Below are 144179 nucleotides of genomic sequence, written 5' to 3'. Positions count from 1 at the left end.
GGACATTCTGTAATAAAGCTGTCCTTATACATGATTTGATAATGGATGAGAGAGCTAACCTGGCTTGTATCATTGAAACCTGGGTAGGCCAATACAGGGTTTCCCCCTCTCAGAGATGTAGCAAGGGTTTTATGTTATCTGAAGAAGACTGTTGCTGCTGTACTATTCTCCCTGCTGCACAGAACCTTCCCTACCTGAGCTTCTGGTTCCATTGCTGGGTTGGTGATTGAAACCCTTAGCCTTGTAATACTTGGAAATTTCAGTTTTCTGCCCACTGACATTGAGTCTAGAGTAGCTTAGTAAGACATAGCTTCCATGGCAACTATGGACCTGTATGGACCATCAGGCTCCAAGCATACTGAAAGTTGCACACTAAAGCTAGTTTTTGTCTTGGGGCAGTTGACTATGATTTAGGTTTGGCAAATATAATCATCAATCCATTGTCATGATCAGATCACTTTCTGATTGATTTTTGGCTCGCTGTGCCACCCACACTTCAAGGGGCAAAGTCCTGATACAATAGGATTCCAGAAGGAATTTGAGCTTTTCCCTAAGGGTCTGGTGGACTGTTTGGCTGAGATGGCATTCTGAAATGAGTATGTTGCTGAGACCTTAGATCAAATTTCACAGCCTCTCTCCCTGTTCCAATATTGGGACACCTCTTGATTTTCTGAGGAGCTCCAGGAAATGAAGTATATAAAGAGATACCTGGAGCACTCTGGGAGGAAGACTAAGAATGAATCCAACCAAGCATGAGTAAGGACACCCACTAGGGCTTACATTGTAGTTATAAAGATGTTAAAATCTTCTCATTTCTCTATCCTTATTGTATTTGCTGGAACCTGCCTGGCAGACTGTTATGGCAATCCATTTGTTGATGAGTATGGTCAAACCATAGCATCATCTCTAGGACTTATGAGGAATATTCTTGATATTTTACAGATAAACTTGCTCAGATCCACTCAGAATTGGAGTCCAACTGGTCAGTTCCAGTTGAAATGTCTGGGGCAAAAGCTTTGTGGAGTTATCTGGAGTGAATTTTATTCTGTGCTCCTAAAGAAACGGACAGAGTTCTCCATTCTGTTACCATGAGACATGTGCTTGTTAGATCAAGTCCTCCTGGGTAGTTAAAGTCACCTGGGAAGTGACCTGTAATTGAGTTTATAGAATGGTGTCAGCTTTTTTGAGGTTGTGCCATTGGTTTTGAACTAATTCTAGTCCACACCCTCCTCAAGAACCCAGACCCAACAATCCTGAACTATTGTCTGGTCTCCAACTTCTTAGGATCTGTGGTGAAGATGGGATGAGATGAGATGGTGCATCCATCCTCATGATCCTTGATTTCTTTGCAACTTTCGTTACCATCAATCACTATATTCTTTTGGATCAACATCTGGGATTGGGGGTGAGAAGCATTGTTTTACAGTGGTTCTCCTCCATTCCTTCTCTGGTTTCAATTAGTGTTGATTAGGAGGGAGAGATTCTGCACATTACTTCTCAGCTGTGGGATCCTCGGGGTTTGACACTTTCACCAATTCACTCTCTGTGTGTGTATGTGTGCACTGTATACAAACATGCACACACACATACTTATAAGCTGCCCAGAGGTTTTTTGTTTTTTGTTTTAATCCCATTTATACCCCGCCCTTCTCCGAAGACAGCTGGCTAGTAAATGCAATAAAAAATAAACTTCCAAAATTAATGGCCTTATCATAGCAATTTTGTTTTCTTCCTAGTGTTTTCACACACATTCAGGGTCCCCCCCTTTTTTAATTAATCGAGTATTGATCCATTGGTTGCAACAAGAATTGACTGACCAGCTTGTTGCCCAAACCTGAAGTCATGGGCTAAGAAAGAATATTGCCTCAAAATAACCCTGGGGCTTTCTGGCCTAAGGCAGGACTAGAACTCAGTCTCCTGGTTTCTAGCTGGATAATGTAACAATTACACTAAATTGGCAAAAGCCTTTTTACGCACTCTTGTTTCATACAGTAATCAGTGGTCACTTAAATGTGCCAATAAAACTATGCTTTTTCTCAGAAGTGGCCTACCATTTATTTTCTGTTTGGAATAATACTAATAATAGAAAAGGAGTAGATAACAAAATACAAATATAGAAATAGAACAACTGTGGCAGAACAAAGCAAAGGCAGTACCAGTAGTAATAAATGCCTTGGTTGCAATCCCCAAACCACAGGAGCACCATTTGAACACTTAACAAAGTCACCATCAGTAAATTGCAAAAGGCAGTTTTACTCAGAACAGCTTACATCCTGCAACAATATTTGTAACACCATCAAACATCAACATCTGCCTATACCAGATGCTTGGGAAAGACTCAAAGGTGGATAAAAATGCCAAATCCAGTCTGACTGTGCAACAAACCATAATAATGCAAATGTTTTATGTGTATTTCAGTTCAGGCTTGAAACATGAGTCAGTATAACAAAACTCATCCTTGACAGTGAGAAATAACTGCAATTGGATGCTCAATCATCTAATTGTGCCCATGACAGAGCTGCCCCTTAGAAACTTCTCAAACTTCTGTGACATTTTAAAGACAAGGAAACTTATATGCAATAAAATGTCATGGATTAGAGCTGCTTTATCAGCTGCAATCCACAGGAACCTATGATAAATGATTTTTTTTTTTCAAGAGACTTAGATGTCATGAGGTTTATTTATAAGCAAGCTCCAGAGTGAACGTTGATACCTAAAAATAGTTTTGGGGGTTACATTTCAGTTGCCTCATTTAAGGGCCCTATTTAGGAAGCCTATCGAATAATTAGCAACTGAATTAAGTAGTACCTTCATTTCACTACTGAAGCAAAATTTCTACTAGCATTAGATATATTTCTCAATAAGTGTTTTGATGTCATGAATTGGTTGCTTATAGCAAATGTAATGATTTTTAATAATTGAATGTAGTAGAAGGTTTTCTGATAGATTGGATATGACAGAGGTTTAGTCCTAAAATGAAAGGTATTTGTTACATACTGAACAAATAGTTGAAATGTCCACTTTTAAACACATGTAGAGACGTTTGCATGTCAGCAGTTTCTGTACTAGTGGAAAAAATGACTTATTTTCTAATGTTAATATACAGAACCATGTGTGGGAAGATGTCACCATGCACAATGCAAGCCTTCCACCACTTGCTATCAAAAACCCAGAGTGCCTGGGGCTCCTCCACCAGCTGGACAAAACCAAGAATATATGGGTTCAACATTATTGCATTTTGAAAGATGGCTGTTTATATTTTTATGCTAGCATACGTTCTACACATGCTGTTGGTAGGTGGCTCTGCCTTTCTGTCTTTTTTCACCCTTTTTTCTCTTTAGAGAAATAATTTTTCCCTTAGTTACATAAAATAGTTTATAATATTTTGTAATATTGTGATAATACTAATATTATAATTTTAATGCTATATAAACTTCCATAGTCTTTTGAATTATGCTAGAAAAATCAATGATCTTCTCCCACCAATTTATTTTATATCCTTCTTAAAATATGTAAGTTAGTTATATAACATAAATATTTAGAAATCATGATAGCAAATGGGACAGCTGATTGCATCTTCCATATGCTGAGTGTGTGAGGACAGCCTTCTATTTAACATCTGGTGTATATTAGATCCAAAAAAAGATTCTGGTGAAACAGACAAATGTAGATGTGTAGATGATAACCAGACCCACATGATTTAGAACATATTATATGTATATGTGCATATGTGTATATATGTATGTATATATGTGTGTATATACATATACATATATGAACTAATAATAAACTAAACTAAAATAGAACAGAGAAAACAATAACAAAAGAGAGAAATAAGAGAAAAGGCGCAAAGTAAAATAAGAAAACAGCAGAAGTAAAAAAAAGAGAAAGATATAAAGGTATAAAGATTTGGCTTCTGATATTCTTCACAGCAGTTACAAGTACAGTTATATTTTAACTTCTTTCTCTAAAGTTATATTACTCTTTTTTCTATTATTTATAGTGTTAAATCATTAAAACTATAAATCACAAGTTCTTTTGTTTTTTTCATTTTCTTGCAAAAAGTCCATAAAGGGTTTCTAGTTACCTAGAAATGTAGATACTGTCCTGTCTCTATCAAAGAAGCCAGTTATCTATCTCAGCAAGTTTATTCCGTGTTGCCTGTCCTGATGCTCCAGGCATTCTCACTTACTCTGTTGCTTGCTATCAACTACCATTGTTATATACTTCACGTTATACAATTGCTCTAAAATTGTAAGCTTATTTGGAGGGACAGTTTCCCTGGCTGGCCCACTCACACATGTTGCTTTATTTATTCCCTGTCATTGAAACTCAGATCCTGAGAATTATTTATTTATTTTTATTTTAATTCCATTTATATCCCGCCCTTCTCCGAAGACTCAGGGCGGCTTACAAGCTTAGCAGTAGCCTTCATTCTATGTATATGCCAGCTTATTAGGGCTTTCACACACACCCCAAGCGGCATTATTACAAAGTCAGCTTAATTGCCCCCAACAATCTGGGTCCTCATTTTACCTACCTCGGAAGGATGGAAGGCTGAGTCAACCTTGAGCCTGGTGGGATGCGAACCTGCACTAATTGCAGGCAGCTGGTGTTACTTAAGGAGGCATTAGCCCACTGCTCCACCAAGGACAGTAACAAGAAGTGGAAAGTGATGCAGCCAAAGGAATGGTCAGATACAAGATAGCATAGCCTGCAAATGAATAGCTGGTGAGGCAAGAGGCTCAGAAGAGACCCTCCCTAGTTTCTTGCGCTATAAAGGAGATTGTGTACTTTCAGACTTGCAAGATTCTGTTAATGTAGTTTTACAATAAGGTAGAGTTAACCATCTTGTCACATTTCCTGTCTGATCTACCTCATAAATCTGATTGGATATATGATTGCATATGACTGGATCCATGTGGTAGTAAAGTCATACTTCAGTAAAGAGTAATTTACACAATCTGACAGAAGCAGTTTTATGACTCCTCAAGAGACCATTGCTGGACTCACCAGTGTTGGATACTTTCTGTCCAGTTTCCAACCTTTCTTTTCTAGGGGAAAATTGTTGAAAAGGTGATCAGATTGCAGATCTGGAGGGCCCTGATAAGATACTTTCCACTGAGGTTTTGCACTGATCTCTTGTGTGTTTCTATCAGACCTGGGATTTGGGTGGTATTCTGGTTCTCCTTGATCTCTCATTGGCATTTGATACTATCAATCATGGTACTCTTCTGAACCAGCTATGAGGACAGGGATTGGGGGCATAATATCGTGGTGTTCTCCTTTCACTGGGGTCAGTTTCAGTCAGTTGTGGCAGAGGGGAGCGGTCAGAGCCAAGGGTCCTGGTTTGTGGGATCCCTCAGAACTCCAGACTGTGACATGCTTCTGGTCCTCCCATCTATTACACAGATCATCTCATGGACCACAAGAGGGCAGTTATCTCTGCTGTCATGATTGATACTTTGTTATTTTAACTTTTATAAGCTGCCCAGAGATTCATGCCTGAGTGACTAGCCAGAGGAATTAAATGTTTAATTAAATAAAAATAATTAAATTGAGCTACAGTGAGCCATGTTTTTAAACCCATTTTATATTTTTTCCCTATTTTTCATTCATGTCTCCTCAAAGCCCAGTTTCATATGTTCATTTTCCTCATGCTTGAGATAGAGGAGCTCCTGTCTCCGTGGTACAGTAGTCTCTTGAGACAGAGTAATCCTGCTTTAAAATACTAAAATTCAGAATTGCTGAATTCTGCAGCTATTTGTGTTTTACGAAGCAATTGTCTGCAAGTCAGCATGAAACTCTAATTCAAACGTCCTTTATCAGCTTGGTTTTCAGTCCGAATTAAGTGGTAGCCTTCATGGCCTTTCAAAGTATGAGCAGGAGTCTTTCCAACCATATCTTTTGGAGTTTTTCCAGTATTCTTTGCCATCTACTTATGATCCTATATTTTTTTCCTAGGGGGCATTTACTTGCAGGGCTACACTGTGAGTGAACAAAGCCTTGGTTCCAGAAGATCTGTGATTGAAGTAAAACCACCTTCAGAAGAATTTACTACTTTCTACTTATGTGCTGAAAGTGTAAATGAAAACCAACGGTAAATTATTTCATCTTTTTTTCTCAACTCTTCTGTTTATATTTTTCCTCTGGTATATTTCTACTTGCCTGTTTATACTTTACTGTAGGTGCAGATAAAATTACACAGAACTACAAAATGAAAAAAAAATGGAAACATTGTCTGGACAATTAAAAATCTTATTTTATTTATATAAGGATTTAAGATTTATTTATATAAGGTCACTCAGCTTGTGCCTAAGGCAGAACTATTACCCACAATCTTCTGGTTTCTAGTCTAGTGCCTTGACTACTACACCAAATTGACTCTCAAAGTATGAAGTACTATATTTTTCTTACAAATATAGAAGCAGGGGATAAATAATGGAAAAGCCTAATTATTTAAAAGATAGCTCTGTTTTCAAATAAAAATATGAAAATAGGTAATGTTAGTGTCCTTCAAAGTTGGTCTTTAAAGATAGATAATTTTAGAAGCATTATCCACAACACAACTGGCAGATTTTATGTATTTATATAAAATGGATTTTAAAGATCTTTTTCTCTATATAATCTTACATCTGTATAAACAAATATTAGGAGAACCCTTCATATTGTGCAATGCAAAGAATATTTTATGTAATATCCAATTGCAAATAAATTCAGCAATTTACCATATACAATAGCACTAATTGAGTTAGTATTATCCGTGTATATTAATCTAACATTTAACAATGAGAAATCAAGTAGAAGTGCTAAAAGAGTGGAGTCAAATCTGCTGACAAAATGTAATTTAATAGTTCCACAGCAGAGTCTTCCTTTAAAGTTCTGCCTGAGTAAATGGTAACTTTGGGTCAAATCCAAGAACAAATAAAGAAATGTAAGCTCTTTGTAGAAAAAAAAGGTGCCTTTCAAATATTAAGTAGTCTAGGATACATTCATAGAAAAGCTAGGAGATCTGCAAATGATCAATTCTTCAAAACAAGGTATTAAAGATTAATACATTGATTATGACCTAAGTTCCCCTGGAGAAATTCTTAAGCCAAGCTGGATAATCTTAGATCTAAGTGACAATGTGACCCCAAGTTTCTTTTTCTCTTGTATGTACTCAGAAATGACTCAAGGCTAGAAGTACACTACTCAGTCCTGTTTGAGTCAGAGTCATGAAAACTAAGCCAAGCAATAACAAAACCAAGCCCACTTTTTAATATTCCTATGTTCACAGCACCCCAAAAATTGTCTTTTGCCCCTTTATGCTATCATAGAGTATCTGACTTGGTATCCTCACAAGTGTTAGATTTCAGTTCCCTTGAATCCACACTAGTAGAGATTCACTGGCTAGGGATTTTGGAGTTATTGTGATAGGGAAGGCTGGCACAATAAACTTAAAGATGTATTAGTCTTTATAAAGAATGTTTGTCTCATAATATAGATAGCTATACCCTTGGGATGTCTTTCCCACAGTCAACTAAATCCAGCTTTAGCCAGAGATCTAATTAAAATAATTTACATATTGTGGATTTAAATGGGTTTATTTTAAGGTTGACTTAATCTGGATCCAACCCATCAACTCAGATTATTATTTTTTTGAAAAAAGTATTTAGTCAGGTGAACAATCATTTATGCATGCTAAGGTACAGCCAGCTCTGTGAAAGAGCAGGAGGATTTTTCTTCTCTTGGCTCAAATGTATTAATGTTTATGCATTTTCAAGGTAAGGCAGATATCTGTAGTAAGTAAAAATACTGCAAAAATTGCAGAGGTTAGCTACTTTCTGTAAACTGATCCAAAGAATGAAGTATGATGGTAACAAATGGATATGATGCATTTTGAAACTCTAGGTCAACTTCAGATGTGTGGACTTCAGCTTCCAGAATTCCTGGCTGGGGAAGTCCACACATCATAAAGTTGACATGATTGGAAACTCCTGTTCCTGGTGATACATGTTTTTTTAAGATATGTTTGATAGCTCATTCACTATGCTGTAATTAACTGTGTGTTTTAATTTGCAGTGGATAATAAGTCCATTCAGTTAATGATCAGCTTTGGCTTGTCCCTTTTTCCAGATGGATCAGTTCCTTGAGGGCCTCAGTCAGTAGATGGCTCCCTTGGAACAAGGCCACAGAAGACTTCATAAATTGACTTCTATAAGAAGTACAATGTGAAAGGAAAACTAGACTTCTGTACAAGTACAGCTACTGGTACAGGCTTTTGTTATGAATTTTCAGAACATGAAAGCAACTGCTGGCATAAATTCTTGATCGTGTCCTGGTATCCCATGAGTAATAAGTCCTCTATTTGTTGATTTTTTTTTTGAAGTATAATGAATTAAAAACTGTACACTTGGATGTTCCTTTATTTATTTCAGCATCTTCTCTTTCGTTATTTGAGACAATCCACATGAGTATCTTTATCATTTGAATACAACTTGTTATGCTCTCATTTTCACTGTTAAAAACCTAATTCTCTGAGGAGGCTTGCCAGTTTGTCCTTGGAGGAGTTGTCATTTACTTTTACAGAGATTAAAATGACATTTATCTGAATAATATTGCTTATTTCCACTAACCCCTAGAGTTTTTAGTGCGTTTATGGGACAATAGTTGTTATAAATAGCAGCATGTAATTTTATGCTCATGCAGTGCTACTGACTTAATTATAGGTATCTCTTATTACTTGTAACATCTGATGTTTCTCACAGTGGTGGGATGGTATGATCTCTTCAGAGTTTCTTCCAGATTCTGGTGAAATCATAAAGGATACCGTACTTTCCGGCGTATAAGATGACTTTTTAACCCATGAAAATAATCTCAAAAGTTGGGGGGTCGTCTTATACACCCAGTCGTCTTATACGCCGGAAAATAGTACATAAATCAATCGAGCGCCCCCGTTCTTGCAAAGCAACTTCAAGCCTCCTTAGTCCAGTCCCCCCTCCAATGTGACTCTCCCTTCCCACCCCCAAGAGCCTCTCAGCCCCTTCCCTTCCCCCTTGCAAACACCAGACCCCGGGAGCTCTTGCGTCTATTCCAAAGGGTGGGTGGAAGGAAAAGCCCCTTTCGGCTCCGGCTTGGCTGCAAGTCAGCGAGCCCAGGAAGGCACGCCCTCCACTCTCACTGTGGAGGAAGCAGGGCAGGCTGGTGTCTGGCGGGAGCCGGCAGGGCAGTCCTGCGCACGTGCGCGCTCCCCGGCTCCTAAGGAGTCCTCGGGGAGCCATGGCAGGCGCCTCACGCTCTTCCCTCTTGAAGCAGCATCGGCGGAGCCGTCCGGTGTCGGACGGGAGCCGGCAGTGCAGTCCTGCGCACACGCGCGCTCCCCGGCTGTTAAGGAGCACTCCTTAGCTGAAATCCTGTCAGATTAAAATACATAAAGTAATTGTAACGAAAACATTTAAAATCCAATACGTAACATTTGTTCATTCCAGATATCAACAGGGCCAAAGAGAACCACACCAAATAACAATATGTCCCACTGTAATAAACATTCCATATCTCAACTTATAACTGTAAGCATATCGATATTTAGAAGTCATAAGTAGTTCCAATATTCTAGTATGAACAAAAGATTAAAATTTAACATGACAAAGAAGGATAATTTCTCCTTTAAAGAGAACAAACTCACAAAAGTCCTTCAGCTTAAAGGACAGTTATAAAGCCAATTTAAATATTAACAGATTAGGATTCATAAGGTAACTGTAGGGGAAAAGCCATGTTAACTGAAAACAAATCCAATATAGAACAGTTTTCCAGTCAAGATGTCAGAAAATCCAAAAAAGAACCACTCAAAATAACATGCCCCTATTTTAACCCTGATTAAATTAACCAACTTTGTGTTCCTTTGACATAAACCGATTTTGCTCTTTAATAATGATTGATTTGATTCTTGTTTTGAATTTCTTCAAAACTTTAAAAACCTTTGTGAGTCCAACAAAGGAAATTATTCTGATTGTTCTCTGGGATTATCATTTTATTTCCTTAATTCTTAATTCATCATCCATTTTTTTAATGGCTAATAGCTAATTCTTGTTCAAATTCTTATTCACGTTGTTTCTTGATGGACTTTGTTGCAAGTTTTTTTTTCTGTAACATCATCATCATCATCATCATCATCAGAAGAAGAAGAAGAAGAAGAAGAAGAATTTAGAAGGGACCTTGGAGGTCATCTAGTCTAACCCCCTGCTTAGGCAGGAAACGCTATACCATTTCAGGCAAATGGCTGTCCAGTCTCTTCTTAAAAACTTCCAGTATTGGAGCATTCACCATTTCTGTAGGCAGCTTGTTCCACTGGTTAATTGTTCTAACTGTCAGGAAGTTTCTCCTTAGTTCTAGGTTGCTTCTCTCCTTGACTAGTTTCCATCCATTGCTTCTTGTCCTGCTTTCAGGTGCTTTGGAGAATAGCTTGACTTCCTCTTCTTTGTGGCAGCCCCTGAGATATTGGAACACTGCTATCATGTCACCCCTCACCCTTCTCTTCATTAAACTACACATACCCAATTCCAGCAACCGTTCCCTATATGTTTTAGTCTCCAGTCCCCCAATCATCTTTGTTGCTCTTCTCTGTACCCTTTCTAGAGTCTCAACATCTTTTTACATCGTGGTGACCAAAACTGGATGCAGTATTCCAGGTGTGGCCTTACCAAGGCATTGTAAAGTGGTATTAGTACTTCACGTGATCTTGATTCTATCCCTCTGTTAATGTAGCCTAGCACTGTGTTGACTTTTTTGGCAGCTGCAGCACACTGCTGGCTCATATTTAAGTGATTGTCTACTAGGACTCCGAGATCCCTCTCACAGTTACTACTATTGAGCAAGGTACCACCTATACTATACCTGTGCATTTGATTTTTCTTGCCTAAATGTAGAACCTTACTTTTTTCACCATTGAATTTCATTTTGTTAGATAGCGCCCAGTGTTCGAGTCTGTTTTCAGGAAGACATAACACCACTGATATTGATTCAAGGTCACAATGCAGTTCCTAAAAAATGTTTTTGCGTGCCATTATAAGTTGCTTGTCTTATCATGTAAAAATGTTTTTTACTTTCTCACAAGACTACATTGATTATTTAAAATTAATTTCAAAGTCTTAAAAGTCCAATATTCCAATATTTTCTGAACTCTTAATCCATTTAAACTTTCTATACCCCAAATCTTGTCTTGCTTTCTGCTGTTTATTTTAAATTCTTAACGCTTATAAAGATACAACTTCACTTTCTTACACTGAAGATTAAAGGCACTCAATCAGTGTTTCCAACCTTATTTTAAAAGTCTCTTTAAAGCAATTAATAGGCAATTTCCTGCTGTATATCAAAAGTTACCTTGTAAAACAAGTGGAGTGGGCATTTTTCAATCGATTTGGTATAGGGCATGGGCATGAGCAAACTACCCATCAGGCTTTATTAAATTTATTGAATTTGCGACCCTCCCAGTAAAGCAAGAAAGAATATCCAGCTGCCAGAAAATGGAAGGAATGGCAAGAGAAATGGAAGCAGAGAACTGACTGATTAATCACCATATTTTCAATTTCACTGAGCTGTTCGGTGCAGTCAGAGACTTGGCATACAATGGGAAAAGCATGCAGTCTGAGCCTTTCAACTCTTACTGCAAATGGAAGTCCTGGAAAACAGTGTCTAAGGTTGGGAGAGGAGGGACATGCCCATAGGAGCCCAGAAGTGGCAATCTACTCAGCTCTTGACCACCGCAGCCATCACTTCCTCATAGATTGTGCCTACAGAAGAATTGTGGCAGAAGATGGAAAATACTACTTTAAAACTGGAAATATGTAATCAAATTGTCTCAGCTATGGGTTATGCATCACATAAAGGTGACATAAAGATATGCCATTTAAAAATGATTAAGACGTTCTCTGATTACCAGAACATGAGGGAGACCTTAAGCTCCACTCTTAAACACAATTGCTGGAGAGCAAAAACTATGACATAATAGCTTACCACTCAATAAAAACTCCTAGGATAGTGTCATAATGGGACTATTTGCATACAGTATATGAGAATGGAATGTGTTTGATGGAGGCTTGCTGATTGCTTGAAAGGGTCTCTAATCTTTCCATCCATAATCCTTCCACACATTCCTCAAAGCTCTTGGGAGAAGCCAAATCAGTATTGCTACTGTTAAGTCGTGGGCTCTGGTGAGCAGGAATGATGACACAAGACTGAGTAGAGGAAAACTCATTCTTTTGTTCTTGCTGGAACTGTACTGAAGCTTGGGCCGCACCCAGCCACATTATATAGCCTAGCCCCTAGGTGGCAGCCAATAGGTTTGAACTCACGCTTGCCGCCTGGGGCTGACCAATTTCAGGACCAGAGATGGCCTGTCTGGGTTGCTAGAGAGCAGTTAGCTCCTCCAGCAATGCATGTGGTGTAATACCACAAGCCCAATACATAACAGCTACTAACCCTTACTTTTCCCTAGAGGAATCAAACCACAACCCCCCTTTCTTCAGTAGCTGAAGAGAAGACTTGTGCTAAAGTCTGTCCCCTTTTCTGAAATAATCATCTCTGATTCAATAATTCAGAATCTTTGTTATAGTCAGGGCTTTTTTCTCATAGAACGCTCAGAACGGAGTTCTGGCACCTTTTTTGAATGGAACCTTGTAGGGTAGGCAAGGCAGGTTGTATGACATGTGTGAGTTCCGGTACCTTTTTCTTTTACAAAAAAAGCACTGATTATACTGGTATAAGACAAATCCCAGAAGTAGAAGAATATTGGAAGGAAAGGGAAAAAAAGGAAGAGTGGGCAAAGAGAAGAACAATGAAGAGATTGATCTCCAGTCTGCTCTTCCCTCAGCTCAGGATTTCCCATGACACAGAGAGAGAAAAAACAAAAACCCCATTGTGGAACATTGCTCCATAAAATATAGTAAAATTGAATATATTCTGCAGATATCCAATACCATTCTTAATCTCTTGTATATTATTCTGTTATCTCTAATCCGGATTTCTGTGGATCAGGGTTTCTTTTCTGATGTGGTTTTCAGTCATCCCTGGGCTTGTGGTCGCACACCCTCTCCATTTAAAAAGTCACCCAAAAGGGGGGGAAATCCCACTCTTGACTGGCTTCTCAGCACCTGATTTTGCATGCTTCAGGTGTCCATGTACCTAGGCATTCTTTTAACTCTTCCACTGTCTGAATATCTTGGAATGGTTTTACTGTAGTGTATATGTAATTGATCATCCTTCCTCTCTAGTTAACAAAAGGCATGATAACAAAAAAAATGTATATTCCTTTTCCCATTCCCTCAATTCCCCTGTATCTTTATTTTATTTATCAAGGTAAAACTGTTTTTAAAAAACTGTACAGGCTAAGCTATTCCAAGGTCTAAATTATTCTGGTGGATTTTTGGATAATAATCCAGTTGTTTTAAATGAGAACTTCAACATTACATCTATATGATCAGTTGCTCTACTGGTATAATGCCCATTCAGAAAATTGCATGAAATATTTCACTGAATAAAGAAAATGAATAGGTTTCTAGAAACCAAAATGTGGGCAAATTATGCTTAATATATATAGAGAGAGTGACAATATTCAGCTGAACATTATGTAGATGTTATTTAAGGCACAACATTTAGAAATTACATATTTAAAAATAAAATTTTATTTATTTTTAATTTTTCTGGTTACATGCAGTGTTAATACAAGCTTTAGATCACTTATTCTTTCTTGTAAATTCTTATTCCTAATTTGGCTAATTGCTTGAAGTTTCATACTGTTGCCTCAGCTGGTTGAAGCTGCTGCCAAACTCTTGCTGATGTTACTACAGAAATTTAAAAATGCATTAAGGGAGCTTACATGAATGTGAAGATACATCGTGCAGACCATAAATACCTGAAAAAATCAATTTCATGCTTTAAAAATGAAATTAATAATTGTATGAGCTGTGGGATAATTGCATATAAGAGAACCATTTCACTTGGAAATTCCTGAAGACACATTCCCCTAGCAAAAGTTGAACCGTTCAGGCTGGTTGAAAGTATCTAAATGGGTAGAGGTTTTAACCCATCCTTTTACTCTGTCAACTTATATTTTAATATTAAACAAATAGCTTATGATATCAAACAAAATAATATTTATCTTTATTTTTAAATGTCATTAGTTTTACTTCTCTAATTCTTTAGAAGGAAGGAAGGAAGGAAGGAAGGAAGGAAGGAAGGAAGGAAGGAAGGAAGGAAGGAAGGAAGGAAGGAAGGAAGGAAGGAAGGAAGAAGATACAGCATGGAGGCTGATACTGTTAGAAGATGCTCTTTAGTGTTGCCAATTCATTGACTTCCTTGTAGTGTGCTTTAATTTTTAGATTTCATAGTTTCAAGATACTGTTAATTAAGCCTTGTTATGAAGTAGAATTAGTTCAGCAGGCCGGCTTCCGGTTTGTCGACGATGCCATTATGGATGCTTGGAGGATGGCTCTCATCTTCCACATCCCGTTTCACATCACTGGGGAGTCCTAAAAGGGCCAAAGAGTCACCCTAGAGGGGCAACCAGCAAGAAGGGGCTTTTGCAGAAACACGGGGGAGCTGCAACTCTCCCATTAGTGCCTGCATTCCCTTCGAACCGCTGGACAAAGATCGGCCATAGCAACATGGCCGGTCACTAGGCTGCAGACAACCGAAGTCACACTTACCACCAGGCAACATTAAAGCAGCATGGAAGAGACCGAGTAAGATCAACCTCTCTTATACTCCAATCTTCTTCTTTCCACCTAAATAAGCTGCTAAGTACCTTCCCCCCTGCAGAGAGGGACGGGGGATTTCAACCCTCCCTTCAGAAACAGCGGCAATTGAACCTCTAGGGGTGATTTTAAAAGAAATTGAAAAAACAAACTGCACCTCAACTAGAACTTTATTCCTTTAAAAAAAAACTTGTGGACTAAAAGCTTTTGACTATTTATTCCTTACTTCCTATCCTTATTTGAAAATTTGGCTCTGTTCTTCTAAAACAGAAGAAACAATTGAAAAGAGATTAACAGGCAGTTTCCCTAAAAGAAAAGAAAAGAATTTTATAAGCTCTTGGGGGACACCTTGTGGCTAAACCTTGAACAACAGATGTGAGAGTCCACCATGGAAGAAATACAAAAACAAATCTATGCTATGATGAGAATAACCTGCCAAACATATCAGTTCCTTTCTACAGCCAGTAATGAAATAAGAGCTTTTGGAAAAAAAACTAGAAAGTGTCTTGGATAAGCAAACTCAAATTGTGGCTATAACTAATAATTTATTGGGACAGAACATAACAGAAGAAATTGAACAATCAAATACTCTGACAGAAGATTTAACTACTCAACAAGCACAGACAAGAGAAAACTCAGAGAAAAACCTGATAAAATGGATGGAGGGGAAAAATTGTTACATAAAACAGAAGGAATTTGAAGATCAAAATGAGAAATAGATGGAAGAAAAAATAGAGATAGATAGGATGTGTATCTAGATTATTAGGCACTGGAGAGAACTGTGATAAAGGAAAGTGGGGTCACCTAAAATATGAAAATGAGAAACTTCAAACGTTTAACTTTAATATTAATGCAAATTAAAGCTGGGAAAATTTATAAGGTGATTGATGCTTTAAAGATAAAATGTTAAAATAAATAAAATATATAAAAGTATTGACATGCAAGGAAACCATTAAATAACTGATAGATAAAATAAGAAGTATGTTAATTTAGATAAGAGACAATATGTATTAAAGGAAAAAAGAGAGGAAATATTGGCTACAACAAATTGGAGATTTGTAATAACATGTACCTGTATGAAATGGCACTATTGTAACCCAGACACCACGTTGCTTTTCAAAGATATAAGTGGACAATATCAATATTGCAAGTCTAAAAGTACGAACACCCCTTTGTCTCCTTTATAGCCCAAGAAACTAGGGAAGTCCCTTCTGAGCATCTTCCTCCATCCATTATGCAGCTGTGAGTTATGTCCTTTCTTATCTGACAAATCTTAGGCAGCATTTCTTTCCATGGTATCTCAAGCTCTTTCTCATATAACATTACATCTACTGATATAGGTCCATGGTTGACTGGGAGTTAAGCTGGGAGACTTTATATTTCCACCAAAAATTGTGCTCAGAGTATGAATGCACAATATCAAAGTACATTTTAAAAACATAAAAACCATGAATACATAAATCTATTAGAAATAAAGAGTACCCATAAGGTTAAAATCTACTGCAGCAAATGTCAGTTTAAATGTCTATGAAGATTCTCAATCATCCAGGTCATGGTTGTCCCAAAAAATGCCTTTCAAAAGCCAACTGGACTTCCTTGAGTGTTTTTTTCCTTGAAAACATTTTATTTGTCATCCAAGAAGCTTCTTTAGTTTTGGCTGGATGGTGGGGAAATAGAAGGATTTATATTCCTTAACATTCACCTTGTCATTACCACTCTGAAGGTTGATTGTTAGCTCTCTAACAGTTGTTGAGGCTACTTGGGGGCAAATTTATAACCTGAGAGTCACTTGAATCAGAGTGCAAATGAGTGTAGAACCTTCTTGGGACTGTGGAAAGGACTGTGTTATAGATAGGGGATAATGTAAAGGTAAAGTTTCCCCCGCACATGCGTGCTAGTCATTTCCGACTCTAGGGGCCGGTGCTCATCTCCGTTTCAAAACCGAAGAGCCAGCATTTGTCCGAGGACGTCTCTGTGGTCATGTGGCCGGCATGACTAGACACCAAAGGCGCACGGAACACTGTTACCTTCCCACCGTAGTGGTCCCTATTTTTCTACTTGCCTTTTTACGTGCTTTCGAACTGCTAGGTTGGCAGAAGCTGGGACAAGTAACAGGCACTCACTCTATTACGCGGCACTCGGGATTCGACCCGCCAAACTGCCGACCTTCTGATCGACAAGCTCAGCGTCCTAACCCACTGAGCCACCGCGTCCCTTAGATAGGGGATAGGTAGTATTATATTCCTCCCTCTCTGTTGAGAGAAAGCTGTATACTTTTAATATAGATGGCCTCTTTGATGGCCCCCTCTGTCAAACCAGTAATCCTCTGTCCAGAATGTGGACTTTGCTGTCTTCAAAAAGTAAACTGTCTTTCAGATGCAGATGGACCACTGAATCTTGTCCTGATGGGTTTATTCTCCTATGTTGTGCCATGTGTTTGTGAAGTGCCTAGTGCTCTTTTTTATCAAAGAGTTATTGCCCCCCCGTAGATAGGGCTCGCAACCTGGGTGTCCTCCTAGATTCACAGCTCTCCTTAGAGGATCACATAGGAGCTGTGACTAGGGGGGCTTTCACTCAGGTTCGCCTGGTGCGCCAACTACGACCCTATCTGGACCTGGATGCCTTGCGTACAGTCACCCATGCACTTGTGACCTCTCGTCTTGACTACTGCAACGCTCTTTACATGGGGCTGCCCTTGAGAACCACTCGGAAGCTTCAGCTGGTACAGAGTGCAGCTGCACGAACACTTTTGGGGGCTTCCCGATACTCCCATATTACACCTCTCCTCCGTGAGCTGCACTGGCTTCCAGTTGCCTTCCGAGTGAAATTCAAGGTGCTAGTGATGACATACAAAGCCCTACATGGCATGGGTCCGGATTACCTACGGGAGCACCTACTGCCAGTGTCAACACCCCTCTGTCCTGTGCGCTCCCACAGAGAGGGCCTCCTCAGGGTGCCACCGGTCAGAGAATGCTGGCTGGTGACCCCCAGGGGGAGAGCATTCTCGGTGGGTGCCCCAATCCTTTGGAACTGCTTGCCAGCCGAAATCCGGACGGCCCCCGACCTTCGCACCTTCCGGCGTGACTTAAAAACCTATCTATTCCAGCAAGCCGGCCTGGCCTGATAGATTTGGGGTTTTATTTGTTTTATTACTGCTTTATTGTATACTTACTTTGCTCTGTACACCGCCCTGAGTCCTCCGGGAGAAGGGCGGTATATAAAACAAATAAATAAAATAAATAAATAAATAAATAAATAAATCCAGGAAGATTCAGCAGGCACTCCTCCATAACAGATAAAGAAAAGAACAATAAATAAAGCACCCTTGTTGTTCCATACATTGCAGGAATATCTGAAAAGCTCTGGAGAATTTTCAACCAACACAACATATGTGTATACTTTAAACCCAAGAATACATTAAGGCAGAAGCTTGTTCACACCAAGAATAAAACTCCCAGACACAAACTGAGCAATGTGGTATATGCTGTGTAATGCAGTGAGACATGTGAAAATCTGTACATTGGTGAAACTAAACAACTACTTCACAAACACATGGCACTGATTAAGTTAATATAAGCACTCAGCCAAAGATGATGGACTTTCAATTTTGGACTTTCATCATCCTTTTCCTCAGTCACCTTCTAGGTAAATGAGGAAAGGGAACGATCTTCCAGTCTCCTACATTGATTTTATATACTACATATACATATACATACAATAATGTATATGTATAAAATGGAAAAATCAGGATAGATTTATGCCAACTCCATTAAATGATTTGCTGCTCTTTAAAAAAAAAAAATCAGATAAGCATCCAGCTCAGAAATCCATTTTGCCAAAATAAATGCAACAAGGAGATCCTAGAGGGAAGGAGAGAATAATGCAAGCATTCTCCTAGGTTTCACTCTGATTTTGTCTGATTGTATAGTATTAAAGACTGGAGAACAAAGGTTTGGGGCAATAGCCAGACAGTTCACAATGTACTGCTCTTTGCCCTTGTCATTTTAAAAATAGTACTCTAATGAGAGAGAAAAGGCTTCCCACATAGACTTGAAAAGCAAGTCAGAAAAATGGGTGTTAATCTGGATTTGTTGAGGCTGGGACAAGACACAAAGGGAATTCAGATGAATTGCCAGACACATCCAGGGAGTCAAACAGTCTAGACAGTGGCTATAACCATACAAGTGAAAAGCACCTTTCCCTCTTTTACATTTGCCATGTAGTGTTTTTAATCCTGTGCCTATGTATTTGATTTACCGGTAGCTTACCCAGAAGCAGGACTTTACAGTGAGGACTGAAGCTGGCTGAATCTTTCCAATTCAGCAGGCCAACAGCCTTTTAACTTTTCCTGTTTTTTTATATAAATCTCAAACCCATTTTGCATTCCTCAACAGCCTTCTCTCATTCTGGACTTTAAAAACTCCCAGTCCAGTTGTTAGCTTCTCTTCCCATTTCTTATACTATATATCACCTTTTTTACTTCTCAACTTATCAGTGACTCCTGTAATAGGAAGAAGGGATAACCTTGAAGAACAGGAGGAACAGCTGCAAATGAGGCAACAATCTGATAAAAGACATCTGAATCTGGGGCAGAATGTAATTTGAGAAAGTGCATCAGGTGACTCTGTCTAGTTTTCATGAAGATAAATGGAGAGACAAGGGAAAACACATTCAGACTTGCAACATTACTATACCCTTATAATAAAAGTGGTGTTAGCTTGTGTGTCTTTGGCTTTCAAATTTGGTCTGCCTTGGAGGCTGGGAGCTCTCTGTCTATCCTTACCAGACTTTTAGCAGTTCTTCCCATATTTCTTTTTCATGGGGATAATTTGCACTTTCAGGATCTCATTTTTCAGGATCTCTCAATTACATTCAACCTGGATATCCTTCAGGATTTTGAGCATTTCTTTTGCTTAAAAATATCATATGCTGCCCCACATCTCCAATCTCTGCTTTATCTAAGTGATTAAAATCTTTATTCCTGAAGTCCAAAGGCCATGGCTGACTTCTCAGCATTTCCTTCCCTAGCTATCTTGAACTTTGGTGAAAAAAGCTTGCTTTCCTTCATGGTGTCTGACAACTTTAGTTCATCAATCAATTCCTCTCAAATGGTCAGAATTAGGTCAAGGATGCTTGACCTCTTGTTCTACCTTCTGAAAAATTAAGCTGTCACCAAGAGACATAAGATGTCTGTTAGATTTAATCCTTTTAGCTGAGTTAATTTTCCAGCAGATCTCAGGATAGTTGAAGTCTTCCATTACCATTACAGCTTCCTTCCTTAAAGTCATGGAGAGTAGGAAGGCACAGTTCACATCCTTTGCTTAAAAATATTGCTTACAGTAAATTCTCCCAATGGTACTATTTTGTTTTATACACCTTTTCATCTTCCACAAATGCTTTGAACTTCTATATTCTGAATTATGAATTACTTAATGGGCAACTACATATTAAGACAGAAAGCCGAAGGACTTTCTTTTTACTGAATCTATTTCTTTTGAATGAATAATATCTGAGTTCTACATTCCACCTATGATTCTCATCCCACCATGGTTTAATGATACCTAGCAGGTCATATTTACATTTCCTAGTGAGATTTTCATTTTCTCCTGTTATTGTACGGAGATTGGGGATAATACTGCTTGCTGGCCTCTCTAGTGCTGTGTGGAGAATTTGAGTACCCTCCCATCTTCCTTAATGTCCAGCACTTTTCTTTCTGTGTCTATGGATCTCTACCCCTCTTCCTTCTGCTTTAATTTACAATAATTCTGATTACAATTACAAAGGACCACTTTTTCCAAGTATGCGTTTCACTTATATTGTAGGGTGAAGCTAGTCCTTGCCTAGGAAACCATTTTATCAGTATTGTATACCATAGTCCAATTCAATGTCACAAAACCCTGGCTAACAATAAGAGCAACAATATGAGCAGTTTGATACTGATAGGAATTATTCAGAGAGGTCGTGGACTCTTCTTTACTGGATGTATTCTAGCACCCAAATGCCTCTCATTCAGCAGTATGATTTTATATTCTAGGTATGAAGAATCTGTGTCCTTCAGTTGTTGGATTATAATTCCACCTTCTATATATGATGGCAATAAATCTGATTATTCATGTTTCCTTTTCAATTTCTACAGATTGTTCTGGGGTCAAATCACAATGAAATTCTTTAGATGTAATGTAATGATAGTTACCAGTATAACAAAATTTCCCATGCAGTGTAAATGAACCTTTTAAATAATAGGATATATATTGGAAGGTTTTCCTACTGTTCCATTAACCATTTTTCCTTTGAAACTGAATTCTTTTAGTATCTGCTCTCTGGCTGCCATATTCTAATCGTTTTTGTCTGCCAGATTGCAAAGACAATTAGATAGTATCAGAAAACTCTTACTCATTCGGGTATTAATAGAATGGAGCATCATCAAAAATCAAAAGAGAAATAAAATATCTCTGTGTAGGAAATCATGAAAAAGCATTGTGAGGCAATTTGATTATGCTAGCAAGCTACATAAAATGAATAGTTTATTCGGCTACCAAAACTATAATCTTTCCACAGATTTTGTATTTTGGCATTCTGATAATTAGTAGGTTTTGTGATCAAGATGAAGGCCAGAACTCTGAAGCAGGGGTAGTGCTATGTTCATATATCAGCCTGAGGCATGGTTCATTGAATAAGCCAAAACAAGTCTTGCAGATAAGCAAAAGTAAACTTCGCTTATCTGGCTAATTCCTGTTTTTGTTATTGTTGTCGTTTTATTGGGCATATTGTCCAGTGAAAGTGAACCCAAATACCTGACAGCTACAATTATGCAATTGAAGTTCTGCCCTCTTTTACATGCATCACCATACATGGTTGTGCTCACCCACCTTATTTGATGCTATGAGGACATCCTTGTAAGGAGACTATGACACTGCAACCATAAATGCATACAAGTTGTGAAGCACCTGAATTTTGATCACATGATTGTGGGGTCATTCCAACAGCAGTATCTTGAGGACTGGTCACAACAACCATTTGTTAAGCACTATCATATGTTCAGTCATTGAATGAATGGTTGTTAAGCAAAGACTGCTTGTTAAGATGTATAAGGCACATTCTCGTATTCTTATGCCACGCTAAACCAAAGTTGACCCTAATTGATGCATAGCCCTAAAACAATCCATGGTTTATTTTCCAATCCCACTATTCTTGCCTAACCCTGCCTATCATACTAAAATCCCTCTAAAAATAAATAATAGTTTAGGAAGATGCATTACCCCTGCCATAATACTGAAACCTTAGAAATAGGAAAGATTATGACTTGAGTCCAGAGTAATATTCTCCAAGTAAATGTGTCTCAGAATCAGATTTATTCAGACTGTCCTTCTTTGCTGAAAGTTTGTCCTTTGTTTGTTCTTCCTGGAGCTCTTAATATCAGCTCCCTAACTACTGAAGAAAGGCCCCAATTTGTTGAAACAGATTTTCAGATGATGTAGGACATTGTCTGAAAGGAGAGAAGACAGCATAAATCACCAACATTGTGGATCTTTTTATATAACACAGTTTATTTTAACTTTGAGAAGCTACCTGGAGTTGTTTGGAGTTGGTCTAACAATTCAAATAAATAAATATTTATCCTCCATAATGGTCCCACAAATGATGAGAGCCCTTTTTATCCTCAATAAGTCTATGGTTTGAAACACAAAAAGCTAGAAATGTCTGCAGAATTTAACTGTTCAGATTATTCTCTCTTTATTAAAATAATTCTCTACTGAAATAATTAAAAATAAAAATCATAAAGGAAAATAGAGATAATAAAGAAAAATATTACATAGCGAAAAAATAAAATAAACAAAAAAGGAAAGGTTATAAAGATCTTCTTGATAGCAATTAGATACATGTATATTTTGCCCTCTCTCTCTATGGTTACATAATCATTTTCTTTCCATAACCTATCCCTTCTAATCTACAAGCTCATAAATCATAACTTCATTTTTTTCTTTATTCAGCAAAAGGTCCATAAGAGGTTTCCCATAACTGATAATGGATCTATTGATCTTTCTCTAATCAAACAAGTGAATTTTGCCATCTCTGCTATTTCTGTTTTCTTTACCAATTATTTGTCAATCATGGATATTTCAAAGTCTTTCCCTTGTACACATATAATAGTGTAACAGCAGTAATCATATATAAAAATAATCTTCCATGGCTCTTTTCTAATCAGCTGTCCATTAAATGCAGCAAAAATAGTTCTGCTTTCTTTTTTTTTATTGAAAAGTTTTACAGTACATTTTATCTTTAACAATCCCCCCCTCCCTCCACCCACCCCTACCTAACCCTCCCTATCCCTCCCCCCCATTCCCCCCTCCCCCCCACTTCCCAGAGCTAAGTACAAGGTATAAAAACAAAGAACAATCATAAACATCCATATGCTAACAACAATAAACTATTAATTCTATCGCACTCTAGCTCATATGAAATGACTACAAGCAATACTAATATTACATATAAAAAGAAAAAGAAAAGAAAAGAAAAGAAAACTTATTCAAATGCTAAATGAAACTTTTTAGTCCCATATTTGTTCTGGATATAATCAATCCACTTTTTCCACTCCATAATATAACGTTCTTGCGAATGATCTTTCAAGTAAGCCGAAATCTTTGCCATTTCCGCCAGGTCAGAAACTTTTAGAGTCCATTCTTCTATAGTCGGCAGTTCCTCCTTTTTCCAATATTGACCTATTAAGAGTCTTGCTGCTGTGATTAAGTTCAACATCAACTTAATGTCCACAACAGTAGCATCTGTAATTATGCCCAATAAAAACAAAAAAAAATAGTTCTGCTTTCAATTGAATGTTGCTTTAAAATTCTTCGTATCATTATATGTATTTAAACTCAGAAAATTCTGGCTTTTTTTACAAGTTCAACTATCCTCAACTTCTAGTTATTTAAAGTCTTCTATATAAGGTTTGAAACAAAATACTAAATTTTTAACCTGTGATTGTTACAGATAAAGGAACTCGTTAATTAAGGATCATCAATAGCCTTTTCTTTCAAAACATTGTTCGTGTTTATTCTTCTTTGGACATTTAGCCTCTTCTCTCTTAGCCTGCATCTCACTCAAGTTTCTATCACAAATTGTTCTACGTAAATATGGTTGTACTCAATCCATATCACATCCTCTTAGGCAGGGGTGAACAATTTTTTCAAGGGGCCACATGAGAAACTGGGACTGTGGAGAGCCAAACCAATAGAGTTGTGAAGGTGCACAAGCATATGTAAATTGGAAGTAAAAAAAAAGTAACAGTCATCTTTGAAATAAAAGCAATCCAGACAGGCTGGATAAAGAGAGCCAAAGGGCTGGATGTGGTCGGGAAGAGGATGTAAAATGTGCAGGTCTGCTCTTAAGTTTTAATTCTCTGGTGATTAGTCAGGTCTTCAAACCACCTGATTTTAGGAGATCCCAGTATTCCTCTTGTAGAAGACTTCCTGACCTTCCTCCATGAAACAGATGTAATCATCAGGAGCAGCAACTGTCTGTGCCAGTTTACCTGCAAACTTTATTTTTAAACCTTTTCGTACCCTGTGTGTGTGTGTGTGTGTGTTTGTGTGTGTGACAATCATTTCATCATATTATCTGATTTTTGTTCCATATGACAGACCTGCATCTGCATTTTCTATATATTGAAAGCCTTGAGACTGAACTTGTTCTAAACAAAAAATAATAATATTTGGACCATAAGACAGTATCATGGAAAGATAATACTGTCTGAATAGTGAAAGTTCAGAATTCAGATTTATATTCTCCTGAGGTCAGAATAGATCCAGCAAGTTTAAAACAATAAATCCTCATAGCTGCCCTCTTCCCATAAGGAGAATGTACAGAATAACTCAATGAAAAATCATCCATACAAATGGGACCTGCATACTTTATTTAGAGAAGCATAGCTGGTGAAACCTGACAGATTAAGTGTTGTCTCCATGTTTCTGCCTTGAGATGACCTTGGGCTAATGTTGACACTGCGTAATATGAACACATCAATTACCCACAGCAGAAGGAAAAGTCTGCTGAAATCAGCCACTTGTAAAAGGCACTGGCAAAGGCAAAAGCAAAAGGGGGGAGGGTGGTTGAGAGAGAAAGAGAGAGGCAGACAGAATGTGTTCACCAGAATAGAAATATCCACTGTCATTCACATCACTAAATCATGTCCTTTTCTATGCACCACCATTTAGTTGATTTGCCAGCAGTGACTCATTGGAAGGAGTATGTGGTAAGAGGTCAGAAATTCACAGATTATTTGTCATATTATATCATTCCCTTGAAGTCCTGTTCCAAACAAAACCTTATTACTGTGGCATTGTTTCAGAATCCAGCCTTTCAATCACAAATTATAAGACCCACTGTTGTGAACAGAAGGACTGACAGAGGATGTTTCGTTAGCTGATGTAGATGTAATATTATGCACTTCCCTTGACATCTTATTCCAGGATGTCAAGGGAAGTACATAATATTACATCTACATATACCCTATACCACAGGTCGGCAACCTGCGGCTCCAGAGCCGCATGCAGCTCTTTGAGCTGTCTCCTGCGGCTCCCAGTCGCCTGTTGTGCGCGCACCTCTTTGAACGGGCAGTGGTGCGCGCGCACCTCTCCAAATGGAGAATGGCACCGCCTGTTCCGAGAGGTGCGTGCGCACCTTTCCGAAGGGCGGAGGTGCGCACGCACCTTTCCGAAGGGCGGAGGTGCGCGCGCACCTCTCCAAGATGCCGCCGTCCCGTCCGGAGACCTGCCTTGTTCGTCAAACATGGACGAACGCGGCAGCTGTGCAAATGGGATGGCGGCGGTTTGGAGAGTGCGCGCGCACCTCTCCCAAGCCGCCACCGTCCCGTCCGGAGACCTGCCGCGTTCGTCAAACATTGACGAACACGGCAGCTGTGCAAACGGGATGGCGGCGGTTTGGAGAGTGCGCGTGCACCTCTCCCAAGCCGCCGCCGTCCGGAGACCTGCAGCGTTCGTCAAACATGGACGAACACGGCAGCTGTGCAAACGGGATGGCGGAGGTTTGGAGAATGTTTGACGAACGCAACAGGTCTCCGGACAGCGGCGGCTTGGGAGAGGTGCGCGCGCACTCTCCAAACCGCCGCCATCCCGTTTGCACAGCTGCCGCGTTCGTCCATGTTTGACGAACGTGGCAGGTCACCGAACGGAACGGTGCCCACCTCTCCAAAGGGGAGACCCGTCGCCGCGCAGGTGCCTCCCACTTTGTGCATGCGCGTGAGTGGACGCACGCGCGCGCACTTTTTGCGGCTCCCACTTTTTTGTTTGTGTGATGGAACCGGTTCTGAGTGGCTCTTTTCCTTTTTCCGGTTGCCGACCCCTGCCCTATACCGTAGTTGTTCATTAACTGGGGGCAGGGGAGGAAAACAGTTTAAATTAAATTAAATTAGCTGGTTTGGTTTAATGGTTAAGGCCTTAGGCTAGAAAACCTGAGACCTTGAGTTCTAGTCCTATCTTAGCCATAAAAGCTAGCTGGGTGACTGGGCCAATCAGTCTCTCTCAGCCCAATCCACCTTGTTGTGAGGAAAATAGGAGCAGGAAGATGTGTTGGGTATGTTTGTTGCTTTGATTTGTAAAAATAATGTAATAAAAAGGTGGGACATCAAAAAAATAAATACAAAACAGATTAAAATTGGAATTGAAAGGTATTCTAAGATGTTGTTTTTTAAAATGGATATTCTATGCAAATTACTCCCCAAAAAGTCAAAAGCAAGAGCCTGTAGAATCACCCCCACCACCCGTCTTGTAAATGACTGTTTCTACTAGCCATGCACATGATGGAAACCATTTTATACAGATAAGGTATCAACAGACAAAATATCTACTTGTAAGTGATCATTTTGTGAGAAATACTAAAAATTCAAAATATGACACAAGCCCTATTGTTTTAAATCTATATTGCAACATGTGTGCCTTAAAGACCTTTTCCCTAATCAGCGCATCAAAGCGCTAAGGCTGAGAAGCCATGTGATCCTGGAAATGGATGCATCAGCTTTAATGAACCACAGACAATGCTGCCTTCATGCTTTTATACTTTTCAAAATACATCTTCCAAATTGAATCTGAAGCATTGCATAGCTGAGGGCCAATACATGATTTAAGTGATGGTGTGTTTGTGTGTGTGTGTGTGTGTGTGTGAGAGAGAGAGAGAGAGAGAGAGAGAGAGAGAGAGAGAGAGAGAGAGAGAGAGAGAGAGAGAGAGAGAGAGAGAGAGAGAGAGAGAGAGAGAGTTGTTTGTTTCATAAATGGCCAGCATGGACATACTATTTAAATTTGGGGTCAGATAAACACCAGGGGCCATAAAACTTTCTTCTCCATATTTAAATATTCTGGTCCTTAAAAATTGGCTTGCATCCTCTGCACTTGTTATTTACATAATAGAAAATTCCTTACTGTATTGAATTGAAGCTACCAGAAGCCTTTTCTTCAGATAACTTCTTCAGAAGGAGCCTTTTGAAGCAGTATAGCCTCTCTGCATGATTTAAAACTTTAGAAGATCAAGGCTTTAAATTATACAAGGAGGAGGCCTTCATGGCTAGAGAAAACTATTCACTGCAGCAACTAGCCATATTTAAATTCCTATTGCATGTTTATGCCAGTTAATATCCAAACAGAAGATAATAATGACAACAGGAATAAACAAAATTGGAATATCCTTAGACAAGAAAGATGTATAGAATATACAAAAACCAGGTCAGTACTTGTAATAAGCCAAAAATGTAAAAATATTTATTGGCTATAAAATATTCAGCCATCCTGAGATGTTCTCATGCAGCACATTTCATTCAAAAGGAATGGAGTGAAATGTGAATGCATAACTTGTCTCTGAAGTGTCCCTTCTTTATCCCAAAGTATTAGAATCTGAAGCACAAAGAAATCAGTGGAGAAACACCTCCATAGTTGTAAAAACATAATTATGCAGACACAGGTTTTAGCAGTGTATCAGCAGTGGCACATTATATCTCCTCAGAAACATACACATTTCTTTCATATATGACAAAAAGGTTCATTTGGAAAGGTTTTTGTTCTTATGGAAAATGAATATCAGCTTTTGGAGAATTGTTCAATGGAAAAAAATCATAGTAATGTATATATACAAATTGGCCCAAGATTTAAAAGCCACACATTCCAATCCCAGCTCAGCCCTTTTCTGAAACCCTGGAAAGCACCGAGACTGAGAAATTTATTTATTTATTTATTTGCATCCCATCTTTATTATTTTTACAAATAACCCAAGGTGGCAAACATATCTAACACACCTTCCTCTTCCTATATTCCCGACAACAATAACCCTGTGAGGTGGGTTGGACTGAGAGAGAGTAACTGCTTCCTCTGCTTTGTATTTTAAAATTGTTTAAGATACAATACCCCATGCTTAGGAAGGTTTTTTCCTCAGAGAATACTAAGACATCACATCACATTTATTAAGGTAATATATTTAAATGCCCTCTACAATATTTATCCATATATTTTTTTTAAAAAAAAAACCTGCTTATCTCACCCACAGAGGGACTCTGGACAGGGTACAAGTAAAAAAATATTAAAAGATAAAAAGTCTAGGAAATTCACAATTTAAAAAGGCAAGCTTGGATTAAAAAATATTAAAATTAATTGAGAGGGGGGGGAAGGCTTTCCGAGTGCCAACCAGCCTCGCAGCTGTGTGCTCCTCTGTGAGCCCCAAGCAAGGTCACAGAGCCATGTTTTTACACCTTTCTGAAAGGCCCGGAGAGTCGGGCCCCACTTTAAGTTGGTTTTGCTACAGGAGGATTCCAACTAAGTCATAACTAAATACCTTTGCAATGAAGAGGTCCTAACATGGCAATTATTATTTTTTACATTTTAGAGGTATATCTTATGTATAATAAACACCAATAGTGAGATAAACAGCATATAAATTTAATAAATAAAATAAACAGATAAATAACTTTGTCATGGTACCTCATTAAAACAGCAGTAGTAGACAGCAATAAACTCTGGAAAAAAATAAATAGGTAATATGTTAAAGCTTCTTCCTACAGTTTTGACGCATTTCCCAAAGGCCAAGCACTAACAAAAGAAAAAAAGCTTTGTTATTTATTGACAGTTGAATTATACATGAGTTACATACATTGTACAGGTAGTCTTGTTTAGTGACTGCCTCAGACAGTAACCATTTGCAGTTATGATGCTGATGAAAAAGTAAGTTTGCAATCAATGTCCACATTTATGCCCTTCAGTGTATCTCTCAGTGACATGTTTGCAATTACAGTCCACACAAGTTGTCCTGTGCCTGACCCATTTTTTCCTCCCCCATCCCCAGTGGAGAGATTGTTTAAACAAGCTATCTATTTCTGAGCTGCTTTTCCCAGCGCAGCACTGCCTACAAAAAGAGCTAACTGCAAGTTAACAAATTGAGTTCTGTGACCTTAATTAGTTGATTGGAATACTCTACTGACTGACAAGCCGATGCTTGCAATTGACCAGACCCTAATCAGTTTCATGTTAAAGGCTTTTGTTTGTCTCCTAAGTAGCTGAGGGCTAAGAGCTGCCAGCTGCTAAGTAAACAGCCAGCACCTTGCCTTTGGTGTATATTCCCCATTGAGTACCTGCTTACTCTCTTGTAATCTCATCTGTAAAGCAAAGGAAAGCTGAAATCACAGAAAACTGAAGAGCTACCTTTAAGGTCCTAACATTTGTGGGAAGTCAGCTCCCCAAGAGAAGGAAATATTAAAAGGGCAGAATATATTTGTATTAACTCAATGTTTGCAAAAAAGGATATTTTGGGGAAAGAGGAAATCAACTAAAATTAACATACGGAATACAGATTATAGAAATTAATTGTTAAAGATTGTTTTACAAATGTAACCCAGACAACAGACTGTTTACCAATTATTGATTTATGCTTTGTTAAAAAAAACAATAAAATATATTATATTAAAAAAAGTCAGATAGCTATCAGGGGAGCATGATTGAAGCCACATCCCCTTTTCACAGGAAAGCAAAGGAAGAAGAATTTTGATCTTCCTGCTGTAACTGCCATCTTGCCTTTTTTAACCCCTCCCCCACAGGCACTGCTGTGTACAGTCTGACTTGTATTGAGTTATTGCTATGAGTTTACCCTTGTGATAGTCCTAAACAGCACGACTTAAATAAAGACTTCTTAATTCAAGCTATTGGGGGGGGGGGACATGCCAGGAGTTGTAAACATCTCGGAATTCTGATCTTTGGCAATTCCAAAATGACACATAAATTTGAGAGTTGATAACAATGCCCCATATTCTGGGTTTCTTCCTTTGGCATCAATCTGAGGCATTTAAAGTTAAAGTGAATGGCAAGGTCAGGATTTAGCAGATTGTTTTGCCTTTTGCAAAAAAGAAAAAAGAAAAAATGTGGAGTGCAAATCTCTGATGCAGTCATTTGTTGTTAAGCAGCTGAAATAGGTCATAGTGCCTAGAGCAGTCAGTAAACTTTTAAAGCTGCATTAGCTTTTACATGAGCCACATTACATTCTGGGGTAGACAAAAAGCTTTTACGCACATATGTACATCCAAGGTAGTGAAGTTATACTGTGTAATCAAACTACAATAAAAATATTTTAAATCATAAACATTAAAAGAAAATGTTAGTATGTACTATTTCAAATATGTAACTTTCAAAGTTTTGTAAATTGAGGGGTGGAATGCCTTTTATTTATATTTATTTTGTTTAGGCAGTTGGCAAGTTGTCTCAATATAGGTTAATGTAGTCTTTCTCAAACTTGAACTTAAACTCTCAGAGCTCACTGGCAAATTGAAAAGTAAAAAGATATATAAAAATGGAAAACGGGGCTTGTAACTACACAATAGTGGCCACTGTCTAGTGTTCAGCTGATTGGAGAAGTCCACATATTTTAAAGTTGCAATGGTTGAGAACCACTGGATATTGTTTTTGGTATTTGTGGTTTTGCAGCACAACCCAGGACCTTAATTGATACAATAATTATTCTGATTGAATGCTGATAGAAAAATAACTCCAGCATTTCCAGATGACATCGTCCCATTCATTTTTTTTAATGAAGGGCAAGAGGGACAAGCAATGCAGAGAAAGATCTTGATGCAAAATAACACCTTCATGTTTGTTTTCTTTAAATATCTATGTTGATTCAGCCTGAAAACACTTATCCTCCTGAATTAATGAACATTGGATTGCTAATATAAAAATAAATCAACAATAATTACTGAATATCTTAATAATGTTACACCCTAGACTAGGGGTCCCCAACCTGTGGGCCATGAGGGGATTCCAACTGGGTTGTGGAAACGGCCGGCAACTGCACATGCACATCCTCACTTGCACCAGCAGTGGGCAAGCTCATGTGAGCACACTCCATTTGTGTGAGTGGCAGACACGCATGCACAACGCTTGTGTGGAACCATTCCTTCTGCCCCCCACCAGTCTGCAAAGCTGGAAATGTTGGGGAACTCTGCCCTAGATTATATGTGCAGTAAGGCATGTAGTTTTACCTATAGTATTAAATTTTAACAACTACTTCCTCCTCTTAGTATGTTTAATTGATTTCCTTCAAAATTCTTTGCTTTCCAAATTGTTTTCCAAAATTTTCTTTCTTCTGTGACATGTTCTTTTGTTAAATATATCCTAGGACTGAAAAACTTGAATTCAGTAGAAATATGTGTGAAAATATTTAATTTCTTTTTCATAAACGAGAATATCTTCTACAATAATAACTGTATTGTAGGGATGCTGTATGCAGAAATGCTGCTTAGCAACCACTTGTAGCTAGGAATATCCGTTCTACTGCATTAACAAAATAAAGCTTTTTAAAACAGCAGCAACTGTAATTATACAGAGCATCATGAAAAGAACTAACCTTTATATAACTGATATTTTTGTATGCCACCATTCTAATTAACAGTGAACAGAATTTCTCTATTTGGACTACAATCAATAGTTAATCTTATTTCTCTCCATGCATCTTATATATGAGTTTCTAGTGTACTGAGGCAGGATGAGACTAATTTCCTACAGAGGTGATTCAATATATCTGATTAGACTGATTGCACTAAACTGTTAGGAAAAGCTGATATAGAGGGATGACCTACATTTTAAGGCATGTTTGTATCTGTGAGTGGTTTCTATTTATCTTTATCTTCTTTATTAGACTTATATACCGCCCTTCTCCCGTAGGACTCAGGGTGGTTCACAAGGTTTTTAAAATAACAATACAACAATTACAAAAATTAAGAACAGTTAAAATGATTACATTTAGACCTTGAATAAATATAAAAACCCAATTAAAATCCAATTAAAACCCCAATTAATACTCTCAGTCCAGGCCAGAAAGCTCAAAGAGCCAAGTCTTCAGGTCCCGGAGGAATGAGTGAAGGTCAGGGGCAGTCCTAAGCTCTACGGGCAGCTCGTTCCAAAGGGCAGGTGCACCCACAGAGAAGGCTCTCCCCCTGGGTGTTATCCACCGGCAATCTTTTACCGGCGGTACCCTGAGAAGACCCTCCCTGTGGGAGCGCACAGGACGCAGGGAGCTTGATGCTGGCAGCAGGTGTTCCCTCAGATATCCCGGACCCAAGCCATTTAGGGCTTTATAGGTCATTACCAGCACCTTGAATCTCACCCGGAGGGCAACCGGAAGCCAATGCAGCTCGCGGAGCAGAGGTGTTACATAGGAGTATCAGGAAACCCCCATCACAACCCGCGCGGCTGCATTCTGCACCAGCTGAAGCCTCCGAGTGGTCCTCAAGGGCAGCCTCATGTAGAGAGCGTTGCAGTAGTCCAATCGGGAGGTTTGAAATTTCTCTGTAAGCACCATCAGTATCATAAATCTCTGCTCATATTTTACAACTAAGAAGAAAGCATTGAAATATTTGTTTTTAATATTCTTTTGCTGTTGACAAATTATTTATTTCTTGGCTATATAAGAGCTTTCTTTTAAAATATAGGAAACTTTTACTGAATTCCCTATATTCATCAAGTAAAAATTAACCACATTCCAAATGGTTTCTAACATTTCTGTAAGATTCTGCCTGTTTAGCATCTCTTGAGCATCAAGTAGATTAAACAAATATGTGAATTGAGTGCTTACCTCTTTAACTCTTCTCAGGCTACATATTGTTATAAAATTTCAGGGGTGTCAACACAACAGTACTATTTTGATAAATAGACAAATATATGGATTATTTACAAATAATCTAGAGCACAGGTGTCAAACTCGCCACATCACGTGACATGTTGCAACGTATCGTGACTCTTTTTGCATTGCCGGCAATGGGGTGGGTGCGATTTTGGTATGATGAAACTGGCTCACGGGCCAGCAGTTTGTCACCCCTGATGTAGTGGTTGAGACACCAGAATAGAAACCAGGAGACTGTGAGTTTCAGACCCAGCTGACTGGGTAACTTTGGATCAGACACCCAGTCTTTCTCTAATTCACCTCACAGGGTGATTGTTGTGGGGGAAATACGGCCACTGAGGGCCAAAGAGCAAAAAAAAATAATAATAATACTTTTTATTTTTCATCTTCAATCCAATATATTACCAGGATGGTACTGGTTATCTGTCAGGTGAAAACTAATGTTTCAGGACAGCTTTAATAAAATACATATTCACAAAATTCATTGAGAGTCAAGAATCAGGAGTCAAGAATTCTTAAAATAGAAAGGATTCTATGAACTATTGACCAGCCATCAAATTCATAGTACTATGTATAATGACTTAGTTTTAATAAATGGAAAACTTTGCCTCTTTATGAGTGGGGGGATTCAGATATGTGAACAACCAGTTCTCTGTATGGATGCCGCTTCCGGAAGTCCATTCTGGGCCTGGGCAACAAAAAATTAGCTACTGGTTCTGCTGAACTGATGCGAACCGGCTGAATCCCACCACTGCTCTTAATGCTTCACTGTTTTGTGTTGTTTTGATTGGTCCTAATAAAGGGATATATCCACTATAAATTTTGATATTTTTTTTTAAGGAACACCAAAGCTAATTCTTTTCCAGTTTCTTTCCTTCTAAATTAAATGTCTTGGCTCTTGTCTAACTTTCTCTTCCTATGTATTGATAAATTTAGGCTAAATGTTTTGCTGCATAGGTTTGTTTTTTTTTGTTTAGTCGCTAACTCATATCTGACTCTTTGAGACCCATGGTCTTACAACTGAAATAAGTGAATCTTTTGGGTGCATTCAGATTGATATGCTAACACTGGGTTCTTCAAACTTGGCCCTTTTATGACTTGTGGACTTGGCTGAGGAATTCTGGGAGTTGAAGTCCACAAGTCATAAAAGGGCCAAGTTTGAAGAACCCTGTATTAACATATGGGTCTGCCAGGTTGGCCTGGGCATCAAATGGGGGAGTTCCCCACTGGACATGGCTGCTAGATTGATGGCAAACTCCACTTTCCTGACTCCTGTTCTCTGCTCTCCATCCATCCATCCGTTTGGTTATCATACTGACATATTTATTCTTATTTTGAGTCTTTGTCAGTTTACTTTATTCTATTTTACCTCTCTTTACACTCCTTTAATTTTTCTTCCTTTTTATTCTTGTAAACTGCCTAGAGTAGCCCCATGACATGATAGGTAGCAAACTTAACAAATAAATAAATAAATATTTTAGCTAAGCTTAGTAATACAAGAGATATATGAGCCTGCTGCCTGCAGACATTGCCCCCTCCAGTCTTTGTTCTTAGAGCATTGGATGCAGTTTACCCCTGAAGTTATCAGTTAATTGCTATCTCTCATACAGCTAATTGTTCTAATTTCTAATATTTTCAGGTTCCAGAGGGATATCAGGCAGGGCAGACAAAGGCAGTGCAAAAGTCCGAGTGAAGGAAAAAAGCACAAAATACAGCTAAGAAAACATAGGCCCACTGGCTGAGGTTTTCCCCTACTATATTACAATAATAAAATACTACGCGCAACTATCTAAAGCATAGATTGACAGCAAGGGGCTGTTTCCAAAACCATGGTGCCCCAATAGCCCTTCAAAGGTTTCTTCTATACTATAATTGTTTATAGAACATTAGAGAGAAATGATTAAATATATGAGGCTATGATTATTAGATACATTAATTATGCTTCCCTTAATATAATTGGCTGAATCATTAAATTTTGAGGGGGGAAATGCCAAAATGTTAAGACAGCCAAGTGTAGGAATGGATATAAATAATAAATCCTGAAGCCACTGAAATAACAAAGAGTTGTATTTCAGAATTGAAAGGTGGCTACCACAGATCAATCATAATGAGCAGTAATGATTCAATTCAATACACACATTTCTGAATTAAAATTTAAAAGGCAACTCACAGAGTAACTAGACTTAATTGTGATTAACATCTTTACTTGCATTTGTTGTTGTAAATTACAACTGAACCACTGTTGTGAAATAGAGAGAAAAGAGTAATGGAAATTATGAAAAACAGAAAGATGGTTTTGGTTTTAAAATGACCAAAGATAAGGAACTTGAAATAGATTATATGAATCCTATTCTCTACTAATATTAAAAGTAGATCATGTAGATACAGAATAGCTAGCAATGAACCCAATCCATTTCTCTGCAGCAAAGAAAAAAAATAAGAAATTTGGTGACTCCAGTGACTTGCTGGACATCAGCTGCCTTTGGTTCTCCCTTGCCTTTCATCTAGCAGCAGCAGAGAAACAAAACAGGCAGAGCCTAGTTCATGCTGAGACTCTGCTGAAACATTTATTTTATTTTTATTTTATTTTTATTCCATTTATATCCCGCCCTTCTCCGAAGACTCAGGGCGGCTTACAAGCTTAGCAGTAGCCTTCATTCTATGTATATGCCTGCTTGTTAGGGCTTTCACACACACCCCAAGCGGCATTATTACAAAGTCAGCTTATTGCCCCCAACAATCTGGGTCCTCATTTTACCTACCTCGGAAGGATGGAAGGCCGAGTCAACCTTGAGCCTGGTGGGATGCGAACCTGCACTAATTGCAGGCAGCTGGTGTTACTTAAGGAGGCATCAGCACAAAATACACAAAATCTTTAGTTCTTCATTTTCCTCAGCACCAACTCACATTTAAGATGTGGTGGCATGGCAGCTAAACCTAATTAGTAAGTTAATTCTGACATAAATCAGATAGAGAGAATGTGACTTTCGTGGGACCTGACACACACACTCTGTCAATGAGACCTTATTCCTGAGTCCAGGAAATTGACCACATATTCTGACCAGGAAAGGAATGACCAACTAGATTTCAAATAACGTTGCAACACAATTACCTTCCTCCAGTCGCAGCTTTACTGGAAAGGCTTTTTTTGTTCAAGCTGGTACAAAAGGATATTTAATCTCTCCTTGCAAGTTTAATGTAAAATATAACTTTAAAAACTGAGAGTCACTAATGCATCTAAAGCTAACTTAAGCGTTTGCCTTGATCACTGTGCATTTTCTGATCCTCCCCCAAATATTAAAATTGAATTCAGATGTCAGGGTTTTAACTATTCCTGTATATAAATAGTCAGCCATTATTAAATGCCAATGAGATTAACTGTATCTGGACCCATGTCAGAATCCATTTATATCATATTCATAAATGGAATGTTTCAAACATTATTCCATGGATTCTGCCATCTCCTGAAAAGAAGAGAATAGATGTGTATTGAACCAGTATTAGGCATTTCAAAGGAAAGGAGAAGCCTTTTGAACTGGGGAAACAAAAGGGGGGGCTAGCATCTGGCTTGTGTCATGGAAGAGAGCAATAAACATGAAGGGTCCTAAGTTTCTTTTTCCCACGAGAGGGATGATACGAGATAAGAGAGCAATAAACATGAAGGGTCCTAAGTTCCTTTTTCCCACGAGAGGGATGATACGAGATAAAGGATGGGGGACTGACCAAATGGGGTGTTAAGGGGGGTTAAACCGAGAACTCTTTATAAGGGTTTACTTCGTGGAATAATATTAAGTCCTGTCTCGTTTCCTACAACCAAGCATGTCATAGTAAAGATTCTTTTTGGAATAGACTTGACTCCAAGAATTTTGTCTTCCTAAGACGTGGTTTGGGGTGGGTCCTGACAACCCAGTTGAGAGCTTCCTGCTTGTCTGTTGTTTACAGAAGACTGTAGAATTCAAGCATAGTTTCTCAACTGGTATCATCCATGACACACTTTTAAATAAGAAAATATGCCAGTGGGAAGATGCATTCAGACAACTGGAGCTGTTATAAAAATTGGAGAAAGTTAAATTATCTCTTTCTCTTAGCTCCATTCTTGTAGCCATTCTATTGTGTCCAATTTCTTTTCCAGAGCATTTCTAAAACTTAAATCTCAGCTGCTTCCTCTTGACAGGGTCCTTTGGAAATAGCACTCAACACAGATATAGAAGTTCTTTTGTTTTAATGAGCTTAACTGTTTCACATTTTTTTGACAAAAAGACTCATAATACATTTTGATCAATATTATTTCAAACAATATTATGCTTATGTTTTTTAATGAATCCAATTTTCTACCATTGAGGCAAAGTAGAAAGAAAGGAAAAGAAGCAAAAGAAATCCCGTTAATGATATTTAAATGCCTTCTCAAATCCTGCTCTCATGCATTTTATTATCAGCATCTTTTAAGGCTTGTTCTCCTACCCCAATTAACATTCAAACCACTCTAAGATCTTAAATTTCTCTGTGACTAAAGAGTACATAGAGATGTTGATTTAGTCATCAGCTGCTTGATATGAATAAGTTCATTACACTTAAAATACAAATGAAAGCTAAGATGTTAAGCAGCACTGGGTTTATCATTCAAAATAATATATGTGTGCTGCATTTTTATACTATTCTCTTGTTCTGAACTATGAAATTGTGTCAGAAAGTTCTTTTCTTAAACCTCATGGAAGGAAGCAATTTACTCTGCCCTTTAGGGTCCTAACACATCCAAACTGCTTTAGGAGATCTTTAAAATATCCTGTAGAATACAGATACAAGTATACAAATTGTAAATAAAGAGTGGATAATCTAGTTCTGCAGAACTAAAATTTAAGTAAATAATGGAAGTGAAACACAGGTGGTAGAAAACCAGGAAAAAAACCTATGGAAATTAGGGAAAGGAGGAGCAAAGCAGGAAGCTGAAATAAACAGGACAATGGGAGAAAATCCTAATGATCAATTCACACATGCTACCTTGAACCCGCTGGAAGAAAGGCAAACATTCAAATATAATACAAAGATAACCAAATACAGTATGAAGGTGCTTTACTAAACAAGACACATACTATTCTAATGTATGATACAAAATGGGGAAAACCACACCTAAAGAAGCGCCGGAGTCTTGTAGTAACCTCATATGTAAATGTATAAGATAATTGTTTTTCAAACTTGGCAATTTTAAAGTGTGTAGACATGCAGGCTGGGGAATTCTGGGAATTGAAGTCTACACATCTTCTTAAAGTTACCAAGTCTAGGAAATTGGTTGACACATGAACTGCAGTTTATGTGCAGTAGCAGTTTATGACTGTGACAGTCAGAAAGATACATAGATAGCCCTCCAACCCCATTCCTTTTATATACTTTTCCATTAGGAGAGACCCCTGTAGCAGTGTTATGTAGAGCAGAAATAATCACCTGGTTAGGCTATACTAGTGTTTCTCAACCTTGGCCACTTTAACATGTGAACCTGAAACGTAACTCCCCAATGGACTAACTCCCTTTCTGAAGAAGAAAGTCATTTGCCCCACCCCATCAGTTAATACTACTAAAATGCTACTAAAAAAAAGTTTCTTTTTTGTATTACACCACACTTGGTAGTTGGAATATATCCAATTACAACTCATTTAATAGGATTTGATGGCCCATATTACATAAGAGAGGCAGAACCTAATATTCTATGATTCATCAAATCCCATTAGATCAGCTATAATTGGATATATTCCAGGTAAAGCAATATTAAATGTGGTCTGCTACAAAAAGCTGAAAGTTGCCTTCTAATGATATAAATGGAGAAAAACATTAAACATGATAAATAATTTAAATTTTGATTTGAAAAACTATTTAGTTTTTGTCCTGACTCTTCTCATTTGTTGATTCTAAGTTTAAAGTTGGTCCCTTAGCTCAAAAAAGGCTGTTTGTCCCTATGCTAAGTTCAGTTGTTATGATTTTGAAAATGGTTCAGACCTTGGGCAAGCACAGCATCTCTCTTGGTATTCATTCAAAAAGTCCTCTGTCCAAAACCCTGGACAGAAAAAGTGTGGCTGCTTTAAGGAATCAGTTTATTAACATTACTGGGAATTTCAAAGCAGCCACACCTTTTTTCAGGGCAATAGAAGTTCTCCCAGGATCTGAGCTATGGTAGTTGGAGCCCCTTGTAAGTTTATTCATTTTTTTAATCTCATCTTTAAATGTAACTAAAGGTGGCAAACACACCTAATACTCCTTCCTCCTGCTATGTTCCTATTTAAAGAAAGAATGACTGGCCCAAAGTCACCCAACTGTATTCATGTCTAAGGTGGGACTAGAAGTCACAATCTCCTTGTTTCTGGCCTGGTTCCTTAACTATTAGACTAAACTGGCTAAAGACTATTTTGTTACTTGCTTTTTGCCTTATTCATTTTATTGGGTTTTTTAATAGCATGCTTTTATGGTTTTTACATTGTGAGCCACCCAAAGTCATTTTGAGTTGGGAAGCATCTAAATAAAAAAATACATTAAAATTAAATAGAAATGTGTTGGTCTATCTGCTTTCCTGAGAGGCAGGCATGTTAGACAGATTCATGTAAGGGTCGTGCAAGGATTCTATGCTGGGTAAGCGTGGGTGGTTTGATCTTCTTGTACTATCTCTGTTCGTTTTAGTGTATGTGTGTGTAGATATATGTGCATCATTTGTGTTACATGATGATATATGTAAGTTGCTGTTACCTATTTTATCTAATTATAAGAAAAAAAAGCTACCTGATAAAATTAATAAAAGTAAAATAGTCTCCCTACAATGGTTGTGAGCTTTCCATCTCCGGAGTTTTAAAAAGAAGCTGGAGGCTACCTCTCATAGATGGTTTAAATAGTTTTCTTATGCAATAGAGACATTATATTAGATTATCCTTGTGACCCCTTCCAACTCTACAGTTCAATGATTCTATGAAATAATGCACAAAACTGATTTTAAATGTAACTAATTTTCTTTTTTCCTTTTTAAACTGTTGTTAAGAATTTTAAGTACAATAATACTTAGCTCAACTTGAAGGCATTAATACAGTGTAGAACACAACTTATATATCTGAAATAAATTTGTGGCACAGTTTTCCCCCCCTGGATTTTTAACAATCCTGTCTTATTAAGAATTGTTGGAAACTCAAAACTTTGTATGTTGTTTTGAACCTTCAGGTGGCCTAACAAATGCATTGCCAATTATGATTATGATTATTATTACTATGACTATTATTACAATTCAGAACAACAGAATATTATAATTATATCATTATTTTTAATGTTCAACATAGAAAAATACAGCTATTCAGTTCCAAATGAGTTGTAATTTTTACCCTGTATTCTACATTATCAGGACTACATTAATCATTAACTGAATTTAAAGTTGGTGGGTTTTCTTCTGCCTATTTTCTTTTAACTAAAACATTTACAAACCTAGAACATATTATTTTCTCCGTTAGACAAAATCCAAATAAGCAGGCTATGAAACTCAGTCTATTGTTGTTGTTTCCAAATTTGCCCTCTAGAAATGGCTCACTAAATTGATTCACATTTCTTTCTACTAACTCAAGCTTGGCTCATTTAATCAAGGAAGTGTCTCCATGGGACTGGGCAAGGAAACCCACTGTTGGGAAGGTAATTCAGTGCTTAGAGAAAGAGGAAGGGAAGATAGAAGAAATTCAGACATTTCTTTCTCAACATTCCTCATCTTCTTTCTTATAGGATCAACACAAATTAGTGGTAGTGTAATAGCTTCCTTCTGCTGCAAGTCCTCTGGTTTTAAATAGGCTTCTATTGAATGAATTGATGTTTGTTTAAAATGTTGATGCCATTCCATGGCTATGTTGTTCAAAATATTTCAGTGCTATACCTTAGATAAGACAGACAAGATTCAGAAACTGAATATGGAAGAAAGGAACAGGAAATTATGAATTCAATATAACAAAAATAGGTAGACTAATATGATAAAACTAGCAAGATTGAAACAGTCACTCAAAAATAACTGTAGTGTAAACATATAACTATATGGCCTATGTAAAGAAACAGCCACATCAAGTTTTTTAAGAAACAAGAAATATTATTTTTTTCAGTAGTAGCAATTTTGAAGTTGTTGAAAAGCATCATGCTAATTAATGTTCAGAAGATCACTGAAGCAGCAAAAGTGAAGCATTACTGTAGCTTCTCTAGTAGTGCTTGTTAAATTATTTGTCCAAAATATTCAGAGTTTTGAATATCATTACCCCCCACCCCAACAGACTCTTCTTTCACACAAGGGTCTCAGCAGCAACAGTCCCAAACAGAATCGCCAATTCACAAACAAGCAATCATAAATTGCTCCATTACCCACAGGATACGCCCAAATTACTCCCTTAGGTAATTATCCCCAGTTTAAGAATCTCTGTCCAAATGCTGTGCAAAAGTACTGCAGAAGTTGAGTTTGCAAAACTGCTTCAGCAGGATTAGTCAACTGACTCGCCATCTAATTTAACTAATCTGTTGAAGCTTTTCACCTTCCTTACTATACCGTATTTTCCGGCATATAAGACGACTGGGCGTATAAGACGACCCCCTACTTTTCCTGTTAAATTATAGGGTTTGGGCTATACTCGCCGTATAAGACTACCCCACTGCATACAAAGTCTGCTTGGATTGGGTGGGTCAGCTCTCTCTCCCTCCCTGCCTGCCCAGCCCTCCCTGTCTCCAAGACGCAATTTTTTTTAAAAAAAAAATCCCATTTATATCCTGCCCTTCTCCGAAGACTCAGGGCAGCTTACAATCTAAAGCACAAATCAATGTGCTTAGCAATGTACAAAGTACACTTCTGGCATCCAGAGCCTGCCTGCATTTCTTTAACCTCCACATGCTTCCGACTCTCGACAACTTCAGCGTTGTAAACCTTGCTGCTGTTAGTATCCTGGGTGACTCTTCTCCAAACCCCCTCTACCCCAACCCGGGTGAAAACACTAACGTGCTCCCAGTGTGTGCTTATCCCTCTCCAACCAACTGCCCCCCCATCCGTATCTGGCTCCAGCGGGCTCGTCCACACGTCCCAGGGCCGCCCTCCAGCAGTCCCCGGCTCCGGTCCATCTGATACCGACGGAAAACAGCTGGCCCTTGCCTCCAGCGCGCAGGCTATAGCATGCAGTCCCGGCACAGCTCCATCGGCAGGCAAGGGAACAGCTAGCATGTTTTGTAGTGCCCAGGCTCCCTGTATGGCAAGGCAAACTGGGCTGTCTTCCTGAGTGCCTGCGGGGTCCTCAGCAAAGCCCTGCAATGCAGGCGCATGCAAACGCCGTGAAGCAGCTGGTCGTCGGGTTTGCAGAGCCAGGAACCGGCGATCAGCTGATAGTCGGGCTTGCTGATTACAGGGACCTCCTCCCTTGTTTGTCGGAGCGACGGGTCATGGAGCGAGCCGTGTGCAGTGTGTGGGGGGGTGAGTAGGTGAAGCAGGGCTTGTTTTTGGAACGAGACCCCCTGCGTAGTGTCGGGCCTGCAGGGCTCGACAACAGACAGCAATTTTGTGATTCTCTCCCCCTTCCTCCCCCCGTATCAATGAGCTGCCGAGGTTGCCTGCGTGTGTGAATGTGTGGAGGGGTGTTGCCTCTGGTTTTTCCTGTAACATCAGACAATAAAACTGCCCCTAACCCTAACACCCGGCGTATAAGATGACCCCCGACTTTTGAGAAGGTTTTCATGGGTTAAAAAGTCGTCTTATACGCCGGAAAATACGGTACTCTTTCCTAGATAGTATAGGAAAATAGAAAAGTTTCTGCACTTGAACAGACTACTATGTAGCACAGTATAGGTAAGAAATTGCTTAGTTCTTATTTTTCTAATACATGTACTTATCTTATTATGCATCTATATCCAAGTAGAGTCTCCTGACACCTACCCTGTCACCAATAATGGCTCTGTAATTTAAGTGTTCCTATAAAGTAGATAGGGACGTGGTGGCTCAGTGGGTTAGGATGCTGAGCTTGTCGATCAGAAGGTCGGCAGTTAGGCGGGTCGAATCCCGAGTGCCTCGTAACAGAGTGAGCACCTGTTACTCGTCCCAGCTTCTGCCAACCTAGCAGTTCGAAAGCACGTAAAAATGCAAGTAGAAAAATAGGGACCACTACGGTGGGAAGGTAACAGCGCTCCGTGCGCCCTTGGCGTCTAGTCATGCCAGCCACATGACCACGGAGACATCCTTTACCTTTATAAAGTACATTACCTGCTAATGTGTCCTTTGTGGGACTTCCAGACTTTCCAGACTTTTGCTATAAAACTGCATATTTTAATGTGACAGGAAAAATATTGTCTTTTATTTACATATACATTAAACCATTTGTCCTGGCTCAGCCCACTTCTTGAGCATATCAAGAGATCTCTAGGTTTCTACTTAAAACCTAAATACAACCTTTGCCCTGAAAAAAACAACTATTCCAGCTGTGGGCTCATGTTGAATATCTTTAAAATCAAGGAAATAACTTTAAAAAAAATCAATAACTTTAAAATAATAATATACGTACCCAAAGCACCCAATGAGTTCTGTAAAGTTCAAGACATGCTTTGAGTCTGAATTTAGTAATAAGAGTCTGAAGAGACAGCCTAGAAGGAAAATACAATGCACAATATACTGATACTCATGGCATAAGTATTCAGTATATGGCTTAATACTGAGAGGGCACTTCCCAAATAAGATTATGTCTGCCTACTTCAGGCAGTCAGGAAGCACCTACTAAGGATACCCATCTGCAAACTGTGAATATTGTCTATGGGAAGTTCTTTCTTATAGGACTGCTTTTTTCCAAAGGGAACATGGTAAGAACTAGCATTTCTGGAGGGTCTTTGGGACTTAGCTGTGAAGCCATCAGCACCTACAGCAGACATGTCAAACACAAGGCCTGGGGGCTGAATCCGGCCCACGAAGTGGTTTCATGTGGCCCGCGAAGCCATCCTGGAAACAGTGAGGGAACGGCCCCCATTGCCTTGGCCCTGGCCCAGAGACCCTCCTTCTGCCAGAGACCCTCAGATCTGTCCCACTCCTGCCCAGGCCCCCATAGGCACCCTTAATGAGAATGATTTATAGCTGGCCACGCCCACCCAGTAGGCCATGCCCACCCTGGCCATAACCCACCCGGCCCCCTGAGGGCAACCGCAATGCTGATGCGGCCCTCAATGAAATTGAGTTTGACACCCCTGACCTACAGTGTTTCTCTATCTCAGCAATATATATGTGGACTTCAGCTCCCACAATTTCCTAACTGGCTCAGAAAGTTTGGAGTTTAAATTTAAACAGCCTAAAAGTTGTCAAGTTTTGGAAACACTGGTATAATATATTTTTGGAAACATTGTGTTATTCTTAATGTTTTGTTATTTTATTATTATTTTAATATTTTTTAAATATTTGTTAAATATTAACAAATCACCTAGAGTCCTGCAGGCTGAGGCAAGGAGAAATTGGAAAAAATACATTACTGAGTTTTCCTTTTAAGTTGAACTAAGGAAGCTACAAGTTTCTTTGGCTAATTCACTAGAAATTCTTCATATTGTATATATTTGTCCTATCATTTAATTTTTAATATTCCTTCTCTGGATTTCCATATTTCCATACTCATCATTGTTCAACCACATCAGCAAATCTTGTATTATTACTATAATTGCATTTCTTGTTTATGACTACAGCAAAAAAAATTGCAATAAATAAGCTTATCATTTCAGATTTTGCAGAAAGTGTAAAATAGCTGAGATTTAGCCAATTACTTTAACCTGCCAGCAGAAATCTTGCTATTTTTAAAAAATAAGGAAACAATGTAAAGAGGAATAACCACGGAATAGCTTATATATATATATATATCTGACTGTGGTAAGAAAAGACAGCATTGGAAAGACTGAGGTGAGCATATAGTATTTTTTCTTATATTCCCTTTTTAAAGAGGGTATTAGTCCTTTTGAGTTCTTTAAAAACTTGTCTACTAGTTTAAAAATAAAAGAGGCTACATTGAGGTTTAATAATCATTGGTAATTAGCAGCAGAAAGGAGTTGGAGTCCGGTGAACAGTCTGAGGAGGCTGCAAATTTCCTTTCTGAACAGATTTCCACCCTTAGTATAACAAGGGCAGGTTACCTTTCTGTGGTTAAGGGCTGCTGGTGGTTGTGTTCCACCTGCTGAGAGGCACAGAAGGTAGTGAGATTATCAGAGGGGGTAGGGATTTTTACTCCTTTGTAAGCTTTTGGGCTTCCCCCACCTCATTTTCCTGCAAATAAATAGATGACTTATGTCTACTGGAGGTTTAACTTATTTCTATCTAATGCCCCAAATTGTGGTTCACTGGCATAATCTTAATTCTAGGGCTGCTCTGATTAACATACCGTAGTAGTGCTCCAGTACAAACTGCAGTATGGTCCTGTGTGTATCATCACGTCAGGACTCTTGCATTTATTGCTAGTTTAGTGTGTATATAATTGTACAACAGTAAATTTCATGTGAATATATTGTAGCAGACCTTTTCTACCCTGATAAATCAAGAAAGCCAAGTATTAAAATAACAGTGTGTTTTTGCTAGAGTTCAATTATTATTAAAACTATTTTTTAAAAGTGCCATAATAGTATGCTATGCAGAATGATTGTTAGCATAATGCCCAATAACATCTGACTGCTGTGATGAATTACAGTAACTCAGATTGTAAAACTCTGTTAAGCCTTGATGGCTTATATATACACTCACCCTGCATTATTACTAAAAGAATACATAGTCCAGGGTGATTCTGTAGTTTTGGTTCCAGGGTTAGTCCATGAGGAAGGGCTTTATTGCAGGTGTTTACTTTATTTATTTATTTTATTTATTTATTGAATTTCTATACCGCCCTTCTCCCGAAGGACTCAGGGCAGTGTACAGGGCAATAAAAGTACTACATACAAAAGTTAAAAGATTAAATTAAGTTAGCCCTAACAATAAATAGTTAAAAATACCCCAAACCCTAGACCAGGCCGGCCTGTTCAAATAAGTAGGTTTTCAGATCACGGCAGAAAGAGCAAAGGTCAGGAGCCATCCGGAGCTCAACCGGTAATTGATTCCAGAGGGCAGGTGCGCCCACAGAGAATGCTCTCCCCCTGGGGGCCGCCAGTCAACACTCTCGGACCGACAGCACCCTGAGGAGGCCCTCTCTGTGGGAGAGCACAGGACGAAGGGAAGATGACGCCGGCAGCAGGTGAGCCCGTAAGTAATCCGGACCCATGCCATTTAGGGCTTTATAGGTACTCCCTATAAATACTCCCATGTTACACCTCTACTCCGTGAGCTGCATTGGCTCCCAGTTGTCTTGCGAGTGAGATTCAAGGTACTGGTAATGGTGTTTAAGGCCCTACATGGCATGGGTCCGGAGTACCTTAGGGAGCACCTGCTGCCGGCATCAACTTCCCTCCGCCCTGTGCGTTCCCACAGAGAGGGCCTCCTCAGGGTGCCACCGATCAGAGAATGTCGATTGGTGGCCCCCAGGGGGAGGTCCTTCTCTGTGGGCACCCCGGAGCTATGGAATCGGTTGCTGGTTGAGCTCCGGATGGCGCCCGACCTCCGCTCCTTCCGACGCAATCTGAAAACGCATTTGTTTGAACAAGCCAGCTTGGCCTGATGGGCGGTGGGTTGGGTATTTTATTGTTCTTAATATTTGTATTTATTGTTTTTTACTTCGGGCATTATGTTTAATTCCTTTTAACTTTTGTATTTTTTGTATTTTATACATCTGCCCTGTTCACCGCCCTGAGTCCTTCGGGAGAAGGGCGGTATATAAATAAAATTATTATTATTATTATTATTATTATTATTATTATTATTATTATTATTATTATTATTATTATTATTATTATTATTATTAATAATAATAATAATAATAATAATAATAATAATAATAATAATAATAATAATAATAATAATAATAATAATAACCAGCACCTTGAATCTCACCCGGAGGGCAACTGGAAGCCAATGCAGCTCGCGGAGAAGAGGTGTTACATGGGAGTATCGGGAGACCCCCATCACAACTCGCGCGGCCGCATTCTGCACCAGCTGAAGCCTCCGAGTGGTCCTCAAGGGCAGCCCCATGTACAGAGCATTGCGGTAGTCTATATGTTACAAGTATGTTACAAGACCATTGGGACTACATAGGAAAGAGTGCTAGTGAACATGAGGGGGAAAAGAATATGAAGAGAAAAACAGAGGATTTTAGACAAGATTCCCTAGAATAGTCCTGGCCCAATATTGGGCACCGAGAGAACCTTCGGCAGATCCACAAAGATTTATCTGATGGGATGAAAGATTTCATGTCTGCAGGTGCCACAACTGAGAAGTGCTGCCAGGATGGATAATTGCAGCTACAATTAAACTCTCTGGGAAGCATCTGAAGATTTATTTTAACATCTATCAGATGACCTAGATCAGGGGTAAGCAACCTCGGCTCTTTTATGACTCATGGACTTCAACTCCCAGAATTACTGAGTCAGCAGGAATTCTGGGAGTTGAAGTCCATGAGTCATAAAAGAGCTGAGGTTGCCTACCCCTGACCTAGATTGAAATATAAAAGTACATTCTCCAGGCAAATGTTAAGGAAAGCTGAGGTCAGTTTCCCATCCCTTTCCAGGCAAGAGAACAGGAGTGAGATGGAGAGATTTTATAAGTTTTAAAGTTCTCTGGAAAGTTAAAGGCCCTAGGATGTAGGTGATGGGAATTAGAAGAGTGGTCATGGAATTGAGCCATGTGGGGCGGCTCTGCAGTTGAAACAGCAGAGGCTCAATAATAAGAAAATGGAACTAGAGCAGCGAGTACTGAGTGTATTGTTGGGGAAGAAAGAGGATACATACATTAGTTCAGGTTCATTCTAAGCCAATGATTCCCCCTCCTAGAGCCAGGATAGCAAGTTGAAGGGTACTTTAGTCTTCAACTGTTGGTAAATGTCAGGTTTCCCTACAACAAAATTCATCTGATATGGTGATGGACAAATGACTGGATTTCATACTTACATAGGGCTTAGTGGGAGGGGGTAGTGTCAAAAACTTCAGGACGGTGAGCACGACATAATTGGAGATCTGCTCTTTTTGTACATGTGTGCTATGATCATTCACAGAGGTGGGGAGCACTATCTCAAATATAACCAGATGCAAGTGCCTATAAATGGAATGAGGACACACTGACAAACTAGGGCTGTTGCTGGTGTCACAAGCTTCTGGATCTCATCACAGTGCTGGTGCTGGAGTTCCTAAGACTGTTGCTTGAGTAACTTCATTTTCCATGCCCTGCAAGAGAAGTCTGGTGTAGCTTGTAAGTTCATATTCACAAGCTTGTCACAAGAAATTGCAGATCCAAAATACAGGATATATTTGGTCTTCACATTGGAACAGATGACATTAATACCTTTCCTTTGCCTTGATCAAATCACCTTGTTAAATTACAGATCATAGATAACTTAAAACTCCTGCAAGAGTAGTGGACCTATTACAATGTCGTAGAGTAAATTAAGAAAAGGGAATGCTGTATATATCTGCCACGAGTGCCAGAGGAAAGTTGGGATACAAAATATATATTGCTATGCCAGACTAAGCTAGAGATATTATGGAAATTTTGAATTAGTGCCTGTGACTGACTGACTGACTTACTTACTTTATGATTGATTGATTGATTGATTGATTGATTGATTGATTGGGACTTATATGCCGCCCTATCTCCCGAAGGACTCAGGGCGGCTAACAACAGTAAAATACAAGTAAAAATACAAATATTAAAAATTAAACTATATCTATAGCCCCAACTACAACCAATAAAACCTTAAAACCATATTAAAAACCCCTTATCATCAGTCCAGGTCAGCCTGTTGGAAAAGAAATGTCTTAAGTTCATGACGAAAGGACCGGAGGTCTGGGGTCATCCGGAGCTCCAGGGGAAGCTGATTCCACAGGGCAGGTGCCCCCACAGAGAAGGCCCTCCCCCTGGGGGTCGCCAGCCGACATTGTCTGGCCGACGGCACCCTGAGGAGACCCTCTCTGTGTGAGCACACAGGGTGATGGGAAATCGTTCCTGGCAGCAGACGGTCCTGCAGGTATCCCGGGCCTAAGCCATGTAGGGCTTTATAGGTAAGAACCAGCACCTTAAATCTTACCTGGAGGGCAACCGGTAACCAATGCAGCTCACGCAGGAGGGGTGTAATATGGGAGTATCGGGATGCTCCCATCACAACCTGTGCAGCCGCATTCTGCACCAGCTGAAGTCTTTGGGTGGTCTTCAAGGGCAGCCCCATGTAGAGAGCATTGCAGTAATCAACACGGGAGGTAACGAGCGCATGAGTGACCGTACATAAAGCATCTCGGTCCAGATAGGGGCGCAACTGGCACACCAGGCGAACCTGGGCAAATGCCCCCCTGGCCACGACTCCTATATGATCTTCTAAAATGAGTCGTGCATCCAGGAGGACACCTAAGTTGCGTGCCCTATCAACAGGAGGTAACACCTCTCCCCCCATAACCAAAGATGGAATATCCTGGACTACACGAGATGCCGATACGTAAAGCCACTCGATCTTGGCCGGGTTGAGTTGGAGCCTGTTCTTCCTCATCCAGATTCGTACCGCTTCCAGGCAACGGGACATCACATTGAGGGCATCACTGGGTTGGTTCGGGGTAGAGATGAAAAGCTGGGTATCATCAGCATATTGATACCTTACCTCAAAACCATGGATGATCTCACCCAGTGGCTTCATATAGATGTTGAACAGGAGGGGAGAGAGGACCAACCCCTGGGGCACCCCACAATCAAGGGGCCTCGGGGTTGACCTCTGCCCCCCTGCCAACACCGTTTGTGAACGGCCCGAGAGGTAGGAGAACCACCATAGAACGGTGCCTCCCACTCCCAACCCCCCGAGACGTCACAGCAGGATACCATGGTCGATGGTATCAAAAGCCGCTGAGAGATCTAATAGGACCAGGACAGAGGAATAACCCCTATCCCGGGCCCGCCAGAGATCATCCACCAGCGCGACCAATGCCATTTCCATGCTGTACCCAGGCCTGAAACCCGATTGGTAAGGATCCAGATACTCAGTTTCCTCCAGGACCAGCGGGAGCTGTCGTGCCACCACGCTCTCAACAACCTTCACAAGAAAGTGAAGGTTGGAGACAGGACGAAAATTATTCAAAATAGCTGGGTCCAAGGCAGGTTTCTTGAGGAGGGGCCTCACCACTGCCTCCTTCAAAGCGGCAGGGAAGCACCCCTCACTCAAAGAAGCATTAATCACTGCCTGGAGCCAGCCTCGTGTGACCTCCCAAGCTGCATAAAGCAGCCAGGAGGGACACGGGTCCAACAAACACATGGCGGCACTTAATCTACCCATGATCCTGTCCACTTCATCTGGAGTCACAGGGTCAAACTCCTCCCAAATAATGTCGGCCAGACCCGTCGCTTCCCCGTCAGATACTGCCCAGTCGGAGTCCAGACCGGTCCGGATCTGAGCAATTTTGTCCAGCAGATGCTGACTAAACTCCTCAGCCCGTCCTCACAAGGGGTCCTCCCCAGTCCCGATTTAAAAGGGAACGGGTCACCCTAAACAGGGCGGCCAGGCGATTATCTGCGGATGCAATGAGGGTGGCAAAGTATATGAGAACTATCATCATTAAGTGAGCATTAACATAACATATTAATGGTTTCTTTTAAAGAAATGGATTTGCTTTTATGTATTTTTATTTTTATTCGTTGCCAAGTATGTCTGAATTGGAGCAGGAGACATTTTGCTAAATAAAATAGAAAAAATATTAAGTGACTTTTTAAGAAGAGTTTACAATTTAAAAACTTTTTAAATTTTTTGAATTTTAAAAATAATTTAAAAGTTAGCAATGTTTCAAAAACCTCTGGAATTTGCTCCTCCCTCTCAGGTGTGATATTCTAATATTGGACTACAAGAGTGCTCACATGTTGAGAAGAAAGGGGATATTTTTGCCTTTGCCATAAACATGACTATATTTGATCAAGTTCACCACTCTACTCTCCTTTAAGTTGGCAAAATATAAAGGAGACCAACCAAGTTACACAAAAGCTCCTCTGTGTAATGGAGAGTATCTTCAAATCTTCACATCATCTTGGGCTGGGAGGCATCTCCTCATCATTCCACCACAGTTGCTTGAATGAGATATCTTTTATTTAGGTAAAAAATTGACATTTTTTCATAAAGAAATCTTGTATAGAAAGAGAAAAACCCATATTCCTAGTGAAACTCAATAGTTAATATTTTGGGTTTTGTCATAAGTCTTGATTAAAAAATTATGAATTACCTGCCACCTCAAATGTTCTGGGGGAATCAGGAAGGGAAGGAGCCCACATGAATGGAGTAACAAAGTATGGAAGCATGCTCTCAATGTATCAAGGATATGGCTTGTGATTGGTCTGTAAAAATCCATGTATAAAAATACTGAACTCAATAAATGATTACTTGGTAAGAAGACTTCAGGTCATAATTTTCCATTCAAGTTTTACTTTCTTGGTAAATCATCATTCAATATGCATTTCAAGTTATCTAATAAAATGAATGTATTAATTTAGCGTTAAATGCACCCAACTCTCAAAAAACTCTTTAAAACAATGATAAAAGAGCAAACTCCAGGCAATGAATTCAATCACTGAAATAAATTTTCATACAAGACAAGAAATTGATATGCTATAGTTTCAATAACTTTTAGAACAATTTTAAAAAATAGTGGGGGAAAATGTCAAATTTGTATTTTCCCACTTTTATCCCATAAGTTGTCAGCAATGGGCTGATTATCTTGCCAGGGAACTGACTTAAGAGATGCAGAGAACTTTAGAAATTAAAAACAAAATTTAAGAAATAACTTTTTTCCCCAAGAAAATATTTCAAAAGCCACATAAATTGAGGCCAACCATTTACAAGCAAATTTTATAACAACAAATCTGAGGATTCTCTTATATGTATAATCTATCTCCCAAAATGCAGTTATTCATTGCACATCATAACAAGAACAGATTCATGCATATACCATGGCTATATCTTTCCAATGGGCAATTCTTTCTCAGATAAATAGAAAATCACTGAGAAGTCTCATAAAGTGAGCTGTAGGCAAATGCAGCTGTTTCTGCTATTACAATGGCAAGGAAAAAGTGATTAGATTTTAGCAGTTCTCTTAATATTAAATGTGTGGTAGATTCCATGTCACAGTTTCTGAAATATGGAAACCAAATTCCTTTTGTGTGTCAGGGTCTACAATATATATGAAAATATATAAAATTGATGCATACATTTATAATATACATACATTTTTAGGAAAGAATGTAAAATGATATATAATCAGGCAGATTTTCTTTCCAGGTTTTAAAAGAGCAACACATACCAAGGGCCACACTAAAGTATGGATATTACCCTTTTATTTTCTATCAATGTTGCTTTCATAGATAAAATCAATTAATATTATTTATGCTTAATCAATAAATGTAAAAATCCTTTCTTTGGCATTGGACAGTACTCTTCTGTTTACATTAGAAGGCCATGCAGAGTAGTTCCTTAGGAAATCATTTTTTACTCTAATATATAGCAGTGCAACTTGTAAAAATTACAAGCATCTTCTCAAGTTAAAAAAAAAACCTGATCCATAGTTTATACACTGCCAGTTGGGCATAATTTTTGCACAAGATGTCAAAGAAGAGGCAACCCTTATGCATTCAAAGCATATGCTGTCTGTATTCATTCTTAAGAGACAAGTCTTTTCCAAGTAAATCAAATCTGCAAGGAATGGTTTTAAAAAGGCTTTGTTTCATAAACAATTTAAGCATTCCTTACTTTATCCACAAGAGTTAAGCTTTCATTTCTAAATAATTTACAGATCAAGAACATAACATGATTGCACACTCTTTCTGTAATAAGCAGCATATCTTAAAAGAGAGTAACACTAAATATTAAAATTAAAATATGATTTGTTTGGAGATGATTTACACCAGTACATTTGAAGAAATCAATAATTTAGTTGTAACCCGAAAGGCTTTTTTTTACAGAAAAACAAAACAAGATGAAGTTGTAATGATCAGTGCTGTAAATAAATTGGAATGTTCAAATGCAGTGCTAAAATGTCGTAACAACCGCTCATCATACCTATGTAGTACTGTTACTGTAAAATCTAAATGTTAAATATCACAGATGCAAATGCAGTTTTCAGCATTTGTGCATGTGTATATGTGTGTGTGTATATACACACATATACATACATACATACACAAACAAATATCTATATTCATACTTACATCACACACTATAAAAGTTTCTGTGTTAAGATAATTATTTAAAAAAACATACAAAATTAAAGTCAGTGGTTTTCTTTCAATATTTTTTTCTTTAAAACACATTTTAGGATTTTGTTTAAAAAATTACACTGAAATTAGTTTGAAATGCAAGTAGTAGTTCAATTATTATACATTTAAAAACAGTCATCTCTAGTAATGTAAGTACTGAGGCTTAATTTCATTAGCGATTGTTTTCTTTTCTTTTGTTCCCAGTGCAAATCCAGCTACACTGAGTGCAAACTGGACTATTTTAAAGAGCACACGGTTTTAGTGAAACATTTTGTCCTATAATGCAAAACTCATTGCATATGCACATATGATTATTAAATAATATATTTCAGTGCTTATCCATGAGTAATTTCTTACAGCAAGCTCAGTCAGAAACAAAATTCACATTACATCAATTTTTGAGTGTTAAATTGCCATAAATTTCAGGTACCCATGTGCAAAACATTTGTTTTGTTACAATATTCCAAATTTCTTGTCAGAATTTTTCAGTATTCCTTTCTCTTTCCATGTAGTTTCCACACACGCATCTGCATGCACACGCGCACACACACACACACGTACACCTTATCTTCCTATGCTTTCTTTGTCTAATAACACTTTTCTGATCCAATCAGGTACCAAGTGCATGACTGCCTACTTGTATAGACAATCTTAATGCAGTGAAGAATGAAGGATGATTTATGTTCATGTGTTGTTCCTAGCAAACATACGGTCCCCTCTGAGCGTGAGGTGCTGGAGCTGATATTGAAGCACTTCTGTATCAGCTGGTTCCTTGATGTTCATTCTGTCTAAATTGAGGTAGTCTAGGGACTTTGAGTGAGCTCTTTTACCTTTGAAAAGGCAGAGAGGCAAAGGACCATGAAATGCCTTGTATGGTTCATAAGGTAGTGGCTTGCTGCATTTATCCCCTGAGCTGGGCATTCGTCGCCTTCTACGGCCATTGATCGCTGGAATCTCGTAAGGCTGGTAATACCTGCTTCTGGCTTTGCACACTCGGGAAGACCGAGAAAGTCCTGAATCAAGCTGTTTGGAGCGCAAAGTAGGCCCTATCATTTCAACGTTATTCTGTTCTTCTACAGTGCACTTTTGGGCTAATTTCAGGAGCTCCTCTCCGGTAGTGAAGCCAACCAAGTAGTTAGAATCCATGTGGAGGATTTGGTAACCTGAAACAGTCTGGCGCATTGGTGAACATGGGGTGCTGGAGCAGCGAGGTTTCTCGTTGTCTGTTTTGCTTGTAGCACTCACTTCAGCAATAGGCAACGGGAGAGGGGCTAGCATAGATCTGGCCTCTCCATTAATGTCAACTTCCATTTTAAGTAAGAATCCAATAACCTAAAAATACAAAACAGCTTTATTAGCATGACACAAACACAGGTGGAAATGGTGTCGGTTGAGAAATGGCAGTCATTTCTGTCTTTAGATCTTACTTTGCAGAGACTGCATTGTAAACAAGCACACGGTAACAAACAGATGACTGGAACTGGACTTGCATTCCATTTTTGGCAAAACACTGGTCTGTGTCTTTATCTATCATTCTTTTCTTCTTTCCTATGAGGTTCAGCTCCCAACCTTTATCCATAAACTGAAAATAATAATATCCTCTCGCTCTAGTACTACCTGTGAACAGTAAACATGACAGTTCTGAATATAACCGTATTTCAGTTACCAGATCTTACCCTAGTAGTAGAGCCACAAGACAACAAATCAGATATTAGATATTACAGATGAAAAAAGTAAAAGCAAGGATTATCTTCAAGATAAAATTCAAAATGTCTTTTTATTTTCACATACTACCACCAGTTAGGGGCTAAGTCAGTGTTCAATTTTCTTCATTACATGCAGACTAAATCCCTAAACAGGAACAGCCATGTTTTCAGATGATGGCTTGAACCATTCTCTACAGAATGGTGCACAGAAATCCACTGAGTGAACTTGGGTCACTCATTCCCTCTCACCTCTAATCAATCTCAGCCTTTGCAAGAAGCCAAATGAAAAACAAGGTTTATTGCATCATGCATTGAGAGGTTTGAGTGTGGACTAGGCAAGTGCAGTGCAAAACAAGTGGGTGCTGCAACCAAGTGGGAGAAACACTAAAAACACCACCATTACAATTTAATGTGGAACTGGAATGGAAAATAATTTTCCCTGAAGCCACTCTACCCTTGCTTATCTTTTTCCATGCTATACTGAAATGAATCTAATATTCCAAATGCACAGCTAATCAACAGATAAAAAGCCTAGCATGTTTCTAATTACTTTCAGTGCAAGCTCGTTTGTGGGGAACCCCCTCCCCCCCAACTCAATTTCTACTTCCTACTCAACCAGAGCACATGACCCTGGGCTCTTATGGTACAGAATTTAGCTCAGATAGAAAACAAAGTGATTATGTCTTAATAAACCCTTTAATAAAACTGCAGTGATCCAAAGATTAGGTTGATGCCCTTTTGTCAGTAGGTTAAGCTGTTCTTATTTACAAAGGGATATTCTTAGTTGCCACCTTTTATCATATACTTTTTATAATATAACTTATCTGCCACTTTTTATAATATAATTCTCCTTTGCAATTATTTTCTTTTGTGATACGGTGTTGTTATGTACTGACAATAGAAGATGTTGTGGAATTTAGCTGCTCTAAATGACGTTTGACAGTTTTGGAAGGCAGAACTGTATTTTCAAAACGAACATGTTCACTCATGCAACCCTTTGCCCATAAGAATATCAGTCATTAGTATACATCTATTTTCTGATATGCCAAAAGGTCAAATGGATGGATAATTCAGAGGATGAATAAGCCACTATTATATAACCCCACTTACAATTAACAGATTAACAGAGTTGGAACGGGCCTTGGAGGTCTTCTAGTCCAACCCCTGCTTAAGAGGAGACCCTGTATCATTTCAGACAAATGATTGTCCAATCTCTTCTTAAAAACCTCCATTGTTGTGGACCACAACTTCTGAGTCATTCCATTGATGAATTGTTCTTAGTGATAGGAAATTTCTCCTTAGTTCTCTCCTTGACTAGTTTCCATCTATTGGTTCTTGTTCTGCCTTTAGGTGCTTTGGAGAATAAGATGACCCCCTCTTCTTTGCAGCATACCCTTAGATATTGAAACAATGCTATCATATCACCCCCTGCCTTTCTTTTAATTAAACTAGACATACCCAAGTCCTGCAATGTATTTTTAGCCTCCAGTCCCCTAATCATCTTTGTTGTTCCTCTCTGCACTCTTTCTGGAACCTCAACATCTTTTTTATATCATGGTGACCAAAACTGGATGCTATAGTCCAAGTGTGGTCAAAACTTTTGATTTCAAATTCCATTTGTGATCGTTAGAAATGGTAGCAATTTTGCTTTCAGACAATGTGACGAATCTTGAAATTATTTTGACCATGTAGGGAGAAAAGAACTGTGTGCATCTTCTCACTATCTAGCCTATGTCTTATCATGATGCATGTATGATGTTTGAAAGTTATTTACACCAAATACACTATCAGAGCCACAAATTAAAAAAAAATAGACATGAGTGCACCTACTGGAATCTGTCAACCTCAAACTAAAAGACCAGTAAATTACAGTAGCAGCTTATTACACCTCTCTCTCTCTCTCGTATACCCACCCACATCCACAACACACTCCCTCTTTCTGTCACACACACAAATATCTGCAGTACAAAGACAAAAAAACCCTGCAATTGTTTGTTTCAATCTGGCCTACTATTATTGGGACAAATATTGGGTAGGTTCTTATTCTAAACTATTGCTTGCTTCACTAGGTTTACTGAATAAATCGTAACTGGATGTGTTTCCACATCTTCTAAATTACAAACTATGGTTTGCAAGTATCTGTGTCAATAAAATCAGCAACAAAAAGCCATGGTTATTTTTGTACATTTGTGCTAGTAGCAAATGCTGTTTTGAACCTATCAAACATTACACAATGAATTTTGAGTCCTACAGTACTGAATAGGCCTAAACCTCTTTCCAGTGCGCTCCCACAGGGAGGGTCTTCTCAGGGTACCGCCGGTAAGAGATTGCCGGCGGATAACACCCAGGGGGAGGGCCTTCTCAGTGGGGGCGCCTGCCCTTTGGAACCAGCTGCCCGTGGAGCTTAGGACTGCCCCCGACCTCCATTTATTCTGCCGGGACCTGAAGACATGGCTCTTCGAGCTCTCTGGCCCAGGCTGAGAATTTTAATAATTTTAATTTTAACTGGGGTTTTTATTTGTTCAGGGATTGATATAATTTTTTAAATTGTTTTTAACTTTTGTATTTTTCGTTTTAATCACCCTGTAAACCGCCCTGAGTCCTTCGGGAAAGGGCGGTATATAAATATAATAAAATAAAATAAATAAATAAATCTTGGACTGCAACCCCTGATCTCAAGAGAGCACCATAGCAATAGTAATAGCACTTATATATTACTTCACAGTGCTTTACACCCTCTCTAAGTGGCTTAGTCAGCATATTGTCCCCAACAATCTGGGTCATTTTACCAACCTCAGAAGGATGAAAGGCTGAGTCAACCTTGAGCCACTCAGAATTGAACTCTGGCAGTGAACAGAGAGTTAGCCTGCAATACTGCATTCTAATCACGGAAGCACCACAGCTCCTCAATAACCACACCACCATCCCTTGGTTATAACCCACTTACTTACAAAAGGGCTGTATGTGATCCTCTACTGGAATCACTTGATAAATCTATTTACACTGATTTTGAATGAACAAGATCAGGTATAGGAAGGTTTTCTTTTTCATCACAATCATAGGGAAATTTTGCACTGATTTTCACAGACATTACTTTCAATCTGCAACCTGTTTTACAAAATACACACCTAATAAACACTGAAGGAAACAATATACAATCCATGTGTATAGATGTGCCAAACAAACAAAAAAGACTATGTTCCATTTCTTATTTTAAAATGCTATTAAAAAAACCTGTGAAATAATATTCACCATAGAATTGATTTTTTTAAAAAAAACCAAATCCTTTACCTGCAATCTCAGAGAAAAAGTACATTAGATAAAGATTTATATTTCTAAAATGCAACAGCATTCTGCAGGAAGAAAGAGACAAACTATAATTCCATTTGTGCATAAACCTGCTGTGGTTGCTCTTCATCAAATACATGTGCTTCTTATGCACACCATATAAATAAAATAGTGGTAATCTTCACAGAAAAAAATAATTTTGTTAATTCAGCCTTCACAAAACTACACTCACGAGTCTGAGGATCACATGCTGTCTGGGAATTATGAGGCTGTAGTAGCAATATATCTTGAAGGCACCAGATATAAAAAGTTGTGAGAGTCTATTATCCAGATTTCATTTTATGAAAATAATAGCTCACCACTATCTTAAAGATGGGATTCTTGAAGTGTTTGTGTAAAGCAATCTAAAATGAAGCTAATTGAACATGTAATCTCCAACTGTAGATAATAATGAATTGTACAAATGGGTACTTTCATAGTTCATCACAGATATGCCCATTTATACATACTTGGCATTCTCAAAGCATATCCTGTTACATGTGTAAGGTTTATTAGGAGTACAATTTGCAGAGTACCGTATATACTTGAGTATAAGCCGAATTTTTCAGCCCACTTTTTGGGCTGAAAAATTCCACTTCGGCTTATACTCCAGTCAACAAAAAAACTTACCGAGGACTTGTGCGCGGCCGAGGCTTTGGTGCTTCCGGGATCGCGCGCACCTCTCCCGAGCCACCGCCGTCCGGAGACCTGCCGAAGTTTGGGGAGGTTTGGGGAGGCGCCCAAACCTCCCCAAACGTCGGCAGGAGGAACGGAGACCTGCCGACGTTTGGGGAGGTTTGGGGAGGCGCCCAAACCTCCCCAAACGTCGGCAGGTCTGCGCGGAGGAACGGAGACCTGCCGACGTTTGGGGAGGTTTGGGGAGGCGCCCAAACCTCCCCAAACGTCGGCAGGAGGAACGGAGACCTGCCGACGTTTGGGGAGGTTTGGGGAGGCGCCCAAACCTCCCCAAACGTCGGCAGGTCTGCGCGGAGGAACGGAGACCTGCCGACGTTTGGGGAGGCGCCCAAACCTCCCCAAACATCGGCAGGAGGAACGGAGACCTGCCAACGTTTGGGGAGGTTTGGGGAGGCGCCCAAACCTCCCCAAACGTCGGCAGGTCTGCGCGGAGGAACGGAGACCTGCCGACGTTTGGGGAGGTTTGGGGAGGTGCCCAAACCTCCCCAAACGTCGGCAGGTCTCCGTTCCTCCGCGCCCTGCCTGCCTGCTTCTTTCCGCAGCGGAAAGAAGCAGGCAGGCAGGGCGCGGAGGTCCGGAGACCTGCCGACGTTTGGGGAGGTTTGGGGAGGCGCCCAAACCTCCCCAAACGTCGGCAGGTCTCCGTTCCTCCGCGCCCTGCCTGCCTGCTTCTTTCCGCTGCAGAAAGAAGCAGGCAGGCAGGGCGCGGAGGTCCGGAGACCTGCCGACGTTTGGGGAGGTTTGGGGAGGTGCGCGCGCACCTCCCCAAACCTCCCCAAACTTCGGCAGGTCTCCGTACGGTGGCGGCTTGGGAGAGGTGCGCGTGATCCTGGAAGCACCGAAGCCTCGGCCGCGCGCAAGTCCTCGGTAAGCTCCGGGCGGTCACTTGCTTCGCGTCTCCTGAGGGAAGGGGGGGCGACTGGAGCGGGCGTGTTTCCTCGCCTGCTGGGCGCCGCGATTTGCCCGGGGAACGCGCGGGCCCCGAATGGCAGCGTGGAGCGAGGAAGCGGACAGCCAGGGCTTCCCCGAGAGCCGCGGCCACACAGGGTATTCCTGTGTATTCAGGCTTGCAAAATGGCGGATCGAGCCTCTGCTGGCGGCAGAGGCTTGCAGAACGGCGGATCGGCTTATACTCGAGTCAATAACTTTTTCCAGTTTTTGGGGGTGAAATTGGGGGTCTCGGCTTATACTCGAGTCGGCTTATACTCAAGTATATACGGTATGTGTTCCGTCTTTCTATCCAGAAGTTTATGATTTATATAGCAAGTATAACTGAAGATCAATGAATTTTAAATCACAACTGAACATTTTACTCAGTAGATAGCCAAAGTCCCAGATCTGTTTGTAGCTGATTCTGGTTTTTTATTTTTGATAAAAATCATGCAGTAGGCCTTTTCCTCATTTTTCTCCATCCCAACTGTTCTGGTTGGTTTGAGAGAATACTCTGAAATAAATTTTTAGGATATTCCTGAGGGGTTAATCATCCTCATCTAGTTTTACTAACAGAAATTGGAATTTGCCATTTTTAATGCTGTTATTGTTAGCCTGTCAACCCTTAGTACAAATAGTACAAATAACATTCTTCACAAAATCTTCTGCCTCCTCTCTGGTCTCATTGCTTCAGAATAGTTGTTCTTTAGAGTTTTTTAATTCTAGTTCTGATTTATATGTAGCATAAGACCAGAAAATATGTACTGATATAAGCATGGCACATTGAACTGCAATTAACGGGCAGATCTGCACATTAGCAGATCTGCCCAATCTGCAGCCTACCAAGCAGTCTTGTGTGGATGGCTGGCATTTTTTAAAAAATAGTCAATCCACTGATGCCAGGAAGGATCCATCACTACCTAGGTTTTTGGAGTCATCTTCATCCCAAAAGGCATGTAGCTGAGTACCTCCAGGCCTCACAGCCAGCTCCATTGCTGCTGCAACGCTGAACAGTTGATCTGCCTGCCAGCTATTCCTTTGTGACCTGTAATTTTTAAAGTAGTAAACTTTCCTTTCTACAAGTTTTGTGGGCCTGACATTAGCATGGTAATTATATATCTGTTTGTGCAATAAATCATGGTAATGCTAATATTGCTGTTAATATGGGCCAATGAACTTGGAAAGTACATTTGTCACATGAAGCCTTGTAGACTGTGGAATATTGCGAAGAACAACTGGCTAATTCTTTCTTTGCTGTTTTGTACAAATTATTTTGAAGGTCAACAAACTTTTGTTTTTAATGTAAGGAATAACATTTTAATATAAAGATCTCTAACATTTAGCACGATGTCTGACAAATGTAGAAGAATAACTCAGCGTTAGATTTCTCTAAAATGTAATATTTATATCACTTGCTGTTCTATAAGTAACAAATCTCACACAAATTTCATAGACTAAAAGGTTTACGAATTAAAAATGACAATGTCTGCATGTCCTTACAACTTCCTTATCCAATCTAATCGTTTCCAGTTGTGCTGGGGCTACAGTTTCCAGAATTACCAGTTAATCCACTTAAATTAGCTAGAAATTGTGACTACTGTAGTCACAAAATATCTGGAAGGAATCATTTAAGTGAAGGATATCTTCCAGTATTAATCAAATAACATTATGAGATGATTATAGATTATGAGCATATGCATTATTTATCGACTAAAATCTATGTGCCATTCAACAAAACTCTTCATGGCTGTAAAGTTTATATTTACCCATTGTTCAAAAAACCCAGTAAGTCAGTGAGATTTAATTCAGTTTTATTAATTTTATTGTTCAATATGTGCATGTATGAGAAGAAGAGTAATAATATTCCAGGGAGCAACATCAATTTCTTTTTGAGCTCCTCTAGACTGTAAAACTGAAAATTACTTACCCAATTAAAGGGGAAATGCTAATCAGAAACAAAAACTTTTAGAATTTCACAAAGTATGAACCGTTTCAGAAGACGCCAACAAAAGAGAAGCAGGATGCATGGTTTTTCTAAGTCTTGAGTTGCCAGTCAGCTGCATGTAGGGTCATATTTGATAGGAATATAGTACTACCCTTTAAGGATTCAAGAAATGTTCGTAGAACATAATATACACAATATACAGTAGTTTTACCAACTTGTCTCTCTCCAGTTGTTAACTGTCAACATTTCCGGAGAGCAAGGATCTGCTCAGAGACCATTTTATCCAAGACTTCTGTGTGTTTCATTCCATATGCATCCAGGCAGTGCCTGGTTAGGAAAAGCAGGTAGTAAAAAGAGTAGGGTTGTCATCCTCACTGGGATATTGTTCTATAAAGAAACCATAAGAGCATGACTCAAGCAATCATAAAATCACAGCAGGAGTCGTTTAGCCAATCATGTCTGTACTTGGTATAACAATCCAAAGTTAAAAAATTCATGTAATGTTGCAGTCTCTACCTCTTCTTTACATAACTACTTTAACACTCTCTTAATGTTAAGACATAATTTCTAGTATTCAGTCAGTTCTTCCTGCAACTGAAAGTATTTCTACCCTGCACTCTTAAATGACAAAGAACAGCTTTGACTCTCTGTGTGACATCCTTTCTCCATCACATTCCCTTTCCCCACAAGTCTAAAGTCTTAAATATTTCCAGTTCCTTCCATATCTTCTTGCAGGTTATTTTTTACCCTCTCATCATCCTTGTGATTTCCCTTGACCTGTCCAGGTGATTTGAATCCTTAAAATGTGTTTTCTTAAATTGACACATTGCTGAAAATGGGGTTTGACTAATATAGAATAAAATGGCATTTGTCTTGTTCTGCAGCTATGTCACATTGCTGACTCATATTGTTTGCAGCTAACTGCTATTCTTAGATCATCTTCACATGTAATGCCATTCAGGCAGGTAACTTGCATTCAGTATATATGTATTTTGATTTCTATTTCCTAAGTGAAAAAGTGTACTTGTCTATATTTAATTTCATTCAGTAACTTTCAGCTTATTTCTTTTAGGATTGGATTGTTTTAAATTTCTGTTGTTGATTTCTAGAGTAATAGCTAGCCCACTAATTTTTGCATGAAATCTGATAAGCATTCCGTCTTCATCCAAGTGATTAACATGTTGAAGAATATCAATAATAAAAATGTTCGATATTTCAATTTAATGAGAACCCACTAAACAACACAGATTCCCTGCAATTTCAAGCCAGCTATAACCATCAAGCAAAAAGGATATAGTTGAATCATTCACAGGGATGACTCACACCCTGGACGGTATCTCTTTACTCTCCTACCATCAGGTAGGAGATATAGGAGTATAGCCAGCCGCACCAACAGGCTGAAAAACAGCTTTTATCCATGGGCTGTTAGGCTTTTGAACGGGAAATAATTTTTATAAACTTTATGCATAATTGACTTGCGAGGCCAGTGTGTTGTGCAATTAGTTCACATGGTGTAATAAGATGGAGGGGTTGTGTCACTGTAAGCTGGGGGGGGCACGAAGGGAGGCTCAGCCAATCTCAATGTATACATGGTTGTACTCTGACAATAAAGGTTTATTCTTTCTAGAATTTTTGTCCACTCAGCTATAATAGAAAAATATCCACTGATACAAGTCTGTATTTTTCCTGAGAGGACAATAGTATGAGATAAGGATGAGGGGTTTTTTGCCGTATCACCCATGTAAAATATCACACTCAATTATTTTTTATGAGTGATAATTAGGCCTGGTTCATTGTGAAAATGAGATCACATCAACCAGTCTTAGTCCCTAGTGAATATTCTCTCCCTAGCAACAGATGTTTCCTAGAAATGTTTTCAGTGTACAGATGTCTGAATATTTATGTAGTTCATACATATTATTTTTGTCATATTCTCGTTTCTTGCACATTCATATTTGAAGATTTCTAAAATTTAAAGCCAGTGGACAATTTCAGAATACATATAAAGCTTACAACAGAACACTTACATAATGGATTTACTCATTTGTAAAATGGCTAAAACTGTCATTTTAACCAGTTAAAAATAATTCCAAATTATGCTAACAGGGATATAACCTACCCAAGAAACAGCTAAAGTGAGGGCTTCTTTTGAATCTAGATTTTTTTACTTTTACTTGTTTGTAAGAAAAAATAAATTCAAAATCAAACTGATGAAGTTCAAAGACAAGCAAAACTCTACCCAATGAGAAAATGACACACAGGCAACATATATTTCATTATGAATAAGAACTGGCACACAGAAAAATAGACTACACCAAAAGAAAACCAACAAAATCAGTCAAAAACTAAAACAGAAGAGTGGCAAAATGACAGCCAGTTTGTTCTACTGCAGGGGTCTTCAAACTTGGCCCTTTTGTGACTTGTGGACTTTAACTCCCAGAATTCCTCAGCCAGGCATGCTGGCTGAGGAATTCTGGGAGCTGAAGTCCACAAGTCATAAAAGGCCTAAGTTTGAAGACCCCTGTTCTAGTGGTTAAGGCACCGGGCTAGAAAGCAGGAGAGCCTGAGATCAAGTCCCAGCTGGGTGATTTTGGACCAGTCACTTGCTCTCAGCCCAACCCATTTCACAGGGTTGTTCTTGTGCAGAAAATAGGAAGAGGAAGGAGTCTTATGTATGTCTGCTGCCTTGAGTTACTTATAATAAAAGTAGTGAATGAATGGATGGATGGATGAATCAGACATGAACAAAACGATGTCTCCTTCCTACACCCTCATCCTTTATTTTCTAAAATTTATCTAGGGTCCCTAGGAGTCCCAGAGGTGTTCCTGGATATAAATATGGCACTGGACACTGGATTACAAATAAATATATTACATATATTCATAAGCGACTGGGAGCCAGATGGGTACCAATGAAGATATCTTTCCATATAAATGTTTCTAGCATATAATTCTGTACCATAAAATCATACATAAGTGTTTAATAAGGATTTTTTTCTCCAAACTAGAGTCTGGCATGTCTCTCTGATAAATTACATTTGCATGAGATTGTATTAAATCTTACTCTACTGGGCCAGGAATCAGATTTATCTTTACTGATCTACTGCTGCCTTTTTATATCTTTCTCTGTATGTTTGTGTGTATGTGAGTGTGTGTGTGTATGTAGTTAGAAAAATAATGGAAATATACATACCTACAGCACACACAAACACGTACACAGAGCTATCTTCAGTCTTAGTCCGATAACAGACCACTTGACACCTTCTGTTGTTCTTCATGAATTCATGATTAAATATTGAGAGAGACAAGCTACAAAACTATGATGCTGTGGATATTAACTTTCCTTCACCCTCTGCCATTCAAAGGATTATATAATGTATAGTAGATCTTCTGAACCTGTGAAGTAGAATGCTAGAAGCAGTTCTCAGGTTTTGCATGTTCAAAAATTACTTATGGAAATGGCAATAGATCAAAACACAGCTTAGCAATTTTATACCAACATAGAAAATATGTATAGTTTTATTAGATTGTTGGGTATGATTTTGGGGTACAATGTTTTTACATTTAGTATTATTGTTGGGCTTAATATTTTAATGTTACTGTTGCCATTAGTTTTTATCTTACTATTAACAATGGTTTTAAAATATATTATTGTAACTATTTATATACAGAGTTTTTTTCTTGTTCTTTTTCTACTCTAAATGGCATCCTAAAAAAACAAATTTTAGAAGTGAAGCTGCAAAACTAAAAGTCCTGGGATTATTAAAAAAATATCAGCTGAGAAATAAAATTACTTATAGTATGAAGTCTTTGCTGAAAATATTCAGCTGTCATCGTATCTGCAAAAAAAAAACAACCTCTAGCATTTGCATTTTTAAAAACAGCTTTGCTGTTGGTTGAAAATATTACATTCTCAAGTCTAAATGCTAAATTCATTTTATTTGCAGTCATTCTACCGAGATTCCCCTCATCATTTAGATCTGATTTAGGGGAGCAGATCTAAGAAGATACATTTGAATGCAAGCCAGAGGAAAGAGATCTCTGTGTCATGCAGGGAATCTGTAGCTGCCAAGAGCTCTCCATAGTGCTACTTCCTTTTATGGACAATGAGGCAAGGCAGCAGTACCATGGAGAGTCCTTGAAGCACGTGGGCCATACATACGCACAGGCTTAACAACTATGCTTCAGAATCAGCTCTATTTCTCAATGGGAATAGACAGGTGTGATGAAGTATATGCTGCAAATAGACAGCAAAACTTCAAAGCTCTACTACCTACTATGAAATTGCAAACAAAAGAAAAACACAGGTGGATCAAACATCAAATGCTGTACATAGCTTGAAGCTTGCTCAGATTCGTGGCTTTGCTCCTTGGCTTCTTAAAAGTCTTGTAAAATCAAAGGCTTAGTACAATCAAATTACTTAAATCCAAGAGCTGGACTCCATATAGTGGAAAAAATACTGACATATCCTACAAGATATATCCTACCTATGCAAACCAAGCAGGATACAGCAAGGATCAAAGCTCCATAAAAGCCACTGAAACAAGCAGCATGTTGAAATATAGATGGGGCTGCTTCTCCGAATAGGAATGTTTACTTAATTTAATAATTTGAATCTTGATCACGTCATAAAAAATATCTAATAAGCAAAGGCTTTTGGTCCAAGAACGAACCTCCTACATGCTAAACTAGACGAAGCTTAAATAAGTGTACCTCAAAGTCGAAGTACACGTATTCACACGCCCACAACCGGCATAAAGTAGGCCGAGACAATTTGCACTTGTTTTGTAAATCCCGCACGCGAGAATTCGACCTCCACACGTTCTCCGAACGAAGCAAACCCCCCCCACCCCCCGCCCCCAAACACGTCGCTTGGCCCGTCCAGATAACACGCAGACACAATGAACACACTGCGTCACGGATGCTCGAGAAGAAGGTGCGCGCGCACCGGGATTTCTAAATTCGCACGCAAAACCCCCAGCTAGCCTTGGGAAGGGTTTACCTCACATCCGCGCGTAGGTGACCTCTATAGAGAACCGGCGACCTCTCCTCCGCCGTCGGGAATCGTTAAGAGGCAGCCTCCGGCTCCCGTACAAAAAAAAAAAAAGCAAGGCGCGCCCGGTCTGTTTACAAGCACCGACTACTCCTCCAGGGTGGCGCCCACCCACCTATTCCCTCCCTCCGCCAGCCAGCACACGCGGGCTGGGCCAACGCCGCACCGCAGTCAGCGGGTGGGAGCGCGCCTGCTCACCCTCCTCGCGCCGCCTGGCTGACGCTGCCGTCTCTCTCGCCCGCTCCGCAGCTTAAGGCTGCCGGGGCCCGTCCCGCCTGCAGGCTGCAAAAGGCGCGCCGCAAACCCTCCGCCGGCCCCAAGCGCCGCCGTCGGTCTCGCGGGCGCCTCAGCCCTCCCAGGCCCTACGGCACCATCTCGCTCTCCTACCTGCGGTCCAGGATGCCGGGCCTGCGGGCCGCCCTCCCGCCGCCCGAGACGCTGAGCAGGCTATAGAGCGAGCGAGAGGCAACCGGCGGCCCCTCCCCGCTCTTATTTTGCCGGCTTGGGGCGGGGATTGGGGTTGGCGTGGCGAGGCGAGGCGAGGCAAGAGAGCCGCTCCTCCTGCTGCGGTCCCGCCCACCGGTGCCTCCGTTAGGGCCTCGCTTATTTCCAGGCCTGGCTCTAACCGTGGGAAATGCGGAGCGCGTAAACTGACTGGGTTTTGCCTTCTCTTAAATGGCGCTGTTTTTTCTCCCACCCGTCTTTGCTCCCTCGGCCGCCGCCGCCGCCGCCGCCTTTCGCGCGTTTTTGTTTAGTCAGAGCTGATAGAATTTGTGAGGTCATAAAGAAGGAAAAGGAAGGTTGCCGGCACTTGAAGGACCGAACTCTTTTTCTCCCTATCTCAATCCAGGACATTCTTAGAAATAAAGCCCATACGTTCTCAGGCACGTGTAGGCCTTCGTGTGGGTGTAAGGCTCCATTTGCCTCAGCAGGTGGCTGACTGGCGCTAGCCCTAAACCAGGGGTAGGCAACCTCGGCTTTTTATGACTCATGGACTTCAACTCCCAGAATTCCTGAGTCAGCATAGCTGACTCAGGAATTCTGGGAGTTGAAGTCCATGAGTCATAAAAGAGCCGAGGTTGCCTACCCCTGCCCTAAACTGTTAGTACTTGGATGGGAATCTTTTAGGGCTGTTGGTGGCTGGGGAATTCTGGGAGCCGAAGTCCCCGCATCTTAAAAGTTTCCAAGTTTGAGAAATATGTAGGACATAACCAGGGCTGATGGACTTCGCTGGAAAATTGAAAACATCCTGGAAGAACACAGACAAAGATTTTCTTTCCTGTTGTTAAGAAAGCTGCCTGGACAGGTCAATAAAATCACTAGGGTTCAAAGTCAACTTTTCCCCTTTATAATAGCACTTCCCAAACTGGATAAATTACCCATTATTGTGTAAAGGTGTTTTTTTCCTTTGGGTAACAATACATGAACCCATGTGGCACAAGATGAATATTGTAAATGACTTAAAGATTGCCAGTTTCCTAGTCAGACAAAAATTGTTCAATGGATATTTTTTTTTGAAATGACATGAACATTAGTCAGTGGCGGTGTTTTTATAATGTAGGTAGTCCTTGAGTTAGGATTATTTGTTCAGCTTCGTCAATGCTGAATGAAGGAACTTAAGACGGTCCTCTAAGTTTGATAACTTTCTGATAAGCTGTTTTGGATACTGAGGGGAAAAGTTTGGGAAGCATTACTTTATAAGTTTCCTTCTTTTTTGAACTGAAAGTTAAAACAGTTTTGAAGGTGTGATATTGAAGGAATTATTTCCCTTTTTTTAACTTCTGTATTTTATTGTTCTTCCAGTCATCATGAATGATCCCATTTTCTGGCCAGGTTTTAACTAAATACTCCTATGCCTTCTTAATACAATTATTTCCTTCCTGGATAGACTTAGTCATCTGTTGTTGCTATGAATTTCCCTTCTATGGATTTTTTTAAAAAACAAACCCTGAAATGTTGGCTAGGCTGCTGACAGGGTTCTGAAGGAACTAGGTCTTGGTGGGTGAATGAAATATTTGTTTCAAACTAATTGTGAGTTATCCAAATGTTTTTATTGGTACATTTAAATAGAAAGGAAACATATACTTAAGGAACTATATACCTTAATGTGTTTGTTTAAATTCAGGCTGAGTAAAATCTCCTAAAGATAATTACATTTCTCACTAGTCCAGATTTCATCTTGCTGTTCTTGTCTCCTTTTCACTTTGACTGGTTTAGCCATCAGAAATTTAGCCTTAGAAATTTTCTCCTTTTCTCTTTCCAAATGTTTATGCCTCAGTGGTGGGTTTGTTGGTTGCAATTCTCATTTCACTTAAACATCATGACATATGAGGTAACTTAGGATGATAGGAACTAGCACTAAAGCTAATTCATAAGTTTCATGGGCTCAATTTTTCCCCAGGATACAGATTTAAAGGTAGTGTATCATTGAATACACTGACTAAGTCTTTGTGTTGCAGGTCTTTGGGCACAATTTGTGTGTGTGTGTGTGTGTGTGTGCGTGATGGCAGGTGGACCAAGGCAGTCATAGAATGGATCCCACTTGATAAAAAGTGTCCATGAAAGAGACCTAAAACAATTTGTTAATGGGGAAAGGACCTATATAATTAAGACCCAGATTTTTAGATTGTTGGGTAGATTGTATGTATTTTGTAGAAAGGTATACTTGGTCACCCACTTTAAACTCCTTTGGTTTGGCATGCTTTTTATCAGCTTGCCGTTTATAGGCTTCTTGTGCTTCCTCTAGCACTTTGTGGGCTGCTGGCCATGTATTTTGCATTTGCTGTATTCATTCTGACAGTGAGAGGTTTTGGGGATTTTCCAGAGGTAGTTCAGGGATTGCCACAAAGTCTTGGTCCAAAGCTAGTTTAAATGGAATAAACCCAGTGCTGCTATGCACTGAATTTATATACCACTTCTGCAAACAGTAAGGTAAAGGTAAAGGTTCCCCCGCACATGTGTGCTAGTCATTTCCCACTCTAGGGGCCGGTGCTCATCTCCGTTTCAAAGCCGAAGAGCCAGCGCTTGTCTGAGGACGTCTCCGTGGTCATGTGGCCGGCATGACTAGACGCCAAAGGCGCACGGAACGCTGTTACCTTCCCACCGTAGTGGTCCCTATTTTTCTACTTGCATTTTTACGTGCTTTCGAACTGCTAGGTTGGCAGAAGCTGGGACGAGTAACAGGTGCTCACTCTGTTACGCAGCACTCGGGATTCGACCTGCCAAACTGCCGACCTTCTGATCGACAAGCTCAGCGTCCTAACCTACTGAGCCACCGCGTCCCCTATCTGCAAACAGTAGGTCAGTCCAATTATCTTGTTGATAATTAATATAGCATCTGAGGTATTGTTTTAAAAGGAATTGGCTCTCTTGCACCCATTTGTTTGGTGGGGGGAGCTTAAGCTTTGGACAATTCCCCTTAGTTTTAAAAACTTGCATCAAACCCACGAAGTGAATTGCACCTCTTGTTCTGAAATGATGCGATCAGGGATGCCATGGAGTCTGTACGTATATTGGATAGAGTCTGGCTAAGGCACAGGCTGATGGGATCTTTGAATATGGGATAAAGTAGACCTGTTTTGAGAATAGGTCCATAACCACTCAAATCACGGTATTCCCTGTGCTCTCAGGCAATTCTACTATAAAGTCCATGGACATTTCCTTCTAGGGTACATGGGAGTTTGCCATTGGTTGTAAGAGTCCCATGGGCTTCTCTGGCCATCTTTTTGCTGAGGCACATACTGGGCAGCTAGCCACATACTGTAGCTCTCAATATCTTTTTTGAGGGATGGCCACCAAAATTGTCTCTTGGTTAAATAGGTTTTTTACAAATCCAAAGTGCCCCACTGCTTTTGAGTCGTGGCAGGTTTGTAAAATCCTGGCTCACAAGGAGGCAGGGACGTATAGTTTTGACCCACCCAAGCAAGTCTGTCCCTGAGGGTGCATTGCTACTTGTGGGCTATTAGCCATTCATCTTTTAGAGATGATTTTAGTTGGTTTAGCATTTCACTGGATATGTCTGGTTTGATTTTCTCTGGGCCCTCCTAACCACTGCTGCTGCCAGCTTGTTAGAATGAATGACCAGACTATTTTGGGTCTGGCACTATTGTATTGCAGTAACCTGGACAGGGCATCTGCTAGTTCTTCCCCCCTGGAATATAGCATAAAGAAAAGTTAAATCAATTGAAGTACTGTGCCCATCAGGCTTGTTTTGGGAATAACTTTAGTGGGGTTTTTAAAGCTTCCAAATCCTTCTGATCCATCCATACTTCAAATAGGTGTTTAGCCCCTTCTAAGTGCCATCACATCAGTAACACCTATTGAACTACATAAGCCAACTCCTCCCATACCGCCCACCTGTTCTGTATCACTTAGTTTTTTGGAGGGGTAGGCACAGAGTTGAAGGATTCCCTGGGGTTTTTCTTGTAACAATACAGCTCCTACAGCCACATCACTAGCGTCTGTTTGAATCACAAAGGGGGCATCAGTGTTCGGGTACCTTAGCATGGGTTCTGCTGCAAATAGCCGCTTAAGTTTCTCGAAGTCTGCCTGGCACTCCATAGTCCAATTAAGTGGCAATGCTTAATCCCATACCTTTAAAATTGTATAGTAGATACCACTCATAACTGTGGGATACTACGCTTACTAAATTTCTTCCTGTCACACAAATCTAATGTATCATAATTATGTATACTTTGACCCAAATTAAGAAAAAGAGATTCTTTACTGGTCAGTAGTACTTTCCTCCCCTTCATGGATTACTGCCTTGTCGTGGCGAAGGGGCTTGCGTAATTCAATGAAGCTATGAGCTATGCCGTGCAGGGCCACCCAAGACGGAAAGGTCATAGCAGAGAGTTCTGACAAAACGTGATCCACTGGAGAAGGAAATGGCAAACCACTCCAGTATCTTTGCCATGAAAACCCTATGGACAGTACTAAAAGGCAAAACGATATGACGCTGGAAGATGAGCCCCTCAGGTCGGAAGGCGTCCAATATGCTACTGGGGAAGAGCAGAGGGCTAGTACTAGTAGCGCCAGAAAGAATGAAGGGACTGGGCCAAAGCCGAAAGGACGCTCAGCTGTGGATATGTCTGGTGGTGAAAGGAAAGTCCGATGCTGTAAAGATTTTTTCTCCATAGGAACCTGGAATGTAAGATCCATGAATCAAGGAAAGCTGGACGTGGTCAAACAAGAGATGACAAGACTAAACATTGACATCTTAGGTATCAGCGAACTAAAATGGACAGGAATGGGTGAATTTAATTCAGATGACCATCAGGTATACTACTGCGGGCAAGAATCCCTCAGAAGAAATGGAGTAGCCTTCATAGTCAATAAAAAAATAGGAAAAGCAATACTGGGATACAATCCTCAAAATGACAGAATGATCTCAGTTCGAATCCAAGGCAAACCATTCAATATCACAGTAGTCCAAGTCTATGCCCCAACCACCAGTGCTGAAGAGGATGAAATTGACCGGTTCTATGAAGCCCTACAGCACCTTATAGAAGTAACACCCAAAAATGATGTCCTTATCATCATGGGGGATTGGAATGCTAAAGTAGGAAGCCAAAAGATAACGGGAATAACAGGCAGGTTTGGCCTTGGAGTACAAAATGAAGCAGGGCACAGGCTGATAGAATTTTGTCAAGAGAATAAGATGGTCATAGCAAACACTCTTTTCCAACAACCCAAGAGACGGCTTTACACATGGACATCACCAGACGGTCAACACAGAAATCAGATTGACTATATGCTCTGCAGCCAAAGATGGAGAAGCTCTATACAGTCAGTAAAAACAAGACCAGGAGCTGACTGTGGCTCAGACCATCAGCTTCTTGTTGCAAAGTTTAGGCTTAAATTAAAGAAAGTAGGGAAAAGCGCTAGGCCAGTCAGGTATGAATTAAATCATATCCCTGTTGAATATACAGTTGAGGTGACAAATAGATTTAAGGAATTGGATCTGATAGACAGAGTGCCTGAAGAACTATGGACAGAGGTTCGCAACATTGTACAACAGGTAGCAACCAAAACCATCCCAAAGAAAAAGAAATGCAAGAAAGCAAAATGGCTGTCTGAGGAAGCTTTGCAAATAGCTGAGGAAAGGAGGGAAGCGAAAGGCAAGGGAGAAAAAGAAAGATATGCCCAATTAAATGCAGAATTCCAAAGAATAGCTAGAAGAGATAAGAATGCCTTCTTAAATGAACAGTGCAAAGAAATAGAAGAAAACAATAGAATAGGGAGGACCAGAGATCTTTTCAAGAAAATTGGAGAGATGAAAGGAACGTTTCATGCAAAAATGGGCATGATAAAGGACCAAAATGGCAGGGACCTAACAGAGGCAGAAGAGATTAAGAAGAGGTGGCAAAATTACACAGAAGAACTATACAAGAATGAGCTTAACGTCCCTGATAATCACAATGAGGTGGTCACTGACCTCGAGCCAGACATCCTAGAATGTGAAGTGAAGTGGGCCTTAGAAAAGCTGAGCAAGAACAAAGCTAGTGGAGGTGACAGTATTCCAGCTGAGCTATTCAAAATCTTAAAAGACGATGCAGTAAAAGTGCTACACTCAATTTGCCAGCAAATTTGGAAAACTCAACAGTGGCCACAGGATTGGAAAAGATCAGTTTACATTCCAATTCCAAAGAAAGGCAGTGCCAAAGAATGTTCAAACTATCGCACCATTGCACTCATTTCTCATGCTAGTAAAGTTATGCTTAAAATTCTACAAGCTAGACTCCAGCAGTATGTGGATCGAGAACTACCAGAAGTACAGGCAGGATTTCGAAGAGGCAGAGGAACTAGAGATCAAATTGCTAACTTACGCTGGATCATGGAGAAAGCTAGAGAGTTCCAGAAATACATCTACTTCTGCTTCATTGACTATGCTAAAGCCTTTGATTGTGTGGATCATAACAAACTCTGGCAAGTCCTTAAAGAGATGGGCATACCAGACCATCTTATTTGTCTCTTGAGAAATCTATATGCGGGCCAAGAAGCAACAGTGAGAACTGGACACGGATCCACTGATTGGTTCAAAATTGGGAAAGGAGTCCGGCAAGGCTGTATACTGTCGCCTTGCCTGTTTAACTTATATGCAGAGCACATCATGAGAAAGGCAGGGCTAGATGAATCAAAAGTTGGAATTAAGATTGCCGGAAGAAACATCAACAACCTAAGATATGCAGATGATACCACTCTAATGGCAGAAAGTGAAGAAGAACTAAAGAGCCTCTTGTTGCGGGTGAAGAAGGAGAGTGCAAAACTTGGATTGAAATTAAACATTAAGAAAACCAAGATCATGGCATCTGGCCCTCTCAATTCCTGGCAAATAGATGGGGAAGAAATGGAGGTAGTGACAGATTTTATTTTCCTGGGCTCCAAGATCACTGCAGATGGGGACTGTAGCCAAGAAATTAAAAGACGCTTGCTCCTTGGGAGGAAAGCCATGGCAAATCTAGACAGCACACTAAAAAGCAGAGACATCACCCTGTCAACAAAAGTGCGTATAGTCAAGGCTATGGTCTTCCCAGTTGCAATGTATGGCAGTGAAAGCTGGACCATAAGAAAGGCTGAGCGCCAAAGAATTGAAGCCTTTGAACTATGGTGCTGGAGAAGACTCCTGCGAGTTCCTTGGACTGCAAGGCGATCAAACCGGTCAGTCCTAGAGGAGATCAACCCTGACTGCTCTTTAGAAGGCCAGATCCTGAAGCTAAAACTCAAATACTTTGGCCACCTAATGAGAAGGAAGGACTCACTGGAGAAGAGCCTAATGCTGGGAAAGATTGAGGGCAATAGAAGAAGGGGACGACAGAGAATGAGGTGGCTGGATGGAGTCACTGAAGCAGTAGGCGTGAGCTTAAATGGACTCCAGAAGATAGTAGAAGACAGGAAGGCCTGGAGGAACATTGTCCATAGGGTCGCGATGGGTCGGACACGACTTCGCAACTAACAACAACAACAACAGTACTTTCCTATGAACAATTTAGCATCACATCTTTGAAGATTTTACAGTATATCTTCTAGTATCTGAGTTGAGGACGTGGCAACCCACAATCTACTGACATTCCAGATAGTAATAACTCTCATAACAGTATAAACAATAAATGTATAGCTGTTCCATTATGACATCATGGTATTACTTATGCCTCTGTAAATTAAAAGGCATGTTTCATTAATAGTTTAAATCATTAACATAGCTATCAATAGCTATTAATAGCTATTAAGTATTTTCTTTAAAGCTGTTTCAAAATGTCAGCAAAATATAGAATAAAGCAGTATAAAATTTGGTACAAACCTATTAATAGCTTTAATTCTATTGCAGTGAGCTAAAGTAATAAACAGTAATGAGAAAATGTGGCTGTAGTCTAAAATGAGACTGACGTAAAATTGAAATTTTGGAGAAAATTTGAATTTAGACTATTTTGTGTTACTAGCAAAGGAACTAGAGCACAGAAAGAATTTTAAAAATATTTCATTTTGATTAATGAAAGGGTTAGACGATCTAATGTTGAAATGTTTTATCAGTCTTTTTTTTCATCATTCAAAATTTTATTAATTTTTTTACAAAGCATAAAATACAAAAATATAAAGAAAGATGAAAGTAAAATAAGGGAGGAAAAGGGGAAGAGATAAAAGTGTAGGGTAGAGTCTTTACAGTCTTGTAGGAAGATCCACGAGGGAAAAGAGCAAGAACCATCTTTGTAGAATTACAGGAGACCATTTAACATTTTGAATCCAACTCCCTTGTCACTAACAACATCAAAGCAAACATTCTGCATAGATCACTGCCTAAGCTTTGCTTGAGCAGATTCGGGGAAGAGAACCCACAACTATTTGATTAATTGGATCTATTGTTAAATTGTTCTAATAGCTAGGAAATGGGGTTCTTATAATCAATCTGCTTTCCTATAATTTCCATTCATTACTGTGTGTTTGGCGCTCTTATGTAATGGTTAAAAGGTTCTGATCTAATGTCACATCCTTTCAGATAGTTGAAGAACAAGATATCCTGAAAAACATCCAGAATATTACGTGTATCTGTCAATTAAGAGCTTATCCCTCATATTTTGCACTGTGGCTCATAGTGAGGTGTGCCCTTTATTTATACTAATGCATAGATTTATACCAAAGTGTCATATCATTTTGATTTGAATATAGAAGAGCTGTTTTCAATACACTATTTTGTAGGAGAAGGAGTGGCAGAACCTGGAGGCAGAATTAAAAGAGGATTCAGCCTATCAACTCTATATAGCCACAAATGAACTAAGTCCAATACCGCTTGTATTCCATTGACCCTTGTCCAGCATGTATAAGCATGAATAGCAATAAAAAAAATCCTGTAAAAGATCAAGTAGAATGGATGCTGGTTTTTTGCAGACTCTCTTTTATTCAAGAGCACGTTCAATTTTTATTCTTTGGTTGACTGGAATGTTACACATAATTAAACATTTTGTATAGAAAAAGAAATATAACATATACATTCATAGGTGAGCAAGACAAACATTGTCCATATTAAAAACTTGTATTTTAGAATGCAATGAGAACTGTGAACCCATCATATATTTGGTATCTTAATAATTAATAATTGCTTATATAATCCCACATAATATGCACAGCAATGCCATGGCAAGCTTTATAAGCAATTACACTTTTATGGAAAATTACTGAACGAGAAGTATTTTTATTCTTATAAAGGCACTCCATCCAGGCCTCTTGCAGCATAAAGGAAAATATTGCCATTCATAAATTACAGTTACTGCAGACTGAAAATATATGAACCATTCAATAACTGAACAGGATACATAAGGTAAGTCAAAAGACAATTAATATATAGATGTTGACAAACCTGAATATTTTTTTTAAAAAATCACAGTTCCAGTTTTTGGGAGATCTGATAATGCTGATTATTATCTTTAAACATTGTCCACCAGTAGGCATGATTAAAAGATCAGTGATATGCCTATTTTCTATATGGGGTTATCCCCATACATTCAGTGATGAAACAGTTAATTTCATAGAATTAGTTCTGTTGCAACTTCTTTTCATTTGAAAACAGACAAATGACAGCATGTACAGATATATAAAATTACAATCATGAATGTAAACAGACCAGCTGTTTCTGCTTTTCTAAAGCCCTGTTAACCTTTTATAGGAATATACTTTTAAACAGTGTTCTGCAGAAACCTTTGTTGCAAACATTTTTTTTTAAAAAAAGAACCTTTGGAGAGTATGTAAACAGGAAATAAATTCATAAATAATGCAATCAAAATTAATTCATGCTCTATACTAAAGCATAGGTTAGAATACACTTGCACAAATTCTAGATATTGATGTAAACAAACAATGTGGTAAATCATGCATATACTGTCCATGACTGACTCCCAAAATGCCTCATATTCAAATAGGAAAAAGTAAGAGGTACTTCTATACCAAGACTGAGCACAGGTGTCTGCTTAGGGCAAGATACTAATTTATGAGTACATGACCTTTTGGACAGTGCAACTTTAGCTAAGAAATCTCACTAGAGGTACCTCGATATAATAGGAAAGGATGCAATGCTTCCAGAAACCATATTTAAATTGAAGCATGGAGAGAGATTACAATCTAAACCTTGCATTTGACAGACGAAAGACTGAACAGAATGGAGTTAACACCAAGATTTTGTTCCCTATACAACTGCTGCTGACAGAGAAAGTAATTGACATAGGATGAGAATGAGTTTTTAACTTAGTAGTGAGCATGCATGAAATGGAAATAAAATACATTAGCATTAAAATGTTTTCTTTTTAATTTGTTTTTCCTGGCCCTGACTCTTGTCAAGTTAGAATAAATTTTCAGTGAAGCTGTTCTGTGAACTGAAACCAAATTTAACTTTTAACGATACAATTGTACAATATTATATAGATGCTATTAGTCCTTACATGACTCCAAATATATGACACATTAGCTTTAGAGTATTAGTTTCTACAACAGGTTGTTCAATTTTCCTTGCATTTTCAAAGTCCAAGAACCTAAACAGTTTTCATCTGTAAGTCAAACAACATTCATGTGTACCAGAAATAAAGTATAAGTTGCTAAATTCTAGTTTAGGGATCAGTATTCAGAAAAGTAGCCATTAACCAGAGCCATGTTAATATTTCTTGATAATGAAAAAAGGCTTATTGTAAACTTTTAAAAGGCCTATTGTAAATCTATCTCCAAATAACGGCCTTTTAAAAATATTTTTTGTCTTCTCTCCCTTTCTAGCTGTATCTGCAATACAAACTACTATGCTAGGCTGTTTTGGTTTTGCATTGTGCGCATATTTTAGACAACAATGATGGAAATATTTTGTGCAGTTTGTACATTTAAGATATTGGTACCTTAAAATTACAAGTGTAAACTTTGTTGCTTTTTATATTTTAGAAAGGAAGTCACCTTCAACCTGAAAAATATACAACTTATACATTCCAGAAATTATTTTATATACAATGAAACACACTGTGTGGCAAATATGATTTCAAAAACTGTCTTTTTCTTTAAGGATTTGTTCGTTATAGAAGAGGCAATGAAGTGTTCCTTCAAGTTTTGACTGAAGTGCTTAATTCCTTTTCAGAAAGCATTTTACTACTAACAACACACTAGTATTATTTAAATCCTTTTTGTCTTCTAATGGTACAGTCAAATATCAGGAACTGAAGAGCAAGTGGCATCTGTACAGAAACAAAATATTATTTCAGTCAAATTTTAACACCTCATAACTCATTCTGAATTCAAAACAATTTCTACAAATGAGTTCAAAAATTTTCTCTAACAACTAGTCCGTCTGAAACTTGCATTGTACTATAAATAACTGGGTTTAAATTCAGAATGGTGTTTTGCACACCATTAAAATACATGCTTATGTTTTATGAGCAAAACTAAATCAGAACAGCTGAAACTCCTTTCAATGCTTAAAACTAATCTCCTTGCCAAACCTGACTAGATCAAGAGTTTACTCAATTTTTTCAATTATTTCAATGTGTGTTTATCCACTTTTTTTGAATCATTCTTAGAACTAAAACTTCTGGATATGTGTTTTACATCATATATCAATTTAAAAATTGGTAATCCTCCACTAAACCTAAAATTATAACTACACATAACTTACAGAAATGTTTACATAATTGGCCTCACATGTGGCTTTTAATCTGAACTTGCAATATTTAATAGAATCCCAAGAAATGAAAAGGACTGGAAGCAAACTGAACAGTACTGGCAAATGATAGATAGTAAATAAGTCAAGATATTATGAGCAACATCACACAAAATACTTTCAACTATAGTCAGTTAAATCAAGATCTGCAACATATGGGGAACACTACTTCTGGAGCATTCAAACTAAGTAAAAGAGTCTGAAAAATGTGCCAAGCTTCATATTAAACATGATTATTATACAGTACTTTAGAGCATCTCTCTTTTTTCAACTTTTTCAAGTCACTGGTGCAAGCAAAAACATTTTAAAAAAGGGAGTTTAGAAGAGTTTCTTTTATGTACAGTATTTCACTTCCATAGGTCAAACTATTTTTTCCATTTGTGTATTAAGCACAATTGTAAACACAGATAGTCCTTGGTTAACAACCATTTGTTCACTGATTGTTCAAAATTACAATGTAAAGAGACAATGCGTGCAGTTATGGCTGTTGCAGTGTCTGTGAACATGATTGCAATCTAGTTACTGGCAACCTATTCACACTTATTACTATCAACTGCCCCACAATCATGTGATCACCATTTGCAATATTTCTTGCTGTCTTCCCTAGAAAGTCAATGGGGAAGACAGCAGGGGAGGTCACAAGAACTCCCTCTGGTTTCTGGGGGCTGGGTGGAAATGGTCCATGCCAAAATCCATTTGCAGCATGAGGTGTTTGCAGGCAGCCCCCAGAAACTAAAGGTTATGGGGGCTGACTGCTGAAAACACTCCATGCCAAAATCCTGCTTGGATTTAAGGGTGGACCATTTTCACCCAATCTTTGCAGGACAATGCAGCATATCTCTTCTGATCTTGGGAGGCCGGCTGCAAAAACTCTGCAAATAATTATGTCAAAATTCTGCTGGGATTTTTGGATGGACCTTTTTCAGACAGCCTTTTTTGAGAACAAGGCAGAATTCCTCCAGCAGGCAGTTCTTTGACAGGAAAAGAGTAGCTTATTGGAGGGATACAACTCGATATAAAACACTCTTTTTGCTCTGTCCACTTGATCCAGGAGATTGCTTAATGACCACAACCAGGAGTGCTAGGATTGCATTTGTTAAGTAAATGATATTTTGCTTAATGACTGTTTCACTTAATAACTGAAGATTGTTATCTCACTTGTGGCTGTACGTTGAGGACTACCTGTACTTATATGTTATCAGTTAAAGTAAAAAGGTTTTGCCTAATAAAACATTTCTCATCTTTTTAATTCAATGCTGATCAGATTAAACAGAAAATCAGGTTTGTAAAGATTTTAATTAGATTAAAAGTATATAAATTTGATTGTTAAAAGTATGACCAATTAAAAGCTTACTGATATGAGAACATTTAAACTTTTTCAAGCATTACTTACCTGAGGGGCTTCGCTCAACAGATCTCCGCCCTGCAAAGTCTTCAAATGTTGTTGGTTGGATTTTAGCAGGGGTATATGTATTTAAAGAACACTTTCTTTCTGTAATGGATTCAATAAATGACGGAGAACCTAAAAGATTAACGGGGCAGGATAAGTTCTGTAACAAAACCACATTATTATTTTTTAGCACTGCTAAGGAGAAATTTCCTCAGTAGAGAACAATCAACCTGTGGAATGGCTTGCCTTCAGAAGTTGTGGGTGCCCCATCAGTGGAGGCTTTCAAGAAGAGACTGGAGAGCCATTTGTCTGAAATGGTATAGACTCTCCTGCTTGAGCAGAGGGTCAGACTAGATGACCTCCAAGGTCCCTTCTAACTGTTATTCTATGTCTATGTGAATCTTTAGGCAATAAAATTACTCAATCTCCCTTAGATCATGAACCACATCATTGAAACACTGGAATAGTAGTGGAAGTACACTTTCTGGAATTTTCAGTCATCAGTATAAGCAGCTGGATATTGTTTACTGTTGTACATTTGGCTATAGGTTTATTCTTTTTTTAAAATTCATTAGATTTATCTCTTGTTCTTTCAGGAGTTCCAGACACTATACATTATATATTATCTAGTGAGTTTCCGTGGAGTTAAATCTGGGTCTTTCTCTCATAATCCACACCTTATGATACTACCTTATGATATTACTTCAATGACTGTTCAAAATTATGACCAAATGGACTTACAACCCATGTCTAAAATTACGGCATAGTTCTCTCACTTGACAACCGTCAAAATTTGCAACCGTAATGGGAAGGCTTATGTGATATTGTAATTGCAATATCATATAAGTTAGTACATGGAAAAGTTTGTAAGTTCTCTTGAGCCTTCAGATGTAGGTGAAGCTGATTGAAAAAGTAGTCTTGAACAAGAGATTGTTGCTGTGGATGGAATAATACAAGCAACTTAAGATTGTGGGGATCTTCAGTATTTGTAGAGGTGGAAATAACCTTTGTTATTATATATTCTAAACACATAAATTTGGCAATGTTATAGTATTGTTGTTAAGCAAGTTTCAGCTGAGTGAATCTATCAAAATCCTAAAGCAAAGGAAAAATAAGAAATGCATATTTGTTTGGAAATTGTCTGGCATCCACTAAAGGTCTGGCCATCAAAATGAGTTTTTCAACAGGCCTTAGGATGGAATATGTACCCTGCATTGTTTGGAATCAAGTTTTTTTTAATTAAATCTATACAAACAAACAAGCAAATTAATACAATTGTAAGGTAGCCCCTTCTGTAATCTGAATTTTATGACTATAGAGTGTTGTTTATCTTAGACCAAGGGTGTCAAACTCAATTTCATTGAGGGCCGCATCAGCATTGCGGTTGCCCTCAGGGGGCCGGGTGGGTATGGCCAGGGTGGGCGTGGCCTACTGGGTAGGCGTGGCCAGCTCTACATCGTTCACATCAAGGGTGCCTATGGGGGCCTGGGCAGGAGTGGGACGGATCTGAGGGTCTCTGGCAGAAGGAGGGTCTCTGGGCCAGGGCCAAGGCAGTGGGGGCCGTTCCCTCACTGTTTCCAGGATGGCTTCGCGGGCCGCATGAAACCACTTTGCGGGCCGGATCCGGCCCCCGGGCCTTGTGTTTGACATGTCTGTCTTAGACATTGTTTTGTACAGTATCTGTGCCTTAGATTCTGTTCTTCTAAACCTTAAGTATATAAAGAGATATGTAAGCAACTCAAGTGCTAATTCTCATTTTAAATGATTTGTCTACACTTAGCAATGTTTTGCAGTTTGAAAAATAGAATGTATAGTAAATAATTACGAAAGGAAGCTGTAGATGTATGTGGAAAATTTTCACACGAGGTTGAGGCTGTAATTGAGGCAAGAAATTCATCCACTTGCTTTAAAGACAAGGAGTTATGGAGAGTTTCTAGAGGACAAATTGAAGGCACCATGGAATATAATTCAAAGCCTAAAAAAGAAAAAAAACCCACAGATTTTTACCATAAAAGCCCTGAAGCACTGAATTCTTTTTTTTTTTTGGGTAGTAAAGTGATCTACAAAAGTTTAAAGGTACAATAGGAAAAAAAAGTACCCGATGCCATGTGTAGTGAAATATGTTTCAACAGCAAATTTCTGATTTTGACAATTCTTTTGTTCTCATCAAAAGTAGTTCCAAAATTTTGCCTGATTCTACAGTGTAAATTTTCAGAGATAGTACACGTCAAACAGGAGAATAAAGAATGGCCAAAAATCACTCAAGTATATAAATACATATAAATACACTGACCACTTCACAAACTAAAGCAATACTTAGACCAAAGGATTCAGAGGTTATTTCACATGAAGCTTATAATTCTATATAATCTTAATAGAACATGCATATTTAAATTAGCAATTTATCCATAACTTACATAGCTGTAATCTTACAGTCACATATATATGCATTTTAGCAAAAGACCTATTTATGAATTAGTTAAGTTAATGTTGAAATATATCCTAAGTATATAACCAATGAAACTGTTTCCCACCCACATTCGAAAATAATTTGGAAGGTTTTAAATTATACAATTCTGAGTTAAAATTTAAGAAAGCTCCTTTCATAAAATATCAACATGCAAGACTTTACATGTGTTAAATAATACTTGCCTCATTAATTATATAATTATTTTAGACAAAACTATAGGTATTCTACTATTTAATAAGAAAACTTAACAAATAAACAAATAGTTGATTTTGTGTATATGTATACATACAGACATACATGTGAGATTTAAAGGAATTTCATGAACTGATTATGACAGTGGCCCACAAAATGATGTCCATATATTATATTGTTTAAAGAATGAAACTGTATTTCATTCAATAATTTAGATCTCTAAATTATTTTCAAGGCATTTATTTCAAAAACAAGGACACATTTAAAATGTAATATTAATGTTAACACAATCTATCAATGATTTCAATATCACCTTTGCCTCATTTTTTAAAAACCTGTAATATTTCATATGTAAAGTAATATTTATTAAGGATATTTGGGCATTTGGTTTAATTGTAGCAATTAAGTTTCTATGGATAATTCAAATTAATTGTATTTAATGCTTGGTAAAATAAACTACAACAGTATACATGCAGGCAAGCGCAAACCCTTTCTTTGCATTACAGTAAATTCCACAAGAACTGCAGCTTTTCTTTACCAGAGAAAAATCTGTAAGCACAAGTAACTCCAGGATTACAAGAAGGAATTTTATAACAAACTATTTTTTCTCTTAAAGAGCTCATGCCTATCCAAATGCTTAGATATCAGTACCTTGGGGAAAAATGTAGAGGAAAATTGTGTTATAATTAGTATCTTTCCTTGGCTATAGAGTAGTCACGCAAATACTCAACCTTTAGCAGTTCTATTATCTAATTATCAAATGCTCTTAGATATTTCCTAAGAGGCTGTCTCTGTGAAAAGAAAAAGAAAACTTCTTTCTTAAGTTAATGTCTTAAAAACAAGCCCAGCTTTTAATTAAACAATAGCTCTAGGGTGATTTTTATTGCAAGATATATCTCTATCTCAAAATGGAAGACAATGAAAGGGTTAGCACAGCAACAGAAAGCCACCCTGCCGTCTTACATTTGTAAGCTATAAAGACGTACCACTGAAGCCTAGAAATTCCTCAGAGGAAACCGACCAGCACCTATAGAGGTCTGGATGCTCTGCACAGAGGCCCAGAAAAGGTAAAGCACTGTCAGTAGGTACTGATTTCACCATATTTCTTTTACTCAAGATGAAAAAAAAGGGAAAGACTGAAAAAAAGGTTAGGGTTACCAAAGTCAAGAGAAAGAGAGGCTCCAATGAAAAGGTGAAGAAAAGACAATAAACCACACCTGTCTCTAAGAGTCAGTACCAATGTATCAGAAAATATCTTTAACATTCAAATGAATACCTAAAGCATACAATAATTTATTAAAGACACTAAGAAACATATTTAATAGATCAGAGAAAGCTTTGTAATGTAGTTGTGCATAATATACAAAGTATATTAAGAACATAATTTAGGTGAAATGTATTTAGCTATTAGAATTTTCTTGCTTATGTAAATATGTAATAGTTAACATTAAAAATCCAACGTCGTTGCTTTGCATTATTGCATTAAGCTTCTCTCTCTTTTTAGTTGGCTTAATTTTAGAGCTCAAACATGTTTTCACATGTTCCAAACAAATTTCCAAATCCATACAGTATTTAAAATATATACAAAATGTCTTCAAAAATATTTTTCATAACTAAAGTAGACCTGTTACAGGTAGTCCTTGCTTTCTGACTGTTGCTTAACAACCATTTGAAGTTATGATGGACTCAAAAAAAGCTACAACTATCCTCAAGTTACAATTGCTGCACCATCCTATGGTCACATAATCACAGTTCAGGTGCTTGACAATTTGCAACCTGGTGCACTATCCCATGGTCACATGATCACATTTTACAACTTTTTTGCCATTTTCTGGCAAAAAACACCCATTGGATAAGCTGGATTTGAAGTTATGAACATGTGATTTGCTTAACAACCATTTAATTTGCTTAACAACCACAGTGAATCACTTAACAACCATTGTAAAAACAGTCATAAAATCAAGTCCAGTCATACGGTGACTCAACTTCGGACCACAACGAATTATGACCAAAATTCCAGGCTCAACTATGATCATAAGTCAAGTATTTCCTGCGTTATTTAGATTGTTTCTAATAATCAAGTGTATCAAAGAGTTAACAATAATTCTGTAACTTTAGTAAGACCCCACATTTCTTTTTTACTTATTGATTTTTTTCTTACTTAATAGTACTGGAAAATTTTGAATTAAGGACTAAGGGAGCATTATTATTGTGTGGCAGTCAGTTCAGTTTCTGTAATAAAAAGATTCACTCTGGAAAAGTTTGTGCAAAATGTTTCATATGGGAACTGAAAAAGGTTGTTTTCCCCCCAACATTTAATTTTAACAACAAGAACAGTTTTGAATTCATTCACAGTCTTGAAGGGAATTCAGCTATATATTAATTAAATAAAACCTGGTTCCATCATAATGAGAAGATGATTTAAATAAGGGAAACAACTCATGATAATGTTAGTATAGTGTACTGTTTTAAATTTTATTTTAATGCAATGCAATTTCAAGAAAGATGATTGATAGATTTCATTTTAAATGACAATTTAAATTAACAAGGTGCTCTTATCAATAACTATTAATGAAATTAAATAAACAGTACCCCAAGTTTAAAGGCAGTGTAGCTTGGGGTGCTGGAGACAAAAAGAAGTAGAAATGCCTTTTCTTTTTTGCCTTCTGCAATTCTCAACACCATCTGATGGTTGCTATTGGAAACAAAATGCTTAAGAAAATGCACTTTAATCTGATTTAGCAAGACATTTTTTTATGCTGTGGTACAAAGGTTCAGGATGAAAATATCTAATGCAGCAAGAAGGCAAAGAATATTATGAAGAGAGTCCAAGGAGCTTTAAGATCAGAAAAGTTTTTAAAAACATTAAGATGTATTCATTGCAACAGTCATTTGGATGAATGTGTATAATTAGACTTGAACTAATTTTTCATATTATTTCCCCAAAAGATTTGATGTGTGAATTAAAAAAAATAAAATTAATATATGAAAAGGGATTAATTAATTGCCATACCTAATAATTGGATAAATCTCTATGTGCTTAAGATGGAATGTAGAAAGATAGTGGAATAATAATATGCATCCCATTTTTGAGAGGGATGAAGCAAGGGAATATTTTTTTTAAATAAAAGCAAAACATACCATTGGTTGGGTGTCGAGCAAATGTGATAGAAAACCTTTTAACAGCAGAACCACGTGTGGTGTCTGAGAAAGAGAAAAACAGGTACCTGAAATTCAAACCAGCTACCAGAGAAGAGGGACATTTCAAGAAAAGACAGGAAGGTGGGAAGAAGGGAAATTTTAAAAAAAAGGTTAGAATTAAGTGGCATGCAAAAGGTATTGGAAAAAGTGCATAGGCCAGATAGATTTAAAAATAACTTTTGCTTGAGATTAACTAGGATTTGGAGTGCATGGATTTAAAGGAGTAACTGCAAATTCGATGCACAAAATTATGCATGATTGGCATTTAATGTTCAGGTAGTGACAGCAGAAAAAAGGTGTATGTGTTTTTAATCTCAAATATGTTAGAAAACATTGCAATACCATTCAAAATTTTGTGCTGTCATTTCCATTAACTGTCCAAAGCCTAAACTATAATTTTAAAACATCTATATTTTTATTGTTTCATTCCTTACCAATTTCAAGAATTTTCAAAATACATTTTTCAAAACACTTTTGAAGTGATACTTCAAAACATTAATATTTTTATAGATTGTATTTCTTAAAGCTTTTATTCAGAAGATATGTTACAGAAGAACTGAAGAAACATTAACCTCAACCTAATGCTGAAAAAATAAGCAGTAAGATTCACTGTACTTAAAAGTGCCAAATAATAACCTAGCCTTCCTCTCAGTCAAAAGATTTAGGCCTTTTTTAAAGTTTTCCTTAGTGTGCAATATAGAGGGCATGTGTAAATGTAAATGCATGTGCGAAAGTGTGCACATACCATCTATGCAGCCAGAAGAAGTCAGCTTTTTACGATGAGTACGAGCATAATCCTGTAGATTAGGTGCACTTGAAGACCCCCCGAGCACTGAGGTGCTAAACAGGCTCGCACAGTGAGACCCTGATGGGAGTTAGAGAAAATACATACAAAAACCAGGTGTTCTTCTATTCATATTGGGATGCATGCAGCATGCAAGCACTTTGATCTTACCACACAGAAGGCACCTTGTGGCATTGCCTTGGACAGATTTACATTATGCTTGTAGCATCTTAGTGATATTTACAGTAATTTCCTATAATAATTTGTGTTTAAAGTTCTTTTTACCAAAGATAAGGTTGTCCTTAAATGAAGGATAAACAAACTTGGCAAAGGAAAAGCAGGCAATATAAAATAAAAAGAGTGGAATTATAAAGGTTAGATTTCAGAAACTGTACTTGAACTGAAAAAAAATGAAGATAGAATTCTAGATACAGCAGAACTGAACATATATTCGTATGCAAATTTTCCTGGAATTCTTGAGTATTTATCAAACAATGTGCTTGTGGCTTACATCCATTTGGGTCTTTGGTAGATGGATCCTATGAAATATACCCAGTAGCTAAATTCACTCTACTTGTATTAAAATATATTAATTTCAAATTAATATTGAAATTGTATAAAACAATTTTTGCTAATAACTAAAAACTTACTTATAAAAAGTAATATTAATATACAATAACACAAGGTTTTTTCCTGTGGCATATCTACACTATCTAATTCACATTTCAAAGTTACAAAAGAGGCTACTGTAGATGCAATTTATTTTTTTCAACTATTGATATAATGCGTTTCTCAATTGAACTTGTAACAGGGGAAATTTCCTACCATATTTGAAAACTGATCTATATAACTTTAACCATATATGCCCATAACTGCAAGGAGTTGCAGTAGCTACCGATGACCTAACAAAAAGCAAAACGTTACTAGCACCTGTGATGATGAAACCCATCCAATGTAAACGAGTGCTACATCTGTAGCAAAAATTTTGGAACCAAAGATGTACCTTCACTTATGCACATAAGTAGATCAGGTGTTTTTTTCACATTGACAATACGATATAGCATAGAGAGGAAGACTGGAAATTAGAAAAAGTAAATTCAAAAAACCGAGAGCACCTGATGTATATACATTTGTCTAAGGCAGGGGTCAGCAACCTGAAACAGTGAAAGAGCCACTCGGAACCGGTTCCCTCACAAAAGGAAAAACTGGGAGCCGCAAAAATGTGTGCACATGCGCGTACATGCGCACATGCGCAGAACAGGGTTTGACTGAAGAGTGGAGCCAAGGCGAGATATGCGCCTACCCTGCATATTTGAATTGATTGGTTGAACTTTTTTAGTCCCACTTTTTTGGGGGGGAACTGCACATGGCAGAGGACTGGGAGCCGCATGCGGCTCCAGAGCCGCGGGTTGCAGACCTGTGGTCTAAGGTAACTTCTGATATGATTTGACACCAAATAGGCTGCATTGAGGGACTAAAGAATTTAATAGAGAAATACAGAAATTTTAAACTGGTTACAGGTCAAGTTATTTGCCAATATTTATAATTCTGGATGTTCTGAAAGTTATACAAACCAGATCATCTATATCTAACAACACAAATAATCAACAATGTACTACTGACAACATATTAGGTTGCAGGAAGTGAATGCTGAGCCTAAAAAGCCTCTACATTTGCTTTGTTAGAAGACTAGTTCCGCTGAGCTGGTTCTCTTTCCCAGTTAAAGAGTGTATAAAAAGAATTTTAGCTTTGAAAACTGGTAACTTGTGATTACTTTTTCCTTTCTTCCTTCATCATCCCTTTTTGGATTTGTGAAATCATTTACTGTAAACCTGTAAATCATTAATGGCTTTGTTGGTTTCTGATTTTTATTGCAACACGCCCTGGAAATCTTTTTAGATGAAGAAGGCAATAATGCTTTCAATATTGATAATACCATAAAGTATGATTTAATAAAATCAGTATCCTTCTGCAGTATTATTTAGAAAACAGTATTTGGATTAAAATAAAATGTGCTATAAGACAGCAGTTACAATAGCTATCTATGTTTATATACTGAAAGCTGTAGTTGATGGAATTTGGGGTAGTGCAAAGAACTTTTACTGTTGTTTTAAAGAAAAAAGGAAGATAGCAAATAAGAAAAATAAGAATGGCTTGATTTTCAAGAGCATCTTAATTGATACAAAGGAATATCATCCCAATAATCTTAGTGTTTTTGGTATTGATCCAATATCAGTTGGTATTAAAATTAGTGTGATGCCAAATTTCAGACCTACAAGTTTTATCAGAACAATATTAAAACCAGGGTACTTCTATTTCAAAATTTTTTATTAGATATACATACCTATACTACTGGTCTTTTGCTCCACAATTGTTCTTGGAGGTCGAAAAAGACTATTATTTTCTGATGGTGCCTGGACATAAGAAAGAGATAAATAAGGAAAGCAGTCTAATGGGCTGGTTGAATCCATTAAACCTGAAACAGCCACCTGCTAAGACAGACAAGTATTAAAAAGCCATACAATGGGTTAGTAGAAATACCAACATAATATGAAAGATCATGCAATTATTGCTGAAGGGGTTCCATTTCACTCATGAGATCCTTGCAATGAAGTGGTGCAAGCAGGCATTCATGATAAAACAGGACAGACACCAAGAAAATTATGAAAACACAGATCATTTTAGTTTAGTTTACCAAATGAATACTCCTAAACTGCGCCTGTATTGGAAGGGGGAAAAAAAAAGGAAACACAGACAGGCTGATGAAGTCACCATACAATCACTGAACCATATGCAGCCCTACGAGAATGAATTTCTGATGTTCAAAACTTAATACTTATTCTCTACATCAAAATATTTTAAAAAGTCGAGAGCAAATAGAAACAACAGTTTCTTAAAGAAAAGTTTTCACAACAGAACACCATCCGTTGTTTAGTATAAACAATACAACTGCTTTAAAGTATTAGCCTTTTGACTAACGTATTTAACTAAATATACAATATTATATTCATTTTCCCATTTCAGCATATTTTATACGACAATGGGTGAAGTACTGTGAGGAGGAGGAGAGGGGGGAGGGGGAAAAAGTATATCCAGTTAACGTATGGAGAAAATAATGATTAGTACTAATGATTTTTTTTCCTGCACAGTTAATGACAACTGAAAATATTATCTATTTCTAACCCCAAATATAGCATAATCCAATTATTTTCAATGTTAGCAAAAGAAAACAAAATCATTTAGATTTGCCTGCCACCAAATTAGATGCTCTGCTATTATTTATTTAGGAAAAAAAGCCTTGAAGGACAGCTAAGCCAGAGCTTAGGTCTGTTTCATTAGGCTGAAACCCATAATAATCCATACAGTGCTGAAAGAAACTAATTCCATAACCAAATACGTTCAGTGAAAATTGTGTAGGAAAAAGCGAACAAAAATAAGACATGCACTTGCTTTTTTTCCCCCCCAGGCATTTTTGGAAGTAACTATTATTTTTAAAATCATATTTTAATGGAAGGTGAAGTAATTTACTTTGAACAAAATCCAGAACAAGGGATTAGATGTCCTTAAAGACAATTGGTTCCTGCTTGGAATGCACAGTAACGTTTAATGAAGTAAAGTTTAAAAACCTGTTGCCATGAGCCAAAAATACTGGATGTGAAAGCCAATGATTTAGGGGAGACAGGGGAAGAAGTGATTTGTTCCCCTGATCTGCGTCTTCGACGCCCAGTACCCACACCACTGGTATGATGCAGCCACTCTGGGCTAGACACACTCAGGGGGCTCTCTTCCTGGAAATGAGAAAGGGGGCAAAAAAACAGCAAAGCATGCAACGTTAGAGTCAGAGCTAAATGGTAAAAAAATAAAATATAGTTCCACTCTTTTCTAAATAGCTCGATTCTAACCAAACAAAACCCATCAGCAACATTTTCAGCTACTGGTTTTGCTTCAGGTACATCAGCAATATTAATAGTGATTTTTTAAACTCTACACAGAAATGAGTGAAACTGTGTGTGTATGTGTGTGTGTTTTAGACATAAACATAATTCTGGGTAAACATACATACAAACACATACATACACTTTTGCTGCATCTTCTACCATTAATGGAGTATTCTTATGAAATAAAATTAAAAACTCTTTGGAAATTATATAACTGAACTTTGATAGCAGTAGCAGATAACTTCTTAAAGCTGAAGATATATATTATTAACTTTTTCTAATTAGAAATCAGTGAAATCAATAGTCTGGTTAAGCCTTATTTTTCTTTTGGTTTTAAGTGCAGATAAATGAACCAAATCAGTCACCAGTAAAAAAAACGTCCACATCAACAATGTTCCATACACGTAAATCTCAATACAGTAGATCACTTGAAAGATTGTTAAGTATTAAGTATCAAGATCAAGTTCACAAGGAATATTTTCTTTAAAAAATAACATTTTTTGTTTATAAATGACAAAATTACAAATAATTTATGTCGATATACACTGATGGTAACAATCTCAGGATCTAGAGAAAAAGTGAGTAGAAGTCATTTTATGAAATAAAATAAAAATAAGATGTTTCAGTATTTTTCTTTGAGATGAAAAGAATTTGACAATATCCTTTAAATGTATACAAACGATGCCTTCAAAAGAAATGTAATAAAGTGTAACTGTAACAATATTTTCAGGCTTCCATATTTAAGTTTCAAATAACTACCTTCAGTAAATAAAGATTTTAATTGGTATACAACTAATAGAACTCACATGTATAAATCAAAATCTAGAGAGGATAGGTATAATACTGTTATAGCAGATCTTTTTGCATCCTGAAAGAAAGCATGTTTCACAAATATTCATATATTATTACAAATTATAAGCTGTTGAAATTTAATAAAAGTATTTATGCTATTATAGTAATACATTTCCCCATTATTGTAAGCGACAAATGCTATGGAAATATAGTAAAGGAAGGACAGGTTACAGAATTTGGTTACAACAGACCAGCTAACTAAGAAGTGTTCTTATGTCAAAAGAATTCAGTGCAATTGCTAGATGAAAGATAGGAGGGCTCAAAATAACAAGACATACATTATGTACAGCAATTGTTGGAAAATAGAAGTTTATGTCACAAGAGCTAACACTGAATTGTCAATGGACAGAAGGAAGAGCCCCTACAAGTAAAGATTTGGAGACGTCTGCAGCAACAGTTACTGGCTTCAAAATGGAAGTGTGCAATGTGTGCAAAGCTGGGGCTTTCGTTTTGAAGCCAGTGACTGTCACTGTGGATGCCACTGAAGGCAGCTTAACTGATTATGTTTGCTACATTTAAGCACCGTTTAAGCAATTCTCTCTGCCAAACCTGAGCTACTGTTCTTATAATGGTTACTAATAGACCTTTATAGACAGACAAAACTTGCACAAAGCAGAAGATATTTTTTTTTAAAGACTGAGAGGAATGGCAGGTAGTACAAAGACTAATAAATTCTGTCAAAATCTTAAGACCTACAGCAGACAAAGGAAGATTTTCTATAGTTCAACCATGCCATAAGAAACACCCATGGACAGTTTGGACAACTGACCACTTCTGCTCCGGAATACAAAGCGGAAGCAAAGAAGGTTTGTTGTCAAACCACTACTTCCAGATTATCTAATGCCTCAGTTTTTCCTACATAAGCAATGTCAATTACTCTTTAACTGTTTGGATTTTTTTTCTCTTCAAGTCAGTTTTTGACTGCTTGCAACTGCCTGGTCTTTTCCCTGCAGTTTTCTTGGCTAGAGTTTTCAGAAAATCCTGCTTCCCTGGGCTGAGAGGGAATAGCAATAGCACTTAGACTTAGAGTATATGCCACTTCACAGTGCTTTACAGCTCTCTCTACAGAGTCAGCATATTGCCCCCAACAATCTGGCTCTTCATTTTACCGACCTTGGTAGGATGGAAGGCTGAGTCAACCTTGAATGGGTTCAGCAGTGAGATCAGCAGTGAGCTGAATTAGTCTGCAATACTGCATTCTAACCACTGTGCCACCACGGCTCATGACTGCCCTTGCCTAAGACCAGCCAGCTGGCTTTTTGCCTGAAGTGGGACTAGAACTCATGAACTCCAGTTTTCTAGCCCGATGCCTTAACCCAGGGTTAGGCAACCTCGGCTCTTTTATGACTCATGGACTTCAACTCCCAGTATTCCTGACTCAGGAATTCTGGGAGTTGAAGTCCATGAGTCATAAGAGAGCCGAGGTTGCCTACCCCTGCCTTAACCATTATAGCAAACTGATTGCAGTACTTCTGTTTAAACTAGTTAAAAATACTAAAATTCAGTTACATTACATTGCCAAATGTTTTGGAATTACTGTACTTGTATTACTCTTTCCTCAGAATTAAAATGTAAAATATTAGCATACAGGATATGATGTAGTTTGGGGTTTTTCTTCAGCCTTTGAAACCATTCATAAAAAGGTCAGTGAACATCTTAATCTGTTTCACTACTGAGAAATAAGTTTATTATAGCAAATCTCTCTTCCTGAGTCAGACCACCTCATTTTACGATTTTTTTGCTAATCCATATTCCAAATGTCTAGGAGCATCTCAATTTTTTATTGCATGTAGAATCAGGATTAGGTTCTCTATAGGGTCACATGCAGTTTTATAATTTAAAATTTAGGCTAAAATTTATTTTCATTAATGGCTCGCTTGTCTCTCTGATTCTTCTGGATACATTTCTATTATCTTGAAGAAACATATTCCAAATCTAAAATATTGTGAACTCTTCTGTCCAACTTTTGGTTTTCCTTAGGTTTGAGATAAAATGGAACTCAGGTAAGTATATATTTGGCAAGAAAAAAATGTAGAACATCTTCCAAAAACTATGACAGTAGCCTATTGGGAAGAATTTCAGCCTATTAATACTGCATTTCTACCTCAGTGGAGAGTGCTTAATTTGGCCAGATTTGATGCTGTGCCATACCTATTTGATATTTTACATACTGTAGTTCAAATATTCTCAGCAGGTTATAATCATGTCATTAAAACATCCATGGTACAAAATGAAGTATGCAATTGTAAATAATCTTAAAAAGTTTAAACAAAAAAATAAAAATAGTAGAAATAATCAAGCAAGCAATCAAGAAAGATGACATCATGTCAACATAAAAAAGGCTTCTGAATTAATTTTTAAAAGCCTAATAAGGGTCAAAGAATGGAAGCGAGTACAATCTTCTGGTGCAAGAGTAATTATGCCATACCTGGTGAAGGAAATTGAGCATGTTATGCATGTATTGCTGTATTGTCAATTTTACACAGCCAGAAACACTGATTTAATATTCCCACTTTATCCAATTGTGCCAGTATGACTCAAAGCTGATTAATTCCCAGAAATCTACAAAAGGTTCATTAATTCTGTTCTATAACTACTATTCAGAGTAATGCAGACTTTCCCTAGATGTTTAAAAACTTGATTTTCCCTTTGCTTCCTTGAGTATCTTCCTGATTAAGTATAATATTATAATTAAGTAAACTATATACAAGAGTATTGTGGGAATGTGTGCACCATTGGAACACCTCAGAGGCCAGGTTAGGTATAGACTGTCATGGAGAAAATCTATCTTTATGGTTGCTAGGAGTTGACAGTGATTTGATGGTACATAATCAATCAAATAACCACTATAATACTAGTACGTTTTCTAATTTTTCAGTATCACGAACATTAATTATATTGATTAGTTGGGGAAGAACTGTAATTTAAAAAATTACTGGGATATCTAAACTTACTTCTGCTGAACCCATTTTCCTGGGTCTTGAAAGGGGTGACTTCCTGTGTATATGGATTGGATCTGACACCATTGGCTTGAACATCATTACTGAACGATCAGTTTCATCTCTTTTATAAGCATGGGGGTCCTCATCATTCTCATTTCTATGGGATGTTTGTTTTGAATCATCGTTCTACAAGAAAACAGATATTTCATGTGATATAAAATTTCATCAAGCATACTAAAAGCATAATTCCTCTGAATATTAAATACCATGACCCTAACCAGAATTGTACAGTGTTGCGACTATGACATACTTACAATGTCATTCCCATTCAGTTATTAATCAAGTAATGTTAAGAGAGACACCTGTGATTTTACTGCCAGCTTCTCCATTGACTCGGCTTGTTGGAAGCCAGTTGCAAAGCACACAAATGGAAATCACATGACCGCAGGACACTGTAACAGTAAATGCCCACCAGCTGCAAAGTGCCCAAATCTCTATCACTTTACCGCGGGGATTTTGTAAATGTGAGGATCAGTCAGGAAATTATTTTTTAAGTGCCACCGTTAATTTCTAATGGTCAGTTAAACACGACAGTTCTTAAGCAAAATCTATTATATCTTGTCCATATTGAAAAGCACTCTAAATCAAACATACCTAATAACAAAGGTATTAATTCTATTATAACAGCAGTCTAATTCAATTTGTAATGCAAGTCCTTGCTAATTATCACTTGATAGACTGGCTTCTGATTTTTATACAATTACATGGAAAAAGTGCAATACTGACTGACTTAAAATAGTTAAGTACATCTCCAAATATATTTAAAAGAAGTTTCTAAACTTAAACCCAAAAGAAAACTGGAGATTTTTATTTAAGCAACCAAATGCTGTGAAATGACATGAAAAGTGCTCTTAAGTTTCATATGAGAAACATTTCTAAAAACACTTACCTCCCGTGAAGCAGGTCTGTAACCAAAACCTGATGGTAAGTTTTTATCTTCTTCACAGCCTTTAGCTCCTGGACTAAAATGTAACTCCACATGGAAGCGTTCTTCTGACGAAACCTCCTAAATAAATGGATGTCAGGTCATATTCTGACTATATGTAATTGGCTTTTGTCTTAAATTATTTTTTTATTGTTTCCTTACCTTATTTGGATCTTCATACAGCATGATAACTATTTGGGTCATGTAATTGAGTTCACTGACAACATTGAGATAATCCATAGCTCTCTTCCACTGTTCATCTTTTGATGCCTTAGATAAAAAAAAACATGTACATACCATTTGTTTAGTATTGTCTCTGTGTTGATCCCCCTTTTTACCTTAACACTTATATTAAGTGCTAAGCTTGTAAGCCGCCCTGAGTCTTCGGAGAAGGGCGGGATATAAATGGAATTAAAATAAAAAAAATAAATAAATAAAAATTAAACTAATTGTATGTTGTAATCCTAAGCGGACTTACCATATAGGAACTCTAAATGTATTTTCAATTGATCTATCTTATAATTCATTTTTATATATTAACTTATCAAGTGATGACAAGCAAAACATCAGAAAAATAAAGACGCATAGCCAGCCAGAAATTAATCTTAAAACATTCATTTTTTGCATATTATTTTTTAACTTACTAGCAAATTCATTAACATGCACACCAGGCTATTAAGCTTGTTCAACAAAATATGGCTTTAAACCTTAGTTTAGTTCTATCTTTTAACTAGTATTTTAATCTGTTTTAGATCACAATGAAATCACAAAAAGGTAACCCGATTTTTGCAAGATATATCAGTCAATGTTTCCATTATTGAAATGGTTAGAAGTCAATGTGATGACTCTCTAGATAATTCTTCAGGTTATTTGCTGAAAGAAAAAATATTACTGAGTAAGTAGTTTATTGAGTTATTAAATGTGCCTACTTGTATTCCTGAAAAGGAATACCACTGAAACACTTACATCACATAAAGAACCATAGCGAAGAGTTGAAAGCAAAGAATGGACATGACTCTCACTGGTGAAGTACAGCCTAGTTCGAACATGACGTTCAGGAGACATAACCCCACTAGAATATCTAAAAATAAAATTGCAGAAGTGAGTAAAGGGCACCATACATTGCATCTAAATCTAAAAATCTAAAATTTCTAGATCTAAACTCTAAACATTAACTAACAAACATTCCCACAGTTTTCTACTAATAATAATGAATTAGGCACACCCTTTAAGCTTCTGTATCAATTTTCTCCTGTTCATGATTAATTCACCTAGGTCCTAGGCATAAAACAATATATTTTTGGTTTTTTGTGCTTAAATTTTATACAGCCTTTATGAATCCATACTTACCTTGGACCTAAATTTCAAGTGGGGGAACTCTGAAATCTTAATCAGTGCTACATTTATGTTTAAGAAAAATATATGCTTTATACTCTGAATTATCTGAAGCTAAACCCTTGTTTTAAGACGCAAAATATAATGCTGTATTTGAAAATCTGCACACCCTTGATCAAAAATAAAATCAGAACCTTTGCCTAGAAGCTAAACTGCAAGTGTGACATGTGAGATATTAAAACTTAATTACCTTTGAAAGTAATGGAAATTAAGTTCAAGTGTCTCAATTTACCATGTTTGCGATCATGTATAAATGAAGACCATAGGATTTTTTTAATGCTTAAATTATATAGATTTCATAGAAGGACTGGAGGCTATCATTTTAAACTAAACATTTAGCTAAATTTATTGTGATTTAAGGGCTTTAGTAATGTCCAAAAATAGTTTAAAAAACTTACAAAGGATGGAGTTTGTTAACAGTATCATCATCCTGAGTCCTCTGAAGATCAGACCGAATTTTCCTCAAAAGTGGATTGCAGTAACCTTTAGCAATCTCTAGTTTTTCAGCCTCAGTAATGCCATATTCCTTAAGTGAAAAGAATGTGAAAATAAACTTGGATACTCCTGAAAATTCCCTATCAATCTAGAACTCGGTTAGATAAGTACATATTTCTACCTAAGCCCTTAATGAGATAATTTCACTTTCAGATAATATCACAGTAGTAAATGGTGATAGGTATGAGCCTCTGATCCTTGTCCTGCTGCTGGATCTGCCTCTGGACTAAAAAACAAAATAAACACTGCAGTTCTTTGCTAAGTTGTAAAGTACTATTTTTCTTGAAGACAGGATGGCATGTCAACTCAGAGAGCAATGATATGGACAAGAACCCCTAGGATTAACCTACCCATAAAACAGAATGGGACCTAAACAATGACAGCAATAGAGAACTTGTTTCAACCTGAGTCCACATAGCTTTGAGCAGTGTTCTAGGGGTTGTATGCTAGTTAGTAGGACCATATATCAAAATAGGTGAGAACACTTGATAAGAATAAGCAGCCCCAGGCACATTTTTAGATACAGGTTCCTCCAGAAAATGCATCTACTGGATTCACTAGATACATTTTTAAAGCCTTATTTTATGGCAGGGACAAAAGGTTAAAGATACAATATTCACTGGAGAGAGAATCAGTTATTCCTTCTTACCTCTACAGTAGTGGCCAAAATTGTGGAAACCTTTTGGGAAAAGTGTACAGTAGAAATGCCACCTTTGGTAAAGTTTCCACCAATTTTTCTTCTAATTTCTTTATAACTGTAGCATTGTTCACTTAATAATACTATTTTACATCACTTTCTGGGCAACCAGTCAACTCTTTGCACCATTACTTTAATTTTATTACATTTTACAAGCTCACTAAATGAAAGAACACAAAAAACCCAACCAACTTGATAGCGATCACATAACACACTGACAAATGTCCTGCTCTCAGCTTCAATACATGACATGAATAACTGAATCCTTCTGTGATCTGACTGGCTCATTGCCAAAACAAGATGACACTTGATTGGCTCTCTAAACACTCATGCTCATTGGCTACAATCAGATGAAGGAAAGCTACCTGATATCAACCTAAGTAAGTTGTGCTTCCTTTTTCTGCTTATTTGGCTATAACTTTTGATAGAATTCAGTACAGATAATTGAACAAACTTTGTTGCATTACATTCTCGATTAAATTATCTTTTCATTGATGTATAACTTTATGGTACTACTCCAAAAAAAAGTGGTGTTATTAACCATCAAACCTCAAAAATACACTTTTCCCAAAAGGTTTCCACAATTTGGGCCACTACTGTATATTACACAGGTTTTAAATCACCACTGGATTCAGATGAGATATTTTAAAATGGAGCTTCTATGTAATAAAGATGTGGAGACAAGCTCATTTTTTTTGCTGACATTATGGCTAAAAACATCCCATTTTTTATAGGATATTACAGGAGATCATTTATGTCCAGTGGTGGGATTCAAATATGTGAACAACCACTTCTCTGTGTGGATGCCGCTTTTGGAAGTCTATTCGGGCCTGGGCAACAAAAAATTAGTTACCGGTTCTGCTGAATTGGTGTGAACCGGCTGAATCTCACCACTATTTATGTCCCATCATCACAATATCATGAGGTGATAAAAGGCTTTCACTTCAATTCTTAAAACAATTAAAACAAAATAATTGATTAAAATGGAGGAAGGGCAAACCCATGGGAGGTGGGGAAGAACTTTAGACAAAATGATGACAACACAGGTCTCATTATGAGTCTCAATTTTGGTCACATTGGCTTCCAGGTGCAAAATCACCACGATTTTTGTTCTGGATGATAATATTGCCTATTTGCTAAGTTCCAAATATAGGATCTGTGTTTATGTTGTTCCATAAACATTATTTTGCTAGTTTTTATTGTTATCTCATTTATAATAACAAAATTTATATTATCATTGTTATTTTGTACTCTAATTTTGTATTCTGTATGAATCAAATTTATTTTATTTATTTTATTTATTTTAATTCCATTTATATCCGGCCCTTCTCCGAAGACTCAGGGCGGCTTACAAGCTTAGCAGTAGCCTTCATTCTATGTATATGCCTGCTTATTAGGGCTTTCACACACACCCCAAGCGGCATTATTACACAGTCAGCTTAATTGCCCCCAACAATCTGGGTCCTCATTTTACCTACCTCGGAAGGATGGAAGGCTGAGTCAACCTTGAGCCTGGTGGGATGCGAACCTGCACTAATTGCAGGCAGCTGGTGTTACTTAAGGAGGCATTAGCCCACTGCTCCACCAAGGCTAATATTGCCGGCCCGCAGGCCAGACACGTCATCCGGAAGCTGCACCCACCCCATTGCCAGCAATGGCGAAACCATCCCAATACGTTGCGTGACGTCACGTGATATTGCAAGTTTGACATGTCTGTTTTACATGTTAGCAATAACCGAATTCAAATCCATCTATAATTCCAATTCCTCTATTTCATTGATCATTTGCATTCCAATCACCCATTAGTACTTTTATTTGCTTTCTTGATACTGAATTTAGCAACCCTTGTAGTTTGCCAAATATTTTTTTGATGTCTTCCATCAGTGCCACCACACAATGATGATCATTATTATAGATCCATTACCTCTAATCTAGATGATCCTGTTGTTTACTGTATATTATTAAAGTACCTACTTAGCAATATTCTTTGAGTATCATTACAATCCTATTTCCTTTAATGGACTCATTCTGAATAGTGTATCGTGTAATCCTCATATTTTAATTTCTTGAACCGTGTTTTTGCTCCTTCTTATGGAGTAGATCTGAGTTAATCATAGGATACAAGCAATATGCCCCATGATTCTATTGGAAGCCACATTAAAATAATCTAGTTATTTGTATACAAGGCTACAACTAGGAGAAAACCTAATGAACTGTGTAGAATCCACAACTGAGTAAATAAATATAGCATTGCACCATTATTCTGGATTCAGTCTGTCAACAAGATATGTGCCATTTTTTAAATATCAGATTCCTCAATTTAATAAGGGAAAGAGGTACTGCTTTTCAATTTGTGATAATTCATAAAAACTGCTTTATAAACTACAAATGCATTTTTAGACAGTAAATTTATTCATTTCCCTAACAGTTAATAAATATGGTCTGGAGAATATAGCTTTTTATTTTGATGAGAGTGTTATGTAAGCTGCAATGTACATACCTGAGGGATCACAATGTCAGCCAAAGCCTTTGACAGTCTGTATAATTCCATTGTATTTTCTAGCTTTAAAGAGACATTATGCTGAACGTCATATTTTATGCAGTCATAGATATCTGGGATTTTACTTATATCATATTTTCCATTCTTTGTTTTAAAGTCTTTTTCAAGCTTGGCCCACCTACGCAACATTAGTTCCAACGTTTCACTGTGATAAAGTTGAATATCTAGTTGGACAAACAATTATTAAAAAGTGATAATGAGAGTTGATTAAAGTAACATAAAGGAATGTTACAATAGACATTAAAGAAATATTTCTACCCATTCCTTAAGCTTTAGAGCAACCAGTTTTCTTACAGCTTGGTTTTGTTTTATTTTTTTCTTTTACACATCCACACTTGTACTTCTGCCATTCTGGCATTAACTAAGCCTATTGCTATCTTCTTTCCTGCACAAGGTTACTGCTATTTTACTTACGTAGCCATCTACATCAGTGAAGTTAATTTGCTATTAATATATTAGAGTAGCTAAGAGTCATTGAGCAAACTACTACAATTTTTTATTCTGAAAGTTGTTCCTGAATAAAAAGGTGTCATAACAAAAAAATTTTTTTATTTTAATTCCATTTATATCCCGCCCTTCTCCAAAGACTCAGGGCGGCTTACAAGCTTAGCAGTAGCCTTCATTCTATGTATATGCCTGCTTATTAGGGCTTTCACACACACCCCAAGCAGCATTATTACAAAGTCAGCTTAATTGCCCCCAACAATCTGTGTCCTCATTTTACCTACCTCGGAAGGATGGAAGGCTGAGTCAACCTTGAGCCTGGTGGGATGCGAACCTGCACTAATTGCAGGCAGCTGGTGTTACTTAAGGAGGCATTAGCCCACTGCATAAATATGCATAATTAATATTACCAATCCAGTCTGATCAAGCAAACTATTTACCTGCAAATTTAGGATCTTCCATTCGTTGTTTGATTTGAGACGTCAAACTCTGGATTAAAGAATATACCTTATCGCATGTCTTAATAGGATTTTTTATCACTTGCATTGATTTTATCAGAGAAACACTGCCAGATGGTGTCAGCTGTAGTACCAGACCAAAAAGAAATATGTAAGCTATAATACTTACAGCCTACATGTATAGCATCTGATATCCTAATCTCTGAAAAGACGTATTTTTAAAATGTGCTATGCTAATATGAGAAAAACTTATAAATTAAAAAAAACACATTTTGACTTATTATCTTTTAAATACAGGTAATCCTTGACTTAAAACAGTTTATTTAGTGACCGTTCAAAGTTACAACACTGAAAAAAGTGCCTTATGACCATTTTTCACACTTATGACCCTTGCAGGAGTCCCATGGTCACGTGGTTAAAATTCAGACACTTGGTAACTGCCTCATATTTACGACAGTTGCAGCGTCTTGGGGTGATGTCATCTTTTGCAATCTTTGATAAGCAAAGGCAACACAGAAGCTAGATTCACTTCGCAACCATGTTACTAACTTAACAGCTGCAGTGATTCACTTAACAACTGTGGAAAGAAAAGTCGTAAAATGGAGCAAAACTCACTTAACAAATGTCTCCGCTTACCAACAGAAACTTTGGGCTCAATTATGGTTGTAAGTCGAGGACTACCTGTATACTACTAAAAACCCTATGCTAAAAGAAAAAACTAATTTGAAATAATTACTATATCCAACAATTTTGTTTATTAGTTCTAACTTACAAAATTCAATTTAACTGATATCCATCTTTGCCTTATTTTCCATTAACTCTCCCTACTTTAATATTTCAAGTCATGTAAGTACAGCTACATACTAAAACATATATGTTGTATTTAAGAACTCCAGAAGGCTACAAGAAATATACCAGTTTGACCAGGCTTTAGACTAAGGCACATCATAGAATTTGCACTCCTAGTGTTAGTGAATAATCTTTGGAGAGATCAAGATCAGGGAGTACAACCTGTCCTGATGTCTCAGTAGCTTTCCATATGATTAACCATGATATCTTTCTGGACTGTCTCCAGAGAATTAGGAGGTTTATCCTTCCTGAGGGCCGTTTAAATTTCTTCTTTCCCTCCCTCCCTTCTTCCATTTACACAGTCACACATCTCAAGTACATGATTCTAGATGTCTTACAACTGTTATAAAACAACCACATAAACAAAATGCAATATAAAAAAGACATAAACACATACAAAGCATCCATGTAAACAAAATATTAAACCTAATCAGATTTCAGAAATATGGATTCAGAAGGATACCATAGTTGATGGTATCAAATGCTACCAAGAGGTCAAGAGGAGCAAGAATGAATGCATTATACCAGAAGTCATCCAAAAGTGACAACAGTGCGGTTTCAATCCGATACCCAGGTCTGAAACCTGACTGGAAGGGGTCTAGATAATCCTCTTCTTTCAAGGTACTCTGAAGTAAGTACAACTGCCTTCTTTAAACATGGAAAGCTAGAGCAGGGGTAGGCAACCTTGGCTCTTTTATGACTCATGGACTTCAACTCCCAGAATTCCTGAGCCAGCATGGCTCAGGAATTCTGTGAGTTGAAGTCCATGAGTCATAAGAGCCGAGGTTGCCTACCCCTGGGCTAGAGACTGAACAAAAATTGTCTAGTATAAATGGGTCTTATGGATGGCTTCTTGAGTGGATGAACCAATTCTTCTTTAAGAAGAATTCATCACAGCCAAGTCTTGGCTAACTGTCTCCTCCTAGGATGTAGGCAACCTGGGGACATGAATCTAATATACAGATGGCCATACTCGCACTCATGAGAAATCTGTCCATTTCATAAGGCCCAACAGGTTCAAACTCCTATCGGGTAACATAGCAAGACTGCACCTAGGCACCCCACAAGACCTGTATAAAGCCTGGTGTGCAATTGGGAGTGGATTAAAGCAATTTTGTCCAACAGATACCTCCAACTAGCCTTGTACTACCTTTCCTGTAAAATCTTTCACAATTTTAATTCATCTGTAGAGTATTTTCTAACCTTTTCATAGTCTTCAGAAGTAAAGTCTCTATCTCTTTGGAGAATTTCATTAAGGCGTGCCTTCACCCGATGTTGGCAACTGCTAAGAGAGTCACTGTCACTGTCCAACAGACCATTCATATTAGCACTTTTGACCATCTGCACAAGTATAGGTGTGAGTTCCCCTTCCAATGCCAACAAACCCTGGGGAAAATAAAGTTACTGAATAGAATTAAATATATTAACTCTCAAACTAAACAGAATATATAAAATGTGTAAGTAATTGTCTTATCCATTATGAATTTGACAGAAGAACTGCATTACAACTTACATATAGATAAAATAAATAATTCTAAAGCTGTCCAAATTCAAGCCCATCAATATGATACCAAATATCATATTTATATATTTATAATTATATTTATATTTGCAGTGAGGAAATATTATTTTAATTCATTACAGATTTCTCATCTCTTCTTTTTATGTGATGATTCTAAGCTTGTATTATGATAGGGGAAAAACCGTACTCAGTTTTTCTACACTATGGTTTATTTTACAACTTTACAACTTTTTCTATTTTATCTTTTTAGTAAGTTAAGCTATAAACATTATATTTTGTCATAGAACCATTTGCTTCAGCTCCGTATCATTTTTATTTTGTTTTTGGGCACCATTTTTATTTTATTTTTATTTTTTTTAAATTCCATTTATATCCCGCCCTTCTCCGAAGACTCAGGGCGGCTTACAAACTTAGCAGTAGCCTTCATTCTATGTATATGCCTGCTTATTAGGGCTTTCACACACACCCCAAGCGGCATTATTACAAAGTCAGCTTAATTGCCCCCAACAATCTGGGTCCTCATTTTACCTACCTCGGAAGGATGGAAGGCTGAGTCAACCTTGAGCCTGGTGGGATGCGAACCTGCACTAATTGCAGGCAGCTGGTGTTACTTAAGGAGGCATTACCCCACTGCTCCACCAACTGTCTAAATTGGGTTTGGGATGTGATTACCAAAATGAGGAACAATACTCCATGTATTTTATTGGAGGTTTTTAAGAAGTCACTGGACAACCTTTTGTCTGAAATGGTATAGGGCAAGGGTATCAAACTGCCAGCCCGCAGGCTGGACGCATCATCCGGAAGCCGCCCCCACCCCATTGCTGGCAATGGCAAAACTGTACTGATACGTTGTGCAACGTCACGTGACATTGCAGGTTTGACATGTCTGGTATAGGGTTTCCTGCCTGAGCAAGGGATTGGGCTAGAAGACATCCAAGGTCCCTTCCAACTCTATATTATTATTATTATTATTATTATTATTATTATTATTATTATTATTATTATTATTTATTTATTTATTTATTATTATTATAGACCATGCAAACTTATAAAGTGTTACACAATAAAAATAGCATTAAGCAAAACAAAAAAAGCCCAATCACAATTCTGTTCGACAACCTGTCACACACATTGTATACACATTGTGCTAAACAATAATATTGTCAAGTTTGGGGGTAACATATAGCATGAACTAAGGGACGTGGTGGCTCAGTGGGTAAGGACGCTGAGCTTGTCGATCAGAAGATCGGCAGTTTGCCGGGTCAAATCCCGAGTGCCGCGTAGCAGAGTGAGCACCTGTTACTCGTCCCAGCTTCTGCCAACCTAGCAGTTCGAAAGCACATAAAAATGCAAGTAGAAAAATAGTGACCACTACGGTGGGAAGGTAACAGTGTTCCATGCGCCTTTGGCGTCTAGTCATGCTGGCCACATGACCACAAAGACGTCCTCGGACACTGGCTCTTCGGCTTTGAAACGGAGGTGAGCACCGGCCCCTACTTCTAAATCACTTCATTTTGATCAAAAGGCATTTTCTGAACTTGATGATTGGTTGTTCAAGTATTAATTTGCATTTATGAATAGGCCATCACAGATTGAGTTTTTGAAATGAATTAGTTCATACAGGAGAGCCAGTTTAGTTAGTGGCTCAGATGCTGGACTATAAACTGGGACACAGTAAGTTTTAGTGTTCCCTTTAGATGTGGAAACTGGCTGGGTGACTGAGTCAATTACACTCTCTCAACTCAATCCACCTTACAAGGTGGTTCTTGTGGAGAAAATAGGGAAGAAAAAACAGACACAAACACACACACACACAAACTAGAAATGCATATGTCATCTTACACAATCCATTATGAAATTTTGGCAAAGGATTTGTGTGAATTAAAATTTGAGTCTAGTGAGTTCCAAGTTTGGGAAAGGCTGGTTGAGAATGTCTACAACTCATTATCTAATTTTATTTCAAAATGTATTGCTAATAAATATGGGATATAAATCAAATAAAAAATTGCTTTCTAATTAGACTCAAATTAACTAGGCTCAGAGAAATACATTCATGCAATTTTTAGTTTTTAGATTTATTTTTGTATCAAATTGCATGCAATTCCTAAAATATACTAAAATATATTTTTCTATGCAATAAAGAAGCAATTTATACATTTCATGCAAACTGGCTGAAAAAACGTTGGTGCTGATTAAGTACTGATGAAGTAGTCCATTTTGCATTGAGAAAATGGAAGAAGTTATCATATGTGTGTGTGTGTGTGTGTGTGTGTGTGTGTGTATAAAATGCAGAAGAACTGAACTCTTCCTGCAAGTAACGTATACACAAGTAACATTTCATATTTTCTACTGTTATACTACCTTTGCAAAAGCTGCAGCTGTCATTTGAACTCTTCCTTCATCAGATGCATAGATTTTGAGATCATGCCGATAGGTACTATGCAATCTAAGTAGGCCACATCCTGGAAATCCTGCATAGTCACCTACCAAAGCAAAACAATGAGGTTTCTCATCTGCTTCTGTAGATCTTTTTTTTCATAGATAAGACTTCCAGCAGTTACAAAGAAAAATCAGTTACCTTGTCCACCTGGGTACATACATCGGAAAGCTCTTCCTAGTTCCTCTGCCTGAACTCTACCTGCAGGTGTCAATTCTCCTCCCCATTTGAGAACTAAGAGTAGAGATGGCTCTTGTTTGCGGTTATCTAAATACATACAGGCAAGTAAAAGAATGTTTTTTACTTATGTTCAAAATTTGTTCAGAACTGCAGTTTGATAATATTGGATTTTGGCTATAAAGTTGCCCTAACTCTAACCAAAATGGAAAAGAAAATATTATAAGCTGAATTAATGTATTGATACTAATTCAATATAAGCTACTGATCAATTGAAAGAATAATCAGATTGGCTCTAACCCTGTTGACATTTCACAAAGCTCTAAAGGTATAACTGTGTTCCTAGGATTAAATAAATAAACTAATTGATGCAAATTAGTTCCTAAAAATAACCAAAATACCTTCTTCTTCACTAGATGTTTTAGGACAACCATGAGGAAGATATGTCAGTTGTACTTTGCGATTTATGCCAGAAAAATGTCCATACCTAAAAACAACAAGAATAGCATAAATGATATAATACTGTAAAAGAAACACAACTAATCAGATGAGTTGGTAATATGGGATACTGCAATACAGATACAATAAACTGTGTTTCACTGTCTGGAGAGAAAGCAATCATGTTTATTGTTCAAATTTTTAACCAAAATACCAAGAAAAATGTGTCACCCACAGATAAGGCAACCTGCATTTTATGTAGATAAGCCAACCTGTATTTTTACCATTTTTTATTTCACACGTACTTTAATATATATAAAATCTCATCCGTCATCCTCAGGCTGGTGACTTCAGCTTCGTTCTTCTGGGAGAAGTGTGTGATAGTGGCTGTTTTTTCTTCTTTTTTAAACTGCCAGAGGGGGTGTGTTCTGTGGGTGGAGGCTTGGCTGTGTTCTGATGGGGTGGAGGTGTGCTCTGATTGGGTGGGGGCTTAGCTGTGTTCTGATTGGGTGGGAGTGTGTTTTGAATGGGGGCTGTGTTCTGATTGGGTGGGAATGTGTTTTGAGTGGATGGACTGGTCTCAGCTGCCAGCCTTGGACCTGAACTGGTGAGTTGTACTGCTTTTGTTCGGCTCCATGTTTGTGGTGGTGCCATGTTTTTATAGTGGGTGTCAGTTTGCTTATTGTGTGGTTTGGAGGGGTTTAAAGTGGCTAATGTTGCAGCTGTAGTTAGGTTTCTGTTTTGTGGTTGTGTGTCATTATCATTGTGGGTTCTGATTTGCTTTTTGAATGGTTGTGTGGTGGTGATGTCATGTGATGTTATCATGAGTTTGGGTCTGGTATCATTCTTGCTGGTTGGGACTCGTCTGTCAATCAAGGCGGGTTTCCAAATGGCTGGTAGGCGAGAGGTATCATCTCGTATGTTCATGCTCTGGGGGCGTTTTTCTATCTCGATGGCTTCTCTGATTATTCTGTTGTTAAAATGTTCAATTTTGGCGATAGTTCTGGTTTTTTTAAAATCAATTTTGTGTCCAGTGGCTTTAAAGTGTTGGAACAGGGATGAAGTTTGTTCTCCCTTTCTGAGTTCCTGTGCTCTTCAATGCGTGCACTTATTCTAGTCTAGTCTTGCATACCAATGATACATCATTTTATAAAAATTCTCTTTATAATTTAATGTAAATTTTAACCCGTTCCTCCACAGGCTGTCTCATTGGTCCAGCTGTATATATTATATTATATTATCCACTCAAAACACATCCCCACCCAATCAGAACACAGCCCCCATTCAAAACACACCTCCACCCCATCAGAACACAGCCAAGCCTCCACCCACACAACACCCCCCCTCTGGCAGTTTAAAAAAGAAGAAAAAACAGCCACTATCACACACTTCTCCCAGAAGAACGAAGCTGAAGTCACCAGCCTGAGGATGACGGATGAGATTTCGTCAAAACGTTGCCCTGATACCTCCAATTCTATGTGGGGAAAAACCTGAATAACCAAAGATCTACATACAAACACCCGCGATATATATATTCATGGAAAAGCCTATCTGTGGATGAACTAAACCTGTTTTTTGGATGCATTTTGACACCTAAAATTCTTGCTTATCTGTTGGCTCATTGTATTATACTATTAGCAGAGTTCAAGAAAAGCAGTAACACACATTACTTTTCTATTATAATTTTCTGTCCATCCTCTAATGATGTAATATTAATTAACACAATTTAAATAAACTGTTCTCATAGAAAAAGATTGCATGCATGCAGAAGAAGTTTAATCAATGAGTGTAATCTGTATATGTATAGGTGGTTCTTGACTTACAGCCCAACTGACCCCAATTTTTTTGTTGTTAAGTGAATTTTGCCGTATTTTACTACCTTTCTTGACATAGTTAAGTGAATCACTGCAGTTGTTAAATGAATCTGGCTTCCCCATTGACTTTGCTTGTAAAAAGGTCATAAAAGGTGATCACATGATCCTGGGACACTGCAACTGTCATAAATATGAGTCAGTTACCAAGTGTCTGAATTCTGATCATGCTGCAGTGGTTGTAAGTTTGAAAAAAAACAGTCATAAGTTACTTTTTTTCAGTGCTGTTATAACTCTGAACAGTCATTAAATGAATGGTTGTAAATCGAGGATTATATGCATAATATGACTTAGAAAGTAGAGCAGATTCAGCAGAAATCTCATATTAAATTAAAATGGGGAGGGGGAGTGCAGGACCTCTTTACAACAGCCATAACTTTCTACAGACCAGCTTCAAACAGATGCTATTGCTTTAAGGAATCATATTAAAGATACAGCTGCATTAATAAATAACATAGCATGTTTTTCTGCTCACATGGAAGTCTGCTAAAAGACGTGATTGCTCTAAAAAGGTCCTGATCTCTTCTGCATTCTGAAACATTTTTTTAAAATTTTTATGACTCTGCAATTCCTTTTATCAGGGTGGAGTCAGAGTGACTGAATGGAGCTGAGTGATTACTGGCTGGATGCCCTTCCTGACGCCTAAGCGGAGTTCGCAACAGATATTTTCTCTTTGCATCCTGGCAGAAAAACATCTGTCGCTGCCTAGGATTGAATTCTCAAACTTCTGAGTGGGAGGCAAGTGGCTTCACCTCTAGGCCAGTGCACCGCTCCCAAACAAGTTATTTACATCAGTGTTTCCCAACCTTGGCCACTTGAAGATGTGTGGACTTCAACTCCCAGAATTCCCCACTCAGCATAGCTGACTAGGGAATTCTGGGAGTTGAAGTCCACACATTTTCAAGTGACCAAGGTTGGGAAACACTGATTTACATTACTTGTATATTTTGTTCAAAATAGAAATGGGAGCCCCACTTTTTGAAAATATCACGATCGTTTCAAAAGAAAGGTATCATGAAATTAAGAGGTTGACTCCAATCCTTTAAAGAAACACTAGAAGAAAAAAAATATTCTGCTTTCTTTATTGTCTTCTCAGTGAATCTAATATAACCTACTTCCTTTCAGACAAATAAAACAACAGTCAGAATCAGGCTTAGTTTAGCAACTAATCTAACAAGGTAGATTTGACTAGTTCCAAAGTTATAGATCTAGCTATGAAGAACACCAGATGATCTTTACATAGTCATCCTAAAATGTGTTTTTATTACATCAAAAATATTGAAATAAAATACTTACATCTCCAATACAGTCTTTAACTGCTCAAGTTTAGATTTGTTTTCTTCTATTTCAGAGTCATTATTCTGTCCTAGCTCAATTAGGAGCTGTCTTGCAATATCAAGTACTTCCTGAAAACAGTGGCAATTTTACAAGTAGTTCATAAAAATGGATAATAACATGTGTCTAGAGAAGAAAAACAAAGGTTTTTTTTAGAAAACAGAAACCTTACCTGTAGCTGCCTTGGCTTCTTCAGCTTTAACTTCCCAGATTTATATCCATTGCATTTTTCAAAAAGATCAAAAAATCTTTTAAAAAAAAAGGGAATGATTGAATTATTTCACAAGATAATCACATACAGATTCCAGCATTACCTGGTGATAATGGCAGAAATATCAACTTCCCATGAATTGATTGATAGAACTGGTATTCGTTTCAAAAAAAAATGTATTTGCTGAATAATATCTTATACTAGAATTAGGATTACATGAAAATTCAGTAAGGTTTATATTTATAATTTTTTGAAGAGAAGTTCAATTTTCTTAAAAAATATTTATTTATTACAATGTATATGGCTGCCCATCTCGTCATGATGACTTTTAACAACTAAAAACATAGTGTTACAACATAAGCACATAATCAGCAGCCATGGTAAAAATCACAAATAACAATCAGCTTAACCATCCCAGAGGCTGTGCCACATTCTGACCTCCATTCCCAATGGCATAGCCAACTCTTCCAAGACTTATAAAAAATAAACAGGATTAGGGCTAATTTATGCCAAAACTGAGGGATGATAAGCCAAAGTGTGTGAGCCACCACAGAAAACAGTCTCTCCTTGGGTCCCACCAGATGTAACACTTTAAAAAGGAGTCGCAGCATGCTTTCTCCACCAGATTTGATGAGAAAGGTAAACACAACTGGGGAGACGTGGTCTCCCAAATAACCCATCCCATGCTATGAATTTGATAGGTAACTATCACCACCTTTATGTGAACCCATAAGCACGATGGCAACCAATGTGTCTCATAGAACAGAAGTGTAACATGGACCAGTCAAGAGCACACATAATTGCAAATGAAGGCGAATATACGTGTCCCAAGATAATGTTGCAGGATCCAATCTGGATCGGTCACCGGGACCAGTGGTTTTGTCTTCTGAGCTTTTAGACTCTTGCTGGAGCCCATGATGACCAACCCAGATTGGACCCTACACATAATTGTCCAGACTGCTGCATTATGAACCAAGAGCAGTTTCTAATTTTCTTCAAGAGCAGCCCAATGTTAAGAACCTTGCGGTAATCTATTTGGGAGGCAACTATAGTATGCATGATTGCGAACAAAACACCTCAGTCCAGTAACGGTTACAGGTCGAGCACAACACAAAGCTGACCAAAAGCTCTCTTGTCCGCAGCTGCCACCTGTTCCTCAAACAGGAAACACTGCCCAGAAAGACAGCCAAATAGCACTGCATCTGTTTGGGGTACTACAATACCCTCCAGAACTAAAGATAGAAAACCTTGTATCTTGGAGGCTCTAAAACCAGAGCCACTCTGCATGCTGGGTTGAGTTGAAGCCTGTCCTTCCTCATCCAGACCACAGTTTCCAAACATGGAGACAGAATCTCCATAGTACTGCTTGGTCAGCCATGGGTAGAAATAAAAGCTGATACTTATACTATATAATTGATGATAGGGGTTAAGCATAGGGGTTAAATTTCTCAAGTGAGCCCTCTCCCATGGTCTCCCACTATGCCTTCCTCAACCATTACCATACACGTGTTCTACCCTATCCTTAACACACACACCCCAAATCTCCTCCTCCCCAATTCACTGGCCCATCTCTGGATTTAAGAGTCTTAATCACATCACAAACCACAAAGTCCATCCCTTGGGGCACTTCTATTCATGCCATCAATTCCTCCAGCAGCCCTAGACCATACACTTTACCCCTACAAACTTCACAGTTGTATCCAATCATACTTTCATATCATAAGAATTTCATCTTATGATAGATGAAATCTATCCTTAGGAGGATTTTTCCCAATGTAATGCCCCTCAGTTATGTTTAAAGTATAATCCTGAGGATTCCAAGTCTGCAAGCAGAAGTAACAGTCCCAACATACGTGGAAGACACTTGTTGTATAACGCCTCTTAGCTCAAATCCTAAATTTCAAAAAAGTATTCAACTTAATTATTTCACTATTCTTTTTATCACCAGATGCTTACTTTTGGTGTTTAACTTCCATTTTCATTTTTTGCTTTGGTGTGCGATCTCCATGCCGTATTACAGCAATGACACATCTAAGCTCCATCCTGCAAATATATAAGGAATGTGATTATATGTTTCTATTTATTATTGAAATGAAACAATCTGATTTACTGATACTAAACTTGTAGAAGCCACCAACACACAAAGTCTAAAAAGACTTAGTAAGCATCCAATTTAAGCATCTTAAATTAGAATAAAGAGAATGGCAACTTTTTCCATAAAACAGCAACTACTATGGAATAATTATCCAGAAAAATGGTGGGCTTGCCTTTACTATATGCTATATACTATAAGCAGAGACTGCAAGTATCATAGATGCTTTATTTTGGATTCCCAAACTGAGCAGGGGGATAGGACTAACAACTTAAATGCCCCCTTCCAACTCTATGAATTTATGAAATTCATATTCCTGAAAAACACCCATACTTAAGTTAAGGTTACTTCCAACAAGTTAAGCATGGGAATTGGGGATAACTCAATATGGCACTGGGCAAGTGGGTGGAGGTCTTAAGTCTGAATGCATTTGTTTGGAGTAGATCTAAAGTCCATTCAAAATAAAATATTTTCACTGAACTCAAGAAAGATATCTAGAGTTAGAAACTCTTAATTGTTGCAAGTGTAGCAGAATTTAATCCTGAACATAAAATACCACATTTATGAATAGAAGTCTGTGTTCATGATACAGCAAGGGGTGAGCCTTGCATTAGATAGTAAATATTTATTCTGAGTGATGCATTGCTTTTGGTCATGTATGGCGGTGAATTACTTTTTACCTGGAGATAGCAAAATTTAGAGTCCTTTTTAACAAAGGAAGAAAAAGTTGAAAAACTATGAATAGGGGAAATATTTGTATTCTGTTTTTCTCTTCAGCAGCCTTGAGCTCTGAGGAATATGAGTAACTACTACTTTTGAAATGATAAGTAAAAGCCAAGGATTTCAGGTTGCATTCATGACTTTGTCATTAGAATCTATTATTTTTGCTTAGAACTTTATGCTCTACATTCTGAACATATCCAGCAAAATTTCATTTTATCTCCTGTAAGAATAGTTTATTTTCTATAGGGGGAATGAAATGAAAGACTGTACCATCTAGTCTGATGATTGTATGTCACTCAGGGGCAGGTTATATTATCAACATCATTTAATTTTTTTGCCATTTTTAACAGTACAAGTTGTAAGAGAATTACCAAGCCCATAATCTAAAGCAAGAGGCTTAACCAAAATGTGAAGTCCACAGGCCAACTGGGGCAAGAGGACTGGAGATATCTAGCTTTCCACTTGATAGGCTCAGCTCTTCTGCTATAGTTATGTGGTGGAATATGGTACTGAGTCGCATGAGGAGGGGATCTTTCCCAATGACCAAAGAGGCAAATCAGCCTGGAATCTTTGGCATGCAGGAAGGAGCCAGAGAGAATCGTCCCTAATCTTTCACAAGGTTTATCTAATAGTTATGCAAATTGTGCTTCAGTCTGTCAAGATTCCTGGCTGTTGGTGAGCAATAAACTCAGAAACTATTCTGAGTAGGTCCTTCTGTTGTTCTTGGTTCCATGAGCCTGACAAATTGCTATCTATGGAATATGTATATTTACAGAACCTAACATGGATAAGAAAAAAAATCTTGGGGTAATTTTATGCAAGTATTTTCTTCTTACATTGTTCCTGAGGTGGTTGGCACAATAGGAATATCTTCTGCTTCCAAAGGTATAGACCAAGGGATCTGAAATTGTGGAGCAAGTTCTCTCATAACAATATTTCTGAAAGGGGAAAAGTAAATGACTTATTAAAATGTCTTCATTTATCTGAATAATATATACTATGAAATGAATAATTTGTAGCAATATCTAACTATAATTTTAATAATTAAACATATTAGGGTTTTTTACATTTCAGTAAAGAAAACTCCTCTGAACAATTTTGAGAATAGGCAATCATTATCATTTAACAGATTAAGACTCTGCTTAAAAATGGTGATGTGAGAACATATTTATGAAGTCTGTCAGGAAACCAAAAACTATAAACTATGGAAGTTCCTTATTCCACAAAAATCACTTTCAAAGCTAGACTTCTAAAAATGTGCAAGTTTCTTAACTAGGACATTCATGTGCTCTATATAGCTAGTATAATTGTCACTATATATATATATATACATATACATATACATATACATATACATATACATATACATATACATATATATATATATATATATATATATATATATATATATATATATACACACATATATATATATACACACATATATATATATATACACACACACATATGTCAATTTCTAGTAACTCCTGAACAGTAAAACCTACTTTTGAACAAAGTAAGCACATCTTGATAAATCTCTCAAAAGGCTAACTTCCTGAGATCTTATCCAATGTTGTTCTCCCAAAGCATCACTAGGAAATTATTATTTTTTGTTAAGTTTTATAGCACAAAAATGACAAACATGGGAAATGGAAAAATCTGGAATTTGAGTCAAATCAAATATCCTTATAGGTCAATAATAGTGTCCCAGAGCCCACTCAAATTCTTTAAACTATTACCCAAGGATTTTAGCGCAATCATCATAATACTTCATAGAATTCTTCACAAAACTGAAGCCATTGACATCACAGACGTAGGACTGCCCATTTGCGCGCAACAAGTCAAATCCACAAACTGTTTGCTATCAGAGAAAGCAACAACATGCTCAAAACGTGCAAAATATTATCTATAGACATTTAAAACTCAGTAACTATATGTAGCAGAAACAAAACATCCCACATATTAATAATCTAAAATATCACAGGATAGTGTTCTGTTTTCTTATATCTCTTTAAATCTATATCCTGTCTTAATCTATGCTTAAATGGAACATTTGGAAAGACATGTCATTTTGAATTTAACATTCTTCTAAATTCTTATCCTATTCTTTCTAAAATTCCAAAATACCTTTATAAAACAGGTTAACAGTACAAACAGCTCTAAGAAATGCCAAACATCTATTTGTAGGGGCTTGCTCCAAGTTGATGTAAAGAGACTTTGTTACACATTTTCTTAATAGATTTTCTCAGCTGATCAAAGCAGGAGAAACAAACACAGAAAAAAGTAATAATTGAAAAGCAAGAGATACCCTCTGTATTAAAAAGAACAAAAATGAGTTTCTACACATTTTTGATGCCAGGGTTCAGCAGTATGATAGTACCAATGCTGAGCTGTTTGCTATATCATAAAATAGCACTTGCTTTGTAAATTGAACAATTATTTTTTTAATGGCCTTATCTTATGAGATTAGAATGCTCATTTTAAATTCCATGAACTTTGACCATTTGGGGGGAAGAGTTATCTGGTCCATCATGTGAAATCATTCAACAGTATCCAAGACCTGAAAATGGTTTGGACCCCTGGAATAGGCAATAATTTCAGGAAATAATAATTTGCTTTGAGATGTAATGTTATTGTAGTCTTGTTACCTTAAAAGCTAGGCATACTTTCCAAGCTATTAGCTTTTCCCGTGCATTAAGTATCACTGGATACCTCACTTCTTTGCCTTCACTATCCCGCTCCACCTTGCCATCCAAAGCAGGGGATTTACGTGCTTCTGCATGTGCATAATCTGGACCTACAGTGTACACCTATATTTGAGAGTAAAGGGAAAGACAAAGAAAGTAAAATCTTCTTGGTTAAATACATGGCATTAGGTGTAGTTTCACCTCACAGCCAGTTCCATCTCCAAGTCTCCTAATTTATGCTTTTACATTCCCATGGTGAAAAGGAGACAAACTGAAAAGCACTAGAATGTAAATAAAACTGCCAGAGCCCTTAGCTAAAAGCCTATACTGTGTCCTACCATTTACCTACTAGCTAACTGATCATCCTGAAACAGATTACAATGCTTTAATGTTATGAATGGCGGGAACTTATATCCTACTTATTTCAGTTGATTTGTCCTAAAGATGGTTAAGTCTGGAATTTATTAGATTCCCTAGAAATAATTTACATTTAAAGGAATGAATTTTCTCAAGTAATTTTAGAAGTGCCATGTTAAAATTATATAATAGGTCGTACTTTTAAAGAATGGGAAAGTAGAATGCTCTTTTCTAAATGTTCTTAGAACTGGAACTAACAATGCTATCGAAATAATTGATAAACAACTTTTAATACGGCTGTGCATATTCACTGAAAAGTGGGCTCAGGAACACTAGCATAAAAACTCTTTTTGAAATGCTAAAGCAAATTGATGGTGAAAACCACAAAGCAAAATAAAGAGGTGGGAGTGAGGCTTCTAGTGTACGTGGCCAGCTTACCAGTCTAGATAGCTCTTTCCAGACCGAAGCTTGTTTACAAGTAGGGAACTGAGTTGCCTTGTTTACAAGTAGGGAACTGAGTTGCCTAAGTATATACAACTCTCCTAGGTTAGGGAGGGTCCCACAGTCACCCTCCAAAAATATAGCAATGAGAGTCTGGAGCGGCATTCAGAAGTAGCCAGGTGAATCATTCTGCTGGGAGGCAGGGCTGCAATCATGTTCTTGTTAAAAAAAAGTAGCCAAACGGACAATAGGTCATGCCTTTCACTTAAACACCTTATTGATTATATTTACTAAGTGAAAAGAGGCTCTATTCAGTCACAACCTATTATTCCTTTTTGAAGATCTGTGCCATTTTTGAGAGATCATTGTACAGGAGAATGGTCACCAGAGGTAAAGTAAATTAAGGAAGTGTGGAGTATTTTTTAAAAAAATTTGATGGAGAAATATAAGGATATATAAGGATTTAAAAAGTTGTGTTTTATGTTGTCGTTTTCATGAATTTGTCAACTTTATCTGACATTAAGAGTTATAATTTGCAGATTTCCGGCCTTGCACAGTAGCGACTGGTCGCGGGCTTGTGGACCGCTGCACCCCCCCAGCTAATTTTCATCCTGCCTAGAGATCCTAATGGGTCCAAGCCGCCCCGGAGAGATGGTGAAGAAAGAAGGGTGCCCCAGCAACTCTGAAATGACGGTGGTCATTCTGTTCATCTTGGGGAAAGCCTTCTAACCTGACAGGAGAAAGGCTGTATTTCACCGATCAGCCCAAGCTACTTGCAACCGAAGTCCAAAAGAACCAAGCGGCACAACAGTAAACAGCATGCTTGAAACTGGGCGAGGGGTCTGATTTTCCCTTTTCTATTCTACACTTAATTTCCTGGAAAAGATCCCCAAGAAGCAGAATACCTCCGAAAGTGAAGGAGGGGGACTTCCGCCCCACCCTTATACTAACAGAAGCGGCAAATTAAAATTTCCATGGAGGATCAAAATATATGGTAGTGAAATAAATTTATAAACTTGAAAGCTAAAATTTAACTTTGGACAAGTTTAAAATTGTTGAATGGTTAAGACTCATTTTAAAGACCATTGTTCAATTAAATAAATAAATATTGAAAACTAAATAGATGCTGACACCTAGTGGTGGATGAAGATTATGGCAATTATGATTTCCATAGAGAACTTGCCAAAACCTGGGAAAAGCTTATCTGTGTTTGTGACCTTCAAAGCTTTAATAAGAAAGAACAGCTGTGACAAAAAGAGAGAGACAACAATCTGGGCTGCAGACAAAGAGAGAATTATAAACTTTAGGAAAAAAATTTTTGAACTCTTTGGATTACAAATATCTATTTTACCAGGACTCTAAAGCTATTTGCAAATAAGAAGGAAAACTTTCAACTTTTGGCCATCATGGATCAGAGACATGTAGATAGAACACACCAAGAAAACATAAATACCTCTCAGGAGGAGATATATAGTATACTGCAATTAGTTCAAATCACAAAGAAATCCAAAATAAATTTGAAAATGTAAATCAATCTATTTCTAAGTTAACTCTAGAACAAAAAAAACTTCCAGGAAACAACAGAGAAGGAGCAGACAAACAAATAAGTGGACATAAAATTGAAAATAGAGATTCAAAGATGAAACTTAACAAAGCAAGAAAACATGACTTAATACTAGTGGGGAAAATTTTTTCAAGAAATGGAAAAAACAACTCATCTCTTAAGACTACAAAATAAATCTGAGGACAAAAAACCAGATTGGATAAAATGGAATATAGAGACGTTGAAAACATCAGAGAGAAAGGAAGTGATAAGAGAAGCAAAGAAAGAGAAAAAGAAAAAGATTCTCAAGAAACATGGAAAGGCAAAAGCTTCATATAAAGATACTTATTCGATTTACTTCTTATACCTACAGCAACAATCATGAATATATGGCAAAACGTTTTGATTCAGCAAAACACTTTGATCAAAAAAAAAATACTGGTCAAAAGAAAAAGATTAAAGTGAAAATTAAGAAAATAGATGATTTGATCTACCAGAGAATATGTAAAAAAGAAACATTTGTTTGAATATGGTTAAAGAAATAGAAAAGATTCTGAATACATATGTCATTCTAAGAGGGATGAATTCCTTAAATAATACTGTATGCTTTCCCTTTTTTATTTTATTTTTTGATATAAGTAATATAATACTGTTGAAATAGCTTAGATGAAGGAAATGTTTTAGATATTTAGGGAAATTATAATGTACAAAAAAGAAAAAAATGTTTTGAATAAGAGTTAAAGTATTAGATGACTAAACACATTAAATGGAATATTTAAAGATTAAATATATTTTTAATTATGGTTAAAAAGAATAAGAAATTATGAGGAATATATATATTAAGTAGTGTTTTACTTTTATGTTTCTTTACTCTTGCTCTCTTTTCCTTTTGTTTACTGTTTTTACTTATTCTTTAAGAAATGTAAAAGTGTTGAGATGGTTTATGTGGGAAAAATGGATTTAAATCTTTAAATGTAATTAACTGTTGAGAAAATCTTAACCAGCATGAATACTTTGAACTTTATGGGAAATACAAATCTAAATAAGGACTGTAACGGGATATAAGATGAGGCAACCAGAATGATTACATAGAAAAGAAATATATTGATGTGATCATTATTTCTAGGAATATTGGTAAAAAAGGCAAAAAAGAGCCTTGGTGGAGCAGTGGGCTAATGCCTCCTTAAGTAACACCAGCTGCCTGCAATTAGTGCAGGTTCGCATCCCACCAGGCTCAAGGTTGACTCAGCCTTCCATCCTTCCGAGGTAGGTAAAATGAGGACCCAGATTGTTGGGGGCAATAAGCTGACTTTGTAATAATGCCGCTTGGGGGTGTGTGAAAGCCCTAATAAGCTGGCATATACATAGAATGAAGGCTACTGCTAAGCTTGTAAGCCGCCCTGAGTCTTCGGAGAAGGGCGGGATATAAATGGAATTAAAATAAATAAAATAAAATAAAATATATGTAACTGTTATTTATCAAAATAATAAGAACTGTATTAATTGAAGGTTTGCAAAGAAGACATCTTGGGGAAAAGGGGAAATCAACTAAATGCACTATGTGGATTATGGATTATAGAAACCAATTGTTAATGATTTTTCTTTACAAATATAAACCCACCAAACACACTGTTTATCAACTATTAGGTGATTTATGTTTTTTAAAAAAATCAATAAAATATATGGAAAAAACGAGTTATAATTTGCAAGTTTGGATTGTATGTTATGGGAAGGAAACTTTTCCAATTTTAGTGAATTCTGATTGGCCAGGAGATACCAGCTAATCTACAAATACCTTTAAAAAAATTCTTTGATCAGAAGAAGGAACTAAAGAACAGAAGACTAAGCAATACTGAAGGCATCAAAGCCAAACAGAGATTGCAAAAATTATTCTGGAACATTTAAACAATTCACTTTATAAAACATCTATGTTCCAAAGATGTCCAAAGAGAGCAAGACAAACAAATTATTCAAGTAAATGGAAAAAAGATAAGTAATTCAGAGAGGCAACCGTGTAGAAAGTTATCAAATCACTTATTGTATTTATACAGTATTTTATAATATTTATGCACTTAGATTACTGTATTATAAAGTATTTGATAATAGAAAGGACATCTTTTTTTCTCTCCTTTTTTTATCCTGCGTTCTCCTCCCTTTTAATCTTTATTTTCATTGTGTTTTATGCTATAATAAACCTTAATAAAGGGACGCGGTGGCTCAGTGGGTTAGGACGCTGAGCTTGTCGATCAGAAGGTCGGCAGTTTGGCGGGTCGAATCCCGAGTGCCGCGTAACAGAGTGAGCGCCTGTTACTCGTCCCAGCTTCTGCCCACCTAGCAGTTCAAAAGCACGTAAAAATGCAAGTAGAAAAATAGGGACCACTATGGTGGGAAGGTAACAGCGTTCTGTGCGCCTTTGGCGTCTAGTCATGCCGGCCACATGACCACTGAGACGTCCTCGGACAAACGCTGGCTCTTCGGCTTTGAAACGGAGATGAGCACCGGCCCCTAGAGTCGGAAACGACTAGCACGCATGTGCGGGGGAACCTTTACCTTTTACCTTTAAACCTTAATAAATCATTTTTAAAAAGCTGGGAGCAGGTTATAATGCAGCTGTACAACACAGGAAAAAATGTAAGTATTTCAACTTCAAAAAGACATACTTCATTTGCACTCTCATGCTCTTCAAAATATATATTTAATTTTTTTAAGAACAATTAATTTTCACTGAGGAAAACAAATTATTCAATTGTTTCACATCTAACTACAGCAATATTTCAGCAACACTAAATGTTTCACAGGGTTGCTAAATTCCTCAATCATTTGATTGTTCCAAAATTAAACCTAAATATGCAATTATACCTTCACATCAGTACCATCTGTAGGCATGAATTCCTCATAGATATATGAACCAGTTTTTCTCACGTTGCTTTCAGGAGAGTAAACACTGCTTCTGCTACCAATCTGAAATACACATGGCGATCAATGTTATTTTATGCTAAAAATACTCACAGATTTTTTTCTTAAAAATTGCTTTGAAGTAACACTGTATATTTATAAATGTTTATAAAAATAAAATGCAACGTTCTTACCATACTATACTGTGACAGCTATGAAGGAAAAAGGAAAATACATTGCCTGCGTGGACTGGAAAAAAACACCTCTTTTAGAAAGGTTTTCTGCAATATCCTAAATGTATAGAACAGGATATTTTTTTAATCTCTCCTTCTGAAAAAGGTCACTGCTCACTTTTCAATCTTAACTTTGGTTTTATCTTTTTAATTGAAGGAATGGCATTTTAAGTGGCTTAACAATAGATATGAGAGCAGAGGGGTTATTTGGATGAAAGGCAGGTTCTCAGATACTATTTAATTTTTTTAGAAATTCCTAGGATTGGATTGAGGGGTCCTTAGCACTCCCTGATCTTGGCTGTTTCTTCCCTACCAACAATCAATTCTCAGATGAGCAGAGATTAACACCAAGATTAACGTCAGACCAACAATCAAGAATTAAACAATACCACAACCACGCTAACAGTAAACAGACCAAGAAAGGATCACCAAGACCACTCCCACCAAGAATGACAGGAAAGGCCACTAGAGTATGACATGAGTTCAAACTCCACTCCCTATTAGCACTCATGATGTTACTACTTGATTTGGGCAATGAAACATCTGCAAGAAAACAATCAGACTCAGAGCTCCAAGGAACCCTCATTTCAACTCCATGTTACAAATATTCTCCTCTATCAGTATTATTGGATTGACTGGTGATAGTACGTGACTTTTCATATCATGCTTCATTACATACAGTATAAGAAATATTCTACTCTATCATTAACATTATCCTTTATTTTTATTTCATTTTTTTAAAAAAATAAAACAAAACCATTATTCTTAAAAAGAAACCCCCTCCCTCTTTAGCTCAGATTCAAGGAAACCCTGTTCCTTGGAGTGGTGGATCATTAAAAACCATTTGGAAATGTTCAGATGAAGAAAAGAAGTTGAAAACAGCATATTCTGTCCTGTTACGAAGAGAGAATTTACTTAAAATTTATTTTTACATCTTGAACCTGTTATGGGAGAAAGGCAAAAAAGTACTCATCGTGTTGATAGGAATACTACCAATTCAGTGGTTCTCAACCTTTTCTTCACCATGGACACCCTTTAAATACCCTGTGCAACCATGGACCCTGGCCATGGACCTCCAAAACTTAACTCAAGATTTAAATCATAATATTTCTTCAAGCCTTCGCAGACCCCCCTGTGATGACACCATGGCCCTCCAGGGGTCAGCGGACCATAGGTTGAGAATCACTCCTATAATTGAGGTATTCCTGATATTTTCTTTACTTATATGGTGGGAAGGGGAATACGTTCAATAACATTTCTTTTAGCAGAAAGATGGGAATACAAAATGAAATCTAAACTAAACTATAATCTAATCACTTCTTTACAGATCAAATCTATCTTGCGGTATTTAGTGGCTATTTTTTGTATCCAGTATTTTTTTACTTATTTCGGCTTCATTCTATCCCATCCCTCATTATGAAACATAGATATACAAATTACCTGTAATTCTTCAGATAATGCAATTTACAAGATAACTCTCAGAATGGAATGCTATTCTTTTCAATCCAATCATGACCACCATCGTCACAGAATATTTAAAAGAAGGGGCAAACTAGATTATTCTTGTGTAATTTACATTAGTCTTACTTTCCGAAAGAGCCTCTGACTTCCCCCACCAGCAGATGTTGGATAATAAATATACACATTGTGGTCCTCTGCACTAACTGGTTTTTCCACAAATGGCTTTTGGAAAACTTCTCCATTCACTTCCACATGATCTTCTCCTTCAATCAAACTGCATTCTGGAAAAGGAGCATAAATAAATGCAGACTTCAGGCTTCAGTCATAGATAAAAATTCCATTATAAATTGACACAAGAAAACTGGCTAGAATCTCTAAATGTATTTGAACCCATGAACTTCAGCAACTTCAAAACTCAACATACTAAGTCAGAGAGAAGCAAACATTTTTTTCCTATTGAGGCCTTGTATGTCAAGACCATACAGGAATAAAGTAATAAATGTATGTTCAGATTATCTTTTTACTCTGTTTCCTTAGTTATTATCATAAATCAATTTCCTAGTGCAAAGAAATATTTGTTCAAAGCTTTAAAGTGTGCTGTTATTATCATTACCATAGAAATTAAGCAAACAAAAAGTAAGTGGGAAGTCACAAGGTAGAAAAAAATGAATACTGAAAAAGCCAGTCTGGGACAGAAATAGGATCATGGTGATGCCTGGGAAGGAGAGGCAAATCAGAATGAGTTGAGGAAGAATTGGAGGAAGTGCTTTAAAAAGCAAAACAGGGAGGTTATGGAAGAAAATGGTAATGGGATCTGTTGAGCATTTATTGAAGCTTAGCTGATTCTTCATGGGCTATGATGCAGTAACTCATTAAATCAGCCATATCTCTTTTTTCAGAATTTCAGAGATCTCTGAAAAAAGATACTGTTATTTTGCTGAGATGCTATGATACTGTTGCTGTGCAAACAAAAGCATGCTTTCCAAATAATTTTGAAAGCATGAATAGCCCTAGAAATGATGCACAGTAGTAAATGGAACAGAAGAGCAATGGAAGGGCAAGATTAGAAAGAATAGAATATTTAAAAAAGCAGACAGAATAAACTAAATTGCCTGCACTGCCTAACTTTACTTCACGTAGAACACATTTGGATATCAGTGTGCCAAAAGATTTATCTGTCCAGCAACAACATGGACACACTATCTACTGACTACTTTTAGATTGCTATGTTGTTTGAATACAGTGATAGCTTTTTTGGCCACAAGCCAGAAAAGGAAAATCAGAAGAAGCCATGGGTTCCCTCTCTTGTTACATTTAAAAGGAACATCAAGGCTGAATGATATGATAATCTAAAAACAAACCATACGTTTGATTTGCAACCTCATTGTTCATATGGAAGAGGCTATAGATAAAATGCAGTGGGCTTTTGACTATAATGTAGTTGTGCGTGTTGTGGATAAAATGCAGCTACTTGTGGCTACATTGCCTTAAAGTATTCTATGGGAAGCTGTAACATTTTAACTGAAATGAAGGCTACTTGCAGGCAGACAAACAAACAAACAAACAAACAAACCATTAAGACTGTTGAGGGCCAAAATAAATGAGTGCCTAAAAACAAAAATTCTAGCAATATTTACACCAAAACTTATATTTTCTGTATTTGATCCTAGCTATTACAGGAAACTGAACATGAAGGATATAAAAAGAGCAATGGAAGCAATTTTCCCTAACTAAAGTTTAGCCTATGTAAAAGAAGGATCAAAGAATATACCCATAGAATATGAATCATTTTGACAAAAAGCATCTCCTTCTAAAGTTTTCTGAAATAGCTTGTTTAGTAAGTCTGTCTGTCTATCTATCTATCTATCTATCTATCTATCTATCTATCTATCTATGTATAAAGTAAATTACTATAGAAAAATAACATTTTAGTAAACAGACAAGAACTGTTTGTAGAGAAGTCCTTTGAAATGCCAATATAATAATTACCTTGGGGATTGTTTGGATCCCTGTTTAGGACTGCATAACGAGGAAGTAAAATGCCTTCATCTTTAAGGATGCCATAAACCTCTCTCCTGAAAAGAAATAATATATCCCACAAAACATTGCAACTACTGGCAAAAAACATGGAAATAACTTTTAATAATTCCTAATTAAAATCACAGGATAGTCAGAAAATTTTGTGTAAAGTTGCAACAAACATCTAATTAGAAAGTTACAGTGTTAAAAATGGGAGCTGGAACAAAATGTAGATAGAACCTATAGTCCTAGACACAGTACATTTCTAATTCAGTTTTAAAGTATTACATGCGCCTATTTGCACAAGAGGAAAAAAAGAAGACGGTGGGAATTAGGACAAAAGCCTCCTCTCCCAAGTTACTGTGCATTTTGGTGCAGTACAATCAGCAGACATGTCAAACACAAGGCCCGGGGGCCAGATCCGGCCCGCGAAGTGGTTTCATGTGGCCCGCGAAGCCATCCTAGAAACAGTAAGGGAACGGCCCCCACTGCCATGGCCCTGGCCCAGAGACCCTCCTTCTGCCAGAGACCCTCAGATCTGTCCCACTCCGGCCTCCATAGGCACCCTTGATGCGAACGATGTAGAGTTGGCCATGCCCACCCAGTAGGCCATACGCACTCTATCCACGCCCGCCCCGTAGGCCATGCCCACCCTGGCCATACCCACCCAGCCCCCTGAGGGCAACTGCAATGCTGATGCAGCCCTCAATGACACCCCTGGATTAGAGGATAATTGTACAACTGAATTTGAGCACTTATTTCTTCAGGTTAGCATTATTGATATCAAATTCTCACTGAAGGTTATAATTGCTGCAGTCTAGAAAATGAAATTATCAATCCAGAAACTGCTACCATGGAGAACATACATTTAAGATCTGTATTTCATCTGCAACAGCTTGATGCTGATAATAACCACAGTGATATGGACTTGACAAGGGAATTAGTTTGAATGTGTACAATCAAAAGAAAAAAGGAGAGGAGGAATCATTTAAAAACACTAGAGATCATTGAGAAAAATGAGCGACATGTTAATAAAATATAATAAAGATGAACAAAATACATACTATGAAAAATGTAAACTTGAAAATTAAACATTTTGCGGCATGCCAGCAACCGGTCCGCAAAGACCCATCCACAAGATGCAGGCAGAACACAAAATCACGCACCCTCCGGTCCGTGGAAAAACCTCTCTTCACAGAACTGGTCCCTGGTGCCCAAAAGATTGGGGACCTCTGCACTAGAGACACACTTGCAGGTTGGTAGTTAACAAAATGCAAGGGAAAAGAGCCATGATGGTGTACTGACTAGAATGCCATGCCGTATTGCAAGCTAATTCTGATGATTGCCAACTGCCAGCAGTTTGGCAGTTCAATCTTCACTGGCTCAAGATTGACTGCCTTCCATCCTTCCGAGGTTGGTAAAATGAGATCTCAGATTGTTGGCGGCAATATGCTGACTCTGTAAACCACTTAGAGAGGGCTGTAAAGCACTGTGGAGTGGTATATAAGTCTAAGTACTATTGCTATTGCTAAAATACCATAACAGGCATTTACATCTAGGAAGCAGAGTTATTTATTTACCTGTCTTGTATATGATACTGCATATTCAAATCATTAATAACAAATGGATTCCTGAGTTTAGAATAGGCAACTGCTTTGTCCAGTGGAAATCCTAAAGAAAATGTAGCAAAGAACATGTATATTTAATTTTTACATAGTTCTTAAATGCGTAAGAATTACAGCTGATACTTTCATAATTGATTTATTTTAGATAAGTTTAGAAATTATTTTAAATTCCTTCATCTATATAATTACTCGGATTAGTTTCATCCATCCCATTTTAAAACTTTCCTTTTTTGTTTACCCTATTTTGTTCAACTGAAACATCAGGTATCCTACATCAGTTAACTATCAATTTAAATATAACAATAAATCAGCAATCTGGTATTTTATTAAGATATTTTTTTTAAAGTCAAGGAGAAAATAACATTACAATCATTTAAAGTAAGTTTCACTGAATTGGACCTATTTCTGACAAAACATTAATGAGATTAAGCATTCATTAGAATTCCAACATTTTTAAAATAGCAAAACAACAAAATAATGGGAAAATTGAGAATAGAAGAAAAATTAATTTAAATCAATTTAAAGGCTCAAAAAGTTTTGTTATATACATGCTACCATGCACCATGTACTGCCTTCCAAAATTAGCATTAGCATAGTTTGACATAAATTGTTTCCAAGGTTAAGTATTTTTATCTTGTGTAAAGTGGACCGATGACATTTTTCTGTAATAATATCAATCAGTCAGTACTGTATTTATTTTGAAACACTGGACTCCACCTATTCTTACATACCACTAGATAATTCCAATACATTATTCTTTAAATACAGTTCAATGTAAGACAGATTTCAATAACACCATTCAATATTATTAAAAATTCTCAAAATTGTAGCTGAAATTTTCATAGTGCTGAAATGTTTACATTGTTCCGAATAAAGAGCAATCACCTTTAGAATGAAAAGAAATGAGACAATCACATAAAGGCCAGTTTTCTACTGCTTCATTCAAAATGACATCTTCTTCAAATATTACCACTGTGATATATTTAAACAGGGAAAGCCGTTCAAGGATTTCATTCATTGGTTTTGATTTTGATTTTTTTGCCATAGAACATATTCCAACCATGATCTGTCTTTCTGGTGGCTAAGAAAAATAATAATTATTAAGGGAATGTTTCTATTCTTGTTTGATAAATGATTTTCATGATTATATTATCAGGTTCATGGGTTTATTAAGAATAAAATATGAACTGGAAATCAGTGTTTAATTTTGCACACGGTATACAGTAAAAAATAGCGCAGAGAAAAACTTTATGATGCATAGAGAAAAAACCTCAACTATGCCCCTTTCACAATATTTTTTTTAAAAAAAACGTTATATAAATTTGAAGTTACCATTTGAGAGTGAAAACATCTTCCAGTGCATTAGGTTATAAAATTATAGAAAGCACAATCTGTAGAACCACCCTAAATTTTAATGGCACTTCTAATGAGTTATAATACAACTATGGTGAGAAGCATTGTTGAACTGTATCTACGTAGTTTGTATTTAGATGGTATTTGCACTGCTCCACAAATGGAGGAGAAATTTCTGAACTATTTTCAACAGAAAATAAACTATTTTCTATGCAAAGTATGAATATTTTGATACTATAGAAATGAGGGATTAATGTTAGATACTAGATTTTACTTTTTAACCAAAAGTCCATTTTTTAAAAAAAATAATCTTAATTTTAGAAAGTTTCCCAAACTCTGATACATAAATTACTTGTAGCAAAACACTAAAATCCCTAGATAACCCCTGCTAATAAAGTCTAAAGACAAAACTATGGATAGCTATATAAATGCTTTAAATAATAAAAAATAAATAAACACAGTACATACAGAATCATACTCTTCATCATCGTCCTCAGGATCATAGAAGGAGACAAAATCGGAAGATCTGGCACAATCCAAAAGCTCTTCCCCATCTTCACCGCCCACAAAAAATCTAGGAATGTCACTCTCTGTGGCATTAACAGACATTATTATAAATCTACATAGAAACCGTAGTTACTCGGAGTACTCAGGCACTGCACATAATTCTCAACGCCTGGAATAGTAAAAAAATCCTTGCAGTTTGGATTGCAGTTGCTTACGTAGTTGCTTGCTGTCTGACAAAGTCAGCTGCCAAATGCAGTTTAACTGATATCATCTGTCCATTGTTTTCATTTGTTACCATTGGTGAAAAAGAATCCTGCAGATTATTTCCCTGAGACAAAGCAACAACTTTCTTCTATCCTAGAAAGGGAAGGGGAGGAAAAAAGGGAAGGGAAGGGGACAGGAAGGGAGGGGAGAGAGAGGGAGGGAGGGAAAGAAGGAGGGAGGGAGGGACGGAGAGAAAGTTATTCAACATATTTCATTACCAAGAGACAGCTGAAATGTTGAAAATATTTGCATTATTACAATGCCGAAAGGTATTCTGTACATTATATATAGAGTACTACATGTGGAAAATAAACATGTAAGGGAAGACTGGGTTTATGTATCATACTACACCACACTGTGATTTGTTTAGTTTCACTAATTATGATATGCTAAATCAGCCATAGTGCTTTATAAACCATGATTCGGCACTTAGCCTTATGTTAAACAGGTTGATCTAGGTTTTGTTTTTCAAGCCATATTTAAAGTACCGTAAATCCTGGCAAAGTGTGGGGTGAACAACCTATGGTTCCTGTTTGAACAGGACAAATAAATGCTGCACACAGTATTACGTAGTTTTTTGGTATTTTTTTTCTGCCTCCCGGTATCTGCCCAAATTTTTGCAATCCGCTTCTAATGGCCTTACTAAATAAAATGAGAAATAAGCTAAATTATCATTATAAAGTAAACCTGATAAATAATAAATACCTTGGAAGTTTAAATAAGGAAGCAGTGGCTTAAATTGTTTAGATTCATAATGCAAAAACAAAAATAATTGGAGAAGATCCTACGACTTAGAAAAATTGTAGGCAAGCAAAAAAAAAGAGCTGACAGAAGACAAGGTCACTAGATGATGTCATTGTTGACACATGCAAGAGTTTACAAGAACTCAAAAAAAGTTACTGACAGATAATCCTGGAGAAAAGATGACATACAGCAAAGAATCAGAAGTGACTGGATGAACAATAAGTAAAAAGAAATGTGGGAATGGAAAAATGAAAGCAATGCACAAAATTAATTTCCAAACCAGTTTTCCAAGTAACAAAGACTTTTACTCAAATTCTCAAAACAGAATAAGGATATAAATTTTGTTCTTATACTTTTTAATTTCATTCATCTAGTATTCCTTCCAGATTTTAACTCACAACTCTGAATGGATGAGAGTACCAGAATATATTAGCAAGCAAGGCAAACATATTAAGAAGATATAGATCAAATGTATAAAATGCAAAAACAACTGGTTAAACAAGAAAATAAAAGGATCAAAGTAAGCGACCAATGTGCCAACGTATTTAAATACTCACTGCTCTTAGGATTAATATTACAGTTTCAGTGTCAGTATTATTTAGCACCTAGAAAGCTTCTTTAGCATCAAACAAAATCTATAGTCTAAACAAAATATAAAATGCATCCACAGAGCAAAGAAGTGAAGACTGTATTACAGATGCTTCCAAGTGTTAAGTATAAAAGTATGAAATATAGTGACCTATATTTTTATATAGTATTAATAATTTATTTTTTTATCTCTAATACATTTTCCTATCACCTTTGAAAGTCCATTGTTGGAAAATTGAGCCCATAGTCAGTATCAAGCACTTAGCCTAACCCCAAGAAGGATGACATCAACAAGCTCTAAGGGCAGTATTTATTACCTCACTGCTAATATCTAACCAACAAGCAGCAGCATTGCAAGAAAATGTTTATAATAATCAGATGACATATAAGGTAATATTTTGCATTTGCATCAATTGAATATCTACGGCCACTATATATTTATTTATTTATTTATTTTATTATATTTGTATACCGCCCTTCTCCCGAAGGACTCAGGGCGGTGAACAGGGCATATATAAAAATACAAATTACAAAAATTAAAAAGAGAATTAAACACGAGCCCAAACTAAAAACAGTAGAAAAATGTAAAAAATCCCCAATAAAAACCCCAACGCATCCCCCATCAGGCCAGGCCGGCCTGTTCAAACAGGTAGGTCTTCAAGTCGCGTTGGAAGGAGCGAAGGTCAGGTGCCATCCGGAGCTCAACCGGCAGCTGATTCCATAAAGCCGGGGCGCCCACAGAGAAGGCCCTCCCCCTTGTCCGTATCAACAGCAGAAAGCAATATTCAACTTACTATATTTCTATTTCCAAAAAAATCATTCCAGGTTTACCATAACATTCATCTCCTAGTTCGCATGCAGACAAAAATTAAAATATAAAAACAATGCCTTCATTTTCAAGAAATTTGGAGATCTAATGAAATTCCATGTTTAGATTCTGTTTTTTATACAGCTCTACATTTACACTCCAGATTCCTACAGTGTTAGTAAGGTGTTAGATAGCCACTCTCCCCTGCCTTCTCCTGCTTGGGTGGGGGGTTGAACTAGATCAGGGGTGTCAAACTCAATTTCATTCAGGGCCGCATCAGCATTGTGGTTGCCCCCAGGGGGCTGGGTGGGTGTGGCCTGGGTGGGCATGGCCTACTGGGTGGGCGTGGCTAAAGTGCATATGGCCTACTGGGTGGGCATGGCCAGCTCTACATCGTTCGCATCAAGGGTGCCTATGGGGGCCTGGGCAGGAGTGGGACAGATCTGAGGGTCTCTGGCAGAAGGAGGGTCTCTGGGCCAGGGCCAAGGCAGTGGGGGCCGTTCCCTCACTGTTTCCAGGATGGCTTCGCGGGCCACATGAAACCACTTCACGGGCCAGATCTGGCCCCCGGGCCTTGTGTTTGACACATCTGGACTAGATGACCTACACGGTCCCTTCCAATGGTATTATTCTAATTTTAATTTCCCGCCAGGCAAGCAGATGGAGGGTTCTCATACTATGCTCCCTAGTGGCCAATGGCACGGGGGTTCAGGTTCATTTACTATTCAGGACTCCTAACAGACAGGAAGGAGGAGTCAGCATTTGTCTCAGTACCAGCAGCTGTTCAGCAAGGGAAAAGATAAGTCTCCAAAATGTTGTTAAAGTTCACAAGACAGCAATACTAGGCTCCGAATCCATGGTACTCATCCTATCCAATCATAATATACAGCGCAATGATTTTGACATTATGATTTTTTTTTCACTATGGAATTTGGTGTATATTAAAATAACCAGTACTGTTTCTAGGAAAAAACAGCTCTTGGATTTCTGACAAAAATCTAGAATATACTTATCTCTTTAATTCAATAAGCAACATGCTTTTTTCTCTTCACACAAAACTGTCATCTCTCCCTCTTTTTTCACATTCTTTCACTCACTCAGTTCCACACATATATGATCTTCTTAGTTGATCCTTATCCTCCAACTTCAGAAGAAAAAAACTCCATTACTAAATGGGACTACAAATCTCTTTGTTGCCAGTCTATAATGGTTGTCTATAAAGTCCTGCAGATATCCAGTCCTTGCCTCCAAGTCATCTCTCATCCAAGAGGTCACCCTCTTCAGGAGCCACTATTTACATCTGCTGCTAGAATAACCTGTCTTGTTTCTCTTTCAATGCTTAACTCACAATTTCTCAACCCTAGCAACTTTTAACATGTATAGACTTCAACTCCCAGAATTCCACTGAAAGAGTATTGTGATATTTGTTATTATACATAACACTGCAGAAAATATTTTAAGTGAAAGATATAGTATTTCTCACAATAAAAAAAATGGATGGGGAAAAATTGAGATGGCAATTTAACTTTTTTAAACAGAGATTTTATTCTGTTTCCATTGGGAAATTATTTCTGAGTTTTATGCTCAAAACAGGAAAAAAAAGGAACTTAGACTTTGAAGATTGAATAATTGTGTTGTTATAGAAATGATTTGTAATAACTAAATAATTATTACAATTATGCAAAATGTTGAGGCTGCAAATGTAGCTAGTATTCACTGTACTGAAAAGAGTGGGAAGTCAATCTTTTTTTTTACCTCCCCCCGCCGTCCCTCCCCTTTTTAAATCTTAATTTTCATTGTATTTTGTACTATAATAAACCTTAACATTTAGAAGAGAGAAATACTGCTCTAGCTTGATGTATTTAGGGAAGAATGGTGTGGTATGCAGTTTTTAGCTCAACCAGGAATGTAGCAGGTACAAGACAAAAGATTGGCAGAGCAATATGCCAAAGAAAGGGAGTGTGATCTGGGTAGAGTATTTGCTCAAGCAACTATTCAACTTTCTTGCGGCTGTGTGCAGCTGCATGTACTGTTAACTATGCATAGTAGTAATAATAGTAGTAGTAACAATAACAATAATAATGTTGGAAGGGACCTTGGAGGTCATCTAGTCCAACCCCCTGCTCAGGCAGGAAACCCTATACCATTTCAGACAAATGGATGTCCAGTCTCTTCTTAAAAACTTCCAGTGTTGGAGCATTCACCGCTTCTGGAGGCAGGTTGTTCCACTGGTTAATTGTTCTGTCAGGAAGTTTCTCCTTAGTTCTAGTTGTTTCTCTCTTTGGTTAGTTTCCATCCATTGCTTCTTGTCTTGCCTTCAGGTGCTTTGGAGAATAGCTTGCTTCCCTCTTCTTTGTGACAGCCCCTGAGATATTGGAACACTGCTATCATGTCACCCCTCATCCTTCTCTTCATTAAACTAGACATACCCAATTCCAGCAACCGTTCCTTACGTGTTTTTGCCTTCAGTCCCCTAATCATCTTTGTTACTGTTCTCTGTACTCTTTCTAGAGTCTAAACAACTTTTTTATATTGTGATGACCAGGGCTTTTTTTCTCATAGAACGCTCAGAACGGAGTTCCGGCACCTTTTTTGGATGGAACCTTGTAGGATAGGCAAGGTGGGTTGTATGACATGTTTGAGTTCCGGCACCTTTTTCTTTTATAAAAAAAGCACTGGTGGTGACCAAAACTAGATGCAGTATTCCAAGTGTGGCCTTATCAAGGCATTGTAAAGTGGTATTAATACTTCACGTGATCTTGATTCTATCCCTCTATTAATGCAGCCTAGCACTGTGTTGGCTTTTTTGGCAGCTGCAGCACACTGCTGGCTCATAAGTGATTGTCCGCTAGGACTCCGAGATCCCTGTTACTACTATTGAACTACCTACACTATACCAGTGCATTTGGTTTTTCTTGCTTAAATGTAGAACCATAGTTTTCTTACCATTGAATTTCATTTTGTTAGATAGCGCCCAATGTGTCTGTCAAGATCCTTCTGCATCTTAAATCTATTTTCTGGAGCAGGGCTTTTCAACCTTTTCACCCATTGTGCCACTTTTAGGATATGGCAACATCCGAGTACCACCAGTCGCATAGCAAGGTGTCAAAAACTTGACCAAAACAAAAAAAGGAAAAAGTGAAGTACTGGTAGTCCTCGACTTACAACAGTTCGCTTAGTGACTGTTTGAAGTTACAATGGCACTGAAAAAAGTGCCCAAGCCACAGCCAAGCAAGACACCTGCCTGCCCGCCTGGCGGTGCTCTTCCTCCTGTCCAAGGTTTTCATTGTTGTGAGCATTTCTCTTGCAGATTGGCAGTGGGGCTGGGGTGGGGGGTGTTTGGTTTTTATTCCTCCCGTCTGCTGGGTGGGTGGTTGCAGCAGGTTTTGGTCACTTCACATGACCCTGGGACAGTGTGACCGTCATAAATATGAATCAGTTGCCAAGCATCTCAATGTAAATCACAAAACCCTGGGGATACGGCAACATTCCAGCTGATCAGCGCTTCTTCTGGGCTCAGCAGAAGCACCAGGATTAGCGCCGAGCTCCAGCTGGAGCCTGGCGCTGATCCTGGTGCTTCCTCTGAGGCCTGACAGCCCTGCAGCTCCAGCCATCTCTCGCTCAGGCTTGTGCAGTGCTGCTACCGGTTCAGCTCATTCCCCTCCCTTGCTACTTTTCTAGGATGGTTGCGTACCACCTGCCAGGTGCCAATGTACCACAGCTGGTACTCGGACCACTGGTTGAAAAGCCCTGTTCTGGAGTATTGGCTATTCCTGCCAGCTTGGTGTTGTCTGTAAATTTGATGAGTTCCCCATCTATCTCCTCATCCAAATCATTGATGAAGATGTTGAAGAGCACTGGGCCCAGAACAGAGCCCTGGGGGAACCCACTACACATTTCCCTCCATGTAGATGCGGTTCCATTGAGGACCACACGCTGAGTACGGCCGGTCAGCCAACCACGAATCCATCTGGTGGTGATGCTGTCTAACCCACATTTTTCTCTCTTATCAAGTAGTAGGTTGTGATCTACTTTATCAAATGCCTTACTGAAGTCCAAGTAAATTATATCCACAGCATTCCTCTGGTCCACTAATTTTGTCACTTGGTCAAAGAATGCAATACGATTTGTCTGGCATGAACTGTTTTTGACAAACCCATGTTGGCTTTTGGTAATGACTCTGTTTGCCTCTAGGTGTTTGCTGATTCGTTGCTTATCTTCTCCAGAATCTTCCCAGGTATTGAGGTCAGGCTGATAGGTCTGTAGTTTCCTGGATCTATTTTTTCCCCTTTTTTGAAGATGGGAACTACATCAGCTCTTTTCCAGTCGTCTGGTAGTAATATGCTGGAGTTCACAGACCTATTCATGTGGAAACCCAGATGAATTAAAATATGAGTGGTGACTAAATGGATATAAAAGATGTTACTGGCTAGTTTCACACTAATGAACAAACAAATAAAGTATGCCACATAATAGTGCAGGTAAGGTAAAATATAATTTAGTCGTCTCTAGGAATACAAACATTGCATAAGTTCTGTTTCGTTAAAAAAGAGAAAGAATAATGGATAGCGGGATTTTGTTGCCACGTACATGACATAAGCAAGTTACATTGTGTAATGATTAACAAAATATTTCTTCTTTCGTTTTTTTTTCTTTTTTATTCTAGTTTTTTATATATAGTTAATATTGTTAAGGTGTGTCTTATCCTATATAAGCTAGAGAGTAATGGATTTTAGATTTTATAGTGGGTAGTATATGGTTGTTTATGATTGCCTTTTTATAGATATATACCTTGTATTTAGCTCTGGGAAGTCGGGGGGGGGAGGGGGGGATGGAGGGAGGGGAGGAGGGAGGGAGGTTGGGGGGAGGTAGGGGGGGGAGCAGGGAGGGGGAAGGGGGGTTTTTTAAAGGAAAACTGTATTTTAAAACTTTTCAATAAAAAAAAAAACAAAATATTTCTTGAAGTATCATATGTAATAATTAATTAATTACAGATAACATTGATCACACTGAATTTTAAGCCAAATAAAAATGTATGCACATATATGTTGAAAGAACTTAGAACAGATTGAGAAGTGGCTAGACCACAGGTCTGCAACCCGCGGCTCCGGAGCCGCAGGCGGCTCTTTCAGCCATCTCCTGCGGCTCCCAGTCATCTGCCACGTGCAGTCCCCCCCAAAAAAGTGGGACTAAAAAAGTTCAACCAATCAATTCAAATATGCAGGGTAGGTGCATATCTCGCCTTGGCTCCACTTTTCAGTCAAACCCTGTTCTGCGCATGCGTGCATGTACGTGCATGTGCACACATTTTTTGCAGCTCCCAGTTTTTCCTTTTGTGAGGGAACCGGTTCCGAGTGGCTCTTTCACTGTTTCAGGTTGCTGACCCCTGGGCTAGACAAATCTGGAAAAATGTGTCCATTTTAATGACTGATTCTTACCTGGATTCACAAACTCCCTCTCTTATTAAAAAAAATAGCCACCTATATACTTTAAAATGTTATTTTTTTGAAATGTTATTTCATTAATCAGAAATAATTTTCATAATGTTGATGTGCAGCCAATGATATTTTCAGTACAATCTGTAAAATATTTGATAATAATGCAGTTAAACTTAATGGAATATTTTTTAAAAATTTTTGTAATGTTTAATTACAAACTTTTTTACTAGGAGGAAAATTGAAACATTTCTCTTTTCTTTTTCCCTTCCCAAGTCATGTAATACTGAATCATTTTACATTTTTTGCAATTAAGCAACCTTTAAAAATATTAGTAATTTATCATCCCCAAAATAAAAAAATATCTATAATGCTGTTCTCAATAACTTGTTTTATTTCTTCAGCAACATATCTTAGTTATTCCATAATACTCAAATTCTGAATTAACATATACAACTTTTATATGTACCATATTTTCCGGCATATAAGACGACTGGGCGTATAAGACGACCCCCTACTTTTCCTGTTAAATTATAGGGTTTGGGCTAATAACTCAATATTTCACTTCCTGGCACACAATCTGCATATTAACAACTCGTTTAGCGTTAGTACCCTTTTTTTTATAAGTGCCACGATGTTGCTAAAATAAAAGAGGTAAACTTTGTGACCCTCCCAGCCCGTGCATAAAACAGAAATGAAAAGTCTTAAGCCTTTCCATTCCCAAATACCAAGGTTTCCCCTGAGTTTTGCGCGGTTAAACAAACGGCATTTGCGTATTAATGTTTCTCCATGGAGCACAAAATTTGCCCGAATTAAGGAAAGTGGGGAGCTAAAGAATCTGGGGCTATGGGGAATGCCTCTGGCATGATGGGCAACCCTGGGAAACACGAGGACTGTAGTGGCAGTCCTGGTCGGCACGGGTCAGGCGGTGCCTCGGCAGGAGCAAAGATGCTCCCTTCCTACTGTCGAGCAGTGCGCCTCTGGGGACCGCCTGCCCCTCCTCTTGTCGGGGACCTGACAGCCAGCATTGGAAGCGCCAGCATGGCCAGTCCTACAGAGAGCAATGGTGGACGAGTAACAGGTGCTCACTCTGCTACGCGGCACTCGGGATTCGACCTGCCAAACTGCCGACCTTTTGATCAACAAGCTCAGCGTCCTAAAGAGTATAAAAAACATCCCCCCAAAATAAGACCTGGTACCTCTTGGAGGCAAAAAAAAAAATAAGACCTGGTCTTATTTTTCGGGAAACACGGTAGCATTTATGATGGCTGCAGTTTCCCAAGGTCATTTGATCCCCTTTTCCAACCTTTTGACAAGCAAAGTCAATAGGGAAGTCAAATTCACATAACAAACATATTACTAAGTTAACTGCAGTGATTCACTTAACAATTGTGGCAAGAAAGGTTGTAAAATGGAACAAAACTCACTTAACAACTATCTTGCTTAGCATCAGAAATTTTGGGCTCAATTGTGATCGTAAGTTGAGAACTACCTGTAGGTCAAAATACTGGAAAGAGAAATGCATACAGACGAAAGAGAAATGTAAATAGGAGATAGAAACACCTGAATTACAAAAATGGAAAAAGCGGCATGCATGAAGTTATAAAAATCCAGACGTACAGTTGAAGTAGAGGCAAAACAGTGAGAAATTTTTAGTTGCATTCAGCTTATTAATCTAATGAATGACTTAAAGAAACTTTACAGAGGACATGGTCCTTATGTTGTCAGTGGTAGAACATTGTCTTTTAAAAAGGCAAGATTTAGAGAGCACCTAAAACCCAACATCATTACAACACTTCTCCTCAGCCTCAAACCCCTCAAAACTCTCAGCAATGGACTTGAATATTAATTATCTCACCTTTAAGGAAGTACACTGAAAATTTATGATTTCAAAAACATAAATAATACTGTCACACATTTTTTTCTTATCAGGAACCTAAAAGCTGAAAAAGGTAGAAATATAGTATAAATAATACTGTCACACATTTTTTTCTTATCAGGAACCTAAAAGCTGAAAAAGGTAGAAAGAACAACTCATGAGATAGCATACTGGCTCAGCTCCTTAGATGCAAAACAGTATATTCATCTTTCAGTTATATACTTGGCACTGCTTTTCATCAGATAATTTCCTAAAATAGAGGAAATAATCAAATATAAATGAATTCCAATGTACTGCTGGAGGAGTTAAATCATTAACTTCTCTCCTTTCTCTTTGTCTTTTCACCCTTTTCATAATTTATCTATTAGCTGAGAGATTATTTTAAGCTACTAAAAACATACCCCAAAATGAGCACTTGACGTTTATTGATGTCCTTTGTTATATACTGCACTTCTGAAGTAACACAAGTATTTTCATTGCTTGTAGTCCTTATGAAAGACTAGTAAGCCTGAAAATCCACTGGTTCAATTCATTTGTTGTTGTTGTTAGCTGCGAAGTCGTGTCCGACCCATCGACCCATTGCTTTCCTCCCGAGGAGTGTCTTTTAATTTCTTGGCTACAGTCCCCATCTGCAGTGATCTTGGAGCCTCAATTCATTTAGCTATGTTTAAAATAGCATATACAGGTCAGCTGACAGAGGCCTACACTATGCATATTCTGAATATATGTAGTTTAGTTATTCATTTTGGTTAACTCCCAACTATTCAAAACAAATTGTTTATTTAAAAGGTTATGCTTATCTACCACTAAAGAGGTGGAATAAACTCTGGGACTTTTTGTATATTTTTGGTAGTTGGGATTTTTTTTATTTTCCTGCACTTTTTTTTTACAAAAAGCATGCAATATATATGCCATTGTAGAGCCATACGTAAAGAACTATTTCATTATAGGATAAATATCAGGAATTATTATAATAAATTGTTACCATATACATTATGTTTGGAACAGTTATGATTGTTTTTAACATCATAGAAAAAATACCACAGTAGAACAAGACAGGTAATAGTACTGTAACTTATCTTTTTGAAATTACAAAGTAAAGAAGTAATAACCAAATTATGTTATCTTAAACCAACTAGTGAACAGTGTCACATCACAAAAACTAACAAAAAAAACCTAAACGTAACAAAAGCAACTTCCACTTTTTCTATTAGCACAGTCAAACTATGTTGGGGATACTAATATAGTTTCTGAGAGATTACAAAGAAATGTTATAAAGATTCCCTTTAACACTCCCAAACTATTAATAGTGCATCTTCAAGTCTACTTCAACTGTAGTTATACAGTTCACTTATAAAGCACTATGTTATCTAAAACTCATTATCACATTTTATTATATCGTGCTAGCACAAATAATATCAATGCCTATAGAATTTCAACTTTAGTAAACTCCTTTGGCTTATTTCTTAAGCCTTTTTTTATTTAGCTATTAATTAATGTGCAGCAAAGTGTAATTTAAGTATCTATATTTTCTGCTTATTCTAAGTTTTACAAAAAGGAATAAATAAAAATAAGAAAGTGCAAAAGAGGAAAAAGAAAGAAACCAAGAATGAAAGGCTTGAGGTATCCTGAAGATGGCAAATGTGCACTTTTAGCCTAAGTGATACAAAGGTCAAAGCATAGTACTTTTTAAATGTGAGGAAGTTAACACTGCAAAACGGAAGAAAATTATACATATACATTGTTCACCCAACATACTAAAATCATGCATCAAGATTCAGAAACCACCATCTGAAAATCAAGGCTTTTTTGTTTTATATTTTAGCATGATGCACGCAGCAAGCCTTTATAAGGTGTCTTTTTTTAAAAAAAATGTTGGTTCCTTCAACTCCCTACGTTAAACCATAATCTGCTATATATATATATATATATATATATATATATATATATATATATATATATATATATATATATATATATATATATATATATATATATATATATATATATATATATATATATATATATATATATATATATATATATATATATATATATATATATATATATATATATATATATATTCATATTTCAGGTTCCTATATTAGGGCAATACAGCTATTAAGATTTGCTAACCGCAGGTTGAACTGCAGCGTGCTCGGAAGAAGAAACGTTGCCAAACGACCCGGAATCCCAAATAATCGATGCTACTACCCCGTGTCACTGCCCGACCGTAATAAAACTTGCAGTCGTTCCTCCTGCTGCTTTTTCGGGAGCAGCAGCGATTCAACCGCCAGGACCCCGGCGACACCTTTCACTACTCCGGAAGGCTCGTCAGGGTGCGAACCGAGCGGAACTGACGGGTGGCAATCCTATCTCCCCGGAGTCAATGCATTCAAGGCGGAAGTTTTATTGCTGTAAGCTTTGGAGAGGGAAGAAAACCCCTGAACGCAAAAAAGCACCTTCGGATTTTCTCCTCGGCTACGCCCGGCGACACCGCAAGAGAAGAGAGGAGCAAAAACTGGCAGCAGCTGCAACGCTCAGGAGCGCGCGCCTTTGCCCGGGCGGGGGGGGGGCGGGCGGGGACAGCGAACGTAGAAGGCGCGCGCCGTTCGCCTTTTACCTAACGTTCCACCCCAATCCACACACCTGACAAGCTCGCGCCCTGGATCCGCCCTTCGCTTCATTGGCGCCCTGCAAAGTGAGCAGCGCTCAGGGCGGGAGAGGTCGGCGTCACCCGCCAGGAGAAGAAAAAAAAAAACCACGCCCCACTCTCAACCAGCAAGAAAGGCCCTCACCTGCTTCCCCTGCGGTTGCCATAGCGTGCCCGCATCGTGCTTTACTTCCTTCCAAATTGAGGTGGGGGGGGGAGAAAGCCGAGGCTACCGTGGTTACCGCCACCACGCCCCTTCTTACCCTCGACCCGCTGTTCTTTCTCCGCCCCCTCCTCCTGCGTCATAATGTCGGTTGTAGGGACTGTTCGGAAGAGTGACGCCGTGTCAAGGACTTCCAGGTTCCTTTCCAGACCTTTTTTTTTTCCTCTCTCCCCTTGCCGCGTGAAAGAAACGTGAGGTTCGTTCGTGGGTTGCGGAGGAACGTGGGTGTGCAATCCCTAACTCTTAACTGGGCTATCCGGGAACCGAAAGCGGCTGCGCCTATCCGACTTTGGCTAAGGTCAAAATGGTAACTCGAATCAGAACTTGGGAGGCAGGACGCTCCGAAAATGTGTGTGCTGGACTGCGATGGCCACAAAAAACTTTACAAGGAAAGAGGGTGTTTTTTTTTTCTTTTTCATTTCTTCCTCCTCCCATGTTATTGCCGAGAAAAATACTGCCATCATGTCCCCAGTTGGGTTCAGCCAAAGAAATCTTATCTTTTTAATGCCAGGACAAACAATTGGCATCATTCCTCATCTCTATTAGAAGGAAGAGTAAAAATCTGCATATTTTTAATCTGGATTTTACTCTATATTACAAGCTAAGAAGCATGGGCTGAGAAAGGGCACCTTGCAATTGTTCATCAAAATAATTTAAGGAACGTATAGTAGGTCTGGCTGAAGGTTATTTATAAACGGGCTCATATCTTCTAGGATTATCAGGCTGGGACTGTAAAAATTCAAATGGTCACTAGGCAGCAGCAAAGAATTTTTTTGCTGACATCTATAGTTTGTTGCTCTTTTTCAGTCTAAATCTAGTAGTCTTAATTTAATCTATAAATTATTATTATTAAATATTGTTATGCCTTTTGGGTTAAAAAAATCTTCCAAAAGTATCTTTGAAGATATCTTACTGATTTCACATTTAAAATTCTTCTGTGATGTACTCATTCTTTTATTGTATTGATTTCTTAGACCCACAATCACTTTGCAATGCAATGTTGCATGTACACTTTGGAACGTTTTGTGTATCATCATTCCTTTGCTTAACCATCAAGTTGTTCAAGAGTGGCCCAGTTTTAGATTTCAAAACAATAACAAACAACCATGTGATGCATCAAGGCTGGAACAAGGGGCTGTCATATATAAGAAAAATCAAATGCACAGGTATAGTATAGGTGGTACATTGCTCAATAGTAGTAACTGTGAGAGAGATCTCGGAGTCCTAGTAGACAATCACTTAAATATGAGTCAGCAGTGTGCTGCAGCTGCCAAAAAAGCCAACACAGTGCTAGGCTGCATTAACAGAGGGATAGAATCAAGATCACGTGAAGTACTAATACCACTTTACAATGCCTTGGTAAGGCCACACCTGGAATACTGCATCCAGTTTTGGTCACCATGATGTAAAAAAAATGTTGAGACTCTAGAAAGGGTACAGAGAAGAGCAACAAAGATGATTGGGGGACTGGAGGCTAAAACATAGAGGGAACGGTTGCTGGAATTGGGTATGTGTAGTTTAATGAAGAGAAGGGTGAGGGGTGACATGATAGCAGTGTTCCAATATCTCAGGGGCTGCCACAAAGAAGAGGGAGTCAAGCTATTCTCCAAAGCACCTGAAAGCATGACAAGAAGCAATGGATGGAAACTAGTCAAGGAGAGAAGCACCCTAGAACTAAGGAGAAACTTCCTGACAGTTAAGAACAACTAACCAGTGGAACAACCTGCCTCCAGAAGTGGTGAATGCTCCAACACTGGAAGTTTTTAAGAAGAGACTGGACAGCCATTTGTCTGAAATGGTATAGGGTTTCCTGCCTGAGCAGGGAGTTGGACTAGATGACCTCCAAGGTCCCTTTCAACTTCTTCTTCTTCTTCTTCTTCTTCTTCTTCTTCTTATTATTATTATTATTATTATTATTATTATTATTATTATTATTATTATTATTTCTGAGCTGCAAAAATCAAGATAAATTCTAGATGCTACAAAGTGATAACAGAAAAAATATATATAAATGGTTCTATGGAATTTTGCAGCCAATACATTGGAGCTCTACTGGAAGAGATATATTGATGTAATAAGATACACCTCTTCGAGAGGAACTTGTTTCTGTGCAGGTTTTTCTCTAATAGCATTGACCATCTATAATTATGGGTGATTGGTGAATTAAATTGGTTTTGTTTAAGAGATGGCTTTTTCTCCTTTCCTGTATGGGCATTAAGGGATTAACAAAAACCTACTTATTTAGTTACCTGTACTTCTGTCTGCCTGTTCCAGCAAATTCAGATGGCTTTTACAGTGTATGAAACTTAAGGCAAATCAAAATCAAGACAAAGCAATTTACCATTTTAAACGAAACACTGTTAAAATAAATACTGCAAGGAAGTTCTTCCTCCCCAAATGCTTTTCCAAAGAAAAGGAAATGGACAGCTGCATTGAACTCGCAGCAACTTCCGAGTCACTTTCAAGAACAGTCCCATATAACGCGAATTGCGGTAGTCTACCCGAGAGATAGCTTGAGCTTCATTTTTGGCACCTTTTGCTTTAGGAAAGAATTCACATTCCTGGCCATTGTTCCTGTTTTATCTCTTCACATACATCGTTGTTCATGGAATCAGCTTTATCTCTATAGAGATTCTCAGTCATGTAGGTCATGGTTGTCCCAAAGGTGCTTTTCCTTTTTTTTTCTTTTCCAAAGGTGCTTTTTCAAAAGTCAACTGGACTTTGTTTTTCCTTGAAGAGGTTTTGCTTCAGTTGAACTGAAGATGCTTCTTGGATGAGAAGCAAAACCTCTTCAAGGAAAAAACAAAGTCCAGTTGCCTTTTGAAAAAGTATCTTTGGGAATCACCTTTAAAAGTAATTGTCTCCCGGGTCATCTCGCTTTTACATTTTCCCCTGCAATACCTCCTGGGTAATCATCTCCCAGCCTAAAGCCCAGCTGTGTG

General features: G+C 37.8%; 2 protein-coding genes across 9 annotated transcripts; both read right to left on the bottom strand.

The window, feature by feature from the left end:
• Window positions 1-51393: 51393 nt before the first annotated feature.
• MACIR (macrophage immunometabolism regulator) lies at window positions 51394-67624 on the bottom strand. 6 transcript variants are annotated; one of them, XM_081317514.1, is made up of 3 exons: window positions 67274-67624; window positions 62045-62220; window positions 51394-54561 (listed from the first exon to the last, which is right to left on the bottom strand). In XM_081317514.1, exon 3 carries the CDS (start codon window positions 54538-54540, stop codon window positions 53914-53916), a length of 627 nt encoding a protein of 208 aa, XP_081173640.1. In that variant the 5' UTR covers window positions 54541-54561; window positions 62045-62220; window positions 67274-67624; the 3' UTR covers window positions 51394-53913. The 6 variants fall into 6 exon arrangements, with proteins under 6 accessions (XP_081173640.1, XP_081173638.1, XP_081173641.1 ...); XM_081317512.1 differs by lacking the exon at window positions 67274-67624 and adding an exon at window positions 65027-65560; XM_081317515.1 differs by lacking the exon at window positions 67274-67624 and adding an exon at window positions 63953-64056.
• Window positions 67625-76253: 8629 nt separating this feature from the next.
• On the bottom strand, window positions 76254-141274 carry PPIP5K2 (diphosphoinositol pentakisphosphate kinase 2). Of its 3 annotated transcripts, XM_081320260.1 has the most exons (31): window positions 141160-141274; window positions 128605-129000; window positions 127669-127864; window positions 126739-126829; window positions 125129-125214; window positions 123266-123420; window positions 121410-121511; window positions 116171-116332; window positions 115262-115383; window positions 114359-114460; window positions 112664-112750; window positions 110669-110744; window positions 110458-110567; window positions 107254-107339; window positions 106817-106942; window positions 106600-106721; window positions 103920-104102; window positions 101850-101991; window positions 100906-101129; window positions 97612-97739; window positions 96785-96899; window positions 95981-96088; window positions 95783-95899; window positions 94846-95019; window positions 90728-90889; window positions 89446-89515; window positions 87063-87182; window positions 86258-86320; window positions 82280-82429; window positions 80458-80586; window positions 76254-78582 (listed from the first exon to the last, which is right to left on the bottom strand). In XM_081320260.1, exons 2-31 carry the CDS (start codon window positions 128743-128745, stop codon window positions 78551-78553), a joined length of 3681 nt encoding a protein of 1226 aa, XP_081176386.1. In that variant the 5' UTR covers window positions 128746-129000; window positions 141160-141274; the 3' UTR covers window positions 76254-78550. The 3 variants fall into 3 exon arrangements, with proteins under 3 accessions (XP_081176386.1, XP_081176384.1, XP_081176385.1); XM_081320258.1 differs by lacking the exons at window positions 86258-86320; window positions 90728-90889; XM_081320259.1 differs by lacking the exons at window positions 86258-86320; window positions 87063-87182; window positions 90728-90889.
• Between the last annotated feature and the right edge of the window lie 2905 nt (window positions 141275-144179).

This window comes from Vipera berus (genome assembly GCF_964194415.1).
Source record: "Vipera berus genome assembly, chromosome: 2".
Taxonomy (NCBI): Eukaryota; Metazoa; Chordata; class Lepidosauria; order Squamata; family Viperidae; genus Vipera; species Vipera berus.
Note: the sequence above shows the minus strand (reverse complement) of the source record. Positions and strands in the feature narration are given on the sequence as shown.

Excerpts from the sequence above, each read along its gene's own strand:
- MACIR (XM_081317514.1), bottom strand. The coding sequence starts at position 54,540 with ATGGAAGTTGACATTAATGGAGAGGCCAGATCTATGCTAGCCCCTCTC.
- PPIP5K2 (XM_081320260.1), bottom strand. The coding sequence starts at position 128,745 with ATGTCTGTTAATGCCACAGAGAGTGACATTCCTAGATTTTTTGTGGGC. Across the intron at positions 110,745-112,663 it reads ATGGAAGTTAAACACCAAAA|ATTTTTTGATCTTTTTGAAA; the intron begins GTAAGCATCTGG and ends TTTTTTTAAAAG. Across the intron at positions 87,183-89,445 it reads GCAAAAGACCAGTAGTATAG|GGTCTCACTGTGCGAGCCTG; the intron begins GTATGTATATCT and ends AACTCCCATCAG.